The 144,179-nt window shown below is 40.9% G+C and overlaps 2 protein-coding genes and 1 long non-coding RNA gene across 8 annotated transcripts; 2 read left to right on the forward strand and 1 right to left on the reverse strand.

Moving 5' to 3' along the window:
- Positions 1 to 8,710: 8,710 nt before the first annotated feature.
- LOC121395374 (cytochrome c oxidase assembly protein COX15 homolog) lies at positions 8,711 to 13,505 on the forward strand. 3 transcript variants are annotated; one of them, XR_005962431.1, is made up of 4 exons: positions 8,711 to 9,608; positions 10,343 to 10,510; positions 11,941 to 12,094; positions 12,578 to 13,505. XR_005962431.1 is itself a non-coding variant. In XM_041568772.1 (4 exons), the coding sequence occupies exons 2-4, from the start codon at positions 9,531 to 9,533 to the stop codon at positions 12,055 to 12,057; spliced, it is 363 nt and encodes a 120-aa protein (XP_041424706.1). In that variant the 5' UTR covers positions 8,742 to 8,803; positions 9,529 to 9,530; the 3' UTR covers positions 12,058 to 13,505. The 3 variants fall into 3 exon arrangements, 1 of the variants encoding a protein (XP_041424706.1); XM_041568772.1 differs by having other exon boundaries at positions 8,742 to 8,803; positions 9,529 to 9,608; positions 11,941 to 13,505; XR_005962432.1 differs by having other exon boundaries at positions 8,713 to 8,803; positions 11,941 to 13,505.
- Positions 13,506 to 25,891: 12,386 nt separating this feature from the next.
- LOC121395372 (nucleolar RNA helicase 2-B-like) lies at positions 25,892 to 115,699 on the reverse strand. Of its 2 annotated transcripts, XM_041568769.1 has the most exons (8): positions 115,591 to 115,699; positions 32,551 to 32,630; positions 30,811 to 30,989; positions 29,238 to 29,409; positions 28,462 to 28,607; positions 27,952 to 28,104; positions 26,517 to 26,561; positions 25,892 to 26,233 (listed from the first exon to the last, which is right to left on the reverse strand). In XM_041568769.1, exons 1-8 carry the CDS (start codon positions 115,677 to 115,679, stop codon positions 26,024 to 26,026), a joined length of 1,074 nt encoding a protein of 357 aa, XP_041424703.1. In that variant the 5' UTR covers positions 115,680 to 115,699; the 3' UTR covers positions 25,892 to 26,023. The 2 variants fall into 2 exon arrangements, with proteins under 2 accessions (XP_041424703.1, XP_041424704.1); XM_041568770.1 differs by lacking the exons at positions 25,892 to 26,233; positions 26,517 to 26,561 and adding an exon at positions 27,436 to 27,633.
- Positions 44,323 to 69,551, forward strand: LOC121395378. 3 transcript variants are annotated; one of them, XR_005962444.1, is made up of 3 exons: positions 44,323 to 44,442; positions 51,677 to 51,767; positions 57,533 to 58,866. It is a non-coding gene; the product is annotated as an uncharacterized LOC121395378 (long non-coding RNA). The 3 variants fall into 3 exon arrangements; XR_005962445.1 differs by lacking the exon at positions 44,323 to 44,442 and adding an exon at positions 69,420 to 69,551 and having other exon boundaries at positions 51,386 to 51,767; positions 57,533 to 57,672; XR_005962443.1 differs by lacking the exon at positions 44,323 to 44,442 and adding an exon at positions 53,307 to 53,426 and having other exon boundaries at positions 51,386 to 51,767; positions 57,533 to 58,871.
- Positions 115,700 to 144,179: the final 28,480 nt, after the last annotated feature.

The raw sequence follows: 144,179 nt of genomic DNA on the forward strand, positions 1-144,179 counted from the left end.
GATCGCTAAAATCGAACGATTTCCATTCGTTCGAACGATTGTAAGCATTCGATCGAATGAAAATCATTCGATTGAATGGCTTCGATCGTTCGATTCGAACGAAAATCCTTCGATCGAACGATTAAAATCCTTCGATCGTTCGAATCGAACGATTTTATCGAGCGTTCGAAGTTCGCGAACTGTTTGCATTTTTGCCGGTGTTCGCGAACGGCGTTCGCGAACACCTAAACGGCAGTTCGCTACATCCCTAGTCATACATGGTAATAGTAGTATATATTTGCTATATAAATGATTGCAGATCATTCAGAGGAAAAAAAAAATTCAAAATCAACTCTCATACAACAAAAGTGCATTAGTGTATATGGGATTTGTTTAGTATGTGAATCTGACAGTACTCTTGCTATCAGGTTATTATAAAAAAAACTGCACACATTGGAATTACACAGACTTCTTTCCTCTCATGTAGGTAATACACGGTCAGTCAGAAAAGCAGTGAATGTACAAATACTTTCATTTCTGTGTGGATTACTTAGTATATTGCTATATTATTTCTATGGAAAAACTGCAGATATTCTACAGAATTTTTTTCCCACACAATTTAATTGTGCTGTCTGTGGGTGTCATTCACGGGAATAGTGGTATTTGCTTGGTACATAAAATATTGCATATATATCATGTAGAGAGAAAATGTTTCCTCATATAAAAAACTGTCACACCACAGAAGTGCAGTAGTATACATGGGATTGTTCAGTATATGGATGTCACAATACTCTTGCTATTAGGTTGGTATAAAAATATTGCACACATTGCAAGTACACAGATTTGTTTCCTCTCACTCAATACATGGTCAGTGAATGTACAGATGCTTTCATGTCTGTGTGTTGACTACATTGAATACTGATATATGATTCATATAAGAAGGGCAAATATTCCAAATATTTTTTCCCCCACATGTAATGAACACTCATTGACAATAGCAGTGATTGCTCTGTCTGTGAATGTCATGGTAATACTGGCATATACATGCTATATAAAGGGTTGCTATTTCATGGACAGGGTAAAAAACAAACCTTTTACTTCCCTCACACACTAGAAACTATTAATCTACATTAGCCTGCCTGCCCATTAAAATCAGTAAAAATCAGCATCTAACAAAATATCCCCCCACACAGGCAAAAGCATATTTTTCATACCTAATATTCCTAGCACTGTCTTTATATCACTGTGTAAGCTCACTGTGTCACAAATCACAGTAAGCTCACCTGTAACTCCTTTCTACACAGCCCTGAATGACAGCGAACATCTTTTATACTGTGGCCTGTGAGGCAGTTGACAGTCACTGCCAAGATAGTGAAGAGACATAGCTGACTCTGATTGGTGGAACAAGATGTTATGTTAATCTAACCTAGAGTCAGAGCATCAGCAACCAATAGTATGTCTCTAATGCATTTCAATGTGAAAAATTAAGCTGCTTTCTCTATTTCTCTTCAATCGCTGGCTTCAAAGACTTATACAAACTGCACCTGACAAAATGTTCTCCTAAGCAGACTAAAAGAAAGGTTTTAAAGTGTTATAAATGCTCATGTATACTGTTTCTAGCACTGTCTTTATCACTGAGTGTTTCACATAGCACAACAGCCTGCCCAACAACTGCTCTGTACACTGAGGCTAGAGTGAGATCATCAGCAGCCAATCAGATTTCATTAATGCACTTCAATGTGGACTTAAAACTGCTACATTTCACCTGGTTTTGGCTGGTTTAAAGCCTTAGACAAACTCATATATATAGAGAGAGAGAGAGAGATGTAGATATATCTACAGATATAGATATATATGTATCTATCCATCTACAGATATAGATATATATGTATCTATCCATCTCTTTGTATGTGTATGTATATATATATATATAAAATGTACAGACATTCCATTTCTTTGTGAATTTCTTTATTTAGGGCTATGTAATTCCTATAGAATTTTTTTTTTCAAAACATTAAATGATCAGTTACAATAGCAGCGATGCTCAAATTTAAATGGTCCATCTGTGGATGTCATTCATTGGTAATAGAGGGTATTTGCTTGCTATATAAAAGATTTGCACATATACTATGCAGACGGAAAAATTGCCTCTTATAAAATCAACTGTCATAACCACAAAGTGCATAGTATTTATTTAATTGCTTAGTATATGAATCTGACAGTACTTTTGCTATTTGGTTGGTATAATAAAATTGCCCTCGCACTGCAAATGAGAGTACCACATGATATAATCTTGATTGTACAAATCTTACTGCATTTGTGTATAGGAGGGCTACCTAAAGTATCCATTAAGTGCTCAGTTTGTCTTGCAGAATAATTCTCAATGTCAACTCACTGCACATACAATTCGATGGGCCTGTTCACATAATGCATTGTAACAGATCACTTTATTCTAACTTGCTACATGCAGGCTTATGAAAGCCTTTGTACATTCTCCATTGCAGTTAGCACTTATGACCCAAGCATAATGCAATTGAACACTGTAAACCTCGATCAAAGTATGTTGTGTCAGTTTACCCTTCTAATACACAGATTTAGTAAGATTGTACAATCGAGATTGTATCTGAAGGGTTAACATGCCTACGTGCCGACCCTTGTAGGCCTCTGTACTTGTTTTCTGTACGACCCTGGTACTGTCTCTTCTTAGACAACAGCTGCACACTAGTGGAAGGTCAAAGGGCAACATTTTTCTGATAGCAGGTACTGTATTGGTATTTGTCTTGACTATCTTCTGATTTGGAGGGCCAGAAATGTTATGACATCACGGGTAATCCAAATAAGAATACAAATACAAATTTAGTAAAACAGCTATTGTTAGCATTACAGCTTCCAACTGAGGTAGCCATTCTTAAAGTACAAGTGCACACAAAGCTTCAAACTCCAGAACCTAAAAGGAAATGCAAAGCTGATGAGAGAGCCAAGTCAGCTGCCCTCTTGCCTATAATGACAGTAAGTTGCATCCAGAAAGACCACAAAGGACCGTTGCACATGGATATCCTGGCTACAATACAGGACTAGGCCCCTGAGATGGAAAAAGGAAAGTGGTCGAGGCTGGGAGCATCCAAGGATGACATGGGTCTATGGAGAAATGGCCTATTATACTGTCAGTGTATGCTATGATGGCACATCTAACTCATGGACTTGCACACTCAGGTAAGAATGCAATGGCTGCTTCAGTTTAGAAAAGTTGAATAGCACCTGAGTTTCCAGCATTTGTTTGCAAAATATGTATTTTCTTGTGTTACCTGTTTACGTCATAATCCTGGTCAGATAGTCAAATCTCTGAGACAGCACTTTGCTAAACCAGAATAACCCTTCCAGCGATTACAAATAGACTACAGCCAACTGCCTGAAGTAGGTACATATGGATATGTACCAGTATGTATTGACATGTTCTCAGGATGGCCTGAGGCATGGCCAAAATTGCTAAGGCTAACAACAAAAGCAACTGCTAAGAAACTTTAAATGAGGTAATGTGTAGGTATTCTTTACCAACCTACATTGAAAGTAACAGGGGTACACATTTTACAGGGCAGAAAATGTCTTAAATAAAAATAACCCTCAGAGTTTTGGAAAGGTTGAAAGCCTAAATGGTGTTATATAGAATAAAATTTAATAGATTCTGAAAGAAACATTAAAATCTTGGGTTAACTTCCTTCCATTGCGTTGTTTTGAATATGCACCAATCCAAGAGGCCCTTAAAAACTGTCACCCTATGACATATGACATTCTGTCTGGGTCAGCCCTAAGAATGGGATTGTATATGTAGCTATTGTACAGAAATGTCTAAATGAAATACACAAATATGTTTTTGATTCTATTCCAGATCCAAATATCAATACTGGTTCACACTATCTTAAACCAGGTGACTGGGTAGCGATTAGAAATTAGGTGAGGAACAGCTTGGACCCAAGGGTTTGAAGGTCCTTTCTAAGTGCAATCAGTAACACCTACTTCAGTAAAGTTACACAAAAAGATATATAGATACATGTTTCAAATTGTAGTAGAGCAAGTGTACCCGACAAGCATGTATTTGTATTTTGAGTACTACTGATTTTTGGTTTCGTTCATATGTCCTTTAGCAAAAGTAATTTTTATGAACAATCAAATCATTACATAACTTTACAAAAAAAGAATAACTAAGGAAGCAAATAGAACTAATTGTTGGGTGTGTGGCATTAGGCCAACTGATTCAATGGGACTACCCATGGTAGTTTTCCCAATTTCTGCTCATAAATTAGTTTAACAATAACAATTATTATTTATATACAGCTTGAAAAATAGCACTATTAAAGCATTAAACATGTTTAAATGACACATGGAAAATAATGATTGGTCTAAGTGTGTTTTTACAGGCAACCAAAGATGAAGCTTATGAATTTAGCATCGATCAGAAGATGGTATTTATAAAACAACTCTTAATTTGACAGATACTAACTTTAAGAAAAGTATAGAGTGTTGGAACCTATTCTATTCTAAAATAAAATTAGCTACTTATGGATTAATTACATAGAAATCTACCTACTACTTTATATGTGGTACATGGGCTTATGTTTACCAGAGAATAGCTATGGTACCTGTATTATTGCTACTTCAGCTCCTGCCATAGCAATTGTAGATTGGGATAATGTAACAGCAATTTTTTTTAATCACACTACAATCTTTTTAAGAGAATTGTTTACCATAGTAAAGTTTAATATTTTTTTGTGGAATTGTAAATAAGATTAAAGAGTTACAATATGAAGCAAGGGCAATTAGGCATAAGGGGTGGAACCCTTTTAAAGGTTTCCAGTCTAGTAATATATTTAGTTTTACTTAAGCAAGATAGTGTTTTCTTGTTCATGGTTTTCATTATATTGCTATAATTGTATGCCCTTTATAAACTTACAGTGTTTATAATTTCTCAAAGTACAAAACCTAAGGCTAAACATATCTACCGTATCAGGATTTAAGATCCTGACTCTGAAATTCTTTATAAAAGTAGTTTCTAACATTATAATTTGTTTACTTCAATAGAACAACTGAGCATGTGGAAGATTTTGGCAATCGTTTTTCTTGCTACATGTTTATGATGATGATGATTTCAAATGAACACTCTTTATTGATAATTCAAAATCGGTGATAGATGGGAACCATTCTTATTTCACAGTTCCCTTTAATTACGGATGTCTTTTCCATGTCTCTTTCCAAAGCACTATATAGAAAAAGTTTGATGACACCAGTCTCTACAAGAACATGACTATATCATGGAGATGCAAGTATACTAAGTTCATCACTTCTAAGAACTATAATTGGAACAATACCTTTGCAGATGCCTTTATTCAAACCATCTTTTCTAAACGGCACTGGAACATGGATAAAGAGACTTATGTTTACTAAACGCAATATTTTAAAATACATGGCATGGAATCTTTTGGGTGTTGGTTGAATTAGATATGTAATACTTCATGTTAATTATTTTAAACTGAAGTAGTTTGTATAGTTAGGCAAATAACAAGATTGGGATGGATTAGGAACTCTCCAGCATGTAGTTGTGTTAATTCTGCTGGTCAAGAATGAGTTCTTGGTTTTGAAGACAGGCCTAGCCCCTCTTCAGAGCATAGTAGTCTCAATACGGTTATTTGTATTTAGGTGAGTTTATAGTTTAGGTTAATTTTACTTATTGCTAATTATCAACTCCCTGTTTCTCTGTGTCATTCACTTATTCATCATCATACTAACACTGTTGCTGCATATCACAAACACACTGTCTGTACTGTCTCTTCTTAGACAACCTTGCATAAGTATCATCATGTACTATAAACAATATTATCAGCTTGCCTCAGACAAAATATCTTAGCTAACGTGCATGCACATATTTGTCTCTTTTCTATCTTGTCCATCCTGAAGGATATACCTATTACAGACATATACTATGCTAATAACTATTCTGATACGTCACTATATTGGGACGTCTTTACTTATAACCTATATAAGCCTATGTTTGACCTTCAATAAACGGAACTTGTTATTCTGATCCACTCGTTGGTGTTTCTTTGTGCAAGTTCCCCGGATCCGGAATACTAGGCATTGTTGGTCAGACGAAATCCAAAGGTTCCAGTAGCAGTCGGTTCGTTGTCCCCTTCAGTATCATTAATGGACACATTAAGGCAGGTTTAAAAGTGATATACATGATCGTTATTCAATAGGAATATTTAAATTGCTGCCATTTCTACACTGTTTAATGGCAGAAGTGTTCAAATTTAGTACATTTGGTCACTAGTTGACTGGAATTCAAATGTAAACAATTGGGTGGGGAAATATCAGGTTTTCCACCATTTACCTTAAAGGACAACTATAGTGAGGGGTATATGGGTAACTGATCTGACAAGATTAACTCATACTCATATTCATACACTACTGCAGTCAAATAGATCAGCAGGGCTGCCAGTTAACTGGTATTGATTAAAAGAAAATAAATATGGCAGCCTCCGTATACCTCTCACTACAGTTGTCATTTAATGAAGAAAAAAAAAAAAAGATAAATTGCTGCTATTATTTAATAGCATTTTAATTATATTTAATTCCAAGTGTCCGAAACTTAACACAGTTGCTCGCTGGGGTGACTGCGGTCAAAATTTAGGAAAAGTGGATGGATCCAAAAACAATCAGATTTCACATATTGGCTTCAATGTAAAACTTTCAAATACTGCCGCTCTCACAGTTTTTAAAGCCAGAGGTCCAAAACCTGGCACAGACCATGACATGGTGGCTGAAGTTAAAATTCAGAAAACTGGGTGGAGCTTAAAACAGCCAATCAAATGTTACCTATTGCTAATCAATGTCAATATATAAATTGCTGCCATTCTTTCACAGTCTTTCACAGGGGCTGACTCAAAATATACAGCTCACATGGAATATAAATGTCACAATATACGGCTGATCAATATGGATAAATACTACATGGCAGCACATAAACCAGTGCAACTAGCATCAGAATTTAAGAATCAGCAAACCTGTAGCATCAGCTGGTATGACAGGCCAACCTCATTTTCTGCTTGATAATTTGTGACGACAACTAAGCTTAGCTTCTCAACAGCTGCTCAGAGCCCACTGAGCATGTGAGTGTCACAGACACTTTCCAAGATGGTGACCCCCTGTGACAAGTTTTGAAGTCCTGGATCATTGCTGCTATTGACAAGCTGAAACTTTAGGCTGGTGCAATAGGTTCACTATATAAAATTTTTTAATCCTATTCATTTTTACGGTTTCCTTGTCCTTTAATGGGAGGGTCCTCCAGGGGTGATCCTGGCCCCTCCGCCGCCTGAGGCAGCAGCAGTTGCTGCTGCCCCCCTCCCCCGGAAATTCGCTCTTAAAGTACCAGGAGCAGCATTTTTGCTGCCCCTGGTACCTAGTGGGGCCCTGCCGCCTGAGGCGACAGCCTCAACTAGCCTCTTTGGTGAAGCACCCCTGGGGTCCTCAAACTTGGCACAGTTGGTCACTGGAGGACCGGGATCAAAATTCTGAAAAGTGGGCAGAACCAAAAACAACCAATCAGATTTCTTTGATTGATTTAAATGTGAAAAATTAAAAATGCTGCCATTTGCACGTTATTGATGTCATGGACCTCGAATATCACAAATGTGGTCACTGGGTGTTTGCACTTTGAAGTTAGGAAAAGTGGGTGGAGCCACCAACAACCAATCAAATATCATTCATTGATTTTCAATAGAAAAACATAAAACTGCTGCCATTTTTACATGTTAAATGTAATGATTCCGAAAACTTAAAGTGTTAGTCACTTGGTGACTCTGGTTCAGAATTACGAAAAAAGGGGCGGGGCAACAACAGCCAATCGGATTTCAGCCATTGACCTTAATGAAAAACGCCAAATTGCTGCTATTATTACGTTGTCCATGCCAAGTGTCCCAAACTCAGCACAATTACTCACTGGGTGACTGTGGTCAAAATTTAGGCAAAGTGGGCGGAGCCAATAACAGCCAAACAGATTTTACCTATTGACTTCAATGTAAAAGTTTCAAATACTACCATTCTCACAGTTTTAAAGCCAGAGGCCCCAAACTTGGTACAGGCCATGACTGGGTGACTGAGGTTAACATTCAGAACTGGGTGGAGCTTAAAACAGCCAATCAAATGTTACCTATTGCTAATCAATGTCAATATATAAGTTGCTGCCATTCTTTCACAGTTAATGGCAGGGACATCAAACTTGGCACAGTCGGTCACAGGGGGACTGGGATTCAAATTTTAAAAGTGGGTGGAGCCAAAAACAGCCAATCAGGTTTTTTGATTGATTTTAATGGTACAATTTGATCTGTGTACTCTCTATGCACCAGGGGCGACTGGCCCCAACACTTCTTGCGTTTCAAAGCCAACATCTTGTGGTTTCTTCAGAAACGACACCATCTAGTTACATATAATATACTTATACATATTAAATACTGATTTATTATTACACTTGGCTCTGCATCATATATATGGGGAGAATAATGTTTTATGCACATGGAACACAGTGTCTAGAATTAACAAATCAAATAGCAACATAGAAATGGAATTTCTTCTGGGACGCAAGTCTTTGGGGTCACTTTGTACAGAGCCGGCCATTTTTCAGCACAGATTCCTCTCTTCCTCTTTTCTGCCCTGTGTCACATGCTGCTGGTCACATGGCTCACAGGTCACATGGCTCACAGGTCACATGCGCAATGCAGGAAGTGTTTTCTGTGAGAAGTGATCAGAGGACTTGATGGGAGTTGTAAGGAGGCAGGTAGGGAAGTTACATGTCTGTGCTCTCCTACGTACCACTGACTTATAGCATTGGCTGGGGGCTGTTGCTCTCTATTGTACACATATGACTTGCATACAGTACAGGGTCTGTTACACACGTTACAAAGGGGATAGAACCATTGCAGACATGTAGTGGGGAAGCTCCACTGCATTGAAGTATCCAACATACCCAGTGTTATTTTATATTCTGCAGCTCCCTGTATTGTGTGTGTCCTGCTGTACGTTAGACAAAGATGTTGGTCTGGCTCCCGGGAACAGTGTGGGAATCGCTGGTCCCTGCTGTTTCTTGCCAGCCCCCCCCCCACATGGGTGTCTGGGGTTGACCCATAAGCCCTCAAAGAGCACATGACCAACACCTACTACTCTGCATTATGCCTTATTATATTAGTGAACCCTTGAAGTGCCCACAATAGTGTTACTGGCAATCAGCAGGCCTGGGTGCAGGATGTTCACTGACCAACCTCTGTGCCCCTTCTAAAGAATCTAAAGGACTCCCTAAAAATCCCCCCCCCCTGCCTGGGGGCTGGCAGTGATCTGCATCAATGAGCCCTGCTGATTCTGAGTTACTATGTATATTAAATACATTGTACAGTACAGACACTGTATTCCAGTAAATCACTTTTTTTACTTATTTTGTTTCAGTAACATGGATTTAAAGTTTATTTTTAAGATAATCATTCCTTTACTCCTATACTGAAAAAACAGCAATGGACTTGGGCCAAGTGGTTGCAGATATGGAAGAAAACCAAAGGCAGATAGCGAGGTTTTCTGAGAGAGATGCAAAGGTGGGAAGTCTGTGAACACTATAATAAATATATATGTGTGTGTTACAGCTGATACATTCATAAGGATTGATTTTCATAGGCCCACAACAGAACAGTAGCAAAGTGTGCCTTATACCGCAACAGGTTTGAAATAAAATAACTTCAAAATACTCATTTATGTTGAAAAAACAGTCTCCTTAATATGAAAATATATTGTTACCTGTGCATCTGTTTTGTGTTTGTGTTTTGAAAAAAACATCACACATGCACTGCAGAAAAATATGACTCATCATAAGTTGTCACATCTGTGCAGGGGACATGTTGGTGCTGTACTTTCTGGATATTCACACGGCAGCACAAGTGGGCAAAGTGGTAGCACAGTTAGATGTGTCAGGATAAATCATCTACTCATTTAATCTTCTGGCTTCTTATCCAAAGTAATTGTTTATAGATACAGCACACGCTGACCCAAAATGTATTTAGTGCCATGTCATTTAAGGGGTCATTTAAGGAAGCATAAGAGCACTAATGAAATCACTGCTGCTGAGAATACAGGTTTCTGTGCTCCATTTTGGATCACAAAGATTTCCTGCAAGTTATCTATGGACAGGTCAGGGTGGAGGGTGTCCTTGGCCTTTGTGTAAACACTTAATTAGGTGAAATACAGAATTGCTGTATAATGATATATAGGTGTTATCAGCAAAGTGTATTTCTGAACAAGATAAAGGTTTTTTTTATCTGTTTTTTTTACTTAGGGGCTCCTGGGTTGGTACATGGTTAAAAGTGGATTAGAAGAGAAACCCGAATCCTACAATACTCCTCGTGTTAGTCAGTACCGCCTGACTGCACATTTGGGTTCTGCAGTTGTTCTCTACTGTGCAAGTCTTTGGACTGGCTTATCTCTTCTGCTTCCCAGACATAAGGTAAATTAATTTATTATTTCATCATTTAAATCACAAACATTATTTAGTTACAAACAGTAATTTAGTTACACCATGTATAGTTAACAGAAACACGGCACCATTTTTTTTACAGTGCAAGACAAATAAAAAAAAATATATATAAAAGGTTAAAGGGATACTAGACATGGTTAACCTTGTCAACCCGTGTGTTAGATTGTTTCTGTTTCTTTGTGGTTTTTTTCCATTCTACACTAATGAATTTTTTAATTAAAAAAATTTATGTTTCTTGTCCTTTAAAGAGGTTATTTCAATATAGATGCTGTAATGATGATCTCATGCTATTGATCTGGTCTATTCATGACATCAGGCCAACTCTTCTTGTCTTCATAGTGATCCCCAGACCTTGGAGTTCATTCTGATGCAGAGTTTTCCAGCATAGCACAATAAATCCTCTTAGTTTAGTCATCTGTTTTTAATAATGCAACCCCACAGAAAATTGTCTAATTTACATGACAAGAAAATAGTGTACATAATAGTTTTGTAGGGGCCAGCCCGAAACCCACGGGTCAGAAGGGTTTGGAGAGGCTGCTGCATTAAATCTTCAGGTCGGGAGTAGGTTCAGGTTGAGCGGTTCCATCCTCTCTCCCCGCCTGTGACCTAGATGCCAGTTTCTGGCTCCTCCATTCATAGATTTGTGCCTGACCCACCTCCTTCTTGATGTCACTGCAAGGCAGGCATGGGTCTTTAAATGGAGGAGCCGGGTGTGGGTTGGATGAGGGTAGGTTAGGGTCAAGTGCGGGTCCTAAAAATCTGAACCCGCACATCACTAGTACACAGTGTCAGACTTGGCCAGTGGACCAATAACTGCTCCCCTCTGACCTCCCCTCCCAATCACCTCAGCAATGGAGTACAAGGTGCACAGGGAGGGGGTGGGCGGTGCGGCACAAGTATTCTTTGGAGGAATTGAACTTATGACTGGGCATAAACTCGAAAAAAATCGTATAATTCAGGAAAATTGATTATGGTTTTCGCTCCATTTTATTGAGTTTTTCTGCAATGCGATTAATTCTGGTTATTTTATTAAAAATATGAGAAAAATGTGGGTTTTAGTCAATAACCCCCTGAGTGTACAGAGATGTATCATATGTTTATGTTGATAGAGTGGAGTAGGTGGGATTCAGCATGAGTTATCTTGCTATTGACCCTCTAATGCACTGTAGGCTTAGCCATTTCTGTGGTTATTTGGATATACATTTTCTTACCTTTATTCAAGTAAGCTGTCACTGCAGCCTATCACAATTGGGCAATTGGGAGAAGAGGAGGCTGAGAGAAGGCTGATGTAACTGGAAAAAGTTGTCATACTGTGCTTATTAATTGCGTGAACACATTTTCTCTTCTTCAGTAAATGGGAGAACTGGACTGACATTTATTTCCACATTCTTTATCCATAGGTGCCTTTGTGGCTGGACTCGATGCTGGTCTTGTCTGCAATTCTTTTCCCAAGATCGGAGATCGATGGATCCCAGACGACCTACTTACATTCTCTCCAGCTTTTCAAACTTTTTTGAATATGCTACAACTGTTCAATTTAATCACAGAATCCTTGTAAGTCAGTTTTACATGCAGGCACCAACTGTCTACTAGTGATCTTCTAGTGTGTTTTGGCCCAACATTTTCAAAGGTATCCTCGTTGATTAATTTGGTACATGGCAATCTATAATGCTAAACATGCAGCAGTAGTAATGAGAAGGGCATAGATACCTTGGCTATAGAATGCTGTAGGTTTTGGGAATGTGACGTACTAGATAACACAACACCTAAAAGTAATAAATAATAATAATATAAATAATAATCTGGGCAGTTAATTCTGCAGATGTCCAGGGTTTAATATATTTTTAATATATGATTAAACTGTGATAAAAAGTTGCAAATACAGGTTAAATTGTTTGTCATGCTTTTTGAATTGTATTTTCTTCTTTTGTATATGATGTTTAGCATCTTGTATCTAAGCTTTTAGCCATGGATTTAGCAATGTGTAAAAAGCATACAAATGTAACTGATGTATAATTATATATTTATTTTATGCAGGGGATTAGTTCCGTGGCTGCCATCACTGGATTGTACTATTTTTCCATTGACTTTCTCTCCCACAACGAGCTGAACTGGCATTAAACTCCTTAATTGCTGTGGCATATTTACAGGTATATAGTTCACAGTATCAATTCTTCAGTTGCAGTAAGCAGGGTAGTAGGGCCAGGGGCTTTCTGCCACGAGGCAAGGTGAATACCTTGCCTCAGACGGCAGCTCCCCTGCAAAAAGCCGCTCCTGGTAACTTTTAAGAGCCGAATTTCCGGTTATTAAACCAGAAATTCGGCTTTTCTATCACAGAGAACGATATTTCGCACTCTGCGCTAGCAATGTGCCCCTCACCGCACCTCCCATCAGAGATCTTAAGGTAAGCTTGGGGGCCGCATTGCGAACGCCACCTCAGGCGGCGTTGATGCCTGAAACGCACCTGAGTAGGGCCAACCTTCTTGAAACAATTAAAGGGGTTGTTTACCTTTTAAATTTTGAGATTGGTATGTTGAGACAATTTGCCGTTGGTTTTTATTTTTTATTTAGCTTTTTATTCAGCAGCTCTCCAGTTTATAATTTTAATAAATCGCAGTCACCTGTAACTAACTTTTATACATTACAAAATACAAATATATATAAATTAGACTATTACATGCACTCTCCTTTAGCTTGTCTTTATTATTTTCTAGCACAGATCCAGTACTGCATTGAGACTATCTATTGTTATACACAAGTGATGATGTGTATGTGCACATAGGCAAATATATGTAAGCAGATCTTCAGATGTTATTTTCTGGAATATATAGTTCCAACAATCAGTGCAAAAAAAATCAGAAGCAGCATCTCTGACTGTAAACGAAAAGCTTTCCAGCAGGGCATTCTTCTTTATGTTTTGTATATTTTTTTGTATGTCTTTATATTAAAAAAATGGTAGAAAAGATTTTAAATCTTGGTTATTTCTTTAGTTAAGAGAAGCAGTCATACATATTAAATAAAAAAGTGTAGACTGTGAACTTACAAGAAATCATTTTATACAGGTATAGGATCGTTTATCTGGTAACCCATTATCCAGAAAGTTCTGCATTGATAAAATAATTCCAATTTAAATAAACAGTACCTTGTATTTGATCCCAACTAAGATATAATTAACCCTTATTGGAGGCAAAACAATCCTATTGGGTTTATTTAAAGGAAACAATGAAAGTGTTGTAAAGCAACTAACATATAATGCTTATATATAATAATATAATGCATATTACTGCACAAATTCACTAACGAACGCTGGCGTAGTTTCGCTAGTTTTACTTCGCATCCTTACGCCAGGCGAATTTTCGCTAGCGACGTAACTACGCAAATTCACTAACTTGCGCAGTGTACTGAACGCTACCTTTTACGCTAGACTTCCTTCGCCACCTCAAACCTGGCGAAGTGCAATAGAGTAGATAGGGATTGTTTAAAAAAAAGTCAAATTTTTTTCTAAGTCCCAAAAAACGCTGGCGTGTTTTCTACATGATGGGTCATAGGCTGAAAAAGATCTAAATTTTTTTTGGGGCTCCCCTCCTTCCCCCCTACATTTCCTGACTCATGGCAACTTACCTAGACAGTGGGCACATGTGTAGGGCAAAATAAAATTTTTATTTCCTGATTTGAAGGTTTTCTAGGCATTTGTAGTGCTGATACGTGTTCCTCCATTGAAATTTGAATTTCGCGCCTTATGCAAATTAGCCTTCGCTAGTGTAACTTCGCTTTACATAGCGAATCAACGCTAGCGCAACTTCGCAACCTTACGCTACCCCTGTTCGCAACTTCGGATTTTAGTGAATTTGCGGAGCGCTGGCGAAACTACGCCTGGCGAAGTGCGGCGAAGTTGCGCCTGGCGCAACTTCGCATCTTAGTGAATTTGCCCCAATGCGTTTGCTACAGAACGACTACTATAGTTTATATAAACAAGCTGCTGTGTAGCCATGGGGCAGTCATTCAAGCTAGAGAAAAGGCCCAAGTTACATAGCACATAACCGATAAGCCGTGCCCAATACAATGGTATTTTTATCTGTTATCTGCTATGTAACCTATGTCTTTTCTCTTTTTTCCAGCTTGAATGGCTGCCCCCATGGCTTTTATACAAGTCACATAAGTCCGATAAATTTAAGTAGGTGGTAGTGATGTGTGGGCCGACCCGAAGCCCGCGGGTCGGGCGGGTTCGGGCTGACCCCTGGCCCCTTCTCCTGCTCTCCCCGCCCGCCGACCTAGTACTGAATTTATAGACTTCCGCCTGCCCTGTCCCTTTTGTGACGTCACTGCGGGGCGGGCGCGGGTCTATAAATAAAGGGGAGCAGCGGGCCCGGGTCGGATGCCGGTAGGGAGCGTGCGGGTTAGGGTCGAGAAATTCTCGACCCGCAAATCACTAGTAGGTGGTACATTATTCATTATAATGAATACATTTCCCTGAATCACTTTTTGGGGGCTAGATGCCTGAAAACATGTTTATTCTACTTTTTTCAGCTACTTTTTAACTAGCCTGCCCTGCGTGACGTGCAGTGAATGAGGGAAAAGGAAGAAGGGAGAGTGAGACTTGAGCCAGTGGATGGGAGGGAGAGTGAGAGGAAACAGTGCGTACTGACGTAGAAATGCACCGTTTATAAGGATAAAATGTACAGTTTGGAACAATAGGGAAATGACTAATCTGTAGATTATATATATTTAAATGACTTCAGAGCCAGGCTGGTTGCCTCACAAAATAAAAATGGATGCAGTCGTTCTACAGCTGCTGCACTAAGCATGGCCTCACTGACAGCTGTAATCAGTGTGAGAGGCCTTTAACCCCAGTATAACGGGATTTTTTGATACTCACCGTTAAATCCGTTCTCTGTAGTCGATAGAGGGACACAGGGTCTAATGGGGTTAAGCTCCACCCTCTAGGAGGCAGGACACTAAGTTTGTACCAAAGAGACTGCTGAAAAAAGGGATTCATGAAAAATTTACAGATCTGATAATTCAGGAAAACCTTTCCTATGGACCAAAAAATTGTCAACTTTCACTCAGGATCGGGAAGCCGTGTCCCCCTATCGACTACAGAGAAACAGAAAAAAATCCTGTTTTCTCTGTCGTCTCAGGGGGACACAGGGACTCATGCGGACTTAACAAAGCAGTCCCAGAACAGCAGGGCGGGAGCGAATTGGAATTCAGACACGTTACTGCACCACAGAGTGCAGTACCTTACGGCCAAAAGAGGCCTCAGCAGAGGAAAACGCGTTGAGGCTGTAGAATTTTGTAAATGTATGCACAGAGGACCAGGTGGCTGCTCTGCAGATCTGATCCAAAGAAACAGAGTTACACCATGCCCTGGATGATCCCACGAACCTTGTGGAATGTGCTCTAATCTTCTCTGGTGGCAAATTTCCCTTGGATAGGTAGGCTTGAGAGATTGTCTCTCTTATCCACTGTGCAATGGACGTCTTAGATGCTGCCATGCCTCATCGGGGTCCAGTAGGCACCACCTCCTTGTCTGTTTATGTACGTGACTGTGGTGGAATTGTCGCTCTGTACTCGGACCAACTTGGCTTGAAGATGGCGAGACCAGTGGTGGAGAGGTAGGCTTACTGCCCGAAGCTCTAGTATGTTTATTGATATACATGCTGGTTTGTCACATGGGGACTTGTTGTGGAACTTGTTGCTTTTCCACGATGGGACGACCCTTTTCACTTGTCTTTGAACGAAAGTGGGAACGCTGGGGAGAATTATTTTGTCTTGTAAAGCGTCCACCTTGGGGACGAAAAACTTTCCTCGTCTTGTTCAATCGTGGATCTACTTTTGTTTTGAGGAAGAAATGTGCTCTTTCCCCCTGTAGCTTGCAAGATTATCTTTTCTAGCTCCTCGACAAACAGACGTTGCCCCTTGAAGGGTAGTGAGATTAGGGATTTTTTGGAACTGAGATTGTCTGTCCAGTTCTTTAGCTATAGTGTTCTGTGGGCTGCCACCGAAAGGGCTGACGTGCAGGCTGTGATCTGCACAATGTCTAGAGTGGCATCACACAAGTATGCTGATGCTTCCGCAATGGATTGTACTGATGACATGAGATCCGCTATGGGTACTCCTTGTATATCCTTGATCAGGCATTCAGACCATGCCTGTATTGCTCTGGCTACCCAGGCCGAACAGATTGAGTATGTTGCTCTCAGAAAACCTTCAAGTCGTCTGTCACTTGGGTCCTTGAAGGCTGCGGCATCTGTGACCGGCAGGGCTGTGGATGTAGACAGTCTGGACACTGGAGCATCGACTGTAGGAGGCAACGACCATTTATCCACTGTGTCTTTGGGGAAAGGATAGGACTTTAAAAATGTTCGTGTGGCCTGAAACTTTCGTTCAGGGTAACTCCACTCCTCTTGTATGATGTTGAGCAATTGTTCATGTAAGGGAAAGCATACAGAGGACTTGTGTTGTCATTTAAACAGGCTTGTAGATGAAGACTGTTGCTCCGCAGTTTGCGTGATCTTTAGTACCTCCATCACTCCCTTGATAATATTGTCAATGTCATGTTGCACAACTCTGACCTTAGAATCATCCTCAGGTTCTTCTTCTGCTCCTGAAGAAAAGTCTGATGGGGGAAGTTCGCCCTCACAGTGAAAATCTTCCCCTCCCACTGAAGAGACATCAGAGGGGGTATGACCGTCGGTGTCACCCTTGGGGCTGGCTGGTCTTTTGCGCTTCGTGCTGGACCTTTGGCCTAACTTGGCTAAGGCTCAGCCTAAATTGTCTGCAATGGAAGGGAGGCTCTAGTGAAGCTAATGATTGTGAGAGCTGGATTGCCCATAGGGGAGTTGGTGGTTCTGTGGAGGTACCTGCTACTGCATCCTGATCGGTGCTGTCTTGATGGGATTCCCTGAAGGAAACGTCATGGGAGGGGTAGCCCCTTGAGAGGGTATAAGCCCCTGCCCCTTAGAACAAGATCTGCAGATAGGCTCTCCCTGGCCCCCTGGAATTTTAGAATGGCAGACTTTGCAAGAAAAATGTTACTTGCGCTGCGGGTGCTCCTCCCCCCTGCTCTGGGGAAAAGTCCCCCTGACTTACCTTCTGCCATGCTACTACCCTGCTGCAGTGTCTTAGGAACCTGCTGAGGGATTATGTGTGGCCCGGATGGATAATGCAGATGAGGTTGCCTGTTCCCTCAATGCCTGTATTCGTGGAGCAGGTTGTGGCTGAAAGGCTTTATTATCCCTTCGCTAGCTCAGAGAAATGAAGCGAGAGAGACTGTGCTGCCTGAAACTTCCCCCGTGCCACTGCGGCGTGGTGAAGGAAAATGGCGCCTGTGACGTGAGCGCAACCTCTAGATTTGCGCCAGAGGATGCGTTCCATTGAATGCGCAGAGGGTTTAAGTCGCTTCAGGGAGCTCCCGTCTTCCCACCCAAGTGATGATGATGCTCCTGGCAGCGGATAAGGCAGGAAAAGTAGTACAAGCTGCCACTTGAATCTAAGCTCCTGCCCCGAAAGGTGACTATCCTAGGGGGATTGGTCAAGTGAGCATGGCAGGAAGAGAGCACCCTGGGCCTCTGTGAGTGTGCAGTAGTACTCACGTATGATTTTTCACTGGTGGGACTGTCTGCCACCCCTATGGTCAGTGGGCAGGATTTGTTCCTTCGAAGGGGGTCCTTACTCTGAAGCGTACAGGTATTCCTGGCCCTGGAGTACCCCATTTTCAATCTTCTTGTGGCAGGGGCACAAGGTGTGTCCCTCCTCTTAGTAAGCAGGACACTTAAAAACTGAGGGATTATAGTAGTGTGGGGTTAAACCGGAGTCTCGGACATGCCCCCTTACAAATCAGTTGTGTGTCCTGGAGTGGAGCTTAACCCCAAGAGTCCCTATGTCCCCCTGAGACGACAGAGAAATAGAAACACTGGGAGCTGCTCCTGCCACAGCTGAGAATCTACAGGTTGCTGTTCCCTCTTAGACGGCCCCTCTTCGCTCATATGGTCCATCATATCTCTCTTCTCAAGTATAACAACCCCAACTTGGCTAGTCTTTCTTTTTAAAGGAGACTTTCCATAATCTTTACTGGCTTAGTTGGCCTTCTTCAGACTCTGTTTAATTCAATAAAATCCCATTTGAGACCAAAACTGCACAGCATATTCAAGCTTTACAAGTACTGAAGTGGAAGAACAACTCTCTCCTCCGTGAATTTATACCTTTTTAATACTGCTCAAAACCTTGTCTGCCCTAGCAGCTGCTGACTCGCATTGCTTTCTACAGTCAAGTCTGATAGGTACACCCAGGTCCTTCTCCATTATTGATTTGCCTAATGCAGCACAATTAAGCATATTTTTTTACATACCAGATGCCTTACCTTACATTTATCTAATTTGCAATTTAGCTGCTAAGATTGACAGTTTACCCTGTTGCAAGGATGTCGCATTCTGAATTGAATTAACTGGGTTGCTTAGTTTTGTGTTATTTAAGTGTTTAAAGGGCATGTAAAAAAATAAAATCCCATTTTTACTTTCTTTAATGAAAAAGAAACCTATCTCCATTATACTTTTAATCTAAAAAATGTGTACCGTTTTTATAAGGAACCTGACTGTATGCAGTGAAATTCTCCCTTTATTTACTGCTGTGGATAGGAATTGTCAGATGTCCCTAAATGCTCTACAGGGAAACAATTATACTTATGATCAGCAGGGGGAACCCCCGCCTTACTTCCCAACCATGCAGAATTCAAGCAGCTTTGTCTTTCTTGTTTGCTGACTGTGTAGAGCAGTGATCCTAGTGAGCAATCTCCAACCCCTTGGATGTTACTCCCAGTGGCCTCAAAGCAGGTGCTTAAATTTGAATTCCTGGCTTGGAGGCAAGATTTGGTTGCATAACAAAACAGATTTATTGCCAAACTGTAAGGGACAATGTCGGACGCCACGTCCAGAAGGGCCGCCAAATCCAAAATGGCGGCGCCCAGAGGGGACCACGCGGTCGACGGACGCCAGCGCGTCGATCCGCGCGCAGTGTTGACGCGGATGCGTCAAACATGACGCGAATGCGTCAAACTTGACGCTGCGTATTGACGCTTGCGTCAAAAAACGTGCAGCGTCAGCACGCAATTGGCGCATGGCGCATGACGTCGTGATTCACGTTTTGGCGCCAAACTCTGCCTATTTTAGGACGTCTGATGCTCCACTCTGCGCCCGATTATAGGTCTTACTCCTGTTAAGTTCCTGGGTGTTATCTGCATTGATTGATTCCTGTTTACGACTCCTTGCCTGAATTCTGATTACGTCTGTCTTGCCGCCTGAACTGACTCCAGCCTGTTTCTTGACCACGTCTGATTGCCGCCTGCACCGACCTTGCTTGAACTGACAACTCTTTTGCTCAACCCCTTGTACCTCGAACCTTGGCTTCCACCACTTCCTCCTTGGTCCACACTGCAACTGCGCCTTCGGGCCTGACAGTATAATCGGGCCGTGGACCCCACTGAGGAAGTGACTCCTCCTCCGGATTTCGGAAGAGCTTTCCGTGGGTTAGCTTCCCGTATGGAGTCTTACGAGAGTCAACAGGTCCATTTTGGGCAAGCCCTGGAGGCAATCTTGGACAAACTGTCTGTGAATCCCCCTGCTGCCGCTGCTGCTTCCTCTCCTGTGGTCGTTGCTGCTCCTGCTCAGGGTACTGGACCCAAGGTGCCGGCTCCTCCTCTCTACCATGGTGATCCGCAGGCATGCCGAGGATTTGTAAACCAGTGCCAGATCCAGTTCGAGCTCCAGCCTACTCAGTATCCATCCGAGAGGGCAAAAGTGGGGTACGTTATTACCCGCCTGCAAGGAAAAGCTCTGGAGTGGGCATCTCCCTTATGGGAAAAGAATTCACCGCTCACTTACGATATAGACCTCTTCCTGCATTCCTTCCGCAAAGTCTTTGACGCTCCTGGGCGGGTCACTACTGCCGCCTCTCGTCTCTTGCAGATCCGTCAAGGCAACCGCCCAGTCAGTGATTATGCCATTGACTTTCGTACCCTAGCGGCCGAGACCACTTGGAATAACGATGCATACCATGCGGTCTTTTACCAAGGACTTTCCACTCGTCTGAAGGACGATTTAGTGTCCCGTGATATTCCTGACAATTTGGAAGATCTCATTACCTTGGCCACCAAGGTGGACACTCGAATGCGGGAGCATCTGTCCGATAGAGATAAGAGCAAGAGATTCCAGCCTCTCCTAGCTCCACATTTTCAGAAGCCCATCATTCCTACTACCTCTTCTTCCGCTTCGCCCCCTGTTGAACCCATGCAGATCGGGGGGGCACGCCTGACCGAGGAAGAGAAGCTCCGCAGACGCTCTGCCGGCCTATGCCTATATTGTGGAGGCAAGGCACACTTCGCCTTTAACTGCCCGGTGAAGCAAGAGAATCTTTCTCGCCTTGGTAAGTGTGGGGAGACACACTGGGGTGGAATTGTTTCTTATCCTGAACAGACCCCTCAACGTCTTTTGCTTCCTGTACAGCTTCAAGTACACACTAAGCAGATTTCTTCGCAAGCATTTCTGGATTCTGGGGCTGCTGGGAACTTCCTGGACCAGTCATTTGCCATTCTGCACAAGATTCCTTTGAAGTCATTGCCTACACCTCTTCGAGTATTGGCCATCGACGACAGACCTCTGTCCAATGCCTATATCTCACATGCCACTACAGAACTTTCCGTTATGGTGGGGGCACTGCATGTGGAGAGACTTTCTTTTCTTATTATTAATTGCCCCTCCACACCTGTTGTTTTGGGACTACCCTGGCTTCAACTCCATAATCCTGTCATCGACTGGTCGGAAGGCCAGATTTCTCAGTGGAGTTTGTCTTGCCAACAGAGTTGTTTACCTTCCAATGCTGTTATGAAGTTGTCCTGCTCTTCAATAAATTTTCCTTCACTTCCCCAGGCATATCTGGACTTTTGTGATGTTTTTTGTAAAAAATCCGCAGAAACCCTTCCTTCCCACCGTCCCTATGATTGCCCCATTGATCTCCTTCCTGGCACCATGCCCCCTCGTGGCCGGACTTATCCGCTGTCTCCGTCCGAGACTAAGGCCATGAGAGAATATATACAAGAAAATCTCCAGCGTGGCTTCATTCGTCCTTCTTCATCGCCTGCTGGAGCTGGGTTTTTCTTCGTTGAGAAGAAGGATGGCACTCTACGACCTTGTATTGACTACCGGGGCCTTAACAAGATTACAGCCAAGAACCGTTACCCTTTACCCCTTATTTCAGAACTCTTTGACCGACTTAAAGGGGCTAGTATCTTTACCAAGCTGGATCTCAGAGGGGCATACAATCTGATCCGAATTCGGAAGGGCGACGAATGGAAGACGGCATTTAATACTCGGGATGGACATTACGAGTATCTCGTCATGCCGTTCGGACTTTGCAACGCCCCTGCAGTTTTCCAAGAGTTCGTCAATGATATTTTTAGAGATCTTTTGGGACTGTGTGTGGTTGTTTATCTTGACGACATCCTCATTTTTTCCAAGCATCTTGACGAGCATAGAGGTCATGTCCGAGAAGTCCTTTCACGTTTGAGAGAAAATTCCCTCTACGCCAAGCTGGAAAAGTGTTCTTTTGAGACCCCGAAGATTCCCTTCTTGGGTTACATTATTTCGTCTGAAGGTTTTGAAATGGATCCAGCCAAGGTTTCTGCTATCCAAGAATGGCCTTTGCCTACCAGTACTAAGGCCATCCAGAGATTTATTGGCTTTGCCAATTACTACAGGCAGTTCATCAAAGGATTCTCTTCTAGAATTTCTCCTATCTTGGCCCTTATTCGCAAGGGGGGAAGGCCTGATATTTGGACTGCTCCTGCCAAAGCAGCTTTTGAATCCCTGAAGGAATCCTTTTCTTCCGCCTCAGTCCTAAGACATCCTGATCCTCTTCTTCCATTTTTCATAGAAGTTGACGCCTCTGATGTTGGGGCAGGTGCAATTCTCTCCCAGAGGCAACTCAATGATGGGAAGCTTCATCCTTGCGCCTTTTTCTCCAAGAAATTTTCCCCGCCTGAACGGAATTATGATGTTGGCAATCGTGAACTTCTGGCAGTTAAATTGGCTCTGGAAGAATGGAGACATCTTTTGGAAGGTTCCACTGTTCCTGTGACTATTTTTACGGATCATAAGAACTTAGAATATATCCAAACCCTTAAGCGGCTGAATCCCAGACAGGCACGGTGGTCCTTGTTCTTTTCCCGCTTTAATTTTATCATCACCTTCCGACCTGGCTCCAGGAACAAAAAGGCGGATGCTTTATCCAGAAGTTTTTCTTCCGTAAATTCCACGTTTGAAGATGAAGAACCAATTGTTCCATCCGCCAAAATTATCGCTGCCTTATTTCCTCCTATGGCTTCCCAAATTCTGTCTGCTCAAGTCTCAGCACCTGCCAATACTCCCTTTGGGGTAGCCTTTGTACCCCCAGATCTTCGTCAGACTATTTTGCTTCAATCCCACAGCTCCAAGCAGGCCGGTCATCCCGGGGTTAAGAAGACGATTGATCTGCTGTCTCGGCTGGTCTGGTGGCCCTCCTTACGAAAGGATGTTAAGGACTTTGTTGCTTCCTGTTCCATTTGTGCTGCCTCCAAATCTTGTCATACCTCTCCCAAGGGATTATTGTTACCTCTTCCCATTCCCTCCCGCCCTTGGACACACTTGGCCATGGACTTCATCGTGGAACTTCCCTCCTCCCAAGGTTTTACAGTCATCTGGGTAGTGATCGACAGATTCAGTAAGATGGCTCACTTCATTCCGCTCCGTAAACTACCCTCTGCATTGGAACTGTCTAAACTGTTTATTTTACACATTTTTCGTCTGCATGGTTTTCCTCTAGAGATTGTGTCTGACAGAGGTTCACAGTTTATTTCCAAGTTCTGGAGGTCTCTTTGCAAATCCCTCAATATTTCCCTTAATTTTTCTTCTGCCTACCATCCTCAATCCAATGGAGCTTCTGAGCGGGTTAACCAAGCTCTTGAACAATTTCTAAGATGTCATGTCTCATTGTGTCAAGATGATTGGGCTGAATTGCTTCCCTGGGCCGAATTTGCTCACAATAACTCTCTTCATGCTTCATCGGACCAATCGCCTTTCTTTTGTGTCTATGGACTTCACCCTTTGGCCTTTTCTCAAGATTTTCTTCTCTCCGATGTGCCGGCTGCTAACGATCAAGTTTCTCATATGTCCGCCATTTGGCAAACCACTAAGAAGAACTTGGAGAAGAGTTCCTCCAGCCAGAAGTTTCATGCCGATAAGAAGCGTTCTCCAACCCCTCAGTATGCTCTCGGTGATAAAGTTTGGCTCTCGTCTAAGAACATTCACCTCAAGGTCCCGTCTGCTAAATTAGGCCCTAAGTTCATTGGCCCTTTCTCCATAATTGAACTAGTAAATCCTGTGGCTGTCCGTCTTCAGTTACCTCCGGAGATGAAGATTCCAAACGTTTTTCATGTGTCTCTTCTGAAACCAGCCGTGGCGGGTCACTCTTCTCCCTTTCCTGCTCCTGTATCCGTCGACGGGTACCAAGAATTTGAGGTTGAGACTGTTTTGGATTCTCGAATTTCTAGAGGTTCCCTCCAGTATCTGGTGAAATGGAAGGGGTTCGGGCCTGAAGAGTGTTCCTGGGTCAAGCATTCGGACATTCATGCTCCTCTTCTGGTTCAAAGATTTCACAGAAGATTCCCTTCTAAACCCAATCGTGGTGGTCCTGAGGCCCCCCGTAGAGGAGGGGGTACTGTAAGGGACAATGTCGGACGCCACGTCCAGAAGGGCCGCCAAATCCAAAATGGCGGCGCCCAGAGGGGACCACGCGGTCGACGGACGCCAGCGCGTCGATCCGCGCGCAGTGTTGACGCGGATGCGTCAAACATGACGCGAATGCGTCAAACTTGACGCTGCGTATTGACGCTTGCGTCAAAAAACGTGCAGCGTCAGCACGCAATTGGCGCATGGCGCATGACGTCGTGATTCACGTTTTGGCGCCAAACTCTGCCTATTTTAGGACGTCTGATGCTCCACTCTGCGCCCGATTATAGGTCTTACTCCTGTTAAGTTCCTGGGTGTTATCTGCATTGATTGATTCCTGTTTACGACTCCTTGCCTGAATTCTGATTACGTCTGTCTTGCCGCCTGAACTGACTCCAGCCTGTTTCTTGACCACGTCTGATTGCCGCCTGCACCGACCTTGCTTGAACTGACAACTCTTTTGCTCAACCCCTTGTACCTCGAACCTTGGCTTCCACCACTTCCTCCTTGGTCCACACTGCAACTGCGCCTTCGGGCCTGACACAAACAGAGCCTGCTGTAGGCTGCCAGTGGGAGACCGGAGAAGTGGCGCATGCGCAGTTGGAGCAATTTACTGGTTTGCGACAACTGCATGCACCGAAATGGACAGAAATTACAGAAATGCCAGAAAAAGACACGACCTAGAAGATGGCTGCGGTGAAGTCCGATGCCTGAATCTGCACCGAGGGGTAAGTATAAAATTAGGGGCATTAACCGGGGGGGTTGGCTAAACTGTTGAATTCTCTTTTAAGGAGGGGCACATGGGACATAACTGTTCAGTGAGTTTTCAATTGATCCTTAGCATTCAGCTCAGATTCAAAAGCAACAGTTGTGACCTATGTGGTCCCCTCAAATCACTGCCTAGTAACCAATCAGTGGAAACCAAGAGCTGAAGTAATGTTCTGTTAGACAGTCACTCCAGCCTTTATACATTACATATTTGGCTAACTACATTAGAAACATGTAGTACTGAGAAATTCCTTTAAACGTAGCAAATAAAACCTTGTGCGTTGTGGCTAAAGCTGGCCATAGATGCAAAGATCCGATCGTACGAATCATCGTACGATCGGACTTTCCCATCTCCCGACCCGCCACTAACCATTCAGATCAAAGTCTTACCAGTCAGATTAGTTAAAGAACAGATCAGTAATGTTCTGCCCCTGACAGCAATCGTACGATATCTATGTCCAACCGAAGCTAGTGACAGTCTCCCACTGAAAATCGTACGATCGGCAATACACGCAGAGATATTATCGCCAGCCGACAGAAATTTTCTAACCTGTCTGATCGACCAAACAACCGATCTCCGCCGGACGAAAAATGACGGGACTCTCCACACACGGTTCGAAAATCGTACGAATCCTCGATTCGTACGATCAGATCTTTGCGTCTATGGCCAGCTTTAATTTGGAGGGTGTCTTACGTTGCTGCTGCTAAAAGGTAGGAGCAATGTGATTCTGCTGTCAGCTAACAGTGATTCTTACTATGCAGTTGCAGGTAAAAGGAAGGGGGGAGTCCATATGGTCCTATACTCAAAGTAATTGAAACAAAGACATTTTAAACAGATAGATTTTAATAGGGGCTAAGTACACAGTTTTATATTGCATATAATATGTCTTAAGTTACTTTAAGAAGGAATATATATGAACATGGCGGTGTATTAAAAAAGTTGGGATGTTTGGAGCCACTAACGGCCCCTTCTAAATCCTCCACTTCTGCCTTGTCGTCTTCCTCCTCCTCCTCTGCCCGATGAATTTCTGGAATTATTTCTTCTGTCAAAAGGTCTCCTCCCTCTTCCTCCAAAACTTCCTCCATCAAAGCTTTTCTCAGATTCTTGAATTGCGGGTAATTCAATTGTGATTGTAAATTGCCACCGCCTTGTATCTGACCAGCTCTCCTGTTAAAAATAATGCTATCTTGTTACATAAGTCTCAATGAGATGGGGAACATTTCGTTCAGTGCCACTTAAAATCAAGTGCGCGAGAAACTTTATTAAAGGCTTGTCATTCTGCCCAGCTCAGTGGTCCCCAAACTGCAGGTCCGTAAACAGGGGATGGGGGGGTAGTCTGAAAGCAAGTTAGGGTACGTCTGGCCAGTGTATAACCTTCAAATGAAAAAACAAAAAAGCCCCACAACTAACTTTATGCTGCTACTAATCCATTAATACAGATGAAACTTACCTGCATTGACAGCAAGTTTTCAGAACGGACATCAAAACACACACCCTGAAGAAAAAAAAAAAATCATGTTTCAATTAAAAGATAAATATAGTAGCACTTTTCTGTATGTATTACATAACTTGAGGGGGTTAAAGAAATATTACTACTGACTGAATATTTGCACTGGAGTCTAAAAGTATTTATTGGCCTAGGTTCCTAAAATACATCAAAATGTATGTTTTCTTTCTGTTCATATATTTGAAGGAGAACTAAACCCTAAAAATGAATGTGGCTAAAAATGCCATATTTTATATACAGAACTTATTGCACCAGCCTAAAGTTTCAACTTCTCAATAGCAGCAATGACCCAGGACTTTAAACCTTTCACAGTGGGTCACCGTCTTGGTAAGTATCTGTGATACTCACAAGCTCAGTGGGCTCTGAGCAGCTGTTGAGAAGCTGAGCTTAGGGGTCGTTACTAATTATCAAGCAGAAAATGAGGTTGGCCTGTAATATAAGCGGATGCTATAGGGCTGATTATTAAATTCTCATGCTAATTGCACTGGTTCCTGTGCTGCCATGTCGTGATTATCTGTATTAATTACTAATCAGCCTTATTTTGTTTATATTCTATGTGTACTATATAATATGAGTGGGTCCCTAAGCTCAGTAAGTGACAGCAGCACAGAGCATGGGCAGTGAATCAGTAGAAAAGAAGATGGGGAGCTACTGGGGCACAATATAAGGCTGCATACAAATGTCACAATATAAGGCTGATTAGTCATTAATAAAGATAATTACTACATGGCAGCACATAATCCAGTGCAACTAGCATCAAAATTTAATAATTAGCCCTGTAGCATCATCTTATATTACAGGACAACTTCATTTTCTGCTTGATAATTTGTTACAACCCCTAAACTTAGGGGTTAGAAAGGATTAGGGGTTCTTACAGTTAGAAAGGATTAGGCTTTACGTTTGGTGCAGAGTACAATACTACAAGGTCAACTTCTGGGATATCTAGTCCACGAGCTGCTACATTGGTCGCAATAAGAACTTCAAATGTTCCCTGCCTGAAACCCTTCAAGACAACTTCCCTTTCCTTCTGCTGGAGATCCCCATGTAATGGTTTGGCAGACTGCAAGCAGATTTTTAAATAAAGTTATTTTATGGAATTTACCAGAACAGCTCCAGTAAAACAGTTCTACAGGAATGAAAAAGACCTATATTCTACTTAAAGGATAAGGAAAGGTATAATAACCGAGGGGTGAAAATTTGTTAGGCACTTTCTAGTGATTACAGTGGCTTACCAAGGCCAAGGCCAGTGCAGTTTTTAGCAGACATGAGCACCGTCCTGAGGTTTTGGGTAAGCGATATATATTACACCTATACGACTAATGCTCTGACCTGGCTCATATATTACACATATACATACAAATACAACTATTATTCTGACCTGTTTTAATGAGCCACAGTTTGTGGATAATTCGTGAGCTTGTAATTTTGAATCACAAAAGATAATAGTTTTTCCGTGGCTTCCACTGTACACCTGAACTATATCTCCAAGGACTGCTGCCTTCTGGGACCTGTTGCACTCAATGGCCAAATGCTTTAAGTGAAAGGGGGGAAAAAAAGAAATGATTAAATACAATTAATGTGAATGCTTTGGGAACAAATATATATCTATAATAATAGAAATCTATTTGGGTTAATAAAGACCCAAAGAGCAAACTGAAACCTAAAATTAAAGTGTTGTGCAAAGAGAATTACAGTTGTAGCAATTCCATTTTTCCTGGAATGCTGACAATTGCATTTTCAGGACAAAGTTTTGAAAAAACAATCCACAAGCAGCCACAAGGAAATCTGACTAACTGACAAAGCTCGGCCAAATATATTCTTTAGTTAAAGCAATTTTACAGCTGTATTTGCGCCACTTATATGGGGCAAATGTTAAAAGGCCACTGACCTCAACAGTGATGGCAGCCTTCTGACTTCTATGTCCAACTAAGTCAACTTTTTCATATTGTTGTCTCATATATTTTTTAGCCACGTTGTACATCCAGTCTGGACATGTTGCAGAGAACAGGAGAGTCTGGGGATTTTCTTCAGGATCTTCAAAAAAAGTAAAATTAAAACATATAAGTAGACTGTTGTACTATAATAAAGTATAAACATCAATTTTTTTTTCCTCAAGTGGCCCCATAGGTTAATGCTGGTTCTCAGCAGGCCACGAATTAGCAGATCCACTGGCCTATACTGGCTCCTGTGTCTCCACAGAAAGGCACTGTTGGCCTGGGTGCAGAAGCAAAGAGTGGATTTTGGTGCAAAAAATGTATACTCACGTTTCCATGCCAAAATCGACTTTATGTGTGCACCGACGATGACACAGTGACTACTGATGCAGACACAGGAGCCATCAGATTGGCTCACTCAGTCTGCATTCATCTGCAGGCCAAGAATCAGCTTGTGGCCATAAGGGCAGGACTCCACGGACAATTCCGCTGCGCAAAAACGCAGGTGTCACATCGGACACGCATCGTGTCGGAATCGTCTGTGGAGTCCTGCCCTTAGATGCTTTTCAACAGCCTGAAGGGAAATTTGCAGAATTACTTTCAGGTCCACAAGCTCTTACTGACCAATCAGAGAGCTATGTAATTAATTAAATTAACTCAACAAATGAATTTAGTCAATAAACTATCTCTTCTTGCCACAAAAGCATTAAAAGTAAGATCTGAAACATACCAGGTTTGTAGCGAACTGATAATATTTCCTCAACTTGTTCGGAGAAGCCCATATCAAACATCATGTCAACTTCATCGAGTACCACGTGCTTTAAAACTGTAAGGTCCAAGCGGTAGTTTTGGACAAGATCTCTTATGCGGCCAGGGGTTCCAACTAAGAAGTCAATTCCATCCTTAAGGGCAAAAACTACAATTGAAAAAAAAATGTCTCAAGATCCAGATTCTTTGGGAAACTAAACAGTATTTAGATATATATTATATAGATATATAATACACAAAAGCTATGACTATCTTTTAAATTGTAAACGGTGAGTTCTGATGTCACCAGTTATAAAAGGTGGGTTCTGTCGTCATTTCTGTCACAGAACTCACTAAAATTTGTGTATTATAATAAAGTATCCCCAGTTGCAAAATATGAGGATATTAGAAGTTTACCTCGGAGTTCCATGACCTGTATAAAAACACTCGGCCTTATGTTTTTATATGGTCATGAAACTCCTCGGTAACTTATAATATCCTTATAATTTAACAGAGGGGGTACTTTATTCACTATATAACAAACATTGCTGGATAGATAGATAGTTTTAAAGCTAATGTTAAAAAGTAGGCTCCAATGTTATACAACATACCAAGACTTAAGTCAGTTGTCCTCTTAACAGTTAAGGTCTTTTTATTTTAACAGAATTATTATAATAGCATGGGTAGGTTGGCAAAGCCAAATGGGACCACTGGTATTCACCAATTATTTTTGGATACCACAAACTGTTCAATATGGTTCCAGCTAAATGTTATTTCTGAATATTAAAGTCAAGCCTTAAACTATATGGAATATTAAGAGATAACCAAGTAAATGTAGCATTCTGTGATGCAAGTCAAAGAGAGCCTGAATTTGACATGAAACCAATCATGTAAAAGCCTGGTGTTCCTCTGTAAAAACAGGCAACCTTCAGCTTTTTAGTCATGCTGCAGAGTTCATTTGTTATCTGAATAGCTAGCTCTCTGGTGAGAGTAAGGATTATTACCTAGGGGAAAGAAGCAAGTCATTTTTTTATTTTTTTTTAAATAGAATACATAATATTATGGATATCTTATCGTTGCTAGATGTCTACAAATTGACGTCTCTTGCCTAACATGGAAAATACAATGCTCTTAAAATTTACAAAATGCCTTTTTTGAATTAAAAGTGGGCCCATTACAAGTATCCCCCAATAGAAATTCACTTTGGACAGGTGACAAGTTGCCTCCACCATTTGTATGTTAACAGATCTTAAGATCTCCTCATTTCTACATTCTGTTCCTGGACTGTAGTACTCTTGCTATTTAAGAAAGGAGCCAGGTCAAATTCAGAAATTTTATATTCATGGGTCTTTAAGGCAAGAGCAATCAATTTAAAGTTCTGGACTGAAGCAAACCCAGAATCTAAGGTTTCCTAAATTAATACTTTTGCAACTCTTACAGTTCCTATGTACAAATTAAAAAGTTGTGCTGTGCATATATACAAAATATTGTATGGAATTATTTGGGATGAAGGAAAGGTATACTGTATACACAGGAAAGCCCTCTGAAACTCTTACCGTAGGTGCCCGTCCTCTAGCCAACGGCTGCTGGTCTTCACTTAGCCGCTCCACTAATGGAATACCAAACGAGAATGTTTTCCCTGTGCCTGTACGGGCCTGGACCACAACATCTTTGCCACTGTAAACAGTGTGGAATGTTTTGGATTGAATTGGAAACAGATAGGTCACGCCTTTAGCTGTACAAATCATATGATAGAAACAGTGCAGAGTGTTATTTGCATTTATTTTTTATAAAGATTTTATTTATTTGTAATTTTAACAAGAAGAAAATAGAGTGAGTGAAAGAAGAGAAAGAGAGAAGAGATTGGACGTTGTTACAGAGTACATCATTCCATATAAATACATTTACATCACATTTTTATGCCTGGGCTAATACCCAAGTGCCCCAGATCGCATCAAACTTCTTAGGGCATCCTCTTGTGATATAGATTAACGTTTGCTTTGTAAGAGAGTCATTAATTAACTGCTTCCAGAGGTCAAGGGGGGAGCGGACATCGACTTCCACTGTAGTAAGATCGCTTTTTTGGCATAATATAACAATTGTAAATAGCATAGTCTAATTTTAGCACAATCCGATAAAACTGTCTTCTTATCCTTACACTGATGGGTTGCAAAAAATCATATAGTTCCAACAAATCGTCCCAACAGTCAGACAGGTTGAAAATTTTTTTTTTGTTGATGAAAATCGGTTAGCAGGCAATATATGTTAGATCTTGTAGCCTCTGCAAAGTCTCCTCACATATCGTTTACCATGAATGGATAAATCGTTCATTTAAATAATCATTAAGCCAACAATATAACTGGCAGGACGGCCACACTGGCCAGCTTTAGTCGGCACAGCTATATTATATGAAGTTCCTATCAATGTATATTATTGTCTCTTATCTTGAAGGTTGTCTGAGTGTATTTGAATGATCTCCTCCTGTATTATCGAGATCTAGTTTAGATTGCATTCAAGGTCTGAACACTGCAGTAATATCAATATTACATTATATAATACTTTTTACTGCACTTGGTATTGCTTAGAGCGCTGTATAAGGCTGTTAAGTAGAGCTTAAAGGAAAACTATACCCCCAAAATGAATACTTAAGCAACAGATAGTTTATATCAAATTGAATGACATATTAAAGAATCTTACCAAACTGGAATATATATTTACATAAATATTGCCCTTTTACATCTCTTGCCTTGAACCACCATTTCGTGACTCTATCTGTGCTGCCTCAGAGATCACCTGACCAGAAATACTACAACACTAACTGTAACAGGAAGAAGTGAGGAAGCAAAAGGCAGAACTCTGTCTGTTAATTGGCTCATGTGACCTTACATGTGGTTTGTATGTGTGCACAGTGAATCTTACGATCTCAGGGGGCGGCCCTTATTTTTTAAAATGGCAATTTTCTATTTATGATTACCCAATGGCACATACTACTAAAAAAGTATATTATTATGAAAATGGTTCATTTACATGAAGCAGGGTTTTACACATGAGCTGTTTTACTCAGTATCTTTTAATAGAGACCTACATTGTTTGGGGGGTATAGTTTTCCTTTAAGATCTTTCAGGGACTTGGCCAAGGTCATAAAGAAACAGCATCCCTGAGCCAGAAAGCAGAGTTGGATATAAGTGAAGCATTACTCTTCTGTAAAAAGAATATCATCAACTGCCAGATAACATTCTCATACAGCTGGAGATATGAATATATCAATATGATTAACTCAAATGTTTATTACCTACCGTTTGGTTCTTTCCTGCTCAGTAAGTGTCTGTTCTTCAGAGAAGAAATGTTCATCAGGATCAATTGCCGGTTTACCAATCTATAACAAACACAAAGGAGCAATTTGTTAACCATCTGTGGACTAAGCAATGAGGTTTCAATAAACATTTCTCTGTCGTCTTTAGGGGGACACAGGGACCGATGGGGTTAAGCTCCATCCTCCAGGAGGCAGGACACTTGAAGTAATTAAAGTGGGCGTGCCAGGTTAGGCTTAACCCCACACACTGTACTCAGACTTCAGTTTTTTAAGTGTCCTGCTACCTGGAGGATGGACATCTCTACCTCTAAGAGAAATCTACGGTCAGTCTGTGACTGACACCAGGGGTGACACCTAAGGCAGGATTACCTGACTTCTATGGTTAGCCCCCTACGCGAGGACATCCACCGGGGTCACAACTCTAGCCTGTGGGCTATACAGACAACCCAGGCGTATGCCTGTCCTAATTCTAGCACAGAGGGTCTGGCCGGTGTGAGGGGGGGGTAAGTGACTACATATATATATTATATAATATATGTTCACTATGTCTGCTGGACTCTGCATGACTTTGTCTCCGTTGACCCCTTCAACTACCCCCCCCCGCCGCCCCCTCCTCTTGCCGTTCACCTCACAGACTGCGCCATACTCTGCTCTCCCTTAGTAGTGTGGGTGGAGGAGGGATAGGAGGAACACAGCGAGAGAACGTCTATGCGTTCCAGCATTCTCAAATGGCGGCTGTCTTCTTCCTCGGCGGGCTGTTTTTACACGCGCGCGCCGAGTGGAACGCATGTGCGTTCCAGCGGCCATCTTGGATTTTTTCCCGCGGCTCAGCAGCACTGCACAGCACAGCGTTTTTGTCTGGTGACGGCACAGGTTGGCTACCCCACACCCTCTACATAGGAAGGCAGAAGGTAGGCCAGGGGGGCTATTCAGCAGGGCGGGGGGGACGAGTCCCCACAGCACAGGTGAATTTTTTTGTGTGTGCCAAGTGTCAACAAAAATTTCAGGGGGCACAGGGTGAGTCGCTTTGCAGAACTTGCACCATGGGGCAGGGGGCAGCTATGGTCTCTGGGGCCCCTCCAGAAACACAAGCTGAAGATACAGTGCAAGGCACTTCTCAGGAATTCTCTCATGGGCCAGCAACAGACCCACTCCCTCCATTATGGGCAGTACAGTTGTCACAGTCACTGGCTTCACTTCAGGGACTGCCAGCCATTGCTGATAATTTAGGAAAGGAGCTGGCTAAATTTCACCACAAATCCGGTGGTAAACGCAAACGTCCTGATGACGAAAAAGCGGATCCTGTTATTCACAATTTTTCTGAGGATTCCTCTGTGGAACAAGGTTCTTCCCAGTCAGAAGGGGAAATACCGGCATCTATTGCTTCGTCTGATGATGAGCAAGAAGAACAGGATGAGGCAAGGGAAAAGGATAGCCTTCATGATGTTGAGGGTATTATTAAAGGGGTACTCGATGTACTTAACATTTCACCGAAGTCGAAAACAGGGGAGACAAAATCTCTTTTCAAAAGACAGCATAAATCTACAGTCTGTTTTCCTGAACATGATCAGTTACTGGGGATCATTCAAGAGGAGTGGGATGCTCCTGAAAGGAAGTTTCAAGCTACCAAGAAATTCACAAAGTCCTATCCCTTTCCTAAAGAGCTTATTGATAGGTGGTCTAACCCCCCGGTGGTCGACGCACCAGTGTCAAGACTTTCTAAATCTACCGTGCTGCCAGTCACTGACGCAGCGGCATTCAAGGACCCATCTAACAAAAGACTAGAAGGTTTTTTAAGGGCCATATATTCCTCAGCAGGATCTACACTGCGGCCCTGTTTGGCCTTAGCATGGGTCTCAAGAGCCATTCAGGCTTGGTCCGAGTCACTAGTCAAGGACATTCAAGGTGGTGTTCCCCGAACTGATCTTCTGTCCTCTGCACAAGCAATTGCGGAAGCATCAAGCTATCTTTGTGATACCTCCTTGGATGCCTCACAGCTTACCTCACGTACTTCGGCTCTGTCCATAGCAGCACGCAGAACGCTGTGGCTGAAGAATTGGTCAGCGGACATTAGTTCCAAGAAGTCCAACGATTATTTGGCGAGGAACTCGAGAAGATTATTTCACAAGCGACGGGTGGTAAAAGCACCTTCCTTCCACAAGCCAGAAGTAGGGCATCATCAGCCAACAGACGGGGCAAATTTTTTCGTGGCCGGTTCACGCGGCGGGGTAGTCCGCCACAAAGATCCCACTTTCGCTCCAAAACCAGCGACAAGAACCGCCCCTCCTCCATTAGACGACAGATAGAATAACCAAAAAAAAAAAAAAAACCTCTGATCTTGTAGGCAATAATGACTAATATATGATGCTGGTTTCATTTTGGTCTAAATTATTAATGTTATCTTTACAAATGGCCCCTTTATTGGAGCTCCCTATAGATCTGTTATGGTCTCGGTCTGTGTTTCAAATGAGGAGTTGGCACTTCTAAAGGTCCCTGCCAGAAGAACAGAAGAAGGGGATAGCCAATTGCAGCCCTGCAGTCACATGGGCAGGGCCTGGGTTTCAGGTGCCTTTCAGGTCAGCTGAGCTGCTGATTGGTTCCTATGAGATGAGTGCCATTGGCTCCTCTGCACAATCTGGGAAAGGAGCCAGCAGGAAGTGGAACAGATGGGCAAGATAAGTTGGATTTTTGCAGGAAATGGCAATAACTCAACCTGAAACAACTTTTTTGAGCACATTTCTTCTATATTTAAAAGAGTGTAATATACTGACACATTCTTGTTTTTCACACAATATATCCCCTTAAAATGGGACATATGGCGTACCTTTATGTTGTAGGCAATGATAAATAATGTATGGGGCGGGCTTGAATCTGGGTTAAAAATTATGATTCATTTTAAAAATGGTCCCTTTACTGGAGCTTCCTATAGATTCTCTCTGTTCCCTGTTCTGTGCATTAAACGAGTGGTGGGAGTGTTCTATCTGTCCCTGCCAGAAGCATAGCAGGAGGTGGGTAACCAATAACAGCCCTGTATTCACACAAACATAGGCTGTAGTTCCCTGACAGGCATGTCTATTTGCTGATTAGTTGTCATTCTACAGTGCAAAGTCCCAAAATCCGGTAGCAGGAAGTAGGAGAGATTTATTTATTTTATTTATTTCCTGTTATTTATATCATGCCATTTCCACATTGCTTTACATAGATACAGCATTCTCATCAGTCCCTGTCCCTAAGGAGCTTACAATCTAAGGTCCCTATCACATTCACACACACACTGTGGTCAATTTAGTTAGAAGTCAATTAACCTGCCTGCGGGAGGACACTGGAGTACCCCACGGAAACCCATGAAAACGCAGAAAGAACATGCAAACTCCTGGTAGAATTAACTCCTTGGCTGGGATTTAACTCAGGACCTCAGTGCTGCAAGGCAGAAGTGTAATTCACTGAGCCACAGCGAAGGTCTAGTTGCACATTTATACTTAGAGGAATATAGTGCAATGGTACATTCTTGCTTCTTATAAAATATGTCCACTGCTCAGCAACAGCACCACCTACTGGTTCATTCTTGTAACTGTACAGTCAGACAGAGACGCTCAGAAGGAAAAGTGTTCAGATGTTAATCTGCTCAGGAAAGACATGGTCATCTGAGGCTTCTCATCTCTTTCCTGAGCAAAGTAACATCAGAACAGTTCTCCATTTTCCTTCTGAACCTAAAGAAAAGAGCAGAGTGCAGATCTGTCTCTATGAACATAAGCCAGCCCTGACTGATACGCAAAGCTTCCAACAGAGACTGTCTGAAGATAAATCCCTGCCTCTAACAACTGTGTTTGTTAGCGAAAGGGGTGAATGCCTTCCACTTAAGAACATAACGTTGTCCACATTTCAGTTATCCTTATAGATTCATTAAGGATTAAGTATTAATGAATTTCCAGACAGTTTAAGGATAGTGATTCAGATCTTACCTGAAACTCACAAGAGGCAGCAGAATAATAATAAAACCATACCCTCCTTCCTCAGTGGCAAACAGAAAATGTCTGCATGAGTTGGGGAAAAAAAACTGTTCCAAACCCATAATTAACCATAAAGAACTTTCAAGCTACCCCCAGTCTATGAATATCACCTGAAGAGCTCTGCCCCCCCCCCACATCTGGTGGCAAGAAAAGCATTACTGTGATAAAGAAGAGGTTCCAGCCATGTTTTACACTTATCCTAATTACCTCCTTCATATATTGATAGTATAAGGATTCAGCAGACTCCAAGTATCTCTGTGCCACTCTTATTTCACCCCTGTTAGCCCACAGATTGTTCTGGAAAACAAAATATAATGCTAAAACCAGGGCTTTTGTCGCCTTATCTGCAGCTGATTTCACATATACATGGATACAAGATATTCCAATAGTAAGCAAATATTGTTTGCACTATGTTGTTAAATAAGTACTAAAAGCGCAGAAACATTTAACTTAACAACAAATTCTTAACTGAAATGTTAATCACAGTGAGATTTTTATTCCAAAGCACCGAAATTCAAAATGATTTTTTTTTTTTTTCTGCGATATTGATTTATGCTGGGGAAAAGAAACTGCTGTATATGTAAGTATACAATCCTCTCACTGCAGCAATAACAGCTTTAAATGGTTAGTTTATCTTTAAATAAGCTTTTGATGTGCCACAGAACAGCCTATTACTGGCAAGTTTTCAAATGGTCATTTATTTTAATAGTTTGTTTGCCCTCCTCCTCTGCCTCTTTCCAATATTCAATCTGCAATTGATTTTCGTTTTTGTTATTATTTTGATTTATTTAGCTTTTTTTCAGCAGCTCCTCGGTTTCCATCTGGTTGTTATGGCCCAAATTACCCTAGTAATCATGCATTGATTTGAATAAGAGACTGGAATATGAATAGGAGAGCGTCTGAACAGAAAGGTGAATAATAAAAAGTAGCAACAATACATTTGTAGCCTTTCAGAGCATGTTTTTTAGACAGGGTCAGTGACCCCCGTTTGAGAGCTGGATAGTCAGAAGAAATTGGCAAATAATTCCAAAATTCTAAAAAATAAATAATTAAGACCAGTTGAAAAGTTGCTTAGAATTAGTCAATCTGTAGCATACTAACATTCATCTTAAAGGATACCCTTTAAGGAGCAGTTAAGTCCAGGGTTCCCTTTCTGGGTTTTGCTACCAGTGCACCAGTTTCTAGACACACACAAAATATTAATATAACTTGTATATAAAACATGTATAGTGACAAATATTTGGAAAGATAAAGGGAACTTGCAGAGTGGTGTCCAAAGAAAGGCAGACAGGGCCAGAACTAGGGGTAGGGAGAAGAGGCACGTGACTAGGACGCAAAGCTTGGGGGCGCCAGGCACGTACCTCACAAGCAGCCTACCCCTTGACGCAGGGCCGTCCACGCTAGTTTCCGCATGCACGAGCACACGCGTGCGTCCCCGTGTGCGCAGGGGGCGGGGCCGGCACTGGACGCAGGACAATATATCAAGCGCATGCAAGTAAAAAAAAAACCTGTATCTTGCCTCACACAACTACAGTTTCTGTCTGGGGGTGCACTTGGAAGCTTGATGTTAGGAATAGGCAAGGAATCTAAATGTTTTGTGGTGAAAGTAGAGGCGGTTGTGGGAGAGTGAGGTATAACAGACGCACAATATATACACATAGGAATATGGCCAGGCAGAGGGTAGATACAGGGATGTGACACCGAAGAAAACCCCATGACATCCAGTGAAATACATGGCCACACACCTGAGCCTGAGTATACACAGACACGCCCTCCTCTGACAGTTGGTGTCGCTCTATGATCCGCCCGCTTTTAACCAGATGTTCCTCCCCAGCGGACGACTCCTCGGTCTCCGTGTGATTCAGGCCGAGACGGAACTCTATGACCGCCAGGTGGGCTTCCAGCAGGCGCTGCCGCTCTCCCCTATCCCACCCCGGCCCATCGCTGCGCTCCTCTTTCCCCTCTGCCTCGCTCTCGTCTTCCTGCGGGCACAGCAACACCCGCACCTTTCGCAGCAAATCCTGAGCTCGGTACTTGGATCTGTAGGGTTCGTTTTCCGGGTCGTTCTTGGATTCCACATCGGATAGGGTGATGGCCCGCTGGTATGTCTCACACAGCCGCGAATTACAGCGGAGGGATCGCTTTTTGCAGTAATCGCATCACTCGCTTTACGGCAAAGAGCATCCTCTACTGACTTGTGCTGCAGTTCTGAGGCCTTTATTCTCTGTGGGGTGAATCCCCTGGGCAAATATATGAACGTGTATAAAATAAACTGTACAGTGAGCACATTAGTTACGAATACTGACATTTAAACGTGTTGGAAAATACCCTGGCCCTGTTTTCTACTTTGTTAGAGTCAAATCTTTAGACCAGATCTCATTGCAACAAAATAATTGTAATAATAAAAGGAACATTGTAATGGGATTCCCCCCAACAAATCAAAGCAAAAATGAATAATAAAAATCATTTAAACCATGAAATCCAATGGGATAGTTGCATTCAATTGGGATTTATTAAATCTTTGATGGGATTGACTATAAGGTACCAGTTTGTTACTACAGAGAATTATTTGAGTGTAACAGAGACAGCCGTTCTGTTATTCAGAGCTTTCTGGATAATGGATCCTGTACTGACAAAAGTTTGCTTCATATATCACAAATGTATTCTACCAGTATAGTATGTAAAAAAATCATAAAATTATATCCCAGAAATGTAACTATAAAATACACAATATTTAAATAGTACGTATTCGGAGCTCAGAATGTCCCAGCAGTGGAAATGCTGAGCCTGAAGTGTAGTTATAGCAATACAGAGGTAGAGCCCACAGTGGCTCAACTGTACAGTCACTAGTATCCAGCAGTACAGATATAAACATTGTATTAATACAGTATTATTATACCCTACAGTAAAATCATTTTAGAACCCACTTAAACATTGGGTTATGGCATGTTTTGTAAAAATATAATGAACTGCTATATCTGCTAAGTCCCCACAGCATTCATAGAGAGGAGTTCTTTATAGTTCTGCCCAATTGTGCAGCATCATCAAAGACAGAGCTGTCAACACCCCCTCCCCCATTTTATTGGTAGTTAATAGATTTTGGACACCATCCCTCGTCACTCTTAAGCATTCCCCTGATTTCAGACAATTAGCAGCGAAAATCCAATGTGTGCGTGCGCAAAACAGTTCAGTGACGTCAGCTGGAGCGACTGCAACACGGGATTACGCTCTCATCTCAGCGGGACACAGGCACTGGAGGGTTAAGTTAACCTTTCGGGAGGCTAGGACACTAAAGACAAGAACTTTGACAGCCCTCCCAGGGGAAAGGCACATGGAGCGATTCGTTTTCTGAAGTCGTCCGTAATTGCCTCACAAGGAAACTTCGGGCGACTTTGTAAAATGAAGCGCTCCGTGTACCTGCCCCAGGTGATTTACAGTTTTAGCCGGCGGAAGGCAGATCGGGGAGATTAGTCGCCAATAGCTTTCTCAAAAGGCAATCCTATTGGCGAAACACGTGTCAGGGCAAATTTGACTCTATCTCTTTTTTTAAATACACTCCTTGGAGAGTGATCGGATATTGCTAAAGCAATTTTTTAGCGCACAACTTTTTCTTCTACTTTCTCTAATTCTATTTTCCATTCCAATGACTGGGGGGTTTGCGGTTTTATAGTATATTATAGCCGCTTCCATCTAAGATAGGAAAGATTTAAAATTTGAGACCGCAGCCCTCCAGTTTCTGCCTTGATCCCGCTTTGTGGTGCTCCCAGGGACTAGGAAAAAAATTGAGTTAGGTTCTATGGGAGCAACTCCACCTGCTATTTATTTCTAATTTCGTTGGTCAAATATATGAACTCAATTTTAAATCAATTATATTAACTTATTGGCATGTGTCACTTTATTAATTTATGAATTTCAAGGGATAAGAAATGGAGTTGGATTAATACTAACACTTGGAAGCACTAGCACTTTGACAAGTTCATTTTAGGTTTAACCAATTATTAATAAGATTATTTTACATTAAAGTAATGGTGTCTTGATTGTTGTGGAACACAGAATTAATTATGGAATTTAAGAAATTGGCATAGAGTGGATTACGATTGGAGTGAAATAATTAATTATGGAGTAATTTATTTGAATACATTTTTTAATAAGAAAGGCACCTGCACTTTATAATTAATCACTTTAATTCATTATAGCCATTAATTGATTGACATGGATGTGAAGGTGTTTTAATTCATTATTAATCGAGTCTTAAAGATAATTCATATAGTTATTGAGAAGTGATAAACCAACAAGTGAAGGTGATAAACGGGTCTTTTGAGATTTCATACAAATATCACTGTCAATTTTCGTCAAGCGGGGGTGGCAAATTAAAAATATCAAAACTATTAAAACAAGGTTCCTTCCTTTCTTCTTCTCTTCGCATGTTTTAATTTAATAAACAATCCTTGTATGTTTGAAATATTTGAGTCTATTTATCAAGAGGAATTAGTAGTATTCTGAAGATTAGCCGCATGAAGAAGAGGAGATTTGTCACCTGGGCCAGACCCTTAGGGGAGTTTTTGTTTTTATTTATTTAATATTTTGACTTCTTGCAAATAGGGTGAGGTATTTCTGCTGCCTAAGTACATCAGTTGTAGCATTGACTGTTTTTTAATCTCCCTTTATTGTGTTTTTCTCTTTTTAGAACTCGGTATTCATAATGTGGAAGAAGGGAAACGACACCAAAGCAATAGAACTGTTCAGTGTCCCAAGGATTACAGGTATGTTCTGTTTTTCACCCATTGAGCCTACAGATTTATATTATAGACAACCTCATTTAGATGAGTAGTACTCTGAATCACAAAGGATTAATTTACTTTTGTTGTCTGCATATAAATGACAATGAAGGGCATGCAAAAAGTAAAATGCCAGAAACAGTGTGACAGTTCAGTTATTAACGCATTACATGTTTAGCATGATGTTTTAAATGGATGCTTTACTTTTAGTATGTTATAGAATGACTAATTCTAAGTAACTTTTCAATTGGCTTCTATTATTTCTGTTTTATTGTTTTGAAATGATTTGCCTTCTTCTCACTGTTTACAACTTTCAAATGGAGGTCACTGATTCTCATCTTTCTATTCAAGCCTCTCCTATTCATATTCCAGTCTTATGGATATCAGTGCAAAGTTGCTAGGGTAATTTGGACCCTAGCAAACATATTGCTAATATTGCAAACTGGAGAGATGCTGAATAAAAAGCCAACTAACCCAAAACCCACAAATAATAAAACATGAAAACCAATTGCACATTGTCTCAGAATATCAGTCTCTGCATCATATTAAAAGTTTGTTTTAACGTGAGCAACCCCTTAAATGGGTTGTTCACCTTTAAGATAACTTTTAGTATTATGTAGAGAGTGATATTCTGAGACAGTTTGTTTTAATTTTCTTTATTATTGAAATGGTTTTTAAGTTATTTAGCTTTTTATTCAACAGTTCTTTAATTTGCACTTAAGAAATCTGGTAACTATGGTCCAAATTACCCTAGCAACCATGCATTGATTTGAATAAGAGACTGGAATATGAATAGAAGAGGCTGAATATAAGGATCAGTAATAAAAAGTAGCAATAACAATACATTTGTAGCCTTACAGAGGGAGTAACAGCGACACCCACTTGAAAGCTGCAAAGAGTCAGAAGAAAAAGGCAATAACTATAAACTAGAAAAAAAAAAAAATAATGAAAACCAATTGAAAAGTTGCTTAGAACCGTCTGTTCTAAAACATAAATAAAAGTTACCTTAAAGGAGAAGGAAAGTCTTCTTCCACTTGGGGGTGCCAAATGTTAGGCACCCCAAGTGATTGTATGTACTTACCTGAAACACCTGCCAGTGCTTCTATCAGCAGAAAACTGCACCGGCCCGGGGTTTCTTCTCAGCGAGCACAACGATCAATTCTTTTCCGGCTTCTTCAAATTTCCCAGGGCAAGCGCACGCAGTAAGAACGAAATAGGCTACTTTTTAGTTGAAGTTCGGCTTTTTGCTCTACTGCGCTTTGCGCAGCCGCGAGAAAAAAGAATAAGCCGTAAGAAGATTGCTTTGTGGTGCACGCTGGAAGAACACCGGGCCGGTGCAGTTTTCAGCTGATAGGAGCACCGTCCGGGGTTTTAGGTAAGGAATACAATCAACCACCAATTTCCTTCTCCTTTAAAGGAGAACCACCCCTTTAAAGAGAAATATATGCACTTAGTACTTTTGAGGTGCAACTGTCCTACTGCTTGTTTAGGCAGAGCTTTTTTTTTTTTTTTAAACAGTTAGTGAAACTGCCCCCTTTGATATTTGCATTGTTTGAAATATAGAGTATTTCTAAAGTCCAGAGCCCACCACCAAGACCTGTTTTTATACCATCACTAGTTTGTCCTGTAGAAGGAGTGATTATTGGACTGATACACCCTGGGAAACCAGCAGTAGTGGATAACACAACAAGGAAAACGGATGTTCAAAGCAATATTCATTTCCTGAGATACTATACAGGTATGGAACCTGTTATCCAGAATGTTCGGGACGTGGGGTTTTCCAAATATAGGATCTTTCCTTAGTTTTGATTTCCACACTTTAAGCCTACTAAAAATCATTTAAAAACTCAATAAAACCAATGGGATTGTTTTGCTTCCAATTAGGATTAATTATATATTATTTGAGATAATGTACAAGGTTACTATCTTATTAGTTCAGAGAAAAAGGACATTGGTTTTGAAAGTGTGAATTATTTGATTAATATGGAGTCTATGGGTGATGCTTTTCCCTTAATTTGGAGCTTTCTTGATAATGGGTTTCCAGATAATGGATCCCATACCTGTATTAGAATCCTTCTGCCTGGCCGAATTTGCATATGCAAATTAGGGGCAGGAGGGAAATTGCATGACTTGAATCATATTATTCTACTTTTTTCAGCTACTTTTGAACTAGCCTGCCCTGCGTGACATGCAGTGAATGAGGGAAAAGGAAGAAGGGAGAGTGAGACTTGAGCCAGTGGATGGGAGGGAGAGTGAGAGGAAACAGCTTGTACTGACGCAGAAATGTACCGTTTATAAGGATAAAATGTACAGTTCGGAACCATAGGGAAATGACTAATCTGTAGATTATATAGTGGATAATGTACCCCCTACTGTAATTTATAAAGATATTATGTTACCGAGGAGTTATGTGACCATATAAAAGCACGAGCCGCAGGCCGAGTGCTTTTATACAGGTCACATAACTCCGAGGTGACTATTAATATCTTTATAATTTTCTGTAGGGGGTACATTATCCATTATAATCTACAGTGTTTTTTACTTTTTTTATTGTCTCCCTGTGTGATTCTTCTCCTTTAAACTAAGTTCTGTGGCATTCTGACCACATGGTTGCAGTTGCAGTCCTTTGGCTTTAAGTTAAAAAGTGGCAGAAGGGGAAAGGCACGAAGGGTGTAAAATGCAGGGGGGGTGGGCAACTCCAGAGATGAACTGAGTGACATAAAGAGGAGATTGATGGCACAAGAGGTACGTGAGTGGGAGGGACAGACGCAGCGAGACTAAAGTTTGAAGCTGGGGGGTGGGAGCAGCAAACAGATCGAGACATAGAGTAACAGGGTGTGGGAGGGGCAGAGAGCGACGAAGAAGAGGGGGAGCAGTAGAGAGAGGCAGACGGAGCAATATTGAAGTTACCTGGATTGGAGCGCTGAAGAAACAGGAGCAAACGGTGACAGGGTGTGGGAGGGCAGAGGGAGGAGGAGCGGAAGAGGAAGCCCGAGGCAGACGAAGTAAGATGTAATGGGAACAGAAGAGGAAGAGAGACAGAGGGAGCAAGCATCAGAGGGTGGGAGACAAATGGAGAACGGAGAGGTAGGAAAGGCAGCACGACCTTAATAGGAGGCGCGAGAGAGCACGCAGCGTGAAGCGGAAGTGAGGCAGACAAAGCAGGAGGAAAGCTGTAGGGAGAGTGCAGCACTGATAGCTGCTGACGCATTAAGCTATAATCGGCGCGTTCCGACGTCAGAACGCGCCGTTTATAAGGATATAATTTACAGTCTGGTCCCATAGGGAAATGACCAGACTGTAGATTATATATATTTAAATGACTTCAGAGCCTGTCTGGTTGCCTCACAAAATAAAAATGGATGCAGTCGTTCTACAGCTGCTGCACTAAGCATGGCCTCACTGACAGCTGTAATCAGTGTGAGAGTCCTTTAACCACGGTATAACAGGATTTTTTGATACTCACCCTTAAATCTGTTCTCTGTAGTCGATAGGGGGACACAGGGTCTAACGGGGTTAAGCTCCACCCTCTAGGAGGCAGGACACTTAGTTTGTACCAAAGAGACTGCTGAAAAAAGGGATTAATGTAACTTTAAAAATTTACAGAACTGATAATTCAGGAAAACCTTTCCTATGGACCAAAAAATTGTCAACTTCGCTCAGGGTCGGGAAGCCCTGTGTTCCCCTATCGACTACAGAGAAACAGATTTAACGGTGAGTGTCAAAAAATCCCGTTTTCTCTGTCGTCTCAGGGGGACACAGGGACTCATGGGGACTTAACAAAGCAGTCCCAGAACAGCAGGGCGGGAGCGAATTGGAATTCAGACACGTTACTGCATCACAGAGTGCAGTACCTTACAGCCAAAAGAGGCCTCAGCAGAGAAAAACACGTAGAGGCAGTAGAATTTTGTAAATGTATGCGCCAGGTGGCTGCTCTGCAGATCTGATCCAAAGAAACAGATTTACACCATGCCCAGGATGATCCCACGGACCTTGTGGAATGTGCTCTAACCTTCTCTGGTGGCAACTTTCCCTTGGATAGGTAGGCTTGACAGATTGTCTCTTTGATCCACTGTGCAATGGACGTCTTAGATGCTGCCATGCCTCATCGTGGTCCAGTAGGCACCATAAATAGAGCTTGAGACCGTCAAAATGATTTTCTAGGTACCAGCTAAGTGCCCTAACCACATCCAGCTTGTGTAGTCGCCATTCCTTCTCGTTTTGGGGTCCGGACAAAGGGATGGTACCACAATCTTCTGGTTAATGTGGAATGATGATACGACCTTTGGATGGAAGGATGGTATTGTGCGTAGTACTGCCTTGTCCTTGTGGAAGACCAGAAGAGGGGTCACATGATAGGGCACTGAGCTCTGATACTCTTATGCCCGATGAAATTGCCATGAGGAATACCACCTTCCAGGTGAGCCATGTTTCAGAGGCTACCCCCAGAGGCTCAAAGGGGGGGGTCTAATAGGGATTATTGGACAAGGTTGAGATCTCACCCAGGAATTGGAGTTCGGAAGGGTGGAACAATGCGTGCTACTCCCTGTAAGAAGGTGCGGATGGAGTTGTCCATTGCCAGGTGTGATTGAAATTCAACTGAAAGAGCTCACACTTGTACTTTCAGGGAACTCAACTTAAGGCCCAACTGCAATCCTTTCTGAAGGAAGGACAAAATTCTTGGTATGTTGCATTCCAGAAACGTTGTGCCTGCGTCCTTGCACAAGTTACAATAGCTCCGCCAGACTCTGTGGTAAGCTCTGGATCATGTAGGTTTACGAGGCTTAAGCATTGTAGTAATGACCTCTTTAGCTATGCCCTGTCGTCTCCAAATGGCTGCTTCAACAACCATCCCGTCAAAGCAAAGAGTCCCGGGTTGTGGTGAACTATGGGACCCTGCTGCAGAAGATCTCTTCTGGGTGTGAGGCGAATTGGCTGAGCAATGGCCATCTCTAAAAGATCCGAAAACCAGGTTCTCCGGGGCCAATATGGTGCTATCACGATTACTGTGAGTTGTGACCATCTGACTTTCTTTAATACCTGAGGTAACATAAGAAGTTGAGGGAAGACATAGGCTAGGTTGACTAGCCAACATTGGGTCATGGCATCTACTCCCATTGCCATCGGATCCTGATAACGAGCAAAGAAGTTGGTCACCTTGCGGTTCGTTCTGGATGCCATTAGATTGATTTGGGGTTGGCCCGATACGATCCTCAACACTGCTGCAAACTGCTCTCCTGAGCTGCGATGTAACCACCGACTTGGCTTGAAGATCCGAGCTAGTCTTACGCCCGAAGCTCTAGTATGTTTATTGATAACTTGGACTCCGTGGGGGACCAATTGGTTGGTATACGGATACCCCGTCAGCTGGAGGCTGGTTTGTCACCTGGGGACTTGTTGCTTTTCCACAATGGGCAACCCTTGTCACTTGTCTTTGAACGAAAGTGGGAACGCTGGGGAGAATTATATTGTCTTGTAAAGCGTCCACCTTGGGGACGAAAAACTTTCCTCGTCTTGTCGAAGTCGTGGATCTACTTTTGTTTTGAGGAAGAAATGTGCTCTTTCCCCCTGTAGCTTGCAAGATTATCTTTTCTAGCTCCTCGCCAAACAGACATTGCACCTTGAAGGGTAGTAAGGTTAGGGATTTTTTGGAACTGAGATTGTCTGTCCAGTTCTTTAGCTATAGTGTTCTGTGGGCTGCCACCAAAAGGACTGACGTGCGGGCAGTGATCTGCGCAGTGTCTAGAGTGGCATCACACAAGTATGCTGATGCTTCCGCAATGGACAGATGACATGAGATCTGCTCTGGGTACTCCTTCTTATATATGCTTGATCAGGCATTCAGACCATCTGGCTACCCAGGCCGAGGCTAATGCTGGACGAAGGGTTGATCCAGTAGATTGAGTATGTTGCTCTCAGAAAACCATCAAGTTGTCAGTCACTTGGGTCCTTGAAGGCTGCGGCATCTGTGACCCGCAGGGCTGTGGATTTAGACAGTCTGGACACTGGAGCATCGATTGTAGGAGGTCTCGACCATTTGTTCACTAAGTCTTTGAGGAAAGGATAGGACTTTGAAAATCTTTGCGTGGCCTGAAACTTTCGTTCAGGGTAACTCCACACCGCTTGTATGATGTTGAGCCATTGTTCATGTGAGGGAAAGCATACGGAGGACTTGTGTTGTCATTTGAACAGGCTTGTAGATGAAGACTGTTGCTCCGCAGTTTGCATGATCTTTAGTACCCCCGTCACTCCCTTGATAATATTGTCGATGTCATGTTGGACATCTCTGACCTTAGAATCATTTTCATGTTCCTCTTGTGCTCCTGAAGAATAGTCTGATGGGGGAAGTTCACCCTCATAGTGAGATTCTTCCCCTCCCACTGAAGAGACATCAGAGGGGTTATGACCGTCGGTGTCACCCTTGGGGCTGGCTGGTCTCTTGCGCTTCCCGCTGGACCTTTGGCCTAACTTGGCTAAGGCTCGGCCTAAATTGTCTGCAATGGAAGGGAGGCTCTGTAGTGAAGCTAGTGCTTGTGAGAGCTGGATTGCCCATAGGGGAGCTGGTGGTTCTGTGGAGGTGCCCGCTACTGCATCCTGATCGGTGCTGTCTTGAGGGGAGTTCCTCGAAGGAAGCGTCATGGGAGGGGTAGCCCCTGGAGAGGGTGTAAGCCCCTGCCCCTTAGAACAAGATCTGCAGATAGGCTCTCCCTAGCCCCCTGGAATTTTAGAATGGCAAACTTTGCAAGAAAAATAAGTTACTTGCACTGCTGCTGCGGGTGCTCCTTCCCCCCTGCTCTGGGGAAAAGTCCCCCTAACTTTTACCTTCTGCCATGCTACTACCCTGCTGCAGTGTCTTAGGAACCTGATGAGGGATTATGTGGGCCCGGATGTATAATGCAGATGAGGTTGCCTGTTCCCTCAATGCCTGTATTCGTGGAGCAGGTTGTGGCTGAAAGGCTTTATTATCTCTTCACTAGCTCAGAGAAATGAAGCGAGAGAGGGCTGTGCTGCCTGAAATTCCCCCGTGCTGAGTTCCACTGCGGCGTGGTGAAGGAAATTGGCGCCTGTGACATGAGCGCAACCTCTAGATTTGTGCCAGAGGATGCGTTCCATTGAATGCACAGAGGGTTTAAGTCGCTTCAGGGAGCTCCTGCCTTCCCACCCAAGTGCGCCTATGATGCTTCTGGCAGCAGTGGGACCATCTGCCACCCCTATGGTCGGGGGGCAGGAATTGTCCCTCGAAGGGGGTCCTTACTCTGAAGGGTACAGGTATTCCTAGCCCTGGAGTACCCCATCTTCTGTCTTCAATCTTCTTGTCTCAGGGGCACAAGGTGTGTCCCTCCTTAGTAAGCAGGACACTTCAAAACTGAGGGATTATGGTACTGTGGGGTTAAGCTGGAGTCACGGACACGCCCCCTTCCAAATCAGTTATAAGTGTCTTGCCTCCTAGACGGTGGAGCTTAACCCCAAGAGTCCCTGTGTCCCCCTGAGACGACAGAGAAATAGAAACACTGGGAGCTGCTCCTGCCACAGCTGAGAATCTACAGGTTGCTGTTCCCTCTTAGACGGCCCCTCTTCGCTCATATGGTCCATCATATCTCTCTTCTCAAGTATAACAACCCCAACTTGGCTAGTCTTTCTTTTTAAAGTAGACTTTCCATAATCCGTACTGGCTTAGTTGGCCTTCTTCAGACTGTTTAATTCAATAAAATCCCATTTGAGACCAAAACTTCACAGCATATTCAAGCTTTACAAGTACTAAAGTGGAAGAACAACTCTCTCCTCCATGAATTTATAACCTTTTAATACTGCCTCAAAACCTTGTCTGCCCTAGCAGCTGCTGACTCGCATTGCTTTCTACAGTCAAGTCTGATAGGTACACCCAGGTCCTTCTCCATTATTGATTTGCCTAATGCAGCACAATTAAGCCATATTTTTTACATACCAGATGCCTTACCTTACATTTATCTAATCTGCAATTTAGCTGCTAAAGATTGCCAGTTTACCCTGCTGCAAGGATGTCGCATTCTGGATTTGAATTTAACCGGGTGCTTAGTTTTGTGTTATTTCCAAACACGATACATTTCTCTGAATGCCCTCCCTAAGTCATTAAAGGGCATGCAAAAAAATAAAAGCCCATTTTACTTTCTTTAATGAAAAAGAAACCTATCTCCAATATACTTTTAATTTAAAAAAAAGTGTGCCGTTTTTAAAAGGAACCTGACTGTATGCAGTGAAATTCTCCCTTTATTTACTGCTGTGGATAGGAATTGTCAGACCGCCTTTCTGTTATTCAGAGCTTTCTGGATAATGGATCCTGGTACTGACCAAAGTTTGCTTCAAATCATCACAAAATGTATTCTACCAGTATACTATGTAAAAAAAATCATAATATTATATACCAGAAATATAACTATAAAATACACAATATTTAAATAGTACGTATTCGGAGCTCAGAATGTCCCAGCAGTGGAAAAGCTGAGCCTAGTCCTGAGTGTAGTCATAGCAATACAGAGGTAGACTGTACAGTCACTAGTATCCCAGCAGTACAGATATAAACATCATATTATTATACCCTACAGTAAAATCATTTTAGAACTCACTTAAACATTAGGTTATGGCATGTTTTGCTAAAAATATAATGAACCACTATATCTGCTATGTCCCCACAGCATTCATAGAGAGGAGTTCTTATAGTTCTGCCCAATTGTGCAGCATCATCAAAGGACAGAGCTGTCAACACCCCGTCCCCCATTTTACTGGTAGTTACTAGATTTTGGACACCATCCCTCGTCACTCTTAAGCATTCCCCTGATTTCAGACAATTAGCAGCCGAAAATCCAATGTGCATGCGCGAACAGTTCAGTGACGTCAGTTGGAGCGACTGCAACACAGGATTACGCTCTCATCTCAGGGGGACACAGGCACTGGAGGGTTAACTTAACCTTCCGGGAGGCTAGGACACTAAAAACAAGAACTTTGACAGCCCTCCCAGGGGGCCAGCCTGGGGGCAGGCACACTGAACCTTTCCTTTTCCGACGTCGTCCGTAATTGCCTCACAAGGAAATTTTGGGCGACCTTGTAAAATGAAGCGATCCGTGTACCTGCCCCCAGGTGATTTATATTTTAGCTGGCGGAAGGCAGATCGGGGGAGATTAGTCGCCAATAGCTTTCTCAAAAAGCAATCCTATTGGCGAAACACGTGTCAGGGCAAACCTGACTCCTTGGAGAGTGATCGGATATTGCTAAAGCAATTTTTTTAGCGCACAACCTTTCTTCTACTTTCTCTAAATTCTATTTTCCATTCCAATGACTGGGGGGTTTGCGGTTTATAGTATATTTTAGCCGCTAAAATAGGAAAGATTTAAAATTTAAGACCGCAGCCCTCCAGTTTCTGCCTTTCTCCCGCTTTGTGGTGCTCCCACGGACTAGGAAAAAATTGAATTAGGTTCTATGGGAGCAACTCTACCTGCTATTTATTTCTAATTTCGTGGTCAAATATATGAACTCAATTTTAAATCAATTATATTAACTTATTGGCATGGGTCACTTTATTAATTTATGAATTTCATGGGATAAGAAATGGAGTTGGATTAATACTAACACCTGGAAGCACTAGCACTTTGGCAAGTTCATCTTAGGTTTAACCAATTATTAATAAGATTATTTACATTAAAGTAATGGCGTCTTGATTGTTGTGGAGCACAGAATTAATTTTGGAATTTAAGAAATTAGGATAGAGTGGATTACAATTGGAGTGAAATAATTAATTGTAGAGTCATTTATTTAAATCAATTAATTTTTTAATAAGAAAAGCACTTGCACTTAATAATTAATCACTTTAATTCATTATAGCCATTAATTGATTGACATGGATGTGAAGGTGTTTTAATTCATTATTAATCGAGTCTTAAAGATAATTCATATAGTTATTGAGAAGTGATAAACCAACAAGTGAAGGTGATAAACGGGTCTTTTGAGATTTCATACAAATATCACTGTCAATTTTCGTTCAAGCGGGGGTGGCAAATTAAAAATATCAAACTATTAAAACAAGGTTCCTTCCTTTCTTCTTCTCTTCGCATGTTTTAATTTAAAAAACATTCCTTGTATGTTTGAAATATTTGAGTCTGTTTATCAAGAGGAATTAGTAGTATTCTGAAGATTAGCCGCATGAAGAAGAGGAGATTTGTCACCTGTTTTTATTTATTTAATATTTTGACTTCTTGCAAATAGGGTGAGGTATTTCTGCTGTCTAAGTACATCAGTTGAAGCACTGACTGTTCTTTAATTTCCATTTATTGTGTTTTTCTCTTTTTAGAACTCAGTATTCATAATGTGGAAGGAGGAAACAACACCAAAGCAATAGAACTGTTCAGTGAAGCCATCAGATTAGATCCCAAGGATTACAGGTATGTTCTGTTTTTCACCCATTGAGCCTACAGATTTATATTGTAGACAACCTCATTTAGATTAGTAGTACTCTGAATCACAAAGGATTAATTTACTTTTGTTGTCTGCATATAAATGATAATAAAGGGCATGCAAAAAGTGAAATGCCCGAAACAGTGTGACAGCTCAATTATGAACGCATTACATGTTTAGCAAGATGTTTTAAAAGGGATGCGTTACCTTCAGATTAACTTTTAGTATGTTATAGAATGACTAATTCTAAGTAACTTTTCAATTGGCTTCTATTATTTCTGTTTTATTGTTTTGAAATGATTTGCCTTCTTCTCACTGTTTACAACTTTCAAATGGAGGTCACTGAATCTCATCTTTCTATTCAAGCCTCTCCTATTCATATTCCAGTCTCTTATGGATATCAGTGCAAAGTTGCTATTATTTCATAATAAAACATGAAAACTAATTGCACATTGTCTCAGGATATCACTCTCTGCATCATACTAAAAGTTTGTTTCAACGTGAGCAACCCCTTAAAGGGGTTGTTCACCTTTAAGATAACTTTTAGTATTATGTAGAGAGTGATATTCGGAGACAGTTTGTTTTCAATTTTTTATTATTGAAGGTTTTTAAGTTATTTAGCTTTTTATTCAACAGTTTCTTCAATTTGCATTTTAAGAAATCTGGTAACTATGGTCCAAATTACCCTAGTAACCATACATTGATTTGAATAAGAGACTGGAATATGAATAGAAGAGGCCTGGATATAAGGATCAGTAATAAAAAGTAGCAATAACAATACATTTGTAGCCTTACAGAGGGAGTAACAGCGACACTCACTTGAAAGCTGCAAAGAGTCAGAAGAAAAAGGCAAATAACTATAAAACTATAAAAAAAATAAATAATGAAAACCAATTGAAAAGTTGCTTAGAACTGGCCGCCGTTCTATAACATAATAAAAGTTACCTTAAAGGAGAAGGAAAGTCTTCTTCCACTTGCGGGTGCCAAATGTTAGGCACCCCACATGATTGTATTGACTTACCTGAAACCCCTGGCCAGTGCTCCTATCAGCAGAAAACTGCACCGGCCCGGGGTTCTTCCAGAGAGCACAATAGATCGATCCTCTTCTGGCTTCTTCAAATTTCCTGGGGCAAGCTCATGCACAGAAGAACGAATAGCCTACTTTTTAGTTGAAGTTCGGCTTTTTGCTCTACTGCACTTGCGCAGCTGCGAAAAGAAAGAAGAAGCCGGAAGAGGATCGCTTTGTGGTGCACGCTGGAAGAACCCCGGGCCGGTGCAGTTTTCTGCTGATAGGAGCACCAGCCCAGGGTTTTAGGTAGAGAACCACCCCTTTTAAGGGAAATATATGCACTTAGTACTTTTGAGGTGCAACTGTCCTACTGCTTGTTTAGGCAGAGCTTTTCTTTTTTTTCAAAACAGTTAGTGAAACTGCCCCCTTAGCAGTTAGATATTTGCATTGTTTGAAATATAAAGTATTGTCTAAAGTCCAGAGCCACCACCAAGACCTGTTTTTATACCATCACTAGTTTGTCCTGTAGAAGGAGTGATTATTGGACTGATACACCCTGGGAAACCAGCAGTAGTGGATAACACAACAAGAGAGAACGGATGTTCAAGCAATATTCATTTCCTGAGATACTATTCAGGTATGGAACCTGTTATCCAGAATGCTTGGGACGTGGAGTTTTCCAAATATAGGATCTTTCCATAGTTTTGATCTCCACACTTTAAGCCTACTAAAAATCATTTAAAAACTCATTAAACCCATGGCTGGGGATGTAATTACTGACCCGGAGGGTATTGCACTGGCCTTTTCTAACTTCTACCAGGCCCTTTACTCCACGCGAGTTGATTACACCCTGCCCCAGCTGACCACCTACCTAGATAGGATCCCCATTCCTGCATTATCCCCAGATCTGAGGCAACAGCTGAATACCCCGATAACGGTAGAGGAGATATCTCTGGCTTTAAACTCAATGTCTGCTAATAAGTCACCGGGGCCCGATGGGTATCCAGCAGAATGGTACAAAAAATATGCTGCCGTAATTACACCACATTTACATGAGACGCTTGTGGATGCAATAGAACGCAGAACACTACCTAAGTCTTGCCAGGAAGCGACCATTGTTGTTATCCCTAAGGAAGGGAAGGACCCCCTCTCCCCAGGGTCGTATAGACCCATTTCTTTACTAAATGTGGATGCTAAGATTATGGCGAAGGTACTGGCTAATAGATTAAAGCAGGTGGTAACGGAAATAATTCATCCAGATCAGTCAGGGTTCATGCCAGAGAGGTCCACTGACATTAACATCAGAAGGCTCTATACCAACATCTTAGCTGTGCATAGAGAAATAGGGAGTAGAGTGGTAGTCTCTCTAGATGCTGCAAAGGCCTTTGACTCTGTGGAGTGGGGGTACCTATGGGGGGTTATGCAGAGGTTTGGTCTAGGGGATCGCTTTATTGCTTGGGTGCAGCTCCTATATAAGAACCCTCAGGCACGGATTAGCGTCAATGGAGTGTTTTTCTCCGGAATTCCGGCTGAGCCGGGGTACCCGCCAGGGATGCCCCCTCTCACCGCTCCTTTTCGCCCTGGCCATAGAGCCCTTGGCGATCCTTATACGCTCAGCTCCTTCTATCCGGGGTATGTATTTGGGGCCGGATGAGGAACGAATATCCCTATATGCTGATGATGTCCTGTTATACCTAAATGATCCTGGCCCCTCCCTTCAGGCAGTTCTTGGAATTACCACAGAATTGGCCGATATTCAGGTTTATGCATTAACTGGGACAAGTCGAAGTGTCTTCCCAGTAGATGACGGTTTAGAGCCTTTGGATTACCCCCCCTCGCCATTGAAATGGGTTACCTCCTTTCGATACTTAGGTGTTATAATTGAACTAGATACCTCCAAATACAGAGAACTCAATCTGACCCCAATAACGGATACTATGTCGCTTCAGCTTAAGCAGTGGGAAAATTTGCCTCTTACCCTATGGGGCAGAATCAACCTACTGAAAATGATCTTCCTACCCAAATATTTGTACATCCTCCATAATTCCCCTGTATATATTCCCAAATCAGTTTTCCAGCGTGTAGAGCAAATACAGTCCTCGTTTATATGGGCAAAGAAATCCCCCCGGTTCTCTAAACTTAAATTGAAAGCCCCACTCAGCGAAGGGGGACTAGGCTTCCCAGACCTCTTCTGTTACTATCTGGCCTCGCAACTGTTTTATATAACCTGGTGGCTGGTACCAGACCCATACAACCCCAACCTTAAATTGCAAACTACTTTGGCTGGCTCGGTTGATTCCTTGAAGTCTTTACTGTATCGGAAGCTATCAGATTTACCAGTAAAACATCCGGTCCTTACTACTCCCCATAGAGCATGGACGATGGCCAGGTGCACTCTTCGCCTTTCTACTCCGCTGCTTACCGAGGATCTCCCACTGTGGGGCAACTCACACTTGCCCCACTTTGGGCCACTCCTCACTTACATGAGATGGCAGAGAGCTGGGATTATGACGCTGGGGATGCGGCGCCAGATGGGGTACTCCTCACTAGGGATCAAATGATCCAGGCACACCCGGGGGCACAGATTAGTCATATGGGCTATTTGCAATTTCGACACGCCTTTGTGGCACAATTTACATCAAGTAGGTTGGAGTTAGCTTTGCCTCCTGTGTTGGAAATACTGAAGTCCCCATCTCAGAAAAAATTGGTAACCAAACTGTATAGTATTTTGCTCTCTACTTTTCCCTCACCGTTTGCCAGGGCATTCACACAGTGGCGGACTGTAATTCCTGATCTCACACAGGAGGAGTGGGATGAATCCACCTCTACAGTATATCAATATCTCATTGCCACTAGGGACAGGCTGATTCAGTTTAAAATAATACATCAGCTCCACATTACACCTTTGAGGCTGAGTCGTATGGGTGATATGAGCAAGGCGTGCTGTCCCAAATGTCAACAGAGGGAGGTGGGATACTTTCATATGATATGGGAGTGCCCTAAGGTGCATAGATTCTGGAGCAGAGTGATGACCCATATACAGGACAAAACGACTTTCCCCAAAATAATGTCACCGCAGGTATGTGTTCTTGGAGTGGTTGATGAGGTGACCCCCTTGAGAGCACAGAGAGATCTCTGGCGTAGCCTACTATATTATGCTAGGAAAGCGCTCCTTATGAAATGGATGGACTCAAAAGTACCCACCTTGCAGTTTTGGTTGGACCTTATTAATAAAAATCTTCCACTGATTCAGATGACGTATCTAGCCAGAGGGTGCCCGCTAAATATGAGAAAACCTGGAGAATTGGACTGAGGCCAATTCTTAGAGTATGGGGCTTCTATAGTGCTACCCGAGCTCGTGCCTAGAGATGTTACTTAAGTGCACCTGATATTACAATGTCTCTATGCATGTTGTACTCTGTGCTTCTTGAATATGCTATGCATTATGTACTGAGATGAGGTCTACTATTTCTTTGTGTCATTCTTCTGTATTTTGTGGACTGTGTGGAATGTACCTGATACCCCCCCCCTTTTTCTCTTCTGTACCCCCCACTTTGAAAACAAAATAAACACTGTTAATAAAAAAAAAAAACTCATTAAACCCAAACGTGATTGTTTTGCTTCCAATTATGATTAATTATATATTATTTGAGATAATGTACAAGGTACTATCTGATTATTTCAGAGATAAAGGACATTGGTTTTGAAAGTGTGAATTATTTGATTAATATGGAGTCTATGGGTGATGCTTTCCCTTAATTTGGAGCTTTCTGGATAATGGGTTACCAGATAATGGATCCCATACCTGTATTAGAATCCTTCTGCCTGGCTGAACCAAATCCTAATTTGCATATGCAAATTAGGGGCAGTGAGGGAAATTGACTTTTTGTCATAAAGCAAGAAAGTAAAAAATGGTTTCCCCTTCCCACCCCTAATTTGCATATGGATTTGGTTCGGTATTTGGCCGAATCTTTCGCGAAGGATTCAGGGGTTCGGTCGAATCCAAAATAGAGGATTTGGTGCATCCCTAACTTTTAGTATGATATAAACAGTTATATTCAATTTTGCTATTGGTTTTCATTTATTATTATTTGTTTTTGTTATTTAGCTTTTTATTAAGCAACTTTCTAGTTTGCAATATGGTTGCTAGGGTCCAAATTACCCTAGCAACCATGCACTGATTTGAATAAGAGACTGGAATATGAATAGGAGAGACCCTGATTAATAATAAAAAGTACCAGTAACAATAAATGTGTAGCCTCACACAGCATTTGTTTTTAGATAGTGTCAGTGACCCCCTTTTGAAAGCTAAAAAGAGTAAGAATAGGCAAATAATTCAAAACCCATAAAGAAGAAAAAATAAAGGCCAATTGAAAAGGTGTTTAGAATTAGCCATTCTATAATATAATAATATAACTAGAAGGTAAACCACCCCTTTAAGGCAGAATAAATAGAAAATAAACAGCTCCCATTGACATTGTCATGTGCAGGTAAATGATCTGCATATATTTATTTGTTAATATTTCCTCTGTAGGCTGAGCTGCATCAGTTAAGCTTTCAAAGCATCTCCTAGATATGCTGTACTGACTAGCATGAATCCACTGTCTGTTTTGGATAGTGATCTCGTTATGAAGGCAATCATCCTCCTACCCCCAGCACATTAGAGCTTTTGCCATGACCAAGAAAAACAGCATTTTAATGTATTAATGTTGACTTTGTGATTTTTTTTTTTCCCTTTGACAGATATTTTGGGAACCATTCATACTGCTATGAGCTGTTAAAGTTTTATCCTAAGGCATTCATTGACACTGAAGTTTCCATCCAACTATTCAGATTGCCCTAAAGGCTATTTCAGAAAAGGAAGAGCTTCGCGAGGCTGCAGAGTAAGAAACCCCTTTCTCTATCTTTATCAATTCTGCTTTCACGGTAGCACAAGTAGGTCACTAAGGGAGTCAAAAAGGACTTTTGATTGTTGTACGGTCCTCCCAAGAAAACATCTTTAGTATCTTTATTATCAGAGCTGTGTGACAAGGGGATACCTAAATGTCTACATTGATGCAATTTGTATTCGGTACGTAAACATGGCAGTTTAGTTTTTTGACACATTTCTCTATGAAGGATAAATAGGGCAGAAATTGCAATGGATGACTTTGTCCCTGCACACTCTTTAACAAAGGGAAAATAAAAACACCCTTGCAAAAACGAATATTGTCAGTGTAGATCTGTGTTCCGCTTAATCCAAATTATTATGGTTAGGTGCATCTCTGTTTCTCGGGCATAAAAACTTTTCTCAAGGTGCATTTTAAGTTGTAAGGAGAGAGAAAGATCTGGTGGTTCAAATGTTGAATATATTTGGCTGATCTTGAGCATTGGTTTTATATGCCTTTCTTCAATTTAAAGAAAATGTCACTGCACAGATCTGGGATTTATAGGTGGTCAAATATGGCACAGCCAGGAATCTGCAGGATAATGTGTATTCTGGCCATCCACAAGAATGGACACTTTCTATGAAGACCTGAGCTCATAGCCTTGTTGGTATTTTGTGACAAATGCAGGCAATTCTTTATTTCTACGTTTAACTTCTTACTAAGGTTTTTATTCAGGCCAACAACACAAAACATAATCTTCAAGGAACATGTGGTTTTACTAACTCAGTTGTATGTAGTCATTGGGTGATCTGCCCCTCTAGTTTTCTGGTTGTTTAGCTGGCTGACAAAAGTCTGATGATCCCTAGATGAACTTCTAGTTACAATTTATCTAGTCTCTAGTCCTTGTAGAATGGGCACTTTTGTCTATTACCTAATTGAAGTAATTACCATGTATTCAACCCTCAATAAAATAAACAGTAATAGATTTCTTAAGTACAGTGATTTACTCCAGAACCAACATTGACCTTTAGAGAGGTGGGTTATTTATGTTGTGATAAAAAGGGGAAAGACTATTCTACACTAACATTATGTTGATTGTGCCATTGATTGCTCCTTTCTTTACTGCAGTATACGAGAGGGGTAGCCTGGGGGTCTATTAGAGCAGTGACCCCCCCCCCCCCCCAAACAGTGGCTCATGAGCAACATGTTGCTCACCAACCCCTTGGATGTTGCTCCCAGTGGCCTCAAAGCAGGTGCTTATTTTTGAATTCCAGGCTTGGACGCAAGTTTTGGTTGTATAAGAAAACAGGTGCACCTCCAAAAAGAGCCTCCTATAGGCTGCCAGTGCACATAGGGACTATCGAATGGCCAATCGCAGCCTTAATTGACTTCTCCTGGAAATATTTTCATGCTTGTGTTGCTCCCCAACTCTTTTTACATTTAAATGTGGCTCACAGGTAAAAAAAGTTTGGGACACCTGTATTAGAGGCCTAATTTTGCATATTTGGAATCATTGTTGCACTTGGAAGCCCTCTTACCGCAGTATATTCAGGGTAACAGCTGCGGTTCCTTTCTTCAGGTTTAGTATCTTTGGCAGCTCAGTTAGTATTTAATCCTTAATTGGAAAAACGTGGTTGTTGCTGGTTACTTGACCTGCAGCAAATGTCGGTCAATAATTACATTGCCACAATATTGATCTGGTGATAAGAGGGTAATGTAATCTCAGCTATAAAGTTTGCTTAAAGTCTAGCCTTTAGCAACCAGTTGGTTTAATAGCTTTAGAACAGCAGGCCAGAAGATACAGTATGGGATCTGTTATCCAACTCCAGAAAGCACCGAATTACGAAAAGGCCTCCTTCCATAGACTCTATTTTATTGGAATAAAACAGTACCTTGTATTTGATCCTAGCAAAGATATCATTAACCCTTACTGGAAGCAAAACCAGCCTATTGGGTTTATTTGATGTTTACATGATTTTCTAGTAGACTTAAGGTATGAAGATCCAAATTACAGAAGAATCCGTTATCCAAGGTCCCGAGAATTCTGGATAACAGGTCCCATACCTATACTAGCTGCTAATATCATACGTGTATATATCCAAGTTTAAGGAGAAGAATGTTGTTTTTTGCCATGCCATAATAATTTATTCTATTCTGGCTGAAATAACTGTGAGTGTAACCAGACTATTAAAAATGAGTAGTATATTTCTGTGCTCCCATCCTGCTCACATGCTTGATATTTTGTACCATATTGAACAAGGGGTGTAAATTGGTAAAACAAAGAACACGCTAATGGGTTATGACAATTCCACAACTTGTACTGAGTAAAGAGCATAACTCCATCTCTCGAAGGCTTAAGCGCATAGGCATTTTTCACAGTTAACTATGAAATGCTCTAAAACTGATAAATAATACGTGTGATTTCAGCAAAGTGAACTAAAGGTTAGATTTGAGCTGATCTCTTTATGTTGCTTTGCCACCTGTGAGGCATGTGTTACCTAATGCATCTGAGCCGAACACACACTGACAGCTCTGTCTCCCCTTTACGTGCAAATTATTGACAAATTGCTGTTACTGCCTGTGACATAAATAGCAGGGGGTAGAAAAGTGGGCAGAGGCGTTATCTGCGAGATTCTGTGCAGGGCAGTGCTGCCCATTGCGTATTTTGGAAGGCAGAACCTTCTGTAAGATTTTTATGTCTTAGACAAATTGGACCTAAATAACACAAATACTGTCAATGCATTTCTTCACTCCCAGTCTCACCACTGGTTGAATTAGCACATGTTTATACATTTGAGCAGTAACGCCACGCCAAGGCTTCAACCCTGTTACTGGCACGCCGGTGTAACGCCTCACACAAGACATGACAAACGTGACAAACAAAGACAACAAACGAGGTTTTAACTGCACGTGTCTATGACGTCCCACCCTTTGCTCATTTGGCTAAAACTAAACTTAAACCAGGACAAGGTAAAAAAAAACCCCATCTTACTTCAGACAGGGAAAAAACCCTTGACCTGGATTTCTACAGAACTATCAGAACTATATATAAAACTAACAGGGTATAGGATCTATAGACATGATGTGCAGGAAGACGAAGCAGTCTGTGATCTTACCATCTGCTTGCCTTTCTCGTTACACCCTTATCCTTTCATATTCATATTCACGCACCATTAGCTCACATGTATATACCCACCTTAGGGTAAGGTCACACTGGGAGATTCGGGGAGATTTAGTTGCCCAGCAATTTATCGCTTCTCCTTTTTGGGTGACTAATCTCCCCGAACTGCTTCCCCCTGCCTTCGCCTGCTAGGATAAAAAGAACGCCTGCAGCATGGCACTCGTGGCGCTTCGTTTTCCGAAGACGCCCAAAAGTTGCCTCACAAGGAAACTTCGGGCGACTTTGGAAAACGAATCGCCGCGAGTGCCATGCCACAGACGTTTTTTCATTCTAGCAGGCGGAAGTCAGGGGGAAGCAGTTCGGGGGAGATTAGTCGCCCCATAGAAGAGGCGATTAGTCGCCGGGTGATAAATCTCCTAGTGTGACCTTACCCTTATACTTACCCACCATGCACCAGATGAGTGACTGCACTTGATGTTGCCAAGGCAGGAAATACAGATGATGACGATTCGGCCTTTGTGCAGTAGGTGGAGCTGATCTTGAATCCACAGATATCCCCACTGTCCTCTGATCTTATGTACCTATGCTAGATGGAACAGCATGTTATTATGACTGGCTGGATCACACACACTCGCATACTCACTTCAGCCAGGAGGAACGTAGGAATGAAAAGCCAGAGATGATATTATTGTCCCCTGCTTTGGCTTTATCTTCCTGGGACCCGAGGAACGACAGCTTTCCCTCATACGGCTTGAAGAGCTTTGCTGCTGCCTGAACGGAGGGAAAAACACAATTTAGTTAATACGATCCAAAATATCTATTATGAGCAAGAGAATAGACCCCTGTATTTGCATTTAAATGTTGTTAGCAGTCTTTGGTTGTAAAAAGAGCAGTAAGTGTTTCAGTTTGCCTTGTAGTTCATATCACTAAACAAAGATTACAATGAAAATATCCTGTCTTTAGAAACGGAAGTGCAATAGAGATACGTTTGCATCTTCCTTGTGTGTATAGATTTTCATAGCTTAAATAAAACTTCAGACATCATTACTTACTTCACTTGGCTGGAGAGGGGGCTCTGCTCCTTGTTCTTCCAGCACCACCCAATCGATGGACTCATAGAATTGGTGGCACCTGATGTCCCCTCGTGCACCGAGCCGTCGCCTCGGATTCTTTGTAAGGAGCTAAAGTTTGAAAGGCAATTATTTTCATACCACGGATTTTAAACTCACTAGAAAAACACACCAATAAAACCACTACAAATGACCCATAGGTTTGCAGGATAGTTATTCACATTGCTGATTGTTGGAATTGAACTGAAAACAGTCATTGAGTTGGGGACAGGCTTTTATTATACATTATAGAACATGGCGCTTTAGAAAGTAACATAAAATTCTTGTAGCTCATTCATGTTGTTGTATACCCCTTTAAGAATGCAAAGGCACTAAAAAAAGGTTTTAAGTAAGACAACGCATAAACACATTTGTGTTACAATACTGTACCTCTATCCCACTGTTGCTACCCACCTTTTCCAGAAGATCTATTAGATCATCATCCAGCCATTGAGGTATTACAAGCTCACCCAAGGTGATTCATTTCAATGAGTCGTGCTCTGTCGTCGCTGTAAAACAGGGCCTCTCCACTGGCCAAGTCACAGATGGTGATCCCAAGAGACCACCAGTCGACCGCTGCATTATATGGCACTCCTTGTAGGATCTTGAACAGAAAGAAAAGTTATTACTTAAGGGCAAACATGCAGGCATATTCACAGATACAATAACAAATCAATCTAAATAAAGTTCAAGTGCTTATTTGTATAACATGTAGGTATATATGTCTTTGATAGACGTAAGCTAGATACAGTCCTTTTGTCCTTGCCATATTCTCCTTTACTATTTATTTTTACTTGGTTTCTACTGTAAATATACTGTAATTCCATGTCTTACCTCCGGGCCCATGTATGCCAGGGTTCCGTGCTCGCCAGTGATGGTATCATCTTTAAAGACATTTTGTACAGCCAGGCCGAAGTCTGAAATCCTAGCATGGCCTTTGTGATCCAACAAGATGTTGAGGGGTTTGATGTCTCTGTAATAAAGAGATTAAAGGAGTTACACTACACACAAGAAGAAGGCAAGGGCGGATGATTTGCAGAGCAACCTGAGTGTGGCCTCTGCTGTAGAATGTTACAGAGATGAAGAAATCTATACTGACCGATGGATGATCCCTGTTTAACTGTTTTTATTGTTTTCAAATTAAACAAGCAGATTTCAAACAAAGATCAAAGAACAAAGCTATACAATAAGGCCACACCTATACAACTTGTTGTGGCTAAATGCACAGAAAGCAAAATAAAATATAGTTTTTAATTGGTGATGCCACCTAAACACTTTACTAGATTACAAACAAGTAAATTAAACCAAAACCAACAAACTAATTACGCTCATTGAATTTATGTAAGGTCATACAAGGAATGACAACTACTATTTATGAACACATCAGATTAACCACTATAAGAAAATTATAACTGTAACAAGTCCAGAATACGTGGTTTAAAAACTAGAATCAATTTGGTCCCAGAATATTGACCAAGTTTCAGTAAATCTTCTTTTAAGATGGGGTTCTGCTGATTTAATCCTTATCGCTTCTTGCCAGCAGAGTGATTTAAAAGGGACTGTATATCTGGTTAAAGAAGGAGTGGATTCAGACAGCCAATTTAAGAACAACAATTTCTTAGTAGTGGCTGTAAACAACAAAACTAGGTTGAGCAATAAATCACTTAGGGTTTGGGTCGCCCCGTTGGACTGAGTCCTGGAGAATCCAGATGTAGTAGTGCAAATTTTGGGTTTAATTTAATATGGAGCTTAAATTTGAGATTCAAAAACTTCTCCAAGGTGAACCATACCCTGTAAACATTAGGACAACTCCAAAAGTAGTGAAATAAGTCTACTTTTTGTTGTTTACATTTCGGACAGAAGGACTGGGAGCCCAAGCTCGATGTCCTTTTTATACAATTTACCATAGCCCAAGTGTACCAATTTAAAGTGTTGTACTCTCCAGTTTTCAGACACCAAATATTTGTTATAATTACTAATGGAATGTGAGAGTTGGGAAGGAGTAATTGCTGTTTGTAAATAACCCGACCACTTTTCTGCCACTTTATTAAGAGGATGTTTGTGCTTATTACCGGAAGACCAAAGTTTTTGAGAAATGAGACCAATGTTCATTAAGTCAGGATTTTCGATTAAAATCAATTAATTGACTTTGCTAACCAGTGTTTCTGAAGAGCAAAAGATTCTTTATTTTGGACTCCAATCAAACCACTTTTGATGAACATGTACTTGGAGTGGTCACCAGGGTTAAGGTTGTTATGACATCTAAACTCAGGCCAGTTTTAATAAGTTGCCGTTAGCAGGATCTACCACATCTTTCATCAGTTGAGGTAAATTATTTCTCTTACAAGAAAGGAAAGAAGGATTGCCAATTTTTGAGTTTCTCCAAAGAGTTTGTAGAGGCATAAAAGGGGTCTGCATATGATTGAAAATTGTGGCTAGAAAACAAAAATTTCCAAGTAAAAAGTGAGTCTCTGAATAGGGGATTCGTTTTAAAAAACATTGGGCACCTCGTTCCATTTCTTATGTTCAATAGCCAAAATGTTTGGGAAGGTGTTATGAAAAATTTCAAGTTTCGGGTTAGTAAATCTTTCTCCTCCAGATATCCACTCTATAAGGTATCTTGTAATGGAAGCTAGGTTGAAGGTCCGGAAATCAGGAACCTTCAACCCCCCCAAGTCTTTAGGACAACGTAACTTTGAAAGAGCAATTTTAGGCTTCTTATTCCCCCAAATAAAGCTGTTCAAAGATGAATCAAGTTTCTTAATATCAGTATGCTTTAATAGAAGTGGCAAGTTAATAAGCGGGTAGATTAGTTTGGGAAAAATTAACATTTTAAAAAAAACAATCTTCCCTTTTAAATTCAGGGGAGCGTTTTTCCATTATGACAAAGGGAAAGCACATTATTAATAGCAGTAGTGAGATTCAAAGCATAGAGTTTCCTCAGATCTGCTGGAATTTTAAGCCCTAAGTAAGTTAAATAGGGTTTAGGATTTTTAAGATTTAGCTTTCTAAGGAGAGAGCCTGAAATGTTTATATTAATATTCATAGTTTCTGATTTATTGGCATTTATTTTGTAGCCCGAAAAGGACCCAAACTCTTGAAGTAGTTTAAAGATTTCTTCCAGTGAGTCATTGGCATTTTGAGTTATCAGTAGCAGGTCATCTGCAAAAGCTAGCGTTTTTAAATGAACTTTATTGATTCTGATGCCATGGAAGGAGTTCAAGTTATTTAACGCTCTGATCAAAGGTTCAAGTGAAAATATTAAAGAGTAACGGGACAGGGGGCATCCCTGTCTTGTTCCTTTGTGAATTTTAAAGGAGGAAGATTTCACTCCGGCTATTACTATCTGGGATTCAGGAGAGGTGTACAAGTATCTGATAAAGATGGAAAAGGGGCCTGTAATCCCAAAAAGATCCAGGCAATTGAAGAGGTGATTCCATATCACGTTATCAAATGCCTTTTCGGCATCAAGACTAACTATAGTGCAAGGGAGATTATGGCTTCTGGCATGGGAAATAGCTGAGAGTACTGCTCTGATATTCTTTTATGCCAGACCTCTTCCTTAAGAAACCATTCTGGGTTTCGGAGATAACTGATGGAAGGTTTAACAAAAGTCTGTCCGCTAGAATCTTGGATAGCAGTTTGATGTCCTGATTTAGTAATGAAATTGGCCTATAAGATGTAGGTAAAGAAAGGTCTTTACCTTCCTTAGGGAGAATTATCAAATTAGACAGTGTACTTGTTGGAGCTTCTTGCCCCTAAGTAAAATATCATTAAAGAGCTCTGTGAGAAAAGGAGAGATTTTAGTAGTTAATAATTTGTAAAATACTGGGGGTAGACCATCTGGCCCACCTGCTTTTTTCTTCTTAAGATTTTTAATAGCATTTGAGACCTCCTCAATTGATATAGGTTTATTTAAATTAGATTGTTGTTGGTGTGAAATCTGTAAGATTTTGAACATTTTTGAAAAATTTACTGCTATTATCGAGACTGTAGTCGGGGAGAAGAATTAAAGCGTTTCATAAAATTCCTTAAATATATTAACTAGTTTTGATGGGCTATTGGTCAGGGAGCCAATTTTGTCCTTCACTTTTATCAATTTAGAATTTCTATTCCAGCTCTTGAAAAGGTTAACCAAAACATTATTTGCTTTGTCACTACAGTTGGCCAATTTTGCTTTTGAGTACCGGGTGAAGAAGGAATCTCTTAAAGTAATCCAAGATTTTAATGAATCAGTTATTGCCTTATACTTTTGGACATTTTCGGGTGAGGGAAAGTTTTTTAGATTCAGATAACAATCACTTTGCTGCTTACTTAACTTCAAAAATTGTCATTTACTTTACGATAGAGACGGATCCTATAGGAGGAAATTTCACCTCTAATGACCGACTTCCAGGTCTCCCACAATAAGGGAAGGTTGTCTTTATGTTGGGCATTTTCAGCAAGAAATAGGTCCCATCTTTCTGAGAGCATTTTAAAAAATTCAGGTTGATCAGCCAACATCACTGGGAAAGACAGGACACAAAATCTTTACTGATGTTAGGGATGGATATTAAGATTGAAACTGGAGCGTGATCAGAGTGATCGATGGAACCTATTTCTGTTTTTATGGTTTTGCTCACTAAGTTATTGGAAATTAGGATGTAATCGATTCTAGTTCCTAAGTTGTACTGAGAGGAAAAATGAGTGAACTCTTTTTCTGTTGGGTGGAGTAATCTCCAAATATCTTGTAGGCTGAATGTATCAGAATTTCACTTATCCATTTAGATTTTTTACCTGGAGTGCTTAGATTTGTGTCAGTTCTATCTAAAAAATGGATATGGGTTTCGTTAAAGTCCCCTCCTAGGATTAGATTGGACTGGGGGAGAGCAGAAATTCTATGATTTAAATCGACAAAATAACTTTCTTTTGAATGATTTGGCGGCATATATGGAGACCAAATGCCATTTTCTGTCATCAATCAAAACCTCAGTATACACAATCTGCCATACTCATCTTTATGCACTGACAAAATTTGGGCATTTAATTTATGATGAAATAATATAGCCACCCCTCCTTTCTTTTTAATAGCTGGGGAGAAAGTCATCTCGCCAACCCAATCTCTATGCATGGTATCATTGTCTTCATCATTTAGATGCGTCTCCTGGAGGAGAGCTATGTCGGCAATTTAATCTTTTAAGGTGTTTGAAGGACTTTTCTCCTTTTTATATAGTGGTTCAAACCATTGATGTTCCAAGAAATTATATTTAGTGAAATTTTGTTACTTAATTAACAAGGGCATATAGGAGCATGTTTGCAGGAACTTTAAAGGCAATTTTAAAGGTAACCTTCACTGAGCGTGTAAAAATACATGTAGTAGTAGGAACAATATTAAGTATACATTTCTTGACATAAAACCGAACATAAACCCATGATTAAATACCAAACTTCACAAAGCAAATCAAGAAACTAAACTAACAGCAGAAGGACCTCCTTTTTTTCCCTAGTAATAGAGGTCGTTTAACCCTCTACCAAAGAGGAGTTATCAGATTGAAGAGCACCTCCAGCCAACATATCATTCCTCTTGGCTATTAAGAGTCAAACACCATGTCATCTTCGCTAGAAAGAGGTGGAGCAATTTTTGTTGATGACAAAGGTGATCTGGATCTTGACCTTGCTCTTTGAGTATCACCCAGGTCTTGTCTAGGTTCTTTTGAAGAACTTTGAGTTTGTTGGAAAGTTAATTATAAAGAGGACAGCAATGATTGGCAAGCTTTGGAAATTCTTTCCTCTTTTGGGCAAGAAAAAGTGAATAATCTTGAAAGATTAGGATTTTTATTCCCTTCTATTTCCAAACCTCTGGATTTTTTTGTAAGCTTGGAGAAGGTAATTTTTGTCAGAATAATCCAGAATTTGGCAATGACCACTCTTGGTCTGGTGAGATGAGCTTCTTTGAAGGGCCGATCCTGTGTATTCTTTCAATTTTCATTCCAGTTTCCAGGGAAACTCCCAACTTTTGCGGTATAATCTTGGAAACAAGCCTTAGCTAGAGAGTCTATTTTTGTGTGATTCCGAGATGCCAACAAATCTTAAGTTGTTTCGACGGGATCTGTTCTCCAAATCATCTACTTTCAGGAACAGTTCTTGCGATCTTTTTTCCAAGAATTCAATTTTCTTTTTGTGCTTTGTTAGTATCGTCATAGACAGAGGAGACAGCAGATTCTAACTCCGAAAACCTCTTGTCATGGCGTCCCAATTGCTGGGAGATTTTACCAACTTTCCAATTGTAATTTGTCTATAGCTTTGTTGATTGACATCTCTATAACAGGATTTATTAGTCTTGCTACCTCATTAGCGATCAGAGAATAGTCCTCGCCAGAATCCCTGTTTTTGTGTAGAGGTTTTTTGGAATTGCCCAGAGACGGAGATTTCAGTGTCTAATTGTTCTAGCATTCTTTTTGTGTGATTTCTCATACGTTCTGCCATTGAATTTTGCTGCCATTTTTCTTTTTTAACCCTGTGTACCTCCTTTACTTTCCTTTTCCTTTATTTGTTTTTTTTTTTTTTTTTATAATTTTAATTTATTTTTTATATTTTTGAATTTTACTTATATAACCTTAATATGTAATCTGAAGTAATAGAGCCTTGGAGAAATAGATACTGAAGCTATTGTTTCAGAAGTTCATCAAATTTTGCCTTCAGCGTAGCAAGTTAAAAAAATGGCTGCCAACAAGGTGAAAGAAAGTATTGCAAAGAACCCAGATGGTGACAATTCGTGTAACTATATTGAAAAGGGTACTCCAGCTGGGGAGAGTTAATCCTGAAGTGGAAGTAGTGAGACACATTAGAATTGAAGCTGGACTCCACTAAAATGAACTATTCAGTCACTAGGAGCCTTAATTAATCACTCCACCGGTCACGTCAAGTTTGACCACAAGATGGCGCCTGGGTCATACTGTATATGGCACTGAGGAGAAAGGTTTACCAGCGCTTCTGGTAATAAACCTTATAGAAGCAGCGTTCCACTTCAATGAGGAAACCCCTGGACCAGATCACAATTACCTCAGCTCATTTAGCTGGTGCCATTACACATTCCACTCAGACCTTATGGGGCCAGCTGCTGCAGCGGGTTACTCTTTCCCTCACAGGATTCTTCACAGAGATTTATTAGAGCGCCCAAGAATTCAGACACCAACTGTGAGTAATTACTTTCACCTCCGACCTCCTACAAGCTTATCGGAAGGTTTGCTGCTTATAAATTGCAGCTTTTACGATGTTGGCTAGTGGAGCTCTACTCCCAAGCCTCCATATACATTGGGCGCCGAACCGGAAGTCCCCGATGGATGATCCCCTTGCTGTGCAGGAACTGCAGCCGCATATCATCTCTGCCAAATAGAAACCTTTTAAACAAAGAAAAAAATGATTAACTCCAGAAAGATTACTCTATAAGATATGTGTTTCCTAAGACTTGACTAACAAATGATCAATGTTATTGTTATTAGCCAAGCTGCCAAACTTTACCCAATTTTTTTTCTATTCCCCCCCCCCCATAGGTTTAATTGGTACAAAAGTATTTCTTGGTGATATTACACAAGTACAATTTACCACATGTGCCACTTACTGGACTCTCTCCCTTTCCAGCCATCCGTTGTCCAATTCGTCTTCAAGGCTTCCCCGTCGCCTCGGATTCTTTTGTAAGGAGCTAAAGTTTGAAAAGGCAATTATTTTCAAACCACGGATTTTAAACTCACTAGAAAAACACACCAATAAAACCACTACAAATGATCCATAGGTTTGCAGGATAGTTATTCACTTTGCTGATTGTTGGAATTGAACTGAAAACAGTCATTGAGTCGGGGACAGGCTTTAATTATACATTATGGGAACATTGCGCTTAGAAAGTAACATAAAATTCCTGTAGCTCATTGATGTTGTTGTATACCCCTTTAAGAATGCAAAGGCGATAAAAAAGGTTTAAGTAAGACAACGCATAAACATATTTGTGTTACAATACTGTACCTCTATCCCACTGTGCTACCCACCTTTTCCAGAGATCTATTAGATCATCATCCAGCCATAGAGGTATTACAAGCTCACCCAAGGTGATCATTTCAATGAGTCTTGCTCTGTCGTCGCTGTAAAACAGGGCCTCTCCACTGGCCAAGTCACAGATGGTGATCCCAAGAGACCACCAGTCGACCGCTGCATTATATGGCACTCCTTGTAGGATCTGAACAGAAAGAAAAGTTATTACTTAAGGGCAAACATGCAGGCATATTCACAGATACAAAAACAAATCAATCTAAATAAAGTTCAAGTGCTTATTTGTATAACATGTAGGTATATATGTCTTTGATAGACGTGAGCTAGATACAGTCCTTTTGTCCTTGCCATATTCTCCTTTACTATTTATTTTTATTGGTTTCTACTGTAAATATACTGTTATTCTATGTCTTACCTCCGGGCCATGTATGCCAGAGTTCCGTGCTCGCCAGTGATGGTATCATCTTTAAAGACATTTTGTACAGCCAGGCCGAAGTCTGAAATCCTAGCATGGCCTTTGTGATCCAACAAGATGTTGAGGGGTTTGATGTCTCTGTAATAAAGAGATTAAAGGAGTTATACTACACACAAGAAGAAGGCAAGGGCGGCTGATTTGCAGAGCAACCTGAGTGTGGCCTCTGCTGTAGAATGTTACAGAGATGAAGAAATCTATACTGACCGATGGATGATCCCCTTGCTGTGCAGGAACTGCAGGCCGCATATCATCTCTGCCGAATAGAACCTTGTAAACAAAGAAAAAATGATTAACTCCAGAAAGATTACTCTATAAGATATGTGTTTCCTAAGACTTGACTAACAAATGATCAATGTTTATTGGTTATTAGCCAAGCTGCAAACTTTACCCAATTTTTTTTTCTATTTCCCCCCCCATGGGTTTAATTGGTATAAAAGTATTTCTTGGTGATATTACACAAGTACAATTTACCACATGTGCCACTTACTGGACTCTCTCCCTTTCCAGCCATCCGTTGTCCAATTTGTCTTCAAGGCTTCCCCGTCGCCTCGGATTCTTTGTAAGGAGCTAAAGTTTGAAAAGGCAATTATTTTCAAACCACCGATTTTAAACTCGCTAGAAAAACACACCAATAAAACCACTACAAATGATCCATAGGTTTGCAGTATAGTTATTCACTTTGCTGATTGTTGGAATTGAACTGAAAACAGTCATTGAGTCGGGGACAGGCTTTTATTATACATTATGGAACATGGCGCTTTAGAAAGTAACATAAAATTCTTGTAGCTCATTCATGTTGTTGTATACCCCTTTAAGAATGCAAAGGCACTAAAAAAAGGTTTTAAGTAAGACAACGCATAAACACATTTGTGTTACAATACTGTACCTCTATCCCACTGTTGCTACCCACCTTTTCCAGAAGATCTATTAGATCATCATCCAGCCATTGAGGTATTACAAGCTCACCCAAGGTGATGATTTCAATGAGTCTTGCTCTGTCGTCGCTGTAAAACAGGGCCTCTCCACTGGCCAAGTCACAGATGGTGATCCCAAGAGACCACCAGTCGACCGCTGCATTGTATTCTACTCCTTGTAGGATCTTGAACAGAAAGATAAGTTATTACTTAAGGGCAAACATGCAGGCATATTCACAGATACAAAAACAAATCAATCTAAATAAAGTTCAAGTGCTTAATTGTATAACATGTAGGTATATATGTCTTTGATAGAGGTGAGCTAGATACAGTCCTTTTGTCCTTGCCATATTCTCCTTTACTATTTATTTTTTCTTGGTTTCTACTGTAAATATACTGTAATTCCATGTCTTACCTCCGGGGCCATGTATGCCAGAGTTCCGTGCTCGCCAGTGATGGTATCATCTTTAAAGACATTTTGTACAGCCAGGCCGAAGTCTGAAATCCTAGCATGGCCTTTGTGATCCAACAAGATGTTGAGGGGTTTGATGTCTCTGTAATAAAGAGATTAAAGGAGTTACACTACACACAAGAAGAAGGCAAGGGCGGCTGAATTGCAGAGCAACCTGAGTGTGGCCTCTGCTGTAGAATGTTACAGAGATGAAGAAATCTATACTGACCGATGGATGATCCCCTTGCTGTGCAGGAACTGCAGGCCGCATATCATCTCTGCCGAATAGAATCTTTTAAACAAAGAAAAAATGATTAACTCCAGAAAGATTACTCTATAAGATATGTGTTTCCTAAGACTTGACTAACAAATGATCAATGTTTATTGGTTATTAGCCAAGCTGCAAATTTTTTTTTTCTATTTCCCCCCCCATAGGTTTAATTGGTATAAAAGTATTTCTTAGTGATATTACACAAGTACAATTTACCACATGTGCCACTTACTGGACTCTCTCCCTTTCCAGCCATCCGTTGTCCAATTCGTCTTCAAGGCTTCCCCGTCGCCTCGGATTCTTTGTAAGGAGCTAAAGTTTGAAACGGCAATTATTTTCAAACCACCGATTTTAAACTCCCTAAAAAAACACACCAATAAAACTACTACAAATGATTCATAGGTTTGCAGGATAGTTATTCACATTGCTGATTGTTGGAATTGAACTGAAAACAGTCATTGAGTCGGGGACAGGCTTTTATTATACATTATGGAACATGGCGCTTTAGAAAGGAACATAAAATTCCTGTAGCTCATTCATGTTGTTGTATACCCTTTAAGAATGCAAAAGCGATAAAAAAGGTTTTAAGTAAGACAAGGCATAAACACATTTGTGTTACAATACTGTACGTCTATCCCACTGTTGCTACCCACCTTTTCCAGAAGATCTATTAGATCATCATCCAGCCATTGAGGTATTACAAGCTCACCCAAGGTGATCATTTCAATGAGTGTTGCTCTGTCGTCGCTGTAAAACAGGGCCTCTCCACTGGCCAAGTCACAGATGGTGATCCCAAGAGACCACCAGTTCGAGCCTGCTGCCTTGTATTCTACTCCTGTATGGATTTGGAAACAGAAAAGATAAGTTATTATTCGGCAACATGGCAAGGCATATTCCAGATACAAAAAATCATCTACTAAGTTCAAGTGCTTATTGTTACATGTAGGGTATATTGGTTTGATAGAGGTGAGCTAGATACAGTCCTTTTGTCTTGCCATATTCTCTTTATTTTATTTTTTTTGGTTATCTACTGTAAATAACTATGTATTCATGGTTCTTACTCCGGGGCCTATGTATGCAGAGTTCGTGTCGCCAGTGGGTGGTATTCATATTTAAAGCATTTTGTACGCAGGTCCGGAAGTCTGAAATCCTAGCATGGCTTTGTGCATCCAAAGATAGTTGAGGGGTTTGGAATTGTCTTGTAATAAAGAGATTAAGGGAGGTTAAACCTCACCAAGAAGAAGGCAAGGCGGACTGATTGCAGAGCAACCTGAGTGGTGGCTCTGCTGTAGATGTTTACAGAGATGAAGAAATCTATACTCGACGATGGTGGAGTCCTTGCTGTGCAAGGGGAATGCAGGCCGCATATATCTGCGAATGATCTTTTAACAAGTTGAGAGAGATTACAGCTGCAGCAATGACTGACAGTCAGCTGAGTAGGCCAAAACGCAGTTAGGCTGCCACCAGAGTCCGCTGGCGTAACGGCTTGTTTCTTGTAAGAAATCACGTGACTTGTTTAAAGGACAGGATGTGGGAAGGCTTTCTCTCAGAGTTTGTGTTGCTTTATGTAGATTTCTCTTGTATAAACTTCTGTTGTCCGCTTCAGCTTTGTTTTCAAGCTTGGAATATAGAGAAATATATAGATTATATTAAAATATTTATTAGATACGATCTTTCATCCATACATCAGGAGTTCAATCAGCTGCCCTCCAGCTCTTGTTACCTGACACTCAAGACAAGCATTCTGGAGTGAGGTTATTTAAGGATCAGCAGGTTTCATTTTCATATCCCTGAATATTTAAACCCCCCCCCAAACCCTTAGCTATGACTCTTCTCTCTGCTCTTCTGATTTTTCCATCGGTCTCCCTCCCCCGATTTCTCCATCTGTTCTCCTCTCTTTCTCGATTTTTATTCATCTCTCTCTCTCTTCCCCCCCGATTTTCCATTCTGTTCTCTCTCTCTGCTTTCTCAGATTGCCTATCTGTCTCTCTCTCTGCTTGCTCTGATTATTTCCATCTCGCCCTCTCCCAATTCTCTCTCTCGCTCTTCTCCCCCAATTTCTCCATCTGTGTCTCTTCTGCTTTCTCCGATTTTTTTCAGCTGTCTCTCCCTCCTCCGATTTTTCCAAGCTGTGTCTTCTCTCTGCTTATCTCTGATTTTTCCCATCTCCCATCATTATCTCTCATCTCCTCCTCCCAATGTTTAAATCAGTCTCTCTGTCTCCCTCCCCGAATTTTCATCAGTCTCGCTCTCTTTCTCCGATTTTTTTCATCTGTCTCTCCCTCCCAATTTTCCATCTGTTTCTCTCTGCTTTCTCCAACTTTTTACATCTCCACTCTCTGTCTCCTTCCCCATTTTTCCTATCTGATCCCCCATTAAGCAGCAGTCCTGTCTGCTTTTGCACTGAATTCTAGCTATCTGATAACAGAGCATTCTTCCTAGTGCTGCACAACCCTATCTGAAATCCCCAATCGGAGACGTGGGTGTGAGGAGCCTCCTGAGTTACAGAGCTTACCCCAGCCAGCAAGGTCTGGTGCAGTTTACACTTTCTTTTGGACTTTATTATTTAACGCTACAACTGGGATAATTGGAGAGAAAGATGTCATGCTCGTGTAAAAGTGGAACAAAGACTTTAGGTGTTGGAAAAAAAAAGTCCCAAAAGAACCATAAAGAAAAGTCTTTGCAAAAGCCAAGAAAACTTCATGTGATAGTTGTGTTAATGAAGCAAAGATGAAAAATGATGGAGATAACACATCAGCAGAAGGTCTGATCAAAAAGCCAATATGGAGATTTGCCTGGTGCAAGCTCCCCCTGGAAAATCCCATTGGAGAAAAGCAGTGGATTCCAGCAGCCCCAAAGTGTTTCAGAAGTCGCGATGTGTGCTAAGTACCCTTTTGGCAGTGTTCCTCAGTAACGCAGAGGTCGGCGACATAAGTATCTGAGGCCCAGCAGAAGGAGGGAGCTCCGGTGCTAGTGCTGCAGGAAAAGGACAAGATGGCTATCCTCCGCAGAGCAGCAGCAAGTTGAGGCTTCAGGTGAGACTCTAGAACTGCAGCTCCAGGCCACATTGTCACACCAACAACACTGAGACAAACATGTGAGGAAGTGACTAGCAGGGAGGCAAGCGTGAAGATAGTGCCTGCTAAACATATGGCAAGGCTGAGCGCTGTTTGGCCAGTGCTTGTGCAGTGCAGAGGGGGCGCTGGTGGCACAGAGGAGACCAGGACTGGGGCACGGGTTAGTGGAGCACTGGCTAATGGACTCTTCTAATTGGACTAGTAGTGAACACACTGTAATACCTTACACACTTGATCACTCAGATCTATGGAACTTTAAGTAATAGGAGAAACAATTAATCTTTTGAAAAAACATTGAGAGAACTTTTCAAATGTTAAATCTGCTAAGGGACATTTCAGAGCTCAAGGCATTCAGGAACTGGCAGAAATGAATAAAAGAAACTGGAGGAGTGGTGAAAACGTATGAGCTTTGTTATTAGTATTAAACCAGGAGGAGGTGTATAAAAATACAAGGAACGGTTTAAACAAATGTCAGTGGAGGGAAAAAGACCTTTGAATCCTCATATTTGGATTTTGTGCTGAATGAAGGTGGGGGGGAATCAGAGTGATAATGGTGCAAATAATTTGTCTGAAACAAACGAAAAGGAAAGGAATGAAAATGTTTTTGTTTAACAACAAGGAATGTGCCAGTCTTCTGAAGGGAATGTAAATGAGGGGGAGGGGGAGGGGGAGACACAAGCTGCTGAGAATGAAGCAACTAGTGTTTACCTGAGGAAACAACACAACAATTTCTCAAAATGGAGTTGATCCTGAACAAGGTAAAACAGGATAGTAGTCTTTCTGGGGGAAAAGGAATTTTTTGCAAGGCAGGAGAGATCATTCATGATGGGCTCACTTTCAAAAGGAGAAATGTGGTTAAAATCAAATGGGAAGGGAGAAAAGGAGAAATCACCAGGTAGCTCGCTATGTGTGTAAAAACTTATCAAACAATCAATGGGATTTACTCCTGCAGATGTTTTGCTTTCTGTAAATGTGTCAGATATTGATTTTGAAATAAGTTTCATAGTTGTCTCAAGGTTTAGACAGATTTTGGAATTTATATCAAGATAAAAAGACATCCTCAGCATGGGAAGGCTTCAGGGCGAGTCCAGTCTCAAAACCAGCAAGTAAAACAGTAACAATGCTTTTGTAAGAATGAGTCTGTCCCTCCTGCTGATGTGTTAGTCTGGTTAAAGAGACAATGCCAATGTTTTGACGCCTTTAAAACTGTATATAATGAGGAAGGATTTTGGGTGGTGGGTTGGAAGGCTCAAGTGAGGCTAAATGTGCAAAACAACATGACACAGCATCTCCCAAATTCATTTTTTATAGGCAGAAAAGGGGTGTTTGCTTTTTATCCAGGGCAGCCCCGTCAATGTTATAAGTGTGGATCAAGGAGGCATTTGGCGGGAGACTGTACAATAAAGATGTGCACATTGTGTGGGGCCCAGGGACATGTCAACAAAGACTGCGAGAATGTGAGGTGTAACCTGTGTGCGGAACTGGGTCATACACCCGTGATTGTCCTAATGCCTGGCACAATATTGTTAAACTTTGCCCAAGAATAGAGGAGGAAATATTTCAGGAAGATGTAACAGAAGAAAGGCGGGAGGAGGAGGGAACAATGAGGTTGCCCCCTGTCAAAGTAAAGAAACCACAAGGCAGAAAGTACTGTTACATCAGTGCAGGGAAGGGGGGATGACTGGAAGGTGGCAGGAAAAAAGGCAGGAAAAAAAGCAGGTAAATGATCTTTGAAAGTGAAATCAAAACTTCAAACCAGATTTGAATTGCCCTCAGGAAAGTCATGGGGGGATTTGGCAGAGGAGGAAGAGGAATTGAGAAGGATTGGTGAAGAGAAAAAAGGGATGAAGGGAACAAAAAGGAGGTAAAAAAGAGAGTCAAGGAAAGGTCAATTAAAAGAATGTGGTACCCCCAGCAGTGGTTTGGGCAAAAGAAAGAAAGATTCTGTATTAGAATCTGAGGGTCCATCAAATGTGGAAAAAGGAATTGTGGAGGAGCAAGGGAAGAAAAGGAAAGGAAGGATAGATAGTGAGGAAGAGTGGGAGTCCATTGATGAGGAGGATCTCCTGGTGGAGGGGGAGTCGTTGGGGGGCATGGGGAAACCCCAGTATAAAAGACATGCCGAACACAATCCTGTGGCGAACAACTAACTCTCCAAGATGCCTGAACAAATAATTAAATTTAGTACTATAAATGTGTGTAGTATTAAAAATGTTAAAAAAAGACGGGAAGTGTTTAGTAACTTGGAGAAAGAAGAAAATGACATTTATTTTTTGCAAGAAACAAGACTAACCAATAAGATAGAGATTTTTAATGCAAAAAGGGACTGGCAGTTGGGTCCATCATTTTGGTCCATAGCAGAGGAAACAGCAGGGGGGGTGGGAATTCTTTTTAAGGGATTCTCAGACATTAAGGTTAAGAGATTTTTAGAGCTTAAAGTGGGTAGATGTATTTTAATAGATGTAAATATAAAAGGAGAAAGTTACAGACTTATAAATATTTATGCCCCTCATGCAGTGATAGAAAGAAAAGATCTGTTAGAAGAAATAAAACAATACTTGTGTGTTTCTAGCCAAGTCATTTGGGCTGGTGATTTTAACCAGACCTTAAATCCAGGAGATAGAACTGGGAGATATAACAAATATGAAGGTGCTTTCTTGTTGGGTATAATTAAGCAGGCGGGTTATATTGATGTGGCTACTTGGGGAGGGAGGAAAGCGGTACATACATACTTTTGCTCCAATAGAAGTAGTCGTATCGATATGATATTTGTAAAGGAAGGGGAGGTCTTCTCTGATGTGAAGGAATCATCAGTAGATTTCTCAGATCATTTAATGTTATCCTTTACAGTGGGAACATCAGATCTTCCCAAGAGAGGCAAAGGACTGTGGAGGCTGGGAATTGGGTCTCTTAAAGAAGCAGCAGAGGATGGCTCTTTTAAGGTGTTTTTTGAAGCCTTGTGGTCAAAATTCTTTTTCTTTGATTCTGTGGTACACTGGTTGGGAGGAAGCAAAAAAAGAAATCCGAACTTTCTTCACAAAACTATCTGTTAAACGGGAGGGTTTAAGATCTAAAACATACCAGTCTCTGAGGAAGAAGTTGGAAACCTTAATTTCGGCCGGGGTGGTGGGGGAAAAATTGCCCGGTTGAAATATCTGATTAGGCAGCATCAGTACAGTCGCAAGGACTCTATGATTCTGGAGAGAGATTTTGGGGCAAAAAACTCCCCTGATCCTTTTCAGAATTGTAGAGAGACCTTTAAGAAAAAGCAGGTGACTGGCCTTATTGACTCCGAGGGAGTTATACAGAAATCCAGGGAGGGTATCCTCGGGGTTGTAAGGTCGTACTATGCTGATCTGTTCAGAAGTAAAACTTTGGAGAGGGGAAAGGACTGAAAACTTTTTAAAGGCGACCCCAGGACCTGATACAGTAAATTTGGACTTTTCCCCATTGACAGCAAATATTGAGGAGGAAGAGGTGGCGGGTGCGATTGATAAAATGCACAACAAAAAAGCTCCAGGGCCTGATGGGCTAACAGCAGAGTTTTATAAGACCTTTAAATCGCTGTTAGTCCCAGTGTTAGTTAAGATCTTTAATGAATGTTTGGAGAGGGGTATGCCTGAGTCAATGAGGTGTTCTTCTTTAATTTTGCTGTCAAAGGGGAAGGATGATGAGAAGGTTGAGAACTGGAGGCCAATTGCCCTTCTCAATTCTGACAGAAAGATTCTGGCGCGGATTCTTTTTTCACGTTTGATTTTGTTTTCTGGCACTTTATTATCGTCCTGTCAGTTCTGCACGGTGAAGGGGCGGAGCATCTTCGGGGCCCTCCTTACTTTAAGGGAAGCCTTGGAGTCATGCAAAGCTCATGGGTGGGGCAAATACCTGTTGTCTTTGGATCAAACTAAAGCTTTTGATAAGGTTAACCATGACTATCTATGGGCTGTTTTGTCTAAATACGGCATCCCAGGCAAATTCATTAGTTGGTTAAGGATTTTGTATGAAGGGGCAAAAAGCTTCCCACTGATTAATGGCTGGCAAGGTGAAACCTTTGATGTTGGGGCCGGGGTGCGGCAGGGCTGCCCTCTGAGTCCTCTTCTCTATGTATTTGCTCTGGATCCCTTCCTGAGGATGCTGGAGGAGAAGGGCTTGGAGGGGGTCTGTGTGCCCGGCGGGCAGCCACTCAGGTTTGTAGCCTACGCGGATGATGTGTCAGTGGTCATTTCTAAGCAGGCGGAGGTTGAGGTGATCACTGATTGTATCAGAAGCTACTCAAGGGCCTCTGGATCCTCAGTTAATCATGAAAAGTCGGAAGCTTTTTGGACTCTAGGAGGGGAACCGGATTTTCAGGCCGGAAATTTCCCAGTGGCCCCAGAGCAGGTTAAAATCTTGGGAGTAAAATTTGGAAGGGATGATAATAGCAGATTAAATTGGGGAAGAGAAAGTGGATGTTGGTTTGGCAAAAGTTCAGCGTTGGAGATCTTGGAAGCTGACCTATAGAGAAAGGGTTAATCTGATCAAGACCTTTTTGATCCCATTGTTTCTTTTTGTTGCTTATGTGTTTCCCTTGCCAGAATCTCTCTATGCTCGGGTTTACAGTTTGTTTTTCCAGATGCTCTGGGGGAGTAGGCTGAACCCGGTAAAAAGAGGGGTAACATTCCTACAGAAGAAAGAGGGAGGTCTAGGGATGGTTTGTCCAATTGCCTTCTTTGGCACCATTTTTCTTAAATTCAATTTTGGGAATCTGGGTCAAAGGACGTGTTCTCTGTGGGAAAACTGTGTCAGATCCTGGGTTTCGCCTTTTATCAGAGACTGGGTGGAGGGCGGTAGAGTGAAGGGGGTCCGGATCAGGGGAGGTGGTTTTCCGCAACATATTGCGTTAGGTTTAAAATTGTTGAAAAAGTGGGGTTTAGGTTTCAATGATATTGAAAACTTATCAAGAAAACAGTTGTATGAACAAGTGCTTAGCTCCTTTTTTGTTGTCTCTTTGAGTCCAAAAGATTGCCCTGTAAAAGTCATGGGGGAATGCATTAAGTTTTTGAATGGAAAAAGACTCCCAGAAAAAATGTTTGATAACGCATGGTTGGCCCTACAGGGGAAGTTATTTGTAAGGGGAAATTTAAGTTATCTAAGTGCAGTAAATAGTTTATGCCCCTGGGACTGTGGAAAAGAAGAAACAGTAGATCATTTCTTATTAGAATGTTCAGTCTCAAAAGCCCTTTATGATCAAGTTTTAACAACTTTGGGAATCAATAATTTCTGTAGAAACACTTACGGGGAAAGAGCCTATGGAATTGTAACTAATGACCATCCTCTGGATAAAGAGACCCTCTTTGTTATTTTCTCAGTTGTTCGATATTTCTTATGGATGAGGAGATGTGGTAAAACTTTTGGGAGAGAAGAAGGATCTATAGATTTGACAACCAAAAAGATTTTGAAAGAATTATACCTGATAAAATTGAAAGAAATAAATATCAATAAAGAAAACAATAAATTGTGGAGGGGGGTAGATTTTTCATGGGAAAAAACTATGGATTTTTGAATATGTATCTGTTGTATGTTTTGATTTGTTTGTTATGACATTTTGATTTTGTTTATTGTTATTGTTCATATTTTTAATAAAAATCCCTATCTGATCCCTATTGTAAGCAGCAGTCCTGTCCTGCTTTATGGCAGCTGAGATTATGGCAGATGCTCACCTTGCCTCATGGCCATGGGCGTAACTACAGAGGAAGCAGACCCTGTGGCTGCAGGGGGGCCCAGAGGTATAGGGGGCCCCATGAGGTCCTCATTATTGAGCGATCTCAACATATACTGGTAAAACAGGGCAACCTTTGGATATGTTGGGGGCCCTAAAATTAATTTGCTGTGGGGCCCAGTAATAACTAGTTATGCCATTGCTCATGGCAGGAACGGCCCTGCCTTTATATAGAGTTGCCCTGTGGTTTTCCTCCTAAAGCTGCCACCCTAGACCCTCAATCCTGCCTTGTCACATAACATAAGACTATTGGAGAGATCCCCAGATGTAGAATTTGGTGTGTAGAATGCTTTGGCCTTGTATCTGGCAGGGTTTCTAAGTCATTGGGCATAAAGCAATGGTCTTACTTGCCTTCAGGCCTTGATTTGTGGTGCAGCCACAAAGACATGGGCCTACGGCAGCAAGATTTAAGGGGCAGCATGCAGCCCAGTTGGAATCTAAGAAGCACTAGGGATGCACAGGGTCAGACTGGGGGCTCGGGGCCCACCGGGACTGCTGTCCAGGGGCCCCCCTCCGGCCCCCCTAGTGTGACGCACAGGTTTGCTCAAATCTAATTATATAGAGAGGGGTTCTGGCCCTGATGGGGGCCCATGAGGGTCGGGACCCCCCAGGTTCCGACACTGGGGATGCATATTCCTGTACACATAATCCCCAGTACTCCGGCGCATGTGCACAGTCACATGCAAATTATTGAAAAATATTTTGACATGCATCAATTTTGACGTGCGTTAAATTTTTTTTGTCGCAGCAGATTTTTCACTGGCAAATTTTTGCCGCAGTTTCACAAATTAGTTTGCGGTTGGTGAAACTTGGAAATTTGCCTTGAATCCATGCCTGACATATTTATTCACCCATCACTAGTCAGCAGTAGTCAGTCTCCAAACAATCCTTCCTTCTTTTGGCCGTACCTTAATCACCTTAAATGTGTATTCCTGGGATGAGTTAATAGGGCAAAGTAAAAAATAGTTGCACCACTGGCATGTAAACAACTAAGCAATGCTCATTGTTACTGCTTAAATATAAAATATACAGATATCCTAAACTCAAATCCCAGTAATGACTTCATTTTGCCCCAGTAATTCATCCCAGGAATAACACAACAGTTAATAGTGCTGCTCCAGCAGAATTCTGCACTGGAATCCCTTTTTCAAAAGAGCAAATGGATTTTTTTATATTTAATTTTGAAATCTCACATAGGGCTAGACATGTCTCCCAGGTGTCCCCAGTCATGTGACTTGTGCTCTGATAAACTTCAGTCACTCTTTACTGCTGTACTGCAAGTTGGAGTGATATCCCCCCCCCAGCAGCCAAACAACAGAACAATGGGAAGGTAACGAGATAGCAGCTCCCTAACACAAGATAACAGCTGCCTGGTAGATATAAGAACAGCAGTGGGGGATGTGTGCTGTAGTTTACCATGTGCTAAATTGGGAAAGTGCCTCACGAGGAAACTTCGGGCAACTTCGGAAAATGAAGCAATCGGAATGCCTTCCCCCAGGCGTTTTTCATTCTAGCAGGTGGAAGGCAGCAGAAGGCAGTTCAGGGAGATTAGTCACCACCAAAGAAGAGGAGATTTGTCGCCGGACGACTAACCCCCCCAAATCTGCCTGTGTGTCCTGACCCTAAATCCATTTGCCTCTTCTCTCTGCGGTACTGTGGTATGAAGAGGTGAACAATGTAGAGTCTGAGTCTCAGTGTGATCAAAACTGTGATTTACAGGTGTGAACAAAACAGGGATTTATAGCCTGAATCTGAGGTGGAACAATGCAGGGGCCAGTTAATCTCAGTACCAGCACAATGTAAATTCTACACAACATACAGACACAGCAGCCAGACTTTAATGGGGGCCATACCAGGGGTCAGTTGGATAGCATTGTTCTAAGTACATCTGACCTTGGTTGCCAAAGACAGCTCATTTGCATTTGAAACAACAAGGGTTTAATGGCAGAGACACACTCTCAGAATCGGGGGGAGATTTAGTCACACAGCACTTGGATCGCTTCGTTTTTCGAAGTCGCCAACAGTTTCCACGGAAAACAAAGTGCTCCGAGTGCTATCCCACTGGCAATTTACATAGCCGACAGGAAGGCAGGGGAAAGCAGTTCGGGGAGATTAGTTGACCAATGAAGAGGAGATTTGACGCTGGGCGATTAATCTCCCCAAATCTGAGCGTGTGTCTCTGCCCTAATAATGTAAAAAGGTTCACACCTAGGACATTTGTTGTAGGAAAGGGTAGAGAATAGTGATGGGCGAATCTGTCTTGATTCGCTTTGCCGCAAAATTCACAAAACGGCGTAAAAAATGCAAAACAGTGAAAAATTCGCGAAAAGCATTTGATGTCAATGGGCGGTATAATAATTTTGATACAGAACAATTTTGACCCGAGCTACAATTTTTATACGCATGACTATTTTGTCCAAATGCATTAAAGGGGTTGTTCACCTTTGAGATAACTGTTAGTATGATGTAGAGAGTGATATTCTGAGACAATTTGCAATTGGTTTTCATTTTTTATTATTTGCAGTTTTAGAGTTATTTAGCTTTTTATTCAGAAGCTCTCCAGTTTGCAGTTTCAGCAATCTGGTTGCTATGGTCCTTATTCCCCTAGCAACCATGCACTGATTTGAATATGAGACTGTTGTATGAATAGGAGAGACCTGAATAGAAAGACGAGTAATAAAAAGTAGCAACAACAATACACTTGTAGCCTTACAGAACATTTGTTTTTAGATCCCTATTTGAAAGCTGGAAAGAGTCAGACTAAGAAAGCAAATAATTAAAAAAATATAAACAAAATAATGAAGACCAATTGAAAAGTTGCTTAGAATCGGCCATTCTATAACATTCTTATGGTTATGGAGTGCTAATTCCTGCATTCTTTACCATTGGGCTCTGTAGCCTAATGGGTTAGGTATTGGTTTTTGAAACAGAGGGTCATGACTTCAGACCTATAGCTAATTTCATGCAAAATGATTTACATACCCTAAAATTTCAAATTCAATATTATATGTCATTAAACATAAATAGTAAACACTAAAAACTGTTTTATAGCATATAATATTGAATTTGACATTTTAGGGAATGTAAATAATTTTGCATAAAGTCAGCTATAGGTCTTGAACTCATGACCCTCTGTTTCAAAAACCAATACCTAAACCATTAGGCTACAGAGCCCAATGCTAACTAAAGCAGGAATTAGCACTCCATAACCATCCTACAGTTGAACACAACCTAAGTGACAAAACGATTTTGCAAATCATCCAGACTGTGGCACACAATAGTAACAGAAGTTGGAGGAATTTTGCAAGTTTCCCAGACCGAAATCAATACATTTATGTGATTTACTTTTCTGCATACGAAGCAGTTTGCCGATGTCAAGTTCTTCCTATTAAGGGCTAAGTGTATCATGCGCCACCTGGTGTTCATTTTCAGTAATGCAGTTGAAAGAATTTTTTATTGTTCGTCAAGGCAACGTGAGGAACTGCATATAGCGCACATAGCGCATGTATCCCATTTAGTTACAGCGCGCCAGACACACAAACCAGGCTGCCTCTATCTGTATAGTACAGCTTCTTCTCTATGGTCAGTGAGCCCTAATGAACATTGTCTGTCACTTCAAACCTATTGTCCTTCATGACCTGTCTCATATTTTAGGAATTTTCTTCCCGACCCTAAGATGTTTATATCTCCTATATCAATGAAATAACGATTTACTGACATTCACACTAAAGTTCCCACTACCTCTGCAGTCACACTCCCGTCTCTTACACCTACAGCCACTACTCAACTAAAAAGAACAGTTTCAATAAACTGAAAAACATTTTATTAATGCGTTCTTAAAATGGACAAAATCGTCTTCTGCTCTTAGGCCGGCTCCATTTTTGATGATAAGATTTTTCAGGCCTGCAACATTTTATTAATGCGTTTTTAAGTGGATGAAATCGTCTTCTGCTCTTAGGCCGGCAACATTTTTGCTGTTCAGATCTTTTAGGCCCTGCAACATTTTAATGCGTTCTTAATATGGACGAAATCGTCTTTTGCTCTTAGGCCGGCTCCATTTTTGCAGGTAACATCCTTCAGGCCCTGCAACATTTTATCAATGCGTTCTTAATATGGACGAAAACTTCTTCTGCTCTTATGCCGGCTCCATTTTTGCAGGTAAGATCTTTTAGGCCCTGCAACTTTTTATCAATGAGTTCTTAATATGGACGAAATCGTGTTCTGCCCTTAGGCTGGCTCCATTTTCGCTGGTAACATCTTTCAGGCCCTGCAACATAAAGTACATTGCTTATAGTAAATACCAACAACTTCAGGCATAATATTTATTAACTACATGGTTGCTTCACATCTCCCCATACTTCTTGTCTTCTTTTCACCCTCCCTTTATACCTCCACATAACAGATCACAAACCCATATGTATTATAAGGAATAATGTTCCTCTTCTCCAAAAATATGATATAATATGGTAATATGATATATTGACATAAATATACTATATATTATTACAGAACCCTTTGGTGCCTTTGAATATCATAGAGGACACTTACTCATTTCTATTCTGACTTGAATAGTTGGCTTGTTCCAAGTAAAGAATCCTAAAATGAAAAATAACAGTTAGGGCATAATACACATTCTAATAACTAGTCTGTTTTATTTTCATATAATTCAGAAGAGGCATGAATATGTTGTTAATGATATCCTCATAAATGGTGCTGAGTTATATCATCAGCTATAATCAGCACTTAATGATAAAAAATGTTGTCATGTGACTTACTAAAATTTGCGTACAAGTATGAGACCTATTATCCAGAATGCTTGGGACCCAGGGTGTTCCAGATAATGGATCTTTCTATAATTTAGACCTTCATACCTTAAGTCTACTAGAAAATCATGTATTGATATTGATTTTAAATATTGATTTTAATTAACATTAATTAAACCCAATAGGCTGGGTTTGCCTCCAATAAGGATTAATTATATCTTAGTTTGGATCAAGTACAAGCTACTGTTTTATTATTACAGAGAAAATGGAAATCATTTTAAAAAAATTGTATAAAATTTAGTCTATGGGAGATGGATTTCCTGTAATTTGGAGCTTTCTAGGTAACAGGTTTTCAGATAACGGATCTGTATTATAAAAAATAATGAGGATATTAAGGGGCAGATGTATGAAGGGTCGAATATCGAGGGTTAATCAACCCTCGATATTCGACTAGGAACTAAAATCGTTCGACTTCGAATATCGAAGTCGAACGATTTAGCGCAATTCCTGCGATCGAACGATCGAAGGATTATTCCTTCGATCGAACGCTTAAATCCTTCGAATCAAACGATTCGAAGGATTTTAATCCAACGATCGAAGGAATATCCTTCGATCAAAAAATCTCAGGCAAGCCTATGGGGACCTTCCCCATAGGCTAACATTGACTTCGGTAGCTTTTAGCTGCCGAAGTAGGGGGTCGAAGTTTTTCTTAAAGAGACAGTACTTCGACTATCGAATGGTCGAATAGTCTAACGATTTTTAGTTGGAATCGTTCGATTCGTAGTCGTAGTCGAAGGTCGAAGTAGCCCATTCGATGGTCGAAGTAGCCCAAAAAACACTTCGAAATTCGACGTTTTTTTAATTCGAATCCTTCACTCGAGCTTCATGAATCGGCCCCTAATTGTCATTTTGGGGTTCTATTCCTTTAAAATAGATATAGACAAAAACATTGTACCATTGTTTAGGCATTGCTTGTCTTTCTTCCATCTGCCAGTGTGATTTCGAGGGGCTGAGAAAGAAAGAAATTATAGTTTCAGTAAAAATCCCAAAATAATGATAAAATGGGAATAAAGTTTATAACCATTCCATTGATCTAAACAAGGGTGTTGCCCTACTGTGTTAGATGTAATCTGGTATTGTGTAAAGTAGATGCAAACATTAACATGGGGCTACATTTATTTGCCCTCTAGATTGCCCTAAATATCTGCTATCCACATATAAAATTCAAGATATCAGGGGTTCCTAATATCATACTAATTTAAGTTTCACAGACCAACATATAGAACATTCATGGTAACTACTTCCTCTGCTTCACATTAACCCTTAAAACACAAAAACGTAAAATATCTCACCACGGTTCCAAGAATGTTGCCTCTCTCTCTTCCACTTTGGGGGGAAATCTTCAAAGGCTAAAAATCACAAGATAGTAATGAATTGTGAATAAATGTTATTTTTGCATATAGCTTGATTTATGCACGTTGTGTCCAAGAACATTATAGTATCAACTGGTACAGGCATGGGAATTCTTGGGACCTGGGGTTTTGTGGATATATTATTATATAGCATGTTTTTCCATTCACCCTGCAGAGCTTACATTCCCATTTCTCAATTAATAGTATATGCTCTCTAGGGCTTTATCAAGTTTATCTACCCCCTGTATTATTGGCTTGAACCTCATGCAAACACAGGGACAGCATATAATCCCTGTACAGAGAGTAGTAGTCAGTAGTTACATAGTCAGAGTCAAGCCAAGGATTACAGCGCTGCAAGTCAACAATTCCAATCCCAATACCACCAGTTCCAACAGTTATGTGTATAGGACGGGGTCATAGAGCATTAACGTCCATAATATTGAAACGTCAAGCTTTCAAATGTTTTTAGATTCTTGAAAGAAAGTGAACTGTGAATTATTAACAGCCAACAACTTACTTATTTTTCTCCTTTTAGCCATCTCGCCTCTTTCATCCATTTTCTTAGGCATGCCGTCTCTTTCATCTATATTGATGTTGTCTAGAAGACAAAGAAGATAAATATATATATATATATATATATATATATATATATATATATATATGTATATTTAGAGAAATACAATGACCTATATAAGCTGACCAATAGAGTAAAGCTTGAACTGCCACACACTGTAGGGTCACTATTATAAAAAGCTAATTTACATGAGTGTAATCATGCTTGGGCGCAAAACCCCAAAAAACAAATGATAACATACAGACTACCTGCAGAAGGTTTTAGGGATCAAACGCAGAACCCTCAAATTTAGTAATAGCAATCAATGTGGTGCTATGTAGTAGTCAGTGTCATTGTTAACAGAATATCTTCTATAATATGATGTATTTTACAACTATGGGGTCATTTACTATGCAGAATGCAGTGTGCAAACAAAAATGCCACAATCGGCCACTTTTTTGCGATTTGCACACTGTGTTCTGCCTCAACGGAATGGCCACAGGCCTCAACACTCTGGTAAATATGGGGAGGGCACTTCTTTGCAGGACTGGATATACTTGTAACTACAGAATGATACTTGTATAAATCTATTAATCCCCAACTTTGTTACGTGGCAAGAGAAGGCCCTGACCTTAAAGTCAAGCTTAAAACAATCTAAATAGTAAAAAATGTAAAGACTAACGAAAAGCCTACCCATTTTTCTTTTTCTGTTCACAGGCCCATAGTCTGCTTTGGTGGTATCTAGTAGGAAAATATAGATATAATTAATTTAAAGAGCTCAGTACACTTGGCATACAATATAAATATCAATATGTACATGGCAGGGTATAATAATGGTATAACTTACTAGCAGTTGGGCGACGTGACTCATCTTTTTTCCACCTTGGAATGATATTGACAGGCCCATTGTCTGCTTTGGTGGTATCTAGTAGGAAAATATAGATATAATTAATTTAAAGAGCTCAGTACACTTGGCATACAATATAAATATCAATATGTACATGGAAGGGTATAATAATGGTATAACTTACTAGCAGTTGGGCGACGTGACTCATCTTTTTTCCACCTTGGGGTGACATTGACAGGCCCATTGTCTGCTTTGGTGGTATCTTGTAGGAAAATATAGATATAATTAATTTTATGAGCTCAATGTACTTGGCATATAATATAAATATCATTATGTACATGGAAGGGTATAATAATGGTATAACTTACCAGCAATTGGGGGCTCTAACTCTCCTTCTTTCAAACTTGGCATGACATTTTGTTTGACTGGATAAAAAGAAATATTTTTCATAAAAATCATAGGATAATGATAAAATTGGAATTATAGTTGTAAAGATAAGCATCTAACAGGGTATAGTGTCAATGGTATAGGCACATGGGCAGTGAATTTAAATGCAATTCCCATTACAGCTCACTGGGGTACCACAAGCCTACACTGACATTGTCCCTATAGACAGATCAATGAAATTCCACTTACCAAAAACAAAAGTTGGGCGCCGCAACTTGGGCTTCCACAGTCGAGTGGTGTTCTGCAAGACTGGGAAAACATATTTATTATAAAGACCATATTATAATGACGAGAGAAATATTATTTTATATAAACACAACGTAATTTGTATTTCTTTCACCCTCATTCAGATTATCTGGCCAGGATCCCAGGACAACCAATCAGATCACTAGCAGCCAGTTGAAAAAGGATTGGTTGCTATGGGTTAATGCCAGGGTGCAAATTTGCCCAACATTAATTAATGACAAACATAGGGCCAAAAGCACTTGATGGAAGGGCAGCCTGGTGGCGCTTTAAGATGATATTTAGGGTGTCTATCTGCTGTTTTTTTTAATTGGCAAAAGTGCAGCTTATGGGATAATTAGGACTAATTGGACACTTCTGGATATTCTTGATATTCTTGTTATAAGGGAAAGGGGATGTGAAACTAAAAATTTCAAAACCCACATTTACATTTGAAAAAAATAAATCTTACTGATTGTTTTCTTTTCAACAGCCCCTTTGTCTTCTGATTTAGTGGAATCTAGAATGGAGAAATGTACAGAGATACTTTAACCTTTATAAGCTCAGCACATAAAATACAAAGAGGGTTATGAGATATTAGAAGCAAATATTACTCTAGTTCTTATCACCTATAGCAACCAATAAACAGGTTGAATTTACTTGTCACACGTTTACCAGAAAACATCTCCTTGGATGCTGTTGTTTACTGCACTTGTGCAAGCTTTGTGCCTTTTATTACATATGGGGGGGAATATAGACACATTTATATGAATTTAATAAGGCCAATGATTTGAGAGGAAACTTCTTCCTGACCTTTCACCACCTAATGTCCCAGACCCACTAGAGTCAGTTTAATTGTTGGCTTGAAGGGATGATTTTAAGGGACAAAGTTGAAAACAAGGAACAGGTTATGTGAAAATGAGGAGATAATGAAAAAAAGGGAATAAATGTTATTAATGTATTTGAATTCACTAAGCACTGTAATCTCATTCCATTCGAGTTTTCCAGTGTCCCACATTGGCTGGGGCAAGCGCATCAACAGTACAGAACTCTAAAATCACTACAGTGCACATGTGTCCCTACTAGAAGTCACACCAGGGACACCTGGGAAGAAGAAGAAGATGGTGGCCTAGCACTTAGTGAACATTAAATAAAGCTGATGTGCCAGCCAGGGGTATTAGGTAGGTGAGTAAATTCACAGAAGTACTTAACAACTTGGCACCTTCCAGTAATAGTAATTATGAAATTATTAATAGCCAAAGCTTACCAGTGTTGCCTTTTGTTGGAAGGACATCTGGTTTCTCCATATCGATGTTATCTAGAAGTTAGAAATGTATAAAAAGTTAATGCTGTTTAGAAGCTGAACACACATGAAAAAAACTACCATCATACAATAAATACATACAGCATCAATGGTATATATAGAGAACCATGGGCAAGGGGGGAAAATGTAAACCCTATACTACAGACAGGGAGGTGCAAAACTTAGGGGTATATTTATCAAAGAGTGAAGTTAATAGTGAAGTTCCACAACTAGAGTGAAATTCCGCCACTTCCCATTCATTTCTATCGGGTTTTTAAAGGCGTATCAATCAAAGGGTGAAATTTCACTTTCACCCATTGATAAATACGCCTTTCAATATCCCATAGAAATGAATGGAGAGCTGCGGAATTTCACTCTAGTGGCGGAACTTCACTCTTTGATAAATTTACCCCTTTGACACAACCCCATATGCATAGGCCCCAATACATGTAACTATTTCAATAAATGGCATTTGAATAGTCCAAAAGTACAAATGAACCCACAGAACTCTTTCCTCATCAACTGGATCGTATGCTAAAGGATTAGACGAGCAAAGCACAATACATTAAATTATGTTTGGCTTTTTCTTATTTATAATAAAGATTCATACCTGTCTCAACTTCCTGCTCTTTTTCTTGAATCAGATCTTTAACAGATCCCGAGCTCCTAACTAAGGCTGGGTCTAAAAAAGAAAAAGTGAAAGAACCTTTGTATAACTGTATAACTAACCTTTGTACTAACTATACCTTTGTATAAAACATTTATATATACTTGTACAGGTATGGGACCTTATCCAGAACGCTCCGGACCTGGGGTGTTCCAGATAATGGATCTTTCTGTAATTTGGAACTTTATATATAAAGTCTACTAGAAAATCATGTGAACATTACATAAACCCAATAGGCTTGTTTTGCTTCCAATAAGGATTAATTATTATTAATTATAAATAAATTAATTATTGTTAGTTTGTATTAAGTGCAAGCTACAGATTTATTGTTACAGAGTAAAATGAAATCATTGTTAAAAATATGGATTATTTGGAAAAAATGGAGTCTGTGGGAGATGGACTTTCAATCATTTTTACCTTTCTGGATAACGGATCCTATACCTGTATATGTATAAATGTAGATATAATTATACCTGTTTTCTCATCATTCTCCTCCTCTTTCACTTTTAAATCTAGGAGATCCATTTCTGGTCTCTTGTCCTTTGCTGATAAAAAAAAGAGAGAAGGAAGGGTTGGTTTTCCTTTGATCTGACACCATATCAGCCACAGAGCCAAAAATAGTATTGAAACTGAAGCCATACAAATCTATACAAAGCTCTTTTCAGCAAATGATATTATGATTTCTACCTGATGATTCTCTTTCTGCCTTCTCTCCATCCCGAGACCTCCAAGACTTTATCAATGGAGCTTGATCTGTCAAGGAAAAGTTGAATAAAAGATTTTTAGTTGAATAAAAGTATGTTTATCTAAATTATTGGGGAAAAACTCCGGTTAAGAGATCCCATAATTGTATCTATAAATATAGATATAATTATACCTGAGTTTTTATCATTCTCCTCTTCTTCCACCTTCGAATTTGGGACATCAACTTTTGGTCTCCAGTCCTTTGCTGATAAAAAAAGGAGAAGGAAGTGTTAGCTCTCATTAGGTCTAACAGCATATCAGCCACAAAAGAAAAAGGAAAAAATCTTGAATATGAAGCCATACAAGTCTATACAAAGCACTTTTCAGCAAATAATATTATGATTTCTACCTGATGGTTCTATTCCTTTTGCCTCCTCTCCATTCTGAAGGTCCATCAGAGACCCCCAAGACCTCATCACTGGGGCTTGATCTGTTAAGGAAAAGTTGAATAAAAAATTTTTTAGTTGAATGAAAGTATGTTTATCTAAATTATGGGGGATAAGAGATCCCATACTTGTATATATAAATATAGATATAGTTATACCTAATGTATCATTGTCCCTCTCTTCCACCTCTGATGGTTCTTCTACCTCCTCTATGTCCCTAAGGTCCATCAGAGACCCCCAAGATCTCATCACTGGGGCCTGGTCTGTCAAGGAGAAATAGAGATACGGTTAGTCTTATCTGCCTTATAGTTAAAAGAAGAGTCCTCAAACTGCACTTAAAGATACTTCTCTGTATAAAGAGCATACTAATACACAGGTTAGCCAAATGTTGCAAACTAGGGTTGAACCCTAAACTGGATGCTGGGTTTGGTGCATCCCTACTTCGAGAAGCCAATTTTCTAAGACATTTTAATGATGTCATTGTATTATTCAAAAATCCCTTAAGTAACTAATAAAGTCCATTACCTAAATCTTTAAAATCCACAGTCTCCTCCTCAAGATTATACTCCATTCTCTTTCTAACATAGAAAAATAAAAGAAAGAATTTTTATTTGACAGTTATTAAATTCATACTTGTACTACACCATTATCTTATTTATGTACAGGTATGGCACCTGTTATCCAGAATGCACGGGACCTTCCCCATAAGGGTAAATATTAAATACACCCAGTAGGTTTGTTTTGCCTCCAATAATGATTCATTATATGTTCGTTGGGATCAAGTACAAGTTACTGTTTTATTATTAAAGGTATGGCACCTGTTATCCAGAATGCACGGGAACTTCCCCATAAGGGTAAATATTAAATAAACCCAGTAGGTTTGTTTTGCCTCCAATAATGATTAATTGTATGTTCGTTGGGATCAAGTACAAGTTACTGTTTTATTATTAAAGGTATGGGACCTGTTATCTAGAATGCTTGGGACCTGAGGTTTTTTGGATAACAGATCTTTCTGTAATTTGGATCTTCACAACTTAAGTCTATTAGAAAATCACGTACACATTAAATAAACCCAATAGTCTGGTTTTGCTTCCAATAAGGATTAATTATATCTCAGTTGGGATCAAGTACAAGCTACATTTTTATTACAGATAAAAAGGAAATCATTTTTAAATATTTGGAGTCTATGGGAAATAGCCTTTCCTTAATTTGGAACTTTCTGGATAATGAGTTTCTGGATACTGTACTGAGAAAAAGGAAATCATTTTTTAAAATGGGAATTATTTGATTAAAATGTAGTCTATGGGAGGTGGGCTTCCTTTAATTTGAATCTTTCTGGATAACAGGTTTCAGGATAATGGATCCTATACCTGTACAATAAATAGGTTTATATATTGAACATACATTGAATTACATACATAGCAACCAATAACTGATACAAGAGGTGGGGGCCCTGCCAAAAGAGTTTACAATCTAGAAGGTGAAGGTGTTAAGACACAAGGTGTGGGAATAGGTAAGATCAAAAGTAAGTGAGATGTACCATGGAGTATTGCATATTTTAGATGAATGCCCAGCCATGTCTTTGGGGCCCTTTTGTCTTCAGACCCCATGTCTTAGGCTTGCATGGCCTGTCGTGCAACATCTTGAGCTTCACAAGTTGCCAGACTTTTGGATAGAGGATCAAGTGGTTCTCCGTTTTAACATTGGGATTGGCTGTTCAGCACCTCCCAACTAAACAGGGGCGTAACTACAGAGGAAGCAGACTCCATGGCTGCAGGGAACCCAGGAGGTAAATGGTCCCATGAGTCCCTAATTCATATATAATTTCAATAAAAACTAGTAAAACAGTTTGGGGACCTCAAAAATAATGTATGTGGGGCCCAGTAATATCTAGTTTAACCTCTGCAACTAAAGATCTTTTACTAAACTCGATCTCAATGTGACACCGTTGTGCTCAGGCAGAAAATAGCTCAAATGCCTCATTCCCTGTCATTGCCTCCCCCAGAGTTTTATGGCAAACATATTGCCTCAGGAAGCTCAGTTAGTGATGGTGAAAATCTTGAGCCATAGGCCTTAAATGGGTTGTTCAGCTTTTAGTATGACGTTGAGCTTGCTATTCTGAGTTCATTTGTAATTGGTTTTAATTTTTTATTAGTTATTGGTGTTTGGGTTATTTTGCTTTTTATTCAGTAGCTCTCCTGTAATTTCAGCAATCTGGTTGCTAGGTTCCAAATTACCCTAGCAACTATGCATTGATTTGAATAAGAGACCGAAATTTGAATAGGAGATGCCCTGAATAGAAAGATGAGCAATAAAAAGGAGGAATAACAATACATTTGTAGCCTTACAGAGCATTTGTTTTAGATGAGGTCCATGACCCCCACTAAAGGTTATGGTAAAGGTGAACTTCCCCTTTAAAAACATACTGGTATTTGCTACTTTAATGGGGCAGAAAAGCAATGATTACATACATTACTAATGTACAATAATTCTATAGGCTGAGCAGCCAAAATGAACATGATCATGGGTAGGAAGCTGGAGGTTAATTGTATGTTTTATGTTTGGTGCAGCTAAATACATGCCCACCCCTAAACCTCATTGGTTATGTTCCCACCCGGGTATAAATGTACATGTTTATTGACTTGTTTGTTTTGTGTTTTGTGTGTGAGTGTCTATATCCATGCAGCTATCAACTGACACTCTCACTCAGGCCCATTGCTAAAGGCAGTTGGTTTAGCCGGTAACAACTGTAAGAAGGGCAGCACATCTCTATACAGACTGTAATCTAGGGATCTGTTCTAATAAGAAGCACATCTATATTAAAGGTTTGTCTAGAACTCAGGCTGAATAACTCCCTTTCCCTCCAGTAAAGCCTGATGTCCTTATAAAAAGCCTGCTTGGCATAGAGAGCAATAGGACAGGGCATTGCCTTTTTTCTTTCATAGTTCACAATTGTAACACATGAAAGTCCTTATTTCTCATGAAATCCACTGCTGAAGTGCAATAATAATGATATATCTAGCAGGGAGCACTAAGTGATAGTGATAGCGTGCCATGGCTACTTACAAATTGAAACAAAATTCTGATACTTATACTCAGACACTGAACCATGGAATAAGGGCTAAATATAGCGGTACCTTGTCATACTATAGGATATAATATTGTACATAAACTTACCTGAAATCTCTCCGAAAAACAAATCTCTCTCTCTCTCCAAAAACAAATCTCTCTCCAAAAAAACCAAAATATATATCTCTTTCCAAAAAACAAATCTCTCTCTCTCTTCAAAAAACAAAAACAAATCTCTCTCTCTCCAAAAAACAAAAACAAATCTCTCTCTCTCCAAAAAACAAATCTCTCTCTCTCTCCAAAAAACAAAAACAAATCTCTCTCTCTCCACACAACAAATCTCTCTCTCTCCACACAACAAATCTCTCTCTCTCCACACAACAAATCTCTCTCTCTCCACACAACAAATCTCTCTCTCTCCAAACAACAAATCTCTCTCTCTCCACACAACAAATCTCTCTCTCTCCAAAATAGCTCTTAATGGAAATGAGCCTTACACAGCACAAGATGTTATTCTTATTATGATGTCATCGGTCATCAGCCAATAGCAACAGAGCAGATGACTCACAAAGGTGTTATCCTTATTGTGATGTCATCTGTCTTCAGAGAATAGCAACGGAACATTTTTATTTAAAATTTTAAGAAATGGTGGAATCCTATACATAGGCCCACAGTGCTGTGTTATTGGAGGGGTTGTATTTTATATATACTTTTGGCTAAATAGGAGGTAAAGTAAATTTGGAATTTATATACAAGTATGGGACCTTTAATCCGGAATACTCAGGACATGAGGTTTTCTGGATAATAGATCTTTCCATAATTAGGATCTTAATACCTTGTCTACTTAAAAATAATTTACACATTAAATAAACCCAATGGGCTGGTTTTGCTTCCAATAAGGATTCATTTTCCAAATAATAGATCTCCCTGTATTTTGGATCTTCATACCTTAAGGGACAGATTTATCAAAGGTCGAGGTGAATTTTTGAATGAAAAAAATGTGAATTTCAAGCTATTTTTTGTGTACTTCGACTAGGGAATAGACCAAATTCGATTCAAATTTGAAAAAAATTAAAAAATCTGAATATCGAAATTTATCATGTACTGTCATGTACTGTCTTTTTAAAGATTCTACGTCGACCATTCGCCATCTAAAATGTTATTATGCCAGGTTCATCCTCATTAAAGAGGTGGTTCACCTTTGAGTTACCTTTTAGTATTCTCTAGAATATGTAAATCTAAGTAACTTTTCAATTGGCCTTGATTTTTTCTTTTTTATAGCTTTTTAATTATTTGCCTTCTTCTTCAGATTCTTTCCAGATTTCAACGGGGGTCACTGACCCCATCTAAAAACAAATGCTCTGTAAGGCTACACATTTATTGTTATTGCTACTTTTTGTTATTCATAGTTTTATCCAGGCCCTCTCCTATACTGTACATATTCCAGTCTCTTATTCAAATCAATTCATCGTTGCTAGGGCAAACTAGGCCCTAGCAACCAGACTGCTGAAATTGCAAGTTAGAAAGCTGCTGAAGAAAAAGGTCTCAGAATATCGCTCTCTACGTCATACTAAACATTAATTTAATGGTGAACAGAACAACCCCTTTCAAGTTATTTGGGGGAAGAGAGTAAATGATGCTGGTTGGCAGGCGAGGCCTCAGTGCTTATATACATATATATATATAGGTGAGGCCACTATGGGTGTCAGGCAAGGTGAAATATACTTGCTAGGTTTGACATATTCAGTGTAAGAGACAAATGTCCATTACAGTCCAGAAAAAAGACAGAAAGGCAGTTTCAGACTAAAGCAGATGGGATGGATACATATTAACATATTCCTTCATGTAAATAAACTAGACACACCCAGCAGCTCAGATTTCTGGTAGAGCGTGAAGCCCACCCTAATATCTTGTGTACTCCAAGGTAGGCCCTGATCTCCTCCCAAAATAGTGAGCCAGATATAGCTGCTAATAAACTAAACAGGAGAGATTGGGGAGTACATTTTTACTATAGGGATTTCACTTCACCAAGTCACTAAAATTGAATATACAGGTATGAAATCCATTCTCTGGAAACCCATTATCCAGAAAGCTCCAAATTACGAAAAGGCTCCCATAGACTCCATTTTATCCAAATAATCCACTTTTTCTCTGTAATAATAATAGTAACCTGGTGTATTCCGCAAAACAGATCTTTCCGTAATTTGGCTCTTCATACCTTAAGTCTACTAGAAAATCATGAAAACATTTAATAAACCCAATGGGCTGGTTTTGCTTCCAATAAGGATTAATTATATCTTAGTTTGGATCACGTACAAGGTACTGTTTTATTATTACAGAGAAAGAGGAAATCATTTAAAAAAAATTGGATTAATTTGATAACATGGAGTCTATGTGGGACATTCACTAAGATGTGTAATTGCGCCAGCGTCCGCTTCGCCGCACTTCGCCAGGCGTATTTTCGCCAGCTCTACGCAAATTCACTAAAATCCGAAGTTGCGCTCAGGGGTAGCGTAAGGTTGCAAAGTTGCGCTAGCGTTAATTCGCCAAGCAAAGCGAAGTTACGCTAGCGATGGTTAATTTGCATACGGCGCCAAATTCAAGTTACAATGGAGGTATATGTAGCATCACTACACAAGCCTGGGAAAACTTCAAAACAGCAAATAAAATGTTTATTTTGCCCTACACATGTGCCCACTGTATAGTTAAGTTGCCATGAGTTAGGAAATGTAGGGGGAAGGAGGGTAGCCCCAAAAATTTTTTCGATCTTTTTCAGCCCATCACCCATAAAAAATGATAAAACGCCAGCGTTTTTTGGGACTTAGAAAATTTTTTAACTTTTTTTGAAGCAATCCCTATTTACTCTATTGCACTTCGCCTGGTCTGAGGTGGCGACGGAAGTCTGGCGTAAAAGGTAGCGTTCAGAACAATGCGTGCGTTAGTGAATTTGCGTAGTTACGTCCGTTGCGCAAATTCGCCAGGAGTAAGGGTGTGAAGTAACACTAGCGAATTTACGCCAGCGTCCGTTAGTGAATCGGCGAATTAACGAAAATGCCCAACGCTGGCAAATTAGGCGCTTTGGCGTTTAGTGAATTTGTCCTTATGGGAGACAGCCTTTCCGTATTTTAAAGCTTTCTGGATAACTGGTTTCCGGAAAATGGATCGCATAACTGTATGGCTGATTGAAACTTTTCAATTGGTCTTCATTATTTATTTTAATTATTTACCTTCATCTTCTGATTCTTTCCAGCTTTCAAATGGGGGGGGGGTAACTGACCCCATCTAAAAACAAATGCTCTGTAAGGCTACAAATGTATTGTTATTGCTACTTTTTATTACTCATCTTTCTATTCAGACCCTCTCCTATTCATATTCCAGTCTCTCACTGGATCCTGCATGGAAGACCGTCTCCTCCGGTTCCAGCTCTGCCTCCTGGACAATTTGCAGTTGCCCCCCCAGGTTAGTGCCACCCCCACACACTTATTATACTAATTTACACTTACATTCACACTTACACACAGACAATTTTGGGGGATCAGGGGGGTCACATACATTTACAGCACTCACGCCTGCAAACGCACACAACAGGCAATTTGGCTATTGTACACACATACTATTGTGTCTCTTTTTTTTTCTATCGCATTGTCTCTTTTTTTACCTGAAAAAATAGTTTTATTGCCATTGCAAATAGCGTGTTCACTAATTGCACCGTACAATACCTTTTGTATGTTATTTCGGTGATTATATTGCAATTTCGGTGATTTCGGTGCGTTTTTAGCCATTTTAATTAATTTTCAGCTTGCGCAGGTGTTGCTCACTTATTTCTGTCCGTAAAACCTATTTGGCCATGCTAAAATATTCAAACTGTGATTCTGACTGCTGATTACACTAGGGGGCAGATTTACTAAGGGTCGAATTTCGAAGTTAAAAAAACGTCGAAATTCGACCCTCAAATTGAAATCCCTCGACTTCGAATATTGAAGTAGAGGGATATTTACCGTATTCAATCCATCAAATAGAAACGATTAAATCGTTCGAATTGAACGATTCGAACGATTTTTAGCGATAGATCGAAGGATTTTTATTCGATCAAAAAAAAAAAGTGCTCTGGAAGGTCCCCATAGGCTAACATTGCACTTCGGTTGCTTTAATTTGGCGAATTATGAAGTCGAAGTTTTTTTAAAGAGACAGTACTTCGATTATAGAATGGTCGAATAGTCAAACTATTTTTACTTCAAATCATTCGAATCAAGTCAAATGGTTGAATATAGTAAATTCGATGGTCGAAGTACCCAAAAATACTTTGAAATTTGAACTTTTTGAAATTCGAACCATCGCTCGAGCTTAGTAAATCTGCCCCTAGGTGTGAAAAAAAAGCATTGTTTTTTGTGGTTTTGTTGGATTTTAGTGATTTTATTACATTTCGCTTTGTTCTTTGTTACTTCATTTTGCCAATGGAATTTTGTCTGCTATATATTCATTTGGGGGTTTCTGTGTGCGACATAGTTTGGTTTATCTGTGCATATCAGGCATCAAGTTGTTCAGTAGACCCCTGGCATTCATATTTAGGATTTCTTTTGCTTGCATGGTACGAAATGTGGGGTATATAATTGGCTATAATTTGGGGAAAATCTTCCGACTCAGTAGTTTGGAGCAGAAAGGCATGGGTACCCATTTTAGAGTCAGTAGAATGGGGGGGGGTAAACATATATTTCTGTGTTTTTACCCCATAATAAATGCAATCAATGTGTTGGGAGGTGTGGGGTGCAGGAGGTCTCAACACAGAGGAGTTTGCGGTTGGGGGTCCCAGGTGATGTTGTTGGGAGCCTGTAAGGCTGCAGGCCAACCCCCCCCATCCAACACTGGTGCCCAACCTTTACTAAGGAATAAAAATGAGTGTATAGATTGTGTCACATGGAAAATTTGGCTTACCATTAATTTTTAAACCATTAGATGGGGGTGACCCACACCGAGTGTCCAACTACCTTATCTCTGGTACAGGTCTCTTATCCTAGCCTTTGGTTCTCTATATTAACCACCCTAGGATGAAGGGTACTTCATGTGCATGTACCTGCTAAAGCCTTGGAGGAGGAGGTACTTAAAGGAGTAGTCAACCCCTTCGGCGCTAAAACCCTCCCCCTCCCCTGTGTTGTCCCCCCTCCCTCCTCGCCCCTGGCCTACCTCCCCCCCCCGGGCAAATGCCCCTAACTTGCTACTTACCCCTCGGCGCAGGTCCTGTCCATGGAGTTCACAGGCGCCATCTTCTCCCGTGCGGTCTTCTTTCTGGATTGCCCAGCGTTTGGCAGCGCATGCGCAGTAGGAGTATTCAGCTCTACTGCGCATGCGCCGAAAGTCACAAAAGGTTTCCGATTTCTTTTTTCGGAAACTTTGTGACTTTCGGCACATGCGCAGTAGAGCTGAACCGGCAAATGCTCCTACTGCGCATGCGCCGCCAAACGCTGGGCAATCCAGAAAGAAGACGCACGGGAGAAGATGGCGCCTGTGAACTCCATGGACAGGATTTGTGCCGAGGGGTTTAGTTCTCCTTTAATGGGAATAAACCTGTGGATCATAAACAAAGATCTCTGGTGTAGTGTGATTAAAGAGTAGATCCGCTATTCATCTATAATCATTAGGTTCTTTGATGGAATGCCGTCTCTTTGTATCCTCTGTGTGATTCTGAGTGTGGTTCTGAATATGTACTGACTATTGGGACTCTATCCTCTAAGACTATTGGGACTCTAAATAAGATAATAGCTAAAATGCTGTATTTTGTATTGTAAACTTACTGTACCAACTAATTATCTAACTATCTAATTATATATATTTACACACACACATTGGTACAAGAAGGCTCTTTGTCATGGGGGGGCTGTACATATAAAATGACAAATTACAATTCATACTTGAAAAATCTGAGACACAAGTATATTTTTGAATATTTAATCTTTCAAAAGTTTCCAGGAAGTGATATCCATGGGAGGTACCACTGATATAAAGCTCAAAGCTGGATGGATGGTGTCCCGTAGAGGTATTTCTAAGAGTTACTGACCACATTACTGCCCCTTTATACATTAACACATGATGTAAGATATGACATTCAGAAACAATCCCCAGGTCTCCCTCCCCTCATTCTCCCTGGTCTCAGTTTCTCATACAGCAAGCAGGGCCATTTCTCGACCGTCGGGATCCGTACCATTTCCTATGACTTTTTTGGCCCATTTTTGGAGACGACTATACAATGGGAAGCCCTTGTTCTCCTGATAAAGGTACACTCCAGTGATCTCCTGCCACTCAGGGCTTGTCTGGGCCTCGTCCACTGGGTACTGGCTGACTACTTCCTTTTCATCTTTGTCCAAAGCCACAAAACCAAAAAACTCTTTAACATTATTGGCAGCAAGGACTTTCGCATGGACCTCAGCAGTACGATTGAACAGATCTTTTTCAGCATAACGGTAGTGTTTCCAATAAGCCTCTTGATGGTAGCTTAAAGGGGAACAGCAATGATGCAAGCAATTGAGCAGAAAAGGCAATTACAGCAATCAGTATCCAACCAAGGAACTAAAATTGAAAGAAAAGAGGTGAAGTTTAAGTTCAAACACAAAAACACGTATCACATCACAATGTAGAGTATTGGTGCTCATTTGTGTTACTGCATAAATGTCTGTACTACATGGAAAAGAGATCCCATACCTGTGTATATTTTAGAAGCATGTTTTGCATTGTAAAATTATCATTAATTGCATTATAATTTGTTCATTTTAGCCGGTGCAGAGTCAGGGAAGGCGTTTGGGGAGATTGGTCGCCGCAAAGAAGAGGCGATTAGTCGCAAGGCAACCAAATCTCCCCAAAACGCCCAGTGTGGCCTGACCCTAATAGTTAATGTTAATTTGGGCCCAGTTCTTGCCTATGATGAACTAGTGGGGTCAGAAATGTGGCTCTTTTATTGTAAAAGATCTCGACTGCCCAATCTTATGTTGCCTCTATAGATAAGGTTATAAAGCACAGTTAGTAGCAATAAGGCACTTTGTGGGCTTAGAAACACTTATTGAGATGCCCGGTCATGTTCAATGGAAGGAAAGAAGAACAAGGCTGAGTAATCATAAGGACTCATATACTAATGGTGGGGCAGGGGGAACAGTGAAAAAAAAAAGGAGCAAACCAGCATGAATTTTGCACTTTGCAACCTGCCTCATTATCAGCACGTGTGTGCTTCCCCCATGAATACATTGCTGCACCACTGTATTTACGAGGGGCTAGTGGAGGAATGTAGATGTCCCCTACCCCATCCCCTAAAGTTAAAAAAAACCCTAACCCCCACTCCTACACAGGACCCCCCCCAGCCTAAGTGTTACCCCCGGGGCAAATGCCCTAACGTTTTACTTACCCCTCGGTGCATTCAAGGCATCGGCGCCATCTTCTTCTCTTTGAATGAGACAGGCATGTTGGCGCATGCACAGTTGGCAGCAATTTTGTCTCGTGACAACTGCGCATGCACCGAAACTCCGAAAAATTGCAGAGCGCCGGTCTGGCACCATCTGCATCGAGGGGTAAGTAAAACGTTAGGGGCATTTGCCCAGAGTAACACTGGGAGAGGAGGAGGGGGTCTATGTAGGGTAGGGGTTTTTAACTTTAGGGTTGAATACTGCTTTAAGGGTAGGACTACACAGGCTTTTCCGGTTGTGATCCAACATGCTGCACAAAAATGCAGGTGTCAAGTTGGATGCGACGGAAGTAAGGTAAGATATACAAATGCCGGAGGTGCAGCAGCTTTGATCCGACGCGTCTGTCGGATGCAGATGCTACGCGCTGTCTGTATCTGACAGTCATGTTGCATCAGATCAATGCTGCGGCACCATCCGACATTTGTATAATCTTACCTTACTTCCGTTGCATCCGACTTGGCCTGCGTTTTTGTGCAGCAAGTCGGATCGCACAGAAAACGCCAGTGTAGTCATTGTGGGTGCAGGGGCAATGAAACCCTGAGCTAATAGCCTGCCTTGCACCCTTTGAACTGGATGTTAACCCCACAACAATCTCTCTGGAGCCCTGTAACCCCAAACCAGCCAGTATGATATTTGTTTTATTATTCGTTCTTAGTTTTTCATGTGGGAGAATAGGGACAAGCTTATGAAACGACCTATATTTTGCCTAATTTACCAATTACCTTCCACAGTCGAACCAAATGATTGATGTGCAAGAATGTGCACTTTCCAGCCACCTTCCACCTAGCACCCCCAATAAATAAACTATTTACAACCCTATAAAGTTCTGCTCAAATTTTTTTTTTTATACACTGTGTCCAGTTTTGTCGAAAAGGCTTCAAATGTTTGGAAATGTTTACACTACAAAGGTTACATCTGTGTTTCACTTCCAGGCCTTGGTGGCTGGTCAAGTCACATTGCAGGGATTTTCCTTAACTCGAGCACAGGTTCAGTAATCAAGCAGTGTCTGCCTCACTATGACTGTTATCATAATTATATAATATACTTTATATATAATTGTATGAGAATGGTATACAAAGTATCATTCCCACTAAAATACTTAGTGAAACTTAGTATCTGCCTTGTTCCATATGGACTCCTGGTTTTAGTTTTTCATTTTTTATAGGTTTTTTCAATTATTTAGCTTTTCTGTGCGCAGTTTCTCAGTTTGGAAATTTCAGCAGCTATCTGGTTGCTAGGTCTTGTTTACCCTGCAGTGGTTTGAGCAAGAGACTGGAATATGAATAGGAGAGGGTGCTGAATAGAAAGATAAGGAATAAAAATAAGAATAACAAAAAACATTGCTAAGCTCACAGAGCAATAGTTTTTTTGCTTGATGGTGGGTCATTTGAAAGCTGGAAAGTGTTGTAAAGGAAGACAAATAATTATGAACTATTAAAAAAAAATGAAGACAAAGTTGCTAGAACATGGGCATTCTAATGGGCAGGACTACACGGCATTACGCTGCGATCCGCCGCGCTGTGCAAAATCGCAGGCGTCACGTCGGGGATGCAACGGAAAATAAGGTAAGTTAATTTCAATTGTCGCATCGTGTTGCTGCATCGATGCGACGCGACTTGCTCGATATGCAGACGCTGCACCTGCATCCGACAGTCGCGCCTCATCAACAATGCGACCACGATCCGACACTGCCATTTTTCTTACCTGTTCCGTCGATCCGACGTTGACGCTGCGATTTTTGTCCATCGCATTGTTGGCGGAATCGGTCGTTTGTAGTCCTGCCCTATACATTACAGGTCAAATTATGAGAGTGTATATCCCATTAAAATGCTCGGTCGGGACCTGGTGTGTTATTCTGGTATATGGATATGTTTCCGTTAATTTGGATCATTCAGATTTTTTCTTAATTCTACTAAGAAAGCCTATTCTAGCGAGAAGAGAACTCCGACAGGCGATTTAAGCCGCCGCGATCCACTAACGGCAAGCACAAGAAACAAAAGACAGTTCTCAGGCGCTGGCCGGATGCGACGTAACCTAAAATTAATGAATCGCGAGTCAAGAAGAATGGAACCAGAATCACAGTGAATACAGCATTGCCAAAAAGGTGTACGACAGAAAGTAAACGAGCAACACGCTGCGCAAGCCTGAGAACAATTAATAAAAATGGCTAAAACGCACCGGAAAACACCGAAGATTGCGCCAGAACGTCTGCATCTTGAAACATAGTCACCGCTGGCATGGCGAACGCTCGACACCATACAGAAACATTACAAAACGTTCCTGTTGATCTTACCTTATTTCCGTGCGAGAGAGATTGATACAGTGCATCAAACTGCTGGGGGATTAGTCCACTTTTCTACCAGATCTTTCGAAAAATGATAAGATTAGAAAATTTCCAAGAGCGTCTGAAACTTTTCCTTTTGGAACAACCTCCACTCTTCTTGTATATGGTGAAGAAGATAGCTCATGTAGATAGGAAAACAAACTTCGGACTTTTGCTTCCGTCTGATAACCCAAATCATCCTGGGATTTGGCGTTTGTGATAATTCAAACACACATCCATAACACCCTTAATAATTACCCTCCACATCATGCCTGACTATCATGATGCTCTGTGGTCCTCCACAGTCTTCTTCCTCCCCCACGACGAAACTTAGAAAGAAGTCATTTCCCTCAGAATTGTGAGGATCCTGCTCCAGCTGCAGAATTCGTCAGAACAAACAATGAAACAGACGCTAGTAGGCACTTAGTTTTCTTCAGAACCGCTTTCTCTTAGAGTAGTCCTTTTTGATACAAGTCTTGGCTACATTCTTCCTAAAATTTTTGTCAAGCAATAGTAGGGAGAGACCCTGCAAGGAACAAGGGAACTGTGTTAAAGAATGGCCCACAATGGTGGCTGGCACATCAGCACTGAGCTGAGCCCCTGACCTTGAGAAATACTCTCCCATGAAGGATTCTCTGGCTGACCGCTGGTGGGGCTTGAAAACATTCTTCTGAAAATGAGCGCTGTAACTCTGCCCACTAACAAGGACTTACAGAGCGGCTCCCCCTGCCCTCAGAGGCAAGCTTTAACATTGCACCTTGGCACAGGCAAAAAAATTTATCTGCGCTGTTTTGGCAGCCTTCCTCCCTGCCCTGGGTGAATAAACCCCTCTGACCTACCTTCTGCATGGAGATGGGTAAGTAGGAAGGTGTGGGGCGTTGGGCTTGGGGGCGGGTGTCAGCAACCGCTTACAATCTCGCTAGTACTTGCAAGAGCGGGGAAAATGGGCCATCCGTGCGCAGGCAGAGCACTATGCGCAAAATGGCCGCTGGAACGCATTGCGCGCAACGGCGCAAGATGGCCGCCGGAACGCATACGCCGCATGCGTTCCAAGGCGCAAGCGTGATCCGGCCCTCTCCCCCCTCACCGTCTCCTCCACTTAGACAGAAGGCGCAGCAGCGCCCGACCAACAGCATGGGGGAAAGAACCAGCCAGTACGGAGCACGCCCTGCACCTCTACCAAACCGTAAAAGGATAAAGGGGAACGGGGGAGGGCTACCCTGCGAGGGGGAGGCTGCCCAGAGCGCAAGACGCTGTGAGGTGAGTTTGTTATGCCAAGGCAGCGTGTACTCAGCCTCGTGCCCATCCCGGCCAGACCACTGCATCGCCAAACTTGCAGGGATACGACTGGGTGGTTCGTTATTAGCCTATAGCGGCTAGAAATGACCCCAGTGGGCCGGAGAAATACTGGGACTGTACTAAGGACAACATGCGTGCCCAGAGTAAGACCACAGAAAGAGAATAGTCATCCTTGACTAACATCGCTGGACGTCCATCCTCCTGGTAACAGGACACTTAAAAAACTGATTGGATAAGCTGGAGTGGTGGGGGTTAAGCGGTTAGGCACGCCCACAAATTTATTAGTAAGTGTCCTGCCTCCTGGAGGGTGGAGCTTAACCCATCGTCCCTGTCGTCCCCTGTTGTCCCCGCTATGATGACAGAGAAAGTATTATGCTTATAAAGGTTATACTGGGATTTTTCTAATTGCTGAAGACACTTTTCAATATTCTGAGCATTTGCCATTAGCCTAAAGGCCACACCTGTTTAGTCCTGTAATGTCCATAGAAATTCACTATAAAAGCCAGACCACCATCAGCTCCGTGACCTTCTGATGTGTAACATTGTAATGGGATCTGTTTATCAAGAATCCCTTATCTCAGAAAAAAAGGCCTGTCTCCCATAGCCTTGCATATAACACCTTGTACCTTGATCCAAACTAGATATATTAATCCTTATTGGGGCAAAACCAGTCACTATTGGGATTATTTATTTCTAGTTGACTTAATAATATGAAGATCAAAATTACGGAATGAATCCATTATCTGGGAAACCCCCAGGTACTTGAGCAATCTGATAACAGGTCACCATACCTGTATTAACTCTCAGAATCATTTGTGTGCCTTTGTGTTTCTACACGCTACAGCAGTAACACTTACGCTGAGAGTGATTGGAAGACGCTGCGTCTTCTGTTTGTATATGTTCACCAAACGCATTGAACGACTGGTTGACCCACTGCCACAAAGCACCACCTGCCGGCACAGTTCTGACAATGAAATCCAAAAAACAAAGTTATATGGAATAGACAAGCTAATTGAAAGCACAAGGTAGAAAGGTTCTACTAACTTTAAGTTATTACACTGAGCAGGTGCAGATTAAATAGATGATACATTAAATATGGAATTGGCTATTTCATGGGGAACCATTTCATTATTAGAAAATGTATTTTGCCCTTATTATAAAGTATAGTCAACCCATAACCCTGCCCTTGTGCAAAAAAAGTATATGTGTGTTGTATAATATCAGCTATTACTTTATGGATCTTTTTATTATAGGCAGGCTCACTGTAGTGCCAACAGCTAAAGGATAAAACAGACGGGCCACATTCTAGCCATATCAAGAACCATGATCACCCAGATGTGATTTACAGATTCCTACCCATTTCCTCATCCACCAGTCGGCTCACGCTTCCCCTACCCATTCCATATTCCATTCTAAGCCAAGCTTCCTACCGATTCCTCATTCCAGTCTAATCCAAGCTTCCTAATCCATTACCTCATCCTCAGTATAAATCCAAGCTTCCACCATTCCCATATTCCAACTCTAATCCAATGCTTGCCTATCCATCCTCATCCCAGTCTAAATTCAAGCTTCCCTACCATTCCATATTCCAGTCTAATCGCAAGCTTCCTACCCATCCTTCATAACGCAATTTAATCCAAGATTCCTACCCATTCCTCATTCCAGTATAATTCCAAGCGTTCCTAAACCCATTCACTCATTGCAGTCTGTTCCAAGCTTCCTACCCATTCCCCTCCAACCTGCAATGTTTTATGGTGGTTAATTGTTTTTAGACATGGAGTAATTAAATAACTCTAAGCTAAAGACAGACTGTGCAATAAACTGCAATCCACAATGAAATACTAATTAAAAATAAATATATTAAATGATTTTTAAGGTTCCATAAAACTATAGTTTGTTTCATTACCCTTATGGTATTGTGTGCACTATTTTTTTTTAAATAAATATTTAGAAACCTCACTACTTCCTGCACTGGAGTTAAATGTCAATAAATAAACAAGACTGTTGCCCTTTCTGGTAAATCAAAGCCACGGAGGTTACACAGGATGTTCACTTTCAAAGACAAACAAAACAATGATATGTTTTTCATTTCTTTCAAGGGTAATGTCAGCCTTCACCAGTGAACGCAAGGAACACATCCCACTGCACAATACCCATGTGTATCAGCTTTTACACTTTGAAAAATTAGACCACCGCATGAGCAAGCAAGAATTATAAGGACTTATATTTTACGTTTATTATGTTTACAGCAGACCACACTTGCACAACAAAAATATACACCACTCCATATGAAACACAGATGCCCAGAGGAACCAGGTGCAGGTCGTATTATGGGAGGTCTAGTTCAAGCAACATGGAAGCATGCCAAACAACGTCATTCTCTGAAATAGAATTAAAGCACTTAGGCCAGAGAGGTATCAATTTGGTAAAGAGTTTACTTGAAAACAAATTGGACAATTGTGAGACAATTTGCAATGGTTTTCATTTTTTATTATTTATTGGCTTTTTGGAGTTATTTAGCTTTTACTCATGCAGATCTCCAGTTTTACATTTCAGTAATCTGGTACTAGGTTCTGATTTACCTTAGCAACCATGCATTTGATTTGAATAACCAGACGGAATAGAATAGGAGAGGGTCTGGAATAGAAAGATGAGTAAAATAAAGTAGCAAATAACAATACATTTGTAGCCTTACAGAGCATTTGATTTAAGATGGGGTCAGTAACCACTATTTGAAAACGTAAAGAGTCAGAAGAAAGGCAAATAAATTAAAAACTTGTAAAAAAGAAAAAAGGTGGCCAATTGACAAATTGCTTAAGATTTAACCCTTGCAATAACATATAAAAGTAAACCCATAAAGGTGAACCACCCCCTTTACAATGGCTCACGCTCTGTTTTTCTACAGTAGGTAAAAGCCAACCTGTAGCAAAAACGAACTTGGGTGTCCTAATTGGTGGGCCTGTACCTGTAGAACTGAAGCATGCACCCTGTAAGGCCATTCCGCCGGGATTGGAAAGACATTCTTCCAATCAGATTCATTTTGTCCCCGGTCGTCCCGGATGAAAAGCAAATCATAAAGCTTCTGGCATAATGCAGTTGTTCCTGGTGGCACAGACCTGCTCTGAGAAAAAGAGATGTATGATTAATCCCAGCATACTAACACACAGAGACTGCACCTAATAGCACCTATGATAATTACGGATGCTACGAAAAGCGCAAAGGTTGGGTCATTGCGGGGTCAGGTAATGTACTGCTCTTAATATGTTATATCAAATATAATTTGGACTTTTTAATTGATATGAGTCATAATGGACATAATCTTGATAAATGGCTATTACAATACAGAGACCTGGATCTCAAAGGGGGAAAAAAAGTGTAAATCACTGAGGGGGGGCTAGGCAAATGGCCATACATATAAGACTTATTCCCAATATGCCACCAAAGGCAGGGCGATATCAGGCTAATACCCGACTGCTCGCGGCCTTAGGGCCAAATATCAGATTACAATGAAGGGAATAGGTGCCGAGAGGACAAGGGTCCCGCATCAACATAGCCGTCTAAAGGACGCTGAATCAGCACTTAAATCTGCTGGTTTACAGCCACCTTTTACAAGCAACCAACAAATTACGGGGGGTTGTCAAACATTTGGTGCCCCCCGTTGATTTACACTTTTCTCCTTTAAAGGGGTTGTTTACCATCATCACTTTTTTCATTCAGTTGGTTTCAGATAATTTCCAGAAATAAAGACTTTTTCAATTACTTAAATTTTCTATGTGGTGCCTGTCTTTCTAATATTGAAGTGTAAAGTTTCATTTTTCACCTTCCAAAGGCAGCTATGGGGGGGTGTCGCCGGACCTTGTAACTGTTCTCAGTTTGATACATTTTCCACTTACCCTGCAGGAATCCACAAGCTGTTTTGGCTCTATCGCCTAATTCCTGTCCTGGGATCTGTAATGTTAAAGAAGTGCTTGCAACCTCCCCGACAAATGTACTTTGGTCCCATCGGGAGTGCATCCATGATGTTGATTTAGCGATCCTCCGTTGCATAGTGGTCCTTCTTACCTGAAATACAAACATTCTGCAATCTTATCCAATTCTAAAACACATATTAATGAAGTGGTTGTTTTCCCGCTGAAAAAGTAACTGTAGACGAAGGCAGACCTGCTTAGTGGTATGGTCTGTCGCCGAACCAATTTCTAAAACCCGGACTCCAACACACAACCGGCAAAACCGGAAATTTACCCACTTTGATCCACTACCCGACCCACACTGCCTTATCCGGAACCCTCGACGCACACAATCCAGGGAAGTGATGCTGCTGCAAACCGGAAAGTGACGTCATCGAAGTGGCGGGAACAGAAACAAGTTTTGTAAACTTTCAAAGGAGTAAAATATAGACAATATTTCATAAAAAAATTAAGTCATAAAGAAATTTACGATGAGACCTGCAATCGCAGACCCGCGGGTATCCCCGCACCTGAATCCTCCTATACACAACACGATCGTGCATGCTCACAGGGAAAGTCACCATGTGATAACATACTGTTCACCAAATGCTAAACAATATTGAAAGAATTGAAAGGAATTTGTGTAAAACTGGCAAAGGCACATTGATGACTGATTGTCTGCCAATGCTGTGAGCAGCTAAACACATTCCCATATAAGTATTTTGCTGCCGCACACACAGGAAAAATTGGTGTGTATAGGGATGGATGACTAATTGGAGTTAGCCTGATTTGGTGCCAAAACAAGATCTATGTGTATATGCCAAGCTTCAAAGATCAACATCCATCAACACACAACTGACTAGCCCAGGCTTCTGCCCATTTGCAATAGATGACCTTTCCCCCAACAATATGCGGAGGGGACTCTACCTGTTTCCGATATGGGGCTTCCTAACTGAATAACCCATTGATACCAAGGGGGAGCAATTCAGCTTTATTCGTACACTTAAATAGTAGTATCTGCCAAGACACTGTAAGCCATTATCACAGCGCAGATTCTCCATTAATCAGGGAGTTAATTGGAAAGCAAGAATAATGCATTGGGGCAAAATAATCTATGGCTAGATACTTATGAGAAGCTCACGTCAACAGGTCATTATAAGTGAAAGCTGCAGGTTGCTATTATACAATGGATTCTTTTTGTTTCCAAACTTGCAGACCCAGTAAACCACACAAAGCCAATGGTCTCTAAAAAAATATACAGAGACCATCGCAGATCCAAACATGCTTGCCTGCAACGATGACGATGTAGATCTGAACACACATTCACCTTAATATACATGACCAATCGCTGCAGGCCTCACCACTGAGGAAGGGAAAAAATATACTGGACTGAAGAAAGGGGACCTAAAGGCTTTCAAATAATTTGTTATTTTTCAAGTACACTCATTTTGATAATTTTATTTAAGCAGGCATGTCAAAGTGCAGGCCGTTTTCAAATTTACACCGACCCTCAGCCTCCCTCATGAAATAATAATAAGGCCCCCCAGCACAGTGAGATCAGGAATCCCATAGCAGTAATATAAGGCACAATTAGTGAAATGGATCTGCCCACTTGTCTAATACTGCTGCCCTGTTGTGCTGAAGTGTTAGCATAGACACACACTGGCAGCGCTGTTCCGCATACTTTCTTTAGACGCTGAAGGTGTCAATAGACGTACTGACGTGCTTTTTTTAAAAACGCCGCAAAACGCCACGTCTGGGCCTTGCCTACAAAATGCTAAGAGAAAAAGCATTATGAAAAATAAAATTTCTTAAAAAAGGAAAATAACCCTCAGGGCACAGATCGGCCAATCGCTTGTTTTGGCCCTTGCTTGAATAACAAGTTATACATGTTAAGATGTAACTTACAAGAAAGTGCTTAAAAGAAAGAGTTAAAAAGGGAGCACATTGTTAAAACAAGTGGAATAGCATCGGCTGAACAATAATGAATCAGCACAGCCAATAAAACGCAAATATATATTTGTATTCAATTATAATACATACTTAGAAGTCAGTCAGCTAGCAAGTAACCAGCAGCGCATTGTATTTGCTAGTCCAACATGGCCACACAAGGTACAGTGCCCCCTTGCCTCTATACTGGTACTATCAACTTCATGTCAACTTTAATAACAGAAAAAAAAGCAACAAGGAAAACAGGATGAAGTGATCTGCGAGTAGGACAGAACTTGTCTTTGGAAAAACTACAACTTCTACATCCACTATTGGGAAAGGGCACTCAGAGTTGCAGCTGTACACAAAAGGTTCACAAAGGGGTTGCCCACTGCTACTGTACAGGAATGTGACGACACCTGCCAGCCATATCTCAGCTCTTATTGTTTCCTTTACTGCCACCGGGGACCTCTATCGCTGCCAGAGGCGCTGTGGGAACGACCGGTGACAGCAAGAGTCATCTTGCCAGCGTGTTCCATCCTCCTCACTCTCAGCACCCAGTCCCTTCCCTTGGTGCCTCTCCGACAGGAACACGGCTCCTGTAACCAGGTCACACAGTGCAAGCTCCACAGCCCACCTATCTGAAGGGAGAACGACGCAGGCCACGCCTACCGGGAGCAGTCATTGGCCTTTTCCTTTTAAAACCCGTTCACGAAAGAGGCCTAATAGCTGATAGGCTGCCTGTCCGCAATTGGAAGTCGGCCGATGATGGTTATAAGTGCGTCGGAATCTGCCAGCCCAATGTTGAGAGAGGCTGCGTAAACTGTGGCCCTCTTTTCATAAACAAGTTGGGTTTTTCGACAGCGCGGGGTTGGTTTCTGATTACAATTCGCTTGCGACAGGGACACCAAGTGGAGACAGGCCGTTTTTAATTATAAACAGAAGCTTTCTCTTGTTCTCTCTCCAGTCAAGGAGACAAATGGACTGTAATAAAACAATGTCCCCAGTTAGTATAGGCCTTTGCAACGGATACAGCAGGTTGCCAGTTAAATTATTTCAAAAACCAGCCAAAGACTATAAAAAACTAGCCAAAAAGTAGCCAAAAGCCACTTTAAAAGTAGCCCAAAAGTAGCCCAATTCATACACTGCCAATTCCATTTCCCGTACCTTATACAGGTAACACATTGTGGGGGTTTCTTAGTCAAGCAGATTTCTCCAGCAGCAATAATTAATCCAGCACTGAGAAATGGGGAGCCGGCATCACTCGAACTGTGATGTCACCTTAATTTGCATTAAAAAATTGGCCGGTTTTAAAAGTCCAAACCCGCAGCAACTTCCAAAACTGCCCAAATCCGTACCTTGGCGGGTATGGACTTTTAAAACCTGCCAATTATCTTTAAAAATAGCCCAATTCGGCTATGAACCCGCTAATCTGGCAACCCTGATGATGGCACAGAGCAGTCAATTTGATATATTATAACAGAGGTGGAAAGTTTAAAGCATAAACATACATTTAATATCTATCAGGGAAACAACAATGGATGGAGTCGGTCCTTGAATTTGCTAGGAGGGGAGAGAGAAATGATAAAATGCATTTCAATGTCTGCCAGGAGTTACAGAGGTCCTTAAAGTTATAGTTATTACGCCTAGTTATTCCACTTCATGAAAGCCAATACAAATGTGAACTTAACGGTTACATTTCCACTGCGCTGGCTGGGTAAGAATAATGTGACAGAATAAAGAGAAGGCTGCTATATTTCCCCCTATCCCATTAACAGAATTTCTGTGCTTTTTTACTAATACCACAACCTAAACCTTTCCAGCTGTGCCATGAAGAGCAGCCTAGCACAATGCAGAGAGCTGCCTTCCCAAGCACGTACTAAAGAGACGTGAGGCAGTGCAACACAAGAGGCGGCAGGAGCAGTTAGTGTAGCCAGAGAAAGGTGCTAGTATTACTTACAGACTCCACTAGCCTACACTGAGCGGAATTTCAGGCATCTATGTCCTGCGACCTCCTGTTCTGTTCCACACAGTCCAGCCAGCGAAGCCTCGGGGAGGGGGCGTGCTGTAAGGCAGCAGAGCAGCAGTCTCTCTCATTTCTGTAGTCTAGTCTCTGCAAAATTGGGCAGGTTTTGAAAGTCCAAACCCGCAGCACCTATCAAAACTAGCCCAAAACTAGCCATTGGCGGGTTTTGGACTTTTAAAACCAGCCACTACATTTTAAAAATAGCCCAATTTGGCGGTAAACCTGCCAACCCGGCAACCCTGCAGCACTAGAGACTTGCGTCCCGCCCCTTTTACTTTGCATCTCATTGGCCCGCAGCAGCCGGAGGAGGAGCTTGTCACTGGGCTGCATTAATAAGTAATAAAGAGATGACTGTCCGTACAGTGCAGGGTGTCCAAACTTTTTGCAACGAGGGCCACATTTGGTGAGGTGAAAATGTGTGGGGGCCGACCATTCTAATTGTTCCATTATCTGGGGGCACAAAAGAATGGGAGGCCCCAAAATGGACAGGGCAACTCTAATGTACAATAGTTTCAGCTTATACTTGAGGGGATAATAATTATTTACCACACAAATCAGCCCTGACAAGCTTCCTGCATGTGCACCAGAACGAGAACATAACACTGTCCCTAACCATAATGCTCAGATGCCAATGCCCCTAACGCAAAGCAGATGGTAGATGCTTTACCACTCCCAGCAGTGTGTGTGTATATGTATGTCCAGGCTACTTGCCTGGGACTGGCAACCTTCCCCCCTTTCTCCTCCACTCCTCTGTAGCTCACTCTGACAGCCAGAGAGAGAAGACAGAACTTGTGGAGGAGTGTGCTGTGTGAGCGCAGAAGAAGACTCTCCTGCACAGACTGACTCTCACTGACGTTTACCTCGTAGTCATGGTGGGGCAGCACACTGCAGCAGGCAGTCTCTCTCTCAGAGTCTCCTGAGACGTCCACACGCTGTCTCCCCAGCCCCAGTCTCCACAGAGGGCAGGCACAGTCTGACTCCAGCCAGCCAGAGTAAAGCCGAGGGGAAAGGGGCGTGCTGGGCAGCACAGCTCTAGTGACGTCCACACTCTCACACACCCAGTCTCCACACAGGCCAGCCAATCGAAGCGGGGGGCGGGGCGTGCCGGCACAGCAGCAGCAGTCTCTTCCTCTCCAGGGAGCTGCACTGCAATCAATTTTTAGGAATTTGATGCGGGCCAATTTAAAATGACACCCCTGCTGGTACAGTGAGTGTGTGAATGAGCTGCACTTAATAAGGGTTTGGGCACAAGCCAGACTCGCATCTCCCTGGTAACCCCTCTCTGTCGGTACCGACATGGCCACCCCTCTCTCAGACTCCGAAGCAGATCAGAGTGAGGGGCATAGCCTACCTCACCTTAGTGATAGACCGGAACGTGTCCACCCCGAGGGACTATTATTTCGCCCTAGCGCACACGGTCTGTGATCACTACGAGAAGGACCCATAAATCAGGGGTCAGGCACCATTTAACTTACTCGCAGTATCCACAATACCTGCCCTCCATCCCTGGCATCTAAATCGTATATGTCGGAGGCGTGGCGCGGCTAGCATGAAGTGACGTCACGCCCTCCTCTCAAGTTCCATCCCTCTGCTCTGAATCTGATTCCCAACCCAAGTCTCCTCCTCTCCGCCCCTTTTAAGAACGTGTATGTGTATCCTATTCCTGCGGCTGCTGGCTGGCTGGCGGCGTCACGTGCAGCAGTGCGTGCTACTATTTGGGGCCGGGCATTGGGCGGTTTTTCCAAGTCCAAACCTGCGGCACCTATTAAAACTAGCCCAAAACTAGCCATTGGCGGGTTTGGACTTGGAAAAACCGCCACCACGCTTAAAAAAACGCCCAATTTGGCGGGAAACCCCGCAGGTTAAAGTTTCTGTCCTATAGCTGCAGCCAATGCAATGACTGACAGTCAGCGTGAGTGAGGCCAAAACAGCAGGTTAGGCTGCACCAGGTCCCTGGGCGTAGACGGCTTGTTTTCTTGTAGAAATCAGCTGACTTGGTTTAAAGGGACAGGATGTGGGAAGTCTTGTGCTCTCAGGAGTTTGTGTTGCTTTATGTAAGATTTCTCTTGATAAACTCTGTTGTCTCCGCTTCCAGCTTTGGTTTCAAGACTTGGAGAATATAGAGAGAATATATAGATTATAATAAAATATTTTATTAGATACTATCTTCATGCCATACATCATGGATGTTCAATCAGGTGCCCTCCAGCTCTTGTTTACCTGACACTCAAGGATCAAGCATTCTGGGAGTTGAGGTTATTTAATGATCAGCAGGTTTCATGTTCAATATCCCTGAATTATTTAACCCCCCCCAACCCTTAGCTATGACTCTCTCTCTGCTCTTTCTGATTTTTCCATTGGCCTCCCTCCCCCGATTTTTTCATCTGTCTCTCTCTGCTTACTCGGATTTTTCCATCTGTCTCTCTCTCTCTCCCCCCCCAATTTCTCCATCTGTGTCTCTCTCTGCTTTCTCCGATTTTTTTCATCTGTCTCTCTCTCTCTGCTTGCTCTGATTTTTCCATCTGTCTCTCTCTCTCCCTCCCCCAATTTCTCCATCTGTGTCTCTTTCTGCTTTCTCCGATTTTTCCATCTGTCTCTCTCCCTCCCCCAATTTTCCATCTGTGTCTCTCTCTGCTTTCTCTGATTTTTCCATCTCCATCTTGATCTCTCTCTCCCTCCCCAATTTTTAAATCAGTCTCTCTGTCTCCCTCCCCCGATTTTTTCATCAGTGTCTCTCTCTGCTTTCTCCAATTTTTTTCATCTGTCTCTCCCTCCCCCAATTTTTCCATCTGTGTTTCTCTCTGCTTTCTCCAACTTTTTACATCTCCATCTGTCTCTGTCTCCCTTCCCCGATTTTTCCTATCTGATCCCTATTGTAAGCAGCAGTCCTGTCCTGCTTTATGGCAGCTGAGATTCTAGCTCCCAGGTGTCCCCAGTCATGTGACTTGTGCTCTGATAAACTTCAGTCACTCTTTATTGCTGTACTGCAAGTTGGAGTGATATCCCCCCCCCAGCAGCCATTCAACAGAACAATGGGAAGGTAACGAGATAGCAGCTCCATAAGATAACAGCTGCCCGGTAGATATAAGAACAGCAGTGGGGGATGTGTGCTGTAGTTTACCATGTGCTAAATTGGGAAAGTGCCTCACAAGGAAACTTCGGGCGACTTCGGAAAATGAAGCAATCCGAATGCCTTCCCCCAGGCGTTTTTCATTCTAGCAGGTGGAAGGCAGCAGAAGGCAGTTCAGGGAGATTAGTCACCACCAAAGAAGAGGAGATTTGTCGCCGAATGACTAACCCCCCCAAATCTGCCTGTGTGTCCTGACCCTAAATCCATTTGCCTCTTCTCTCTGCGGTACTGTGGTATGAAGAGGTGAACAATGTAGAGTCTGAGTCTCAGTGTGATCAAAGCTGTGATTTACAGGTGTGAACAAAACAGGGATTTATAGCCTGAATCTGAGGTGGAACAATTCAGGGGCCAATTAATCTCAGTACCAGCACAATGTAAATTCTACACAACATACAGACACAGCAGCCAGACTTTAATGGGGGCCATACCAGGGGTCAGTTGGATAGCATTGTTCTAAGTGCATCTGACCTTGGTTGCCAAAGACAGCTCATTTGCATTTGAAACAACAAGGGTTTAATGGCAGAGACACACTCTCAGAATCGGGGGGAGATTTAGTCACACAGCACTTGGATCGCTTTGTTTTTCGAAGTCGCCAAAAGTTTCCACGGAAAACAAAGTGCTCCGAGTGCTATCCCACTGGCAATTTACAAAGCCGACGGGAAGGCAGGGGAAAGCAGTTCGGGGAGATTAGTTGACCAAAGAAGAGGAGATTTGACGCTGGGCGATTAATCTCCCCAAATCTGAGCGTGTGTCTCTGCCCTAATAATGTAAAAAGGTTCACACCTAGGACATTTGTTGTAGGAAAGGGTAGAGAATAGTGATGGGCGAATCTGTCTTGATTCGCTTTGCCGCAAAATTCACAAAACGGCGTAAAAAATGCAAAACAGTGAAAAATTTGCCAAAAGCATTTGATGTAAATGGGCGTCAAAATAATTTTGATGCAGAACAATTTTGACCCAAGCTACAATTTTTATACGCATGACTATGTTGTCCAAATGCATTAAAGGGGTTGTTCACCTTTGAGATAACAGTTAGTATGATGTAGAGAGTGATATTCTGAGACAATTTGCAATTGGTTTTCATTTTTTATTATTTGCAGTTTTAGAGTTATTTAGCTTTTTATTCAGAAGCTCTCCAGTTTGCAGTTTCAGCAATCTGGTTGCTAGGGTCCTTATTCCCCTAGCAACCATGCACTGATTTGAATATGAGACTATTGTATAAATAGGAGAGACCTGAATAGAAAGACGAGTTAAAAAGTAGCAACAACAATACACTTGTAGCCTTACAGAACATTTGTTTTTAGATGGAGTCAATGATCCCTATTTGAAAGCTGGAAAGAGTCAGACTAAGAAAGCAAATAATTAAAAAAATATAAACAAAATAATGAAGACCAATTGAAAAGTTGCTTAGAATTGGCCATTCTATAACATTCTTATGGTTATGGAGTGCTAATTCCTGCATTCTTTACCATTGGGCTCTGTAGCCTAATGGGTTAGGTATTGGTTTTTGAAACAGGGTCATGACTTCAAGACCTATAGCTAACTTTATGCAAAATGATTTACATACCCTAAAATTTCAAATTCAATATTATATGTCATTAAACATAAATATTAAACACTAAAGACTGTTTTATAGCATATAATATTGAATTTGAAATTTTAGGGAATGTAAATAATTTTGCATAAAGTCAGCTATAGGTCTTGAACTCATGACCCTCTGTTTCAAAAACCAATACCTAAACCATTAGGCTACAGAGCACAATGTAAGGCAATGTAGGAATTAGCACTCCATAACCATCTCAGAGTTGAACACAACCTAGGTGACAAAACGATTTTGCAAATCATCCAGACTGTGGCACACAATAGTAACAGAAGTTGGAGGAATGTTTCGCCAAGTTTCCCAGACCGAAATCAATACATTTATGTGATTCACTTTTCTGCATACGAAGCCAATGTCAAGTTCTTCCTATTAAGGGCTAAGTGTACCATGCGCCACCTGGTGTTCATTTTCAGTAATGCAGTTGAATGAAATTTTTTTTGTTCGTCAAGGCAACGTGAGGAACTGCATATAGCGCACATAGCGCGTGTTTCCCATTTAGTTACAGCGTGCCAGACACACAAACCAGGCTGGCTCTATCTGTATAGTACAGCTTCTTCTCTATGGTCAGTGAGCCCTAATGAACATTGTCTGTCACTTCAAACCTATTCTCCTTCATGACTTGTCTCATATTTTAGGAATTTTCTTCCCGACCCTAAGATGTTTATATCTCCTATATCAATGAAATAATGATCTACTGACATTCACACTAAAGTTCCCACTACCTCTGCAGTCACACTCCCGTCTCTTACACCTACAGCCACTACTCAACTAAAAAGAACAGTTTCAATAAACAAAAACATTTTATTAATGGGTTCTTAAAATGGACAAAATCGTCCTCTGCTCTTAGGCCGGCTCCATTTTTGCTGTTAAGATCTTTCAGGCCCTGCAACATTTTATCAATGCTTTCTTAATATGGATGAAAACTTCTTCTGCTCTTAGGCCGGCAACAATTTTTCCTGGTAAGATCTTTCAGGCCCTGCAACATTTTATCAATGCGTTCTTAATATGGATGAAAAATTCTTCTGCTCTTAGGCCGGCAACATTTTTGCTGTTAAGATCTTTCAGGCCCTGCAACATTTTAATGCGTTCTTAATATGGATGAAATCGTCTTCTGCTCTTAGGCCGGCAACATTTTTCCTGGTAAGATCTTTCAGGCCCTGCAACATTTTATCAATGCGTTCATAATATGGACGAAAACGTCTTCTGCTCTTATGCCGGCTCCATTTTTGCAGGTAAGATCTTTTAGGCCCTGCAACTTTTTATCAATGAATTCTTAATATGGACGAAATCGTGTTCTGCCCTTAGGCTGGCTCCATTTTTGCTGGTAACATCTTTCAGGCCCTGCAACATAAAGTACATTGCTTATAGTAAATACAGACAACTTCAGGCATAATATTTATTAACTAAATGGTTGCTTCACATCTCCCCATACTTCTTGTCTTCTTTTCACCCTCCCTTTATACCTCCACATAACAGTTCACAAACCCATATGTATTATAAGGAATAATGTTCCTCTTCTCCAAAAATATGATATAATATGGTAATATGATATATTGACATAAATATACTATATATTATTACAGAACCCTTTGGTGCCTTTGAATATCATAGAGGACACTTACTCATTTCTATTCTGACTTGAAAAGTTGGCTTGTTCCAAGTAAAGAATCCTAAAATGAAAAATAACAGTTAGGGCATAATACACATTCTAATAACTAGTCTGTTTTATTTTCATATAATTCAGAAGAGGCATGAATATGTTGTTAAAAAATTTTTTCATGCGGCTTACTAAAATTTGCGTACAGGTATGAGACCTATTATCCAGAATGCTTGGGACCCAGGGTGTTCCAGATAATGGATCTTTCTATAATTTAGACCTTCATACCTTAAGTCTACTAGAAAATCATGTATTACATTAACATTAATTAAACCCAATAGGCTGGGTTTGCTTCCAATAAGGATTAATTATATCTTCATTTGGATCAAGTACAAGTTACTGTTTTATTATTACAGAGAAAAAGGAAATCATTTTAAAAAATTTGTATAAAATGGAGTCTATGGGAGATGGCTTTCCTGTAATTTGGATCTTTCTAGGTAACAGGTTTTCAGATAACAGATCTGTATTATAAAAAATAATGAGGATCTTAATTGTCATTTTGGGGTTCTATTCCTTTAAAATAGATATAGACAAAAACATTGTACCATTGTTTACGCATGCTTGCTTGTCTTTCTTCCATCTGCCAGTGTGATTTCGAGGGGCTGAGAAAGAAAGAAATTATAGTTTCAGTAAAAATCCCAAAATAATGATAAAATGGGAATAAAGTTTATAACCATTCCATTGATCTAAACAAGGGTGTTGCCCTACTGTGTTAGATATAATCTGGTATTGTGTAAAGTAGATGCAATCATTAACATGGGGCTACATTTTCTGCCCTCTAGATTGCCCTAAATATCTGCTATCCACATATAAAATTCAAGATATCAGGGGTTCCTAATATCATACTAATTTAAGTTTCACAGACCTACATATAGAACATTCATGGTAACTACTTCCTCTGCTTCACATTAACCCTTAAAACACAAAAAACGTAAAATGTCTCACCATGGTTCCAAGAATGTTGCCTCTCTCTCTTCCACTTTGGGGGGAAATCTTCAAAGGCTAAAAATCACAAGATAGTAATGTATTGTGAATACATGTTATTTCTGCATATAGCTTGATTTATGCACGTTGTGTCCAAGAACATTATAGTATCAACTGGTACAGGCATGGGAATTCTTGGGACCTGGGGTTTTGTGGATATATTATTATATAGCATGTTTTTCCATTCACCCTGCAGAGCTTACATTCCCATTTCTCAATTAATAGTATATCCTCTCTAGGGCTTTATCAAGTTTATCTACCCCCTGTATTATTGGCTTGAACCTCATGCAAACACAGGGACAACATACAATCCCTGTACAGAGAGTAGTAGTCAGTAGTTACATAGTCAGAGTCAAGACAAGGATTACAGCGCTGCAAGTCAACAATTCCAATCCCAATACCACCAGTTCCAACAGTTATGTGTATAGGACGGGGTCATAGAGCATTAACGTCCATAATATTGAAACGTCAAGCTTTCAAATGTTTTTAGATTCTTGAAAGAAAGTGAATTATTAACAGCCAACAACTTACTTATTTTTCTCCTTTTAGCCATCTCGCCTCTTTCATCCATTTTCTTTGGCATGCCGCCTCTTTCATTCATATTTTTAGGCCTTTTCCCTCTTTTGTCCTTTGTTTTAGGCATGCCGTCTCTTTCTTCTATATTGATGTTGTCTAGAAGACAAAGAAGATAAATATATATATATATATATATATATATATATATATATATATATATATATGTGTATTTAGAGAAATACAATGACCTATCTAAGATGAGCAATAGAGTAAAGCTTGAACTGCCACACACTCTAGGGTCACTATTATAAAAAGCTAATTTACATGAGTGTAATCATGCTTGGGCGCAAACCCCAAAAAACAAATGATAACATACAGACTACCTGCAGAAGATTTTAGGGATCAAACGCAGAACCCTCATATTTAGTAATAGCAATCAATGTGGTGCTATGTAGTAGTCAGTGTCATTGTTAACAGAATATCTTCTATAATATGATGTATTTTACAACTATGGGGTCATTTACTATGCAGAATGCAGTGTGCAAACAAAAATGCCACAATCGGCCACTTTTTTGCGATTTGCACACTGTGTTCTGCCTCAACGGAATGGCCACAGGCCTCAACACTCTGGTAAATATGGGGAGGGCACTTCTTTGCAGGACTGGATATACTTGTAACTACAGAATGATACTTGTATATATCTATTAATCCCCAACTTTGTTACGTGGCAAGAGAAGGCCCTGACCTTAAAGTCAAGCTTAAAACAATCTAAATAGTAAAAAATGTAAAGACTAACGAAAAGCCTACCCATTTTTCTTTTTCTGCTGACAGGCCCATAGTCTGCTTTGGTGGTATCTAGTAGGAAAATATAGATATAATTAATTTAAAGAGCTCAGTACACTTGGCATACAATATAAATATCAATATGTACATGGAAGGGTATAATAATGGTATAACTTACTAGCAGTTGGGCGACGTGACTCATCTTTTTTCCACCTTCGGGTGACATTGACAGGCCCATTGTCTGCTTTGGTGGTATCTAGTAGGAAAATATAGATATAATTATTTTAAAGAGCTCAGTACACTTGGCATACAATATAAATATCATTATGTACATGGAAGGGTATAATAATGGTATAACTTACCAGCAGTTGGGCGATGTAACAGATCTTTTTTCCACCTTGGCGACACATTGAAAGGCCCATTGTCTGCTTTGGTGGTATCTAGTAGGAAAATATAGATATAATTAATTTTATGAGCTCAATGTACTTGGCATATAATATAAATATCATTATGTACATGGAAGGGTATAATAATGGTATAACTTACCAGCAGTTGGGGGCTCTAACTCTCCTTCTTTCAAACTTGGCATGACATTTTGTTTGACTGAATAAAAAGAAATATTTTTCATAAAAATCATAGGATAATGATAAAATTGGAATTATAGTTGTAAAGCTAAGCATCTAACAGGGTATAATGTCAATGGTATAGGCACATGGGCAGTGAATTTGAATTCAATTCCCATTACAGCTCACTGGGGTACCACAAGCCTACACTGACATTGTCCCTATAGACAGATCAATGAAATTCCACTTACCAAAAACAAAAGTTGGGCGCCGCAACTTGGGCTTCCACAGTCGAGTGGTGTTCTGCAAGACTGGGAAAACATATTTATTATAAAGATCATATTATAATGATAAACGAGAAAAATATAATTTTATATAAACACAACGTAATTTGTATTTCTTTCACCCTCATTCAGATTATCTGGCCAGGATCCCAGGACAACCAATCAGATCACTAGCAGCCAGTTGAAAAAGGATTGGTTGCTATGGGTTAATGCCAGGGTGCAAATGTGCCCAATATTAATTAATGACAAATATAGGACCAAAAGCACTTGATGGAAGGGCAGCCTGGTGGCGCTTTAAGATGATATTTAGGGTGTCTATCTGCTGTTTTTTTTAATTGGTAAAAGTGCAGCTTATGGGATAATCAGGACTAATTGGACACTTCTGGATATTCTTGATATTCTTGTTATAAGGGAAAGGGGATGTGAAACTAAAAATTTCAAAACCCACATTTACATTTGAAAAAAATAAATCTTACTGATTGTTTTCTTTTCAACAGCCCCTTTGTCTTCTGATTTAGTGGAATCTAGAATGGAGAAATGTACAGAGATACTTTAACCTTTATAAGCTCAGCACATAAAATACAAAGAGGGTTATGAGATATAAGTATGAGATATAAGAAGCAAATATTACTCTAGTTCTTATCACCTATAGCAACCAATAAACAGGTTGAATTTACTTGTCACACGTTTACCAGAAAACATCTCCTTGGATGCTGTTGTTTACTGCACTTGTGCAAGCTTTGTGCCTTTTATTACATATGGGGGGGAATATAGATACATTTATATGAATATAAGGCCAATGATTTGAGAGGAAACTTCTTCCTGACCTTTCTCCACCTAATGTCCCAGACCCACTAGAGTCAGTTTAATTGTTGGCTTGAAGGGATGATTTTAAGGGACAAAGTTGAAAACAAGGAACAGGTTATATGAAAATGATGAGATAATGAAAAAAAGGGAATAAATGTTATTTATGTATTCGAATTCACTAAGCACTGTAATCTCAATCCATTCGAGTTTTCCAGTGCCCCACATTGGCTGGGGCAAGCGCATAAACAGTACAGAACTCTAAAATCACTACAGTGCACATGTGTCCCTACTAGAAGTCACACCAGGGACACCTGGGAAGAAGAAAAAGATGGAGGCCTAGCACCTAGTGAACATTAACTAAAGCTGATGTGCCAGCCAGGGGTAATAGGTAGGTGACTAAATTCACAGAAGTACTTAACAACTTGGCACCTCCCAGTAATAGTAATTATGAAATTATTAATCGCCAAAGCTTACCAGTGGTGCCTTTTGTTGGAAGGACATCTGCTTTCTCCATATCGATGTTATCTAGAAGGTAGAAATGTATAAAAAGTCAATGCTGTTTAGAAGCTGAACACACATGACAAAAAATACCATCATACAATAAATACATACAGCATCAATGGTATATATAGAGAATCATAGGCAAGGGGGAAAATGTAAACCCTATACTACATACAGGGAGGTGCAAAACTTAGGGGTATATTTATCAAAGAGTGAAGTTAATAGTGAAGTTCCGCCACTAGAGTGAAATTCCGCCACTTCCCATTCATTTCTATTGGGTTTTTAAAGGCGTATTAATCAAAGGGTGAAATTTCACTTTCACCCATTGATAAATACGCCTTTCAATATCCCATAGAAATGAATGGAGAGCTGCGGAGTTTCACTCTAGTGGCGGAACTTCACTCTTTGATAAATTTACCCCTTTGACACAACCTCATATGCATAGGCCCCAATACATGTAACTATTTCAATAAATGGCATTTGAATAGTCCAAAAGTACAAATGAACCCACAGAACTCTTTCCTCATCAACTGGATCGTATGCTAAAGGATTAGACGAGCAAAGCACAATACATGAAATTATGTTTGGCTTTTTCTTATTTTTAATAAAGATTCATACCTGTCTCAACTTCCTGCTCTTTTTCTAGAATCAGATCCTTAACAGATCCCGAGCTCCTAACTGAGGCTGGGTCTAAAAAAGAAAAAGTGAAAGAAAGGGTAAGTTCTCCTTATGTCTAACTATACCTTTGTATAAAACATTTATATATGCTTGTACAGGTATGGGACCTTATCCAGAACGCTCCAGACCTGGGGTGTTCCAGATAATGGATCTTTCTGTAATTTGGAACTTCATATATAAAGTCTACTAGAAAATCATGTGAACATTACATAAACCCAATAGGCTGGTTTTGCTTCCAATAAGGATTAATTATATCTTAGTTTGTATTAAGTGCAAGCTACAGATTTATTGTTACAGAGTAAAATGAAATCATTGTTAAAAATATGGATTATTTGGAAAAAATGGAGTCTGTGGGAGACGGACTTTCAATAATTTGTATCTTTCTGGATAACGGATCCTCTACCTGTATATGTATAAATGTAGATATAATTATACCTGTTTTCTCATCATTCTCCTCCTCTTTCACTTTTAAATCTAGGAGATCCATTTCTGGTCTCTTATCCTTTGCTGATAAAAAAAAGAGAGAAGGAAGGGTTGGTTTTCCTTTGATCTGACACCATATCAGCCACAGAGCCAAAAATAGTATTGAAACTGAAGCCATACAAATCTATACAAAGCTCTTTTCAGCAAATAATATTATGATTTCTACCTGATGATTCTCTTTCTGCCTTCTCTCCATCATGTGACCTCCAAGACTTTATCAATGGGGCTTGATCTGTCAAGGAAAAGTTGAATAAAAGATTTTTAGTTGAATGAAAGTATGTTTATCTAAATTATGGGGGAAAAACTCCGGATAAGAGATCCCATAATTGTATATATAAATATAGATATAATTATACCTGATTTTTTATCATTCTCCTCTTCTTCCACCTTCGAATTTGGGATCTCCAGTTTTGGTCTCCAGTCCTTTTCTGATAAAAAAAAGGAGAAAGAAGTGTTAGCTCTCATTAGGTCTAACAGTATATCAGCCACAAAAGAAAAAGGAAAAAATCTTGAATATGAAGCCATGCAAATCTATACAAAGCACTTTTCAGCAAATAATATTATGATTTCTACCTGATGATTCTATTCCTTTTGCCTCCTCTCCATTCTGAAGGTCCATCAGAGACCCCCAAGACCTCATCACTGGGGCTTGATCTGTCAAGGAAAAGTTGAATAAAATTTTTTGAGTTGAATGAAAGTATGTTTATCTAAATTATGGGGGATAAGAGATCCCATACTTGTATATATAAATATAGATATAGTTATACCTAATGTATCATTGTCCTTCTCTTCCACCTCTGATGGTTCTTCTTCTACCTCCTCTACGTCCCTAAGGTCCATCAGAGACCCCCAAGATCTCATCACTGGGGCCTGGTCTGTCAAGGAGAAGTAGAGATACGGTTAGTCTTATCTGCCTTATAGTTAAAAAGAAGAGTCCTCAAACTGCACTTAAAGGGATACTGTCATGGGAAAATTTTTTTTTTTCAAAATGAATCAGTTAATAGTGCTGCTCCAGCAGAATTCTGCATTGAAATCCATTTCTCAAAAGAGCAAACAGATTTTTTTATATTCAATTTTGAAATCTGACATGGGGCTAGACATTTTGTCCATTTCCCAGCTGCCCGATGTCATGTGACTTGTGCCTGCACTTCAGGAGAGAAATGCTTTCTGGCAGGCTGCTGTTTTTCCTTCTCAATGTAACTGAATGTGTCCCAGTGGGACATGGGTTTTTACTATTGAGTGTTGTTCTTAGATCTACCAGGCAGCTGTTATCTTGTGTTAGTGAGCTGTTATCTGGTTACCTTCCCATTGTTCTTTTGTTTGGCTGCTGGGGGGGGAAAGGGAGGGGGTGATATTACTCCAACTTGCAGTACAGCAGTAAAGAGTGATTGAAGTTTATCAGAGCACAAGTCACATGACATGGGGCAGCTGGGAAATTGACAAAATGTCTAGCCCCATGTCAGATTTCAAAATTGAATATAAAAAAATCTGTTTGCTCTTTTGAGAAATGGATTTCAGTGCAGAATTCTGCTGGAGCAGCACTATTAACTGATTCATTTTGGAAAATTTTTTTTTTCCCATGACAGTATCCCTTTAAAGATACTTCTCTGTATAAAGAGCATACTAATACACAGGTTAGCCAAATGTTGCAAAGTAGGGTTGAACCCTAAACTGGATGCTGGGTTTGGTGCATCCCTACTTCGAGAAGGCAATTTTTCTAAGACATTTTAAAATGATGTCATTGTATTATTCCAAAAATCCCTTAAGTAACTGATAAAGTCCATTACCTAAATCTTTAAAATCCACAGTCTCCTCCTCAAGATGATACTCCATTCTCTTTCTAACATAGAAAAATAAAAGAAGGAATTTTTATTTGACAGTTATTAAATTCATACTTGTACTACACCATTATCTTATTTATGTACAGGTATGGCACCTGTTATCCAGAATGCACGGGACCTTCCCCATAAGGGTAAACATTAAATAAACCCAGTAGGTTTGTTTTGCCTCCAATAATGATTCATTATATGTTCGTTGGGATCAAGTACAAGTTACTGTTTTATTATTAAAGGTATGGGACCTGTTATCTAGAATGCTTGGAACTTGAGGTTTTTTCTGTAATTTGGATCTTCACAACTTAAGTCTATTCAAAAATCACGTAAACATTAAATAAACCCAATAGTCCGGTTTTGCTTCCAATAAGGATTAATTATATCTCAGTTGGGATCAAGTACAACGTACATTTTTATTACAGAGAAAAAGGAAATCATTTTTAAATATTTCGATTAGTTGATTCTAATGGAGTCTATGGGAAATAGCCTTTCAGTAATTTGGAACTTTCCGTACTGAGAAGAAGGAAATCATTTTTTAAAATGGGAATTATTTGATTAAAATGTAGTCTATGGGAGGTGGGCTTCCTATAATTTGAATCTTTCTGGATAACAGGTTTCAGGATAATAGATCCCAGGCCTGGACTGGGAGTCAAAATAGGCCCTGCTATTCCAAGTACACAGAGGCCCAAACAGCCCCCTACCAGCCCACTATATGGTTTCTTTCTATTGAACTATACAGCAGCCCCTCTGGCATTTGCCAGAACCCACAGATTGCCAGTCCGGGCCTGATAGATCCTATACCTGTACAATAAATAGGTTTATATATTGAACATACATTGAATTACATACATAGCAACCAATAACCGATACAAGGTGTGGGAATGGGTAAGATCAAAAGTAAGTGAGATGTACCATGGGGTATTGCATATTTTAGATGAATGCCCAGTCATGGCTTTGGGGCCCTTTTGTCTTCAGACCCCATGTCTTAGGCTTGCATGGCCTGTCGTGCAACATCTTGAGCTTCACAAGTTGCCAGACTTTTGGATAGAGGATCAAGTGGTTCTCCGTTTTAACATTGGGATTGGCTGTTCAGCACCTCCCAACTAAACAGGGGCGTAACTACAGAGGAAGCAGACTCCATGGCTGCAGGGAACCCAGGAGGTAAATGGTCCCATGAGTCCCTAATTCATATATAATTTCAATAAAAACTAGTAAAACAGTTTGGAGACCTGAAAAATAATGTATGTGGGGCCCAGTAATATCTAGTTTAACCTCTGCAACTAAAGATCTTTTACTAAACTCGATCTCAATGTGACACCGTTGTGCTCAGGCAGAAAATAGCTCAAATGCCTCATTCCCTGTCATTGCCTTCCCCCAGAGTTTTATGGCAAACATATTGCCTCAGGAAGCTCAGTTAGTGATGGTGAAAATCTTGAGCCATACCTTAAATGGGTTGTTCAGCTTTTAGTATGATGTTGAGCTTGCTATTCTGAGTTCATTTGTAATTGGTTTAATTTTTTATTAGTTATTGGTGTTTGGGTTATTTTGCTTTTTATTCCGTTGCTCTCCTGTAATTTCAGCAATCTGGTTGCTAGGGTCCAAATTACCCTAGCAACTATGCATTGATTTGAATAAGAGACCGAAATTTGAATAGGAGATGCCAAGAATAGAAAGATGAGCAATAAAAAGGAGGAATAACAATACATTTGTAGCCTTACAGAGCATTTGTTTTAGATGAGGTCCATGACCCCCATTTGAGAGCTGGGAAGAGTTAGAAGAAGACGGCAAATAATGCAAAAAGTATAGGGAAAAAAAATGAAGACCAGCTGAAAAGTTGGTTTAGAATTTAAAATTCTATGACATACTAAAGGTTATGGTAAAGGTGAACTTCCCCTTTAAAAACATACTGGTATTTGCTACTTTAATGGGGCAGAAAAGCAATGATTACACACATTACTAATGTACAATAATTCTATAAGGCTGAGCAGCCAAAATGAACATAATCATGGGTAGGAAGCTGGAGGTTAATTGTATGTTTTATGTTTGGTGCACCTAAATACATGCCCCACCCCTAAACCTCATTGGTTATGTTCCCAGCCGGGTATAAATGTACATGTTTATTGACTTGTTTGTTTTGTGTTTTGTGTGTGAGTGTCTATATCCATGCTGCTATCAATGACACTCTCACTCAGGCCCATTGCTAAAGGCAGTTGGTTTAGCCGGTAGTAACTGTAAGAAGGGCAAGCACATCTCTATACAGACTGTAATCTAGGGATTGTTCTAATAAGAAGCCACATCTATATTAAAGGTTTGTCTAGAACTCAGGCTGAATAACTCCCTTTTCCCTCCAGTAAAGCCTGATGTCCTTATAAAAAAGCCTGCTTGGCATACAGAGCAATAGGACAGGGCATTGCCTTTTTTCTTTCATAGTTCACAATTGTAACACATGAAAGTCCTTATTTCTCATGAAATCCACGCTGAAGTTGCAATAATAATGATATATTTAGCAGGGAGCACTAAGTGATAGTTGATAGCGTGCCATGGCTACTTACAAATTGAAACAAAAATTCTGATACTAATACTCAGACACTGAACCATGGAATAAGGGCTAAATATAGCGGTACCTTGTCATACTAATAGGTATATAATATTGTACATAAACTTACCTGAAATCTCTCCGAAAAAACAAATCTCTCTCTCTCCCAAAAACAATCTCTCTCCAAAAAAAAAAATATATCTCTTTCCAAAAAACAAATCTCTCTCTCTCCAAAAAAACAAAAACAAATCTCTCTCTCTCCAAAAAACAAAAACAAATCTCTCTCTCTCCACAAAACAAATCTCTCTCTCTCCACACAACAAATCTCTCTCTCTCCACACAACAAATCTCTCTCTCTCCAAACAACAAATCTCTCTCTCTCCACACAACAAATCTCTCTCTCTCCAAAATAGCTCTTAATGGAAATGAGCCTTACACAGCACAAGATGTTATTCTTATTATGATGTCATCGGTCATCAGCCAATAGCAACAGAGCAGATGACTCACAAAGGTGTTATCCTTATTGTGATGTCATCTGTCTTCAGAGAATAGGCAACGGAACATTTTTATTTAAAATTTTAAGAAATGGTGGAATCCTATACATAGGCCCACAGTGCTGTGTTATTTGAGGAGTTGTATTTTATATATACTTTATATATACTTGTATATAAATTTGGAATTTATATACAAGTATGGGACCTTTAAATCCAGAATACTCAGGACTTGAGGTTTCTGGATAATAGATCTTTCCATAATTAGGATCTTAATACCTTGTCTACTTAAAATAATTTACACATTAAAATAAACCCCAATGGGCTGGTTTTGCTTCCAATAAGGATTCATTTTCCAAATAATAGATCTCCCTGATTTTGGATCTTCATACCTTAAGGGGCAGATTTATCAAAGGTCGAGGTGAATTTTTGAATGAAAAAATGTGAATTTCGAGCTATTTTTTGTGTACTTCGACTAGGGAATAGACCAAATTCGATTCAAATTTGAAAAAAATTAAAAAATCCGAATATCGAAATTTATCATGTACTGTCATGTACTGTCTTTTTAAAGATTCTACGTCGACCATTCGCCATCTAAAATGTTATTATGCCAGGTTCATCCTCATTAAAGAGGTGGTTCACCTTTGAGTTACCTTTTAGTATTCTCTAGAATATGTAAATCAAAGTAACTTTTCAATTGGCCTTGATTTTTTCTTTTTTATAGCTTTTTAATTATTTGCCTTCTTCTTCAGATTCTTTCCAGCTTTCACGGGGGTCAACTGACCCCATCTAAAACAAATGCTCTGTAAGGCTACACATTTATTGTTATTGCTACTTTTGTTATTCGTAGTTTTATCCAGGCCCTCTCCTATACTGTACATATTCCAGTCTCTTATTCAAATCAATTCATCGTTGCTAGGGCAAACTAGGCCCTAGCAACCAGACTGCTGAAATTGCAAGTTAGAAAGAAGGTCTCAGAATTGCTGAAGAAAAAAGGTCTCAGAATATCGCTCTCTACGTCATACTAAACATTAATTTAATGGTGAACAGAACAACCCCTTTCAAGTTATTTGGGGAAGAGAGTAAATGATGCTGGTTGGCAGGCGAGGCCTCAGTGCTTATATACATATATATATATATAGGTGAGGCCACTATGGATGTCAGGAAAGGTGAAATATACTTGCTAGGTTTGACATATTCAGTGTAAGAGACAAATGTCCATTACAGTCCAGAAAAGACAGAAAGGCAGTTTCAGACTAAAGCAGATGGGATGGATACATATTAACATATTCCTTCATGTAAATAAACTAGACACACCCAGCAGCTCAGATTTCTGGTAGAGTGTGAAGCCCACCCTAATATCTTGTGTACTCCAAGGTAGGCCCTGATCTCCTCCCAAAATAATGAGCCAGATATAGCTGCTAATAAACTAAACAGGAAAGATTGGGGAGTACATTTTTACTATAGGGATTTCACTTCACCAAGTAACTAAAATTGAATATACAGGTATGATATCCATTCTCTGGAAACCCATTATCCAGAAAGCTCCAAATTACGAAAAGACTCCCATAGACTCCATTTTATCCAAATAATCCACTTTTTTCTCTGTAATAATAATAGTAACCTGGTGTACCTTCCGCAAAGCAGATCTGTTCGTAATTTGCTCTTCATACCTTAAAGCTACTATAGAAAATCTGAGAACATTTTAATAAACCCAATGGCCTGGGTTTGCTTCCAATACAGGAATAATTATTCCGCTTAGTTTGATCACGTACAAGGTACTGTTGTTTTATTATTACAGAGAAAGAGGAAATCATTTTAAAAAATTGGATCAAATTTGATACATGGAGCTCTATGTGGGACATTCAATAAGATGTGTAATCTGCGCCAGCGAGTCCGATCGCCGCACTTGGTCGCGAGGTGGTATCTTCTCCCACGGTGTACGGCAAATTCAACTAAAATGCCAAAGTTGGCGCTCAAGGGTGAGTGTAAAGGTTTGCAAAGTTGCGCTAGGGTTATATTCGCCAAGCAAGAGCACGAAGTTACGCCTGCGGAGCCGGAGGTTAATATTGCATACCGGCGCCAAATTCAGTTACATGGAGGTATTACTGTAGCATCACTACACATAGCTAAGGGAAAACTCTTCTAAAACAGCAAATAAATGTTTAGTTTTGCCCTAACATGTGCCCACTGATAGTAAGTTGTTTGCCATGAGTTAGGAAAATGTAGGGAAGGGAGGAGTCAGCCTCCCAAAAAAAAGTAGACAATCGCGATCTTTTTCAGCCTATGCACCTATAAAAACAGATAATAACGCCAGCGTTTTGTGGGACTTAAGAAGAATTTTTTAACCTGTTTGTTTGAATAGCAATCCGCTTATCTACTCTCATTGCACTTCGGCCTGGTTTGAGCGAGGCGAAGGAAGTTCAGGCGAAAGAGGTAGCGTTCAGTAACAGATGCTGCATTAGGGAATTGCGTAGGTTTACGTGCCGCTGCATAAGATTTCGCGCAGGGCGTTAAGGCGTGTGAAGTAACACTAAGCGAATACGCCAGCGTAATAACAAAAATGCCCAACGCTTGGCGAGATATCCACGCTAGCGTTAGGGTCGCTTTGGCGTTTAGTTGAATTTTGCCCCTTATGGGAGACAGCCTTTCCGTATTTTAACGAGCTTTCATGGATAACGGTTTTCTGGAAAATGGATGCGGCATAACTGTATGGGCTTGAGTTGAAACTTTCAATTTGATCTTCATGTATTGTATTTTATTATTTACGCTTCAAGTCTTCGCTGAATTTCTTTCCATATCTGGCCAGCATTTTCAGAATGGGGGGACTGACCCCATCTAATAACACCAATGCACCTGCTGTAGGCTACAAATGTATTGGTATTGGCTAAGCTTTTTATTACTCATTCTTTCTATTCAGACCCAACGTTTCTCTCTGATTTGATCATGTCCAGGCTCTCAACCGGATCCCTGCACTGGAGAGACCGTCTCCTCGAGGGTTCACGTCGTGCTCCTGGACAATTGCAGTTGCCCCCAGGTTAGTGCACCACCAACACACTTATTATACTAATTTACACTTACATTCACACTTACAACAGACAATTTTTGGGGGATCAGGGGGGTCGACAATACCTTTACAGCCCTACACGCCTGCAAACGCACACACAGGCAATTTGGCTAATTGTACAACACATACTATTGTTGTCCTCTTTTTGGCCTGAAAATAGTTTTATTGCGATGGCGAATAGCGTGTTCACTAATTGCCAGACCGTGCAATTACGTTTTTGTATGTTATTGTGCGGTGATTATGTAGTTCAATTTCGGTGATTCGGTGCTGTTTTAGCCATTTTAATTGCATTTCAGCTGCGCAGGGTGAACTGCTGATTACATCTAGGGGGGCAGGATTTACAAGGGTCTGAACTTCGAAGTAAAAAAACTTCGAAGATTCGAGCCCTGTCAAATTGAAGATCCCCTCTGACTTCGAATCGATTGAAGTAGAGGGGAATTTTACCAATATTCAAGTGCGATCGAAGATAGAAACGATTAAATCGTTTGAATCGACGATTCTATACGATTTTTAGGTGATCGATCTAAGGATTTTTATTCGATCATAAAACAAGAAACTTGCAAAGGCTCTGGAAGTCCCCATGTAGGCTAACCCAATTGCGTACTTCGGTAGCTTAATTTGGCAAATTATTAAGTCGAAGTTTTTTGTAAAGAGATCAGTACTGTCGATTATAGAATGGTGCGACGATTAGTCAAACATATTTACTTCGAATTATTCGAAATCAATAGTCAAATGGTCAATATAGCCTCATTCGATCTGGTCGAATAGTACCGTCAAAAATTGTACTGTGGTAAATTTATACGTTTTGAGTAATTCGAAACGCGATTCATCTAGCGAGTTTAAGTTAAAGTCGCCCAGGTGTGAAACAAAAGCATTGTTTTTTGTGGTTTTGTTTGGAATTTTAGTGCTTGTATCTACAGTTTCGCTCTGTTCTTTGTTACTCATTTTGCCAAGATAGAAATTTGGGTCTGCTATATATCCATTTGGGTTTTCTGTGTGCGAAACATAGTGTTGGTTTATCGTGCATATCAGGCAGCAAGTTTGTTCAGTAGACCCCTGGCGTTCATAGTTTAAGGATTGGTCGTTGCTTTGCATGGTATGAAAATGTGGGGTATATAATGTGCGCTTATGAGTGATCTGGGAAAGTGCTTGCGACTAACAGTAGTTTGGAGCAGAAGAGGCATTGGTTACCCATTGTCTTAGATTCAGTAGAATGGGGGGGGGGGGGTAGACATATATTATCTGTGTTTACGCCACGAGAAAATGCGAATTCAATGGTGTTGGGAGTTGTGGGGTGCAGGAGGTCTCAAGTCTATCCGGAGGAAGTTTGCGGTGGGGGGCCAAGGGTGATAGTTGTTGGGCAGCCGACCTGGGCTTGCAGTGCCCGGAGGCCGCCTCTGTCCGCAAAGCACTGAGTATGCCTCAACCGTTTACTAGAGGATAGTAAAAAATGAGTGTAGGAGAGATGTGTCACATTGAGAGAATTTCGGCTTACCCACCAGTATCACGTTTAAACCATTATAGATGGGGGTCGACCCACCACCGAAGTGTCTCAACGTACCTCTGGTACAGGTCCTTATCCTAGCTTGGTGGCTCTATTTTAACCAGCGAGGATGTAAGGGCTACTATCATTAGGTGGCATTAATGGTACCTGCTTAAAGCCTTGGAGGGAGTGAGGAGAGGTACTAAAGGGAGAAGTAAACCCCTTCGGATGCAACCCTCGCCCTGTGGATGTCCCCCTCCTCCTCCCTCGCCGGGCAAATGCCCCTAAGTGTGCACTGACCGCCACGGGCGCAGGTCCTGTCCATGGGTTCACAGGCGCCATACTTCTCGCCGTGCGGATCTTCTTTCTGGGATTGCCCCAGGCGTTTTGGGTCAGCGCGATGCGCAGTATGGTCAGTATTTCAGCTCTACTGCGCATCGGTGCCGAAGAGGTCTCGAAAGAGGTTTCCGATATATGTTTTTTCCGCACCAGCGGTGTGCGCAGTAAGTCTGAACCGCACAATGCTCTTCTGAGCTCATGCGCCGCCAAACGCGGGCATCAGAAGAAGAACCACACGGAGAAGATGTGCGCCTGTGAACTCCTATGGACTAAGACTGCTCCGAGGGTTGTTAATAGACTCCTTGAACACACAGCGGGCATAATGTTTATCAAAAGCTGTGTTGACCATCGAATTTGCCATTAGGGAAACTCCAACTCTGATCGTCTTACTCCAACGTTGTATAGATTTTATGAGGACCATATTATATTCAAAATGTTGCCGTGCATACGATTTTCACCCTTTGATTAAATATTACCATATGAAATCAGTGATGATAATATTATTGAGGATCGGTCAGAAGAAGGGAAAATGGAGATCAAGGTTCTTCGTGTTTTGGAATTGAAGAACATTTGCATTAATCTGCATGAAGTTAAGGTCTTAATGACTTGGGAGAAATCAAACAAAATGTTAGCAGGTTTTACTATCGAAGTACTAGTAGTTCATGAAAACTAAACTATGTACAGTATGGTGATCCGTTTATCTGGAAGCCTGTCATCAAGAAAGCTCTGAATTACAGTGGAAGGTTTATCAGTCCCATCACGACTCCATTTTATGCCAAAATAAGTGTCAAAAATATTTCCTTTTTTCTCTGTAATAATAAAGTACAGTACGCTATTAGCTGATCCAAAATGGATATTAAAGGATGTCGATTATTGGTTAGTCAAACCACCCTGATGTTATGATTTATTTTAACACGTTAAATGATATTCTCAGTTAGACAAAATAAGGGTATGAAAATTCCAAATTATGGGAAAGATCCAGTGATCGGAAAACCCCAGGTCCGGACATCGTCTGGATTAACAGGTACGGTTTGCCACCATTTTTTCCGGGTGAATCCGGCCCGGATTTCCCTAATTGGAAAACCGGGCAGACAGTTTACCGGGCAACCCTATCAAAAAACCCGGGCTGTCTGATGTCAAACCGGGGGCAGGTGGCACCCAATTACAAGGTCTGTTGCATGCAGATCGCCTGCAGCCTGCATGCCAACCACTGCGTGTCGCGTCAACCAATGCGAACACGATCGACACTGCTTATGTTACTCTACTTGTTTCCGTTCGCATCCGAGCGTGACGGCCTGCGATTTGCGCAGCGCATTGTGGCGGAATCGGTCCCCATGTGAGTCCTGCCTTCCTTGTGGCTCGGAATAAGGTTAAGAGGATGGAAAAAGGCGCGCGTCGTGCATCTGACAGTCGGCATCTGGCGAACGTTGCGACACCATCGTGATCGTTCCTGTTGCTTAGCCTTATTTCCCCATTGGCATCCGGAGCTTGACTGCTGCTGTTTTTGGCAGCGCGTCCTGATCGTGCGAAATCGTGCCCGGAGTTCCTCCTTACATTAAATAAACCCAATAGGCTGGTTTTGGCTTCCAATAAGGATTTAATTATATCCATCAGTTTGGATCAAGTCAGGTACTGTTTATATGCAATTACAGAGCAATAAGAAAATGGTCAGTTTTTAATTTGGATTGATTTTACGGAATAGAAAAAACAGTCGACGGGCTGGGGGAGGTCACGTTAGCGGAGCACATGATTCAGGCCGGGGCCCACAGGGGTTGTTTTTTCTAGTGTCGCAACCGCCCTCCACAGCGCTGGCATCTCCCTGGAGACTTCCATTAATAAATGCAATCATTTAATTTGTTTCAAAATGTATTTTTTTCGTGTAATCAATAAAAGACAGTGGCCTTGGTATTTAAGATCAACTAATAGAATGAACCCTGCATTAGAGACAATACAATCCTATTGGGTTTCATTAGCGCCCATACTGCAATATCATGTCGTAAGAGGAACGGTCAAGGGGAATAATGTTTTAAATACGTTATAATAGGTGGTTGCTCTCGTAATCCTAATTTCATCGAAAAAGCAAACTAATTGTTTTTATATTAATTTCAAAACTGACATGGGGCTAAGACATAATCGTTCGAGTTTCGAGCTGGCCCCCAGTCAGTGTCAGGTTGTGCTTCGTGGATAAAACTGTCAGTGTCACTCTTTACTGCCTAGGTGCGCCCAAGCCAGCCCATCAGACAGGAACAATTGGACGTGGTAATAGCCAGATAGCAGCTTCAAAGATAAACAGCGTGTTCTGGTAGATTTAGAACAGCACTCATAGTGAATATCGCAGGTCACACTGGCCAACAACATTCATGCAGTTACGGTTGTAGTAGGTAAACAAGTAGCCTACCTGAGAAAGCAGTTCCATCCTTAGAATGTGAACGCCTTAAGGGTATGGAGGATTGAAATTAGTTGGCAGATCCCTTATTCCGTAAGAAGCCACAGGTCCCAAGACAGTGTGTTTTCTGGATAATCAGGTACTCCAATACTGTAGTTTCAATTTTAATATCTGTAGTCTGGAACAGAAGGGACCAAATCGCAGGATGAACATGCAATGTGCCAAATTTTATAATTTATCTCACACACGTACACTGTTTTCGGGCGCGGTGGCTGCCGCTTTTCTTCAGGCAAAGGAGTGGGTGAATTATAGGAGGTGGAGATTACAGCGTTGTAAATCCCTCAAGCGAGGCGTGTGTAGACTCGAAGCCATGTAGATTGGCCCACCTCCTGAAACACCAACTTGGAAGAATGTCATGTAAGACAAAAGTGCAATATTACAATATTGCTAAAATTCAAGGCTAAATAAAGTCCTTTATGCGCTGGATGAACAACGGTGGCATGTCCATAAAGACCCTTAAGAAGTGGGTATAGCAAAGTTAATATATTAATAGATTGTACACATATGATTAATAGCACAGAGATAGGAGTAAACAGGACTGAAAATCAGTAGTTAGGGTTGTGAAAAAACTTGCCCTTTAGGGCTGAATTCCAGCTAGAAGCAAATGTCCCACACGTCACATTCGATTATTCTAGGGTAGCAAGTAACATTGCATAAATATGCAGGCTTCTTGTGGAACAGTTATAGGTATATTCCTATATCGTTCTTAACCTTGAGTAAGATGACTAACTGTGGTTAGAAAATGTCAGAATCTGTAAAAAAAAGAAAAACGGAAGACATGCTATTAGAAGTGATCAATAAATGCAAAGAAACGAATAGGCTCACATGATGGTCATTTTAAGACCGCATACGGTTACATAGTTATTCATTTGTTTAATCATCGATTTTGTTTTTTTTTTTTTGTTTTTTGGCTTCTCAAGTGTTGTAGAAGCAATTTGGAGAGGGTTTCCTCCTCTTCTTGGTAGTTTCACATGTTCACAATACATCGCATCTCAAGTTGGTGTCTGCTAACATGGCCTTTCGGCGAGAGCAAAGAATTCGTCGATAACAGCGATGCTATTCTGATTTGGGTGCTCTGTTGAAGTTCTTAATATTACGCCTTGGTGGTTCCTTTATATACGGCTCCTTTAACTGCTACTGGCCTGTTTTGACCATAGTAGGCTAATCCAACAAGGGGCATGTTTGAACATGTAAACCACCATTTTGGTATAGGCATTGTTAAAAACTTCTAAGGGGTACGCTTATTACCGTTTGGTGGGAGATGGTCACACTGTTTCGTCTCTTTTGATGTGATAGAGAGGGCAGCAAACATCAATTTAAGACATGGTACGTACCTTCTCTTTGTGGGTTCTCCCTAAAACATTTCTTCTCTCTTTGCTGGAACAAGTGTCTGAGGGGACAGCAGAAATGTCTCGTTAAGGCGTCGCGACCCCGAAGTGTTAACATGACAATATCAGGTATGATTCTGTTAAAAAGATGAACCGATATTTGGCTATCGTCGGCTGGGAGTATTGTAGTGGAACAGGCCAAGAACCTTGTTTAATGATGTTTCAATCAGTCTTACTTGTGTCTGGTCCAAATTTTTGATGACAAAGGTTATACGATTCAATGTGGCGACTCTGTTTTTTAATGGGTGTGGTGTAGTAAGTTCATTCCCCTGCTGTATGGTCTACCGATCTCATTTTGAGTATGGTTTTCAATTAGTTCCCTGGTATCTCTTTCTCCCAGTTTAGATCAATTTTATTTGTCAAAGCATCCAGCCGCCCTTTTTATATTTGCTATCGCGTGGATGCATATGCGAAGCTGGAGCACGGCATATAATGGCCCTTGGGTAAATGGCCGTTCAAGTATATGTGACTTGTGTAACTGGATCTAAGCAACAAGCGTGTTTCGGTCTGCTGGTTTATGAATACCAGGTTTTCTTTTATGATTTTTATGGTTTGCATAAGTAGCTGAAGGGTTCACATCGTAAAAAAGGTACTGAGTGTCATATTCCTCACGCAGTAAACTTTTTAATGGTTGGGGGGACTAGTTTTAACTTCAGGGACGCAACATGTTTGGTAAAGAGTCTCCTCTGAGCCCTGGCCATAGAATAATAGAATGTCAATCCGCACAAGAACGCCAGATAACTCCAAAAGTATGCTGGTTAATGCTGGCCCTTGTCAAAAAAATTTTTTTGTAAGGTGGTACATAACAACGTGTCAATGATTTGCAAACATGATCTGGGGCGACGGGACGCACCCACGATGTATGCCTTGGCGTTGCGCAATGAATACTTATGGCACAAATTAAATAATTTTTTGTGTAGCACAAGACAGACAATCAGAGGAGAAAAGAATGAAAAGATGGTGCCCAATGTCAGTTTCCAAGTAGACTCTTCTAAGAGCTTATATGCCCGCTCCCTTTTGGGGAATGGAAGTGTACAAACTTCTGGATGTCAATGTGTACAAAAGTATACATATCGCGTGCAAGGTAAAACAAACTTTTGAAGGTGTCTCAAGAGGTCAGTGGTGTCCGCTTTAGATCCGTTGGAATTTACACACATAATCGGTTTTGGAGATATTGATCGTCCACAATTTGATGAGAGGGCTCCAAAGATAGATCCTAATCACCGGGGGGTATGTCTATTGGCCGAACCAGGAGGGCAGTGAGAGGATACTTTATGAATTTTGGGGAAGCAATATGTTAAGAGTAGGTGTACGTGGGTGGTTGGGTGGGTAGAAATTTCGTTTTGTAAGTATGCAGAATTAATACCGGTCTGCTCGCCAAGCTTCTAGTACGCTAAGATTATCAAGCCTCTTCGAACGTTTTATAGAACCAGACAGGATCCGGGGGGATGTAACTCATAGCATGCTGCTGGCACTGGACTAATTGCTCTATAGTGCTGCATTCATATTTGTGTGCTTATCGCCATCACAATTATTGAGCTCCCCTCCCTTATCTGGCTGGCCGTAAGTTAATGAATTGCAGAAACGAAAGGTGTTAATTTATGTAAGCGTTCCTCTTTATTTAGTTAAGATTTGGCAATGGATTTTTTTTGCCGGCCTTTGTATATCCCTAATATTTTTTTGTACACTCTTACGTATGACTTTTCAAAAAGTAACTGATCGCAGCATTGTGCTATTATGAATAAAAGGGGTACTGGGTTTCTTAGCTTCATAATCTCCCAGGTTTCTCACTTACAAAGTCAAGGGATGGTCTATAGGAAGATTGCATTTATAAGCGTTGAACGTTCTCCTATAGAACTTTCAAAAAATCATATCCCAATCATTGCATTATAAGATTATCATTAGATATGGTACAGTAAATCTCCAATTCTTTGTTAAGCAGGTGCTGTCTCTGTATCAGTCAATGAAGTAAGAGATATGTGTAATGACACCAATTCTAATACCGGTTTCACTGTTGGTGGATGGGTTCTCCGTGGATATTCCTCTCCGGGTCGGTGCTGCTCGGGTCCGGGTATTGTCCTTTTTTGGGGGATATATCGCGTTTGCTCTTATATCCACATCGTAAAAAAAAGCTGGCTTGGATGGCATGGAGTAGCTGTATTACGTCGCTGCTGTTTGGATAGGTGCACCGGACTGTAGTGGCATATGGTCGGGTATGGAGTTGTAGGGCGTTCTCGCTAGTGTGTACTAGGTAGACTATTGGGGCGTTGCGGGGGGTAGGTGTATACTGGCCCTGCGTGATTCGAGGAGGTTTTGCGACGTTTCCTCCGAGGTATGGTCTGTATTGGGCCCTCTGTGCGGTACTCTCCCGGCTGTTCCGCATTCCGTTCCTCTCTGGTGGATAGATGCAGCCCCTGTAAGGTTTTCGAGTCCTGCCCGCCATGTGTAGCAGCGATCGATTATGCAGAATAGTCGTGCGCGGTCGCCTGTCAAAGTTAAAGGCTTTCTTGGCCGCGTGATGTTATTCCCGCAGTTTGTTTAATTGTGCGGTATTGGTGTGCGCATAAGATTTTGAAAGACTCCTCCTCACCTTTGTCTGCACGATCTTTGTAGGAGTCTCTCAGCGTCTTCCTAATCGCCTCCACCTGTGGTAGATACGGCGACAACCGATAATAACATCAGGTCTTGCGCTGCATTTATTGCATGATTAGCATATCATTGCTGTGTATAAGGTGTATCTTCGATACCTAATTAGGTTTAATATCCAATCGATAGTCCTCGTGGTATGCGCTTCTGTTTAATGTATTGTGCAAGTGTACGTACATGGCAAAAGTCAGACTGATGTTTCTTTCTTTTTGCAAATTTAGAAGCTTGTTCGCTCGCTATCGATCTCCGGAGGTGAGCTTCGGCGACATCAAAAATGGACGATTCAATCTCGTTTAAGATGCGTTCGAGCATCCGAATCTTCATAAGCAAGGTGGATGGTATGATGCATTCAGATTAGGGTGTGATTCCACCTGACTGCTCAGGTGGTTTCAACTCCTGTGATATAGGACGACCAATAAGTCTCAATATTGTGTGGATTAAACACACGGAGGATAGTTGGCAGGGATCCTATTACTGTTCCTGATGGTGCTGCCGTCCAAGCACAACTAATATCAATTCCAAACTGTAGTCTGGAACAAAAGGACCAAATCGTCAGGATAACTGCAAATGTGCCAAATTTGATTTTAATCCATCACCACGACAGTGTTTCGGGCGCAACTGCTCTTTTCAGGTGTTGTATTAAGTGAATTCAGTGAGCGTTAACAATACCTCAACGAGGTTTAGACACACCCCCACCTCCTAACCGTATTTTTCAGTTTATATATGATACGTGTATGGTTTGTATTCGATTCATAACCCTTTGTATGTTTTGTGAGATACACCATTTCCAAGCTTTTCAGGGAAGCGTCTCCTCTTTGTTCCTCCCATAAATACAAATATTCCAGACACTGGTTTCTTTGTTCTTTATACAAACGGTAAATAATGCGTATACTGAATCAGACGAAAAATAAGATTTTTCAGGGGCACCAAAATGCTGTCCGCTCCCCTATAGAAGTGCCGGCCGCGACCAGCCTGCCATAGTGATAGAAAATATGATCCATCAAGAAGAAGTGAAAGGTTTAAATGGGGTGGTTCACCTTTAAAGTTAATGTCATTATGTTAAGAGAATGGCCAATTCTAAGTTAAGTTTCAACTTGATTTTTTTTTTTTTTGCCTATAGGTTATGAATTATTTGCTTTTTCTTTTGACTTCCAGCTTTCATCATGGGGTCCTACTGACCCCATCTAAAAACAAATGCTCTGTAAAGGCTTACAAATGTAGGTGTTATTGCTACTTTTGATTAGGGATGCAACAAATCCAGGCTTCAGTTCGGGATTCGGCCAGGATTCGGCCTTTTTTCAGCACGATTTCGGCCGAACCGAGAAGCTGAAACGGGCTGCGCGAATCATGTGACTTTTTGTCAGAAAACAAGAAGTAAAACCTTTCCTCCTTCCGCACCCCTAATTTGCATTTATGCAAATGTAGGGTTCGGATTCAATTGCCGAATCTTTCAGTAAGGATTGCGGGGGTTCGGCGAATCCAAATATAGTGGATTCGGTCAGTCCTACTTTTTATATTTTTTTACTTTTCTATTCAGAGCCTCTCTGCTTTCATATTCCAGTCTCATATTTAAATCAGTGCAGTGGTTGCTGGTAGGATAATTTAGACTATATATAGATATATATAGTGAATAGAAGTACCCCCTCTTGTAAAATATAAGGATATTATAAATTATCCGGATGAGTTTCATGACCATGTATAGAAAACAACGAGTCCTGAAGTCGATGTGTTT

The sequence above is a fragment of the Xenopus laevis genome, chromosome 7L (assembly GCF_017654675.1).
Source record: "Xenopus laevis strain J_2021 chromosome 7L, Xenopus_laevis_v10.1, whole genome shotgun sequence".
In the NCBI taxonomy this organism is placed as follows: Eukaryota; Metazoa; Chordata; class Amphibia; order Anura; family Pipidae; genus Xenopus; species Xenopus laevis.

What these genes read in the sequence shown, in the direction of transcription:
- LOC121395374 (XM_041568772.1), top strand. Translation starts at nt 9,531, where the DNA reads ATGGACTTGGGCCAAGTGGTTGCAGATATGGAAGAAAACCAAAGGCAG. An exon ending in TTTCTGAGAGAGATGCAAAG is followed by an intron (nt 9,609 to 10,342) that starts GTGGGAAGTCTG and finishes TTTTTTACTTAG; the next exon opens with GGGCTCCTGGGTTGGTACAT. An exon ending in TTCTGCTTCCCAGACATAAG is followed by an intron (nt 10,511 to 11,940) that starts GTAAATTAATTT and finishes CTTTATCCATAG; the next exon opens with GTGCCTTTGTGGCTGGACTC.
- LOC121395372 (XM_041568769.1), bottom strand. Translation starts at nt 115,679, where the DNA reads ATGGGTCCTTCTCGTAGTGATCACAGACCGTGTGCGCTAGGGCGAAAT. An exon ending in GAGCAGGAAAGAACCAAACG is followed by an intron (nt 30,990 to 32,550) that starts GTAGGTAATAAA and finishes TGATTTGTACAG; the next exon opens with CTAAAGGCGTGACCTATCTG. An exon ending in ATCAGTTCGCTACAAACCTG is followed by an intron (nt 28,608 to 29,237) that starts GTATGTTTCAGA and finishes CTTTTTTTGAAG; the next exon opens with ATCCTGAAGAAAATCCCCAG.